At 34.8% G+C, this 121,353-nt stretch overlaps 18 protein-coding genes, 3 long non-coding RNA genes and 1 other non-coding gene across 25 annotated transcripts; 7 read left to right on the top strand and 15 right to left on the bottom strand.

Annotated features, from left to right (window-relative positions):
- Positions 1-2,960: 2,960 nt before the first annotated feature.
- On the bottom strand, positions 2,961-3,938 carry LOC106364061 (ethylene-responsive transcription factor ERF003). The gene is made up of 2 exons (XM_013803705.3): positions 3,723-3,938; positions 2,961-3,637 (listed from the first exon to the last, which is right to left on the bottom strand). Exons 1-2 carry the CDS (start codon positions 3,803-3,805, stop codon positions 3,175-3,177), a joined length of 546 nt encoding a protein of 181 aa, XP_013659159.2. The 5' UTR covers positions 3,806-3,938; the 3' UTR covers positions 2,961-3,174.
- A 7,444-nt stretch (positions 3,939-11,382) lies between these two features.
- On the bottom strand, positions 11,383-12,222 carry BNAC09G04090D. The gene has a single exon (XM_013803680.3). The coding sequence runs from the start codon at positions 11,955-11,957 to the stop codon at positions 11,586-11,588; it is 372 nt and encodes a 123-aa protein (XP_013659134.1). The 5' UTR covers positions 11,958-12,222; the 3' UTR covers positions 11,383-11,585.
- Positions 12,223-12,975: 753 nt separating this feature from the next.
- Positions 12,976-15,017, bottom strand: LOC106365903 (hydroxyproline O-arabinosyltransferase 1-like). Its single transcript, XM_013805417.3, has 8 exons — positions 14,507-15,017; positions 14,365-14,432; positions 14,080-14,281; positions 13,901-13,998; positions 13,747-13,816; positions 13,530-13,601; positions 13,328-13,441; positions 12,976-13,190 (listed from the first exon to the last, which is right to left on the bottom strand). The coding sequence occupies exons 1-8, from the start codon at positions 14,912-14,914 to the stop codon at positions 13,122-13,124; spliced, it is 1,101 nt and encodes a 366-aa protein (XP_013660871.2). The 5' UTR covers positions 14,915-15,017; the 3' UTR covers positions 12,976-13,121.
- A 715-nt stretch (positions 15,018-15,732) lies between these two features.
- LOC125593301 (protein TIC 20-II, chloroplastic) lies at positions 15,733-16,564 on the top strand. Its single transcript, XM_048769743.1, has one exon. The coding sequence runs from the start codon at positions 15,815-15,817 to the stop codon at positions 16,433-16,435; it is 621 nt and encodes a 206-aa protein (XP_048625700.1). The 5' UTR covers positions 15,733-15,814; the 3' UTR covers positions 16,436-16,564.
- Positions 16,565-17,272: 708 nt separating this feature from the next.
- On the top strand, positions 17,273-21,569 carry LOC125593300. Of its 2 annotated transcripts, XM_048769742.1 has the most exons (9): positions 17,274-18,833; positions 18,951-19,223; positions 19,757-19,871; positions 19,943-20,067; positions 20,217-20,298; positions 20,404-20,515; positions 20,592-20,755; positions 20,852-20,972; positions 21,038-21,569. In XM_048769742.1, the coding sequence occupies exons 3-9, from the start codon at positions 19,771-19,773 to the stop codon at positions 21,377-21,379; spliced, it is 1,047 nt and encodes a 348-aa protein (XP_048625699.1). In that variant the 5' UTR covers positions 17,274-18,833; positions 18,951-19,223; positions 19,757-19,770; the 3' UTR covers positions 21,380-21,569. The 2 variants fall into 2 exon arrangements, with proteins under 2 accessions (XP_048625698.1, XP_048625699.1); XM_048769741.1 differs by having other exon boundaries at positions 17,273-18,833; positions 18,951-19,871.
- Positions 21,570-31,491: 9,922 nt separating this feature from the next.
- On the top strand, positions 31,492-32,454 carry BNAA09G04610D. Its single transcript, XM_013805415.3, has one exon. It carries the CDS (start codon positions 31,600-31,602, stop codon positions 32,200-32,202), a length of 603 nt encoding a protein of 200 aa, XP_013660869.3. The 5' UTR covers positions 31,492-31,599; the 3' UTR covers positions 32,203-32,454.
- A 2,102-nt stretch (positions 32,455-34,556) lies between these two features.
- Positions 34,557-37,287, top strand: LOC111209603. The gene is made up of 2 exons (XR_007329221.1): positions 34,557-36,526; positions 36,913-37,287. It is a non-coding gene; the product is annotated as an uncharacterized LOC111209603 (long non-coding RNA).
- Positions 37,084-39,827, bottom strand: LOC111209602 (EIN3-binding F-box protein 2-like). Its single transcript, XM_022709605.2, has 2 exons — positions 39,545-39,827; positions 37,084-39,428 (listed from the first exon to the last, which is right to left on the bottom strand). Exons 1-2 carry the CDS (start codon positions 39,567-39,569, stop codon positions 37,603-37,605), a joined length of 1,851 nt encoding a protein of 616 aa, XP_022565326.2. The 5' UTR covers positions 39,570-39,827; the 3' UTR covers positions 37,084-37,602.
- Positions 39,828-43,123: 3,296 nt separating this feature from the next.
- LOC125592298 lies at positions 43,124-43,984 on the top strand. The gene has a single exon (XM_048767092.1). It carries the CDS (start codon positions 43,124-43,126, stop codon positions 43,982-43,984), a length of 861 nt encoding a protein of 286 aa, XP_048623049.1.
- A 5,955-nt stretch (positions 43,985-49,939) lies between these two features.
- On the bottom strand, positions 49,940-51,134 carry LOC125592297. The gene is made up of 2 exons (XM_048767091.1): positions 51,114-51,134; positions 49,940-50,698 (listed from the first exon to the last, which is right to left on the bottom strand). Exons 1-2 carry the CDS (start codon positions 51,132-51,134, stop codon positions 49,940-49,942), a joined length of 780 nt encoding a protein of 259 aa, XP_048623048.1.
- Positions 51,135-55,414: 4,280 nt separating this feature from the next.
- On the top strand, positions 55,415-57,853 carry LOC111213815 (ethylene-responsive transcription factor SHINE 3). The gene is made up of 2 exons (XM_048769740.1): positions 55,415-55,667; positions 57,193-57,853. The coding sequence occupies exons 1-2, from the start codon at positions 55,588-55,590 to the stop codon at positions 57,662-57,664; spliced, it is 552 nt and encodes a 183-aa protein (XP_048625697.1). The 5' UTR covers positions 55,415-55,587; the 3' UTR covers positions 57,665-57,853.
- Positions 57,854-60,438: 2,585 nt separating this feature from the next.
- Positions 60,439-63,457, bottom strand: LOC111213816 (cyclin-A2-1). The gene is made up of 10 exons (XM_022715656.2): positions 63,365-63,457; positions 62,799-63,104; positions 62,563-62,671; positions 62,163-62,284; positions 61,976-62,068; positions 61,776-61,909; positions 61,531-61,683; positions 61,231-61,414; positions 61,020-61,151; positions 60,439-60,941 (listed from the first exon to the last, which is right to left on the bottom strand). The coding sequence occupies exons 2-10, from the start codon at positions 63,063-63,065 to the stop codon at positions 60,882-60,884; spliced, it is 1,254 nt and encodes a 417-aa protein (XP_022571377.2). The 5' UTR covers positions 63,066-63,104; positions 63,365-63,457; the 3' UTR covers positions 60,439-60,881.
- Positions 63,458-64,196: 739 nt separating this feature from the next.
- Positions 64,197-67,547, bottom strand: LOC106362626 (putative nucleobase-ascorbate transporter 10). The gene is made up of 14 exons (XM_022691632.2): positions 67,292-67,547; positions 67,101-67,198; positions 66,508-66,684; positions 66,324-66,424; positions 66,164-66,239; positions 66,026-66,085; positions 65,687-65,889; positions 65,494-65,590; positions 65,279-65,365; positions 65,122-65,180; positions 64,937-65,028; positions 64,784-64,861; positions 64,509-64,663; positions 64,197-64,415 (listed from the first exon to the last, which is right to left on the bottom strand). Exons 1-14 carry the CDS (start codon positions 67,545-67,547, stop codon positions 64,197-64,199), a joined length of 1,758 nt encoding a protein of 585 aa, XP_022547353.2.
- A 986-nt stretch (positions 67,548-68,533) lies between these two features.
- LOC125593299 lies at positions 68,534-77,823 on the bottom strand. Its single transcript, XR_007329220.1, has 5 exons — positions 74,383-77,823; positions 74,067-74,271; positions 69,134-73,514; positions 68,911-69,052; positions 68,534-68,683 (listed from the first exon to the last, which is right to left on the bottom strand). It is a non-coding gene; the product is annotated as an uncharacterized LOC125593299 (long non-coding RNA).
- Positions 77,824-78,799: 976 nt separating this feature from the next.
- On the bottom strand, positions 78,800-80,921 carry LOC106362625 (serine/threonine protein phosphatase 2A 57 kDa regulatory subunit B' kappa isoform). The gene is made up of 3 exons (XM_048769739.1): positions 80,661-80,921; positions 79,411-80,563; positions 78,800-79,334 (listed from the first exon to the last, which is right to left on the bottom strand). The coding sequence occupies exons 2-3, from the start codon at positions 80,488-80,490 to the stop codon at positions 79,005-79,007; spliced, it is 1,410 nt and encodes a 469-aa protein (XP_048625696.1). The 5' UTR covers positions 80,491-80,563; positions 80,661-80,921; the 3' UTR covers positions 78,800-79,004.
- Positions 80,922-81,288: 367 nt separating this feature from the next.
- Positions 81,289-82,789, bottom strand: LOC106440378 (polyadenylate-binding protein-interacting protein 6). Its single transcript, XM_013882024.3, has 3 exons — positions 82,680-82,789; positions 81,882-82,219; positions 81,289-81,785 (listed from the first exon to the last, which is right to left on the bottom strand). Exons 2-3 carry the CDS (start codon positions 82,203-82,205, stop codon positions 81,585-81,587), a joined length of 525 nt encoding a protein of 174 aa, XP_013737478.2. The 5' UTR covers positions 82,206-82,219; positions 82,680-82,789; the 3' UTR covers positions 81,289-81,584.
- Positions 82,790-83,047: 258 nt separating this feature from the next.
- TRNAL-CAA lies at positions 83,048-83,131 on the top strand. The gene has a single exon. It is a non-coding gene; the product is annotated as a tRNA-Leu (tRNA).
- Positions 83,132-83,234: 103 nt separating this feature from the next.
- LOC106440375 (protein ALTERED PHOSPHATE STARVATION RESPONSE 1) lies at positions 83,235-86,394 on the bottom strand. Its single transcript, XM_013882022.3, has 4 exons — positions 85,272-86,394; positions 84,485-84,660; positions 84,178-84,401; positions 83,235-84,117 (listed from the first exon to the last, which is right to left on the bottom strand). The coding sequence occupies exons 1-4, from the start codon at positions 86,233-86,235 to the stop codon at positions 83,316-83,318; spliced, it is 2,166 nt and encodes a 721-aa protein (XP_013737476.2). The 5' UTR covers positions 86,236-86,394; the 3' UTR covers positions 83,235-83,315.
- Positions 86,395-86,563: 169 nt separating this feature from the next.
- LOC106442592 (protein ANTI-SILENCING 1) lies at positions 86,564-90,998 on the bottom strand. 3 transcript variants are annotated; one of them, XM_022709794.2, is made up of 11 exons: positions 90,875-90,998; positions 90,200-90,587; positions 89,879-90,047; positions 88,633-89,786; positions 88,482-88,508; positions 88,072-88,164; positions 87,859-87,937; positions 87,614-87,704; positions 87,406-87,496; positions 87,209-87,325; positions 86,564-86,906 (listed from the first exon to the last, which is right to left on the bottom strand). In XM_022709794.2, the coding sequence occupies exons 2-11, from the start codon at positions 90,560-90,562 to the stop codon at positions 86,850-86,852; spliced, it is 2,241 nt and encodes a 746-aa protein (XP_022565515.2). In that variant the 5' UTR covers positions 90,563-90,587; positions 90,875-90,998; the 3' UTR covers positions 86,564-86,849. The 3 variants fall into 3 exon arrangements, with proteins under 3 accessions (XP_022565515.2, XP_022565514.2, XP_048625695.1); XM_022709793.2 differs by having other exon boundaries at positions 90,879-90,996; XM_048769738.1 differs by having other exon boundaries at positions 88,078-88,164; positions 90,200-90,964.
- Positions 90,999-92,038: 1,040 nt separating this feature from the next.
- LOC106440377 (BURP domain protein RD22) lies at positions 92,039-95,568 on the bottom strand. Its single transcript, XM_013882023.3, has 3 exons — positions 95,334-95,568; positions 93,169-93,866; positions 92,039-92,535 (listed from the first exon to the last, which is right to left on the bottom strand). The coding sequence occupies exons 1-3, from the start codon at positions 95,470-95,472 to the stop codon at positions 92,209-92,211; spliced, it is 1,164 nt and encodes a 387-aa protein (XP_013737477.2). The 5' UTR covers positions 95,473-95,568; the 3' UTR covers positions 92,039-92,208.
- Positions 95,569-100,000: 4,432 nt separating this feature from the next.
- LOC106444465 lies at positions 100,001-102,000 on the bottom strand. The gene is made up of 5 exons (XR_001288252.3): positions 101,440-102,000; positions 101,093-101,354; positions 100,920-101,017; positions 100,443-100,754; positions 100,001-100,254 (listed from the first exon to the last, which is right to left on the bottom strand). It is a non-coding gene; the product is annotated as an uncharacterized LOC106444465 (long non-coding RNA).
- A 5,392-nt stretch (positions 102,001-107,392) lies between these two features.
- On the bottom strand, positions 107,393-110,844 carry LOC106440374 (indole-3-pyruvate monooxygenase YUCCA6-like). Its single transcript, XM_013882021.3, has 4 exons — positions 109,661-110,844; positions 108,471-108,719; positions 108,233-108,355; positions 107,393-108,058 (listed from the first exon to the last, which is right to left on the bottom strand). Exons 1-4 carry the CDS (start codon positions 110,363-110,365, stop codon positions 107,810-107,812), a joined length of 1,326 nt encoding a protein of 441 aa, XP_013737475.1. The 5' UTR covers positions 110,366-110,844; the 3' UTR covers positions 107,393-107,809.
- Positions 110,845-121,353: the final 10,509 nt, after the last annotated feature.

Raw genomic sequence — 121,353 nt, 5'->3', positions numbered from 1 at the left:
TTTGGAACATTTTTTTTTTTTTTGTAACAAGTTTGGAACATATTATTAGATTTTTAAAAGAACTCTTAGAATTGCTTTTGACTACCCATTGTAGAATTTATATGAGCTTATAAGTTAAAATTGAGTTATTATAGCGTTTATGTCCCTTTTGTCAACCTTATAAACTATAGGCTATTGTCACATCGTCCAAGACTTTTTAAAAATCTTCCATCAGTTTTCTTAGTTAGATAAACATGCAATTATGTGGTATAATGGTAAATTTATTTACAAATCAAAGGAGTGTTATTTATTGTAAAAATGATCAGCAGCATACCAAAGATGATAAGAAAGTCTCATCAAATCAAAGCCAAAAGCTGTTCAAATCATAGTTTACCCTGATTATTTATATCATCATCATAAGTTATACAATATTGTATATGCATAGCTTGCGTAATTTACTTTTATCTATTTTCAGAATGATATAGATTTATAGTTTATTATCTACAGCAGGCAAATAAAGGGGACAAGAAATCTTTTTGGATCCATATAATTCCGAACGTCAAATCATTATGTGCTGCAATTTAGATGCATTGCATGTTTACTGGTTTATAATTATATCGTAACGGGCCAACTAACCATACTGAATTATCATTCACTTAAATTCAATTATATATGTTCCTAACAACTGATAAAAACGTGTACATGCTTGCAAGAAGAAACGATCGATCGGAGTGAAGAAGCTACCGGATTATAGTAACTGCGTCGTAATTGTTCTTTTACTGATGCAGTATTAAATTGTTTAGAAGATACGGTGTAGTAGTGTGCAGGGCCGTGCCTGATAGGAAGCAGGTCAAGAATTGGCTTCGGAATTGAGGCCAGTTTTTGTAAAATTGTTCTTGGTCCAGTGGTTTAGTAAGATCTTTTAACTGACCAGGTCAGGAGTCCGAGTTAGCTTAGCACCGTTTTTGTATTTTCTTTGTTTTTATCAATTATTTTAGGTTAAATTTTTATATTAAAACAATTTAAAGGGCCAAAAAAAACTTTTATGCTTATAACCTACAAAAAGTCAGCCAGCCACGGCCCCGGTAGTGTGGTTATAATTGTTTCACCGTTTGATTCCTTGGTTTGCAAGCTCCGTGAAACGTTATGTATAAAAAGTGATTGCGGTTGCGCATTTTAAAAATAGGCAAGAAAAAAAGCAACTTTGTTCGTGTTAAACCAAACAAAATATTTCAAAACGTTGATTAAACAGCAAAAACCCTTATGTCACAAATCAAAGAACATAGCTTAATTTAAGATGTGTCGAGACCGGGTCCGGTTTTCATTTTGGTTTTGAGTCGAATATGTTCTTTTAGGTCAGGTTTATTGCTTTTGATTAGTCGTATAGCTGACCAACGTAAGTGCTAGAAACATACAAATCTCTCTAATTTATAAGTTAGATTTTTGATGGTCGTGTTAGGGAGACACTCTTTTCTACTTGGCAGCAATCCCAAATTAAAAGAAAAAAAAAATTAAAAGAGTGAGAAATAGAATTTTAAAAGGAAAGAAAAATAAGGCCCACCGTTGAAAAATGAGAAACCAAACCCTTCCAAACTCTGGGAAAATGGACATTTTATTCCCCGAGTATTTGAGATCAGCAATTTTAATATTCAAATATTGCTCGCGCATAATTATTCCTCAACTAATAGTTGACTGCGCAAAATTAAAAATAAAATAGTCAACCATTAATTGATAGACGGAAAAATAACGGTTTTCGTCAACTTTTTAATGGTTGAATATTTGAATCATAATTTTGCGCATTCAAAGATTAGTTGAGGAATAAATATGCGCATATAATACTTGGGTATTTAATTTACCGATTGAAAATTCTTGAGAAATTAAAAAATTACCTTTTATATTATTTATAAGATTGAAAGTCACACACATTAATTTTCTTTAAGAAAAACATAATTTAAAATATTTTCAAGTTAAATAAAATCATTATACTAGATATTTACTTTTCTGAAAGCGATTGTTGATTTTTTACAATGACATATAAAACAATACAAAATAATTATAGTTACATAATATTGCTGATATACTTCATGTTTATAAAATCATTTTAGATGATTTATAAAATAATTCCTATTTAAAGAATCTCAATTTGAACCAATTTATAAGATACTTAATACCAAAAAAATATTTTTAGTTTTTAAGAGCATATAAAATGATATAAGATAACTACATTTGCACTGTATTTTTAGTTTACAATATATAATTGTCTATAGTAGTTTATATAATTGTCTAAAGTATAGATTCAGTGTACAAAATATGAATGTATAAGCAATACAAAATCATCTATAAGTGATTTTATAAACATGATGTACATCAACATTGTGATGCAATCATGCAACTATAGTTATTTGTATTATTTTATACGTCATTGTAAAAGATTTAAAAAAAAAAATCAAAAGGTAAAATTTCGTATATTAGCTATATCTAACTTGAGAAATATTTTAAATTATGACTTAAAAAAATTGTTCCTTTTAATTCGCAAGTATTTTCAATCAGCAAATTAAATACTTAAGTATTATATGCGTATATTTATTCCTCAACTAATCACTGAATGCGCAAAATTATGATTCGAATATCCAACTGTTAAAAAATTAACGAAACCGCTATTTTTCCGTCCATCAGTTAATGGTTGACTATTTTGTTCTCAATTTTTTGCAGTCAATTATTAGTTGGGGAATAATTCTGCACGAGCAATACTTGAGTAATAAAATTGCCGATTTCAAATACTTTTTTTTTACTGAACCTATTTCAAATACTTGGGAAATAAAATACTCATTTTCCCTCCAAACTCTCTTCTTTTGATATATTTTGTCCAAATGTTGTATCTTTTTCACTACATAAAATCCCCACTTATTCACACACGAACTCAAAACATGATTCTCATGATTTCTGTTTATTTTTTCAATTGGTTTACATGGAGAATCTGATGCAAAGAAATTGATAACGTTTTCATATCATATAAATACTATATATTACATAGCATATGATCGATTGCTCTTGTAGAAACAAGAATGAGCGTTTCAAAAGAGGCCAATTCAGATCAAAATGTCTTGAACTGTCACTGCTACTCTCATAACGACGCCGTTGAAGGAAAATGTGATAAAATAAAAATTAATAGAATGACCCTAATAAAGCCGTTTATCACAGCGACTGAGTAGGTGAAACAGAGCGAAGCTCAATGGAACCGTAGTGAAGCAGCTCCTCGATCATCTGCTCGATATGATCTTCCTCCAATGGCCTGAGATTATGTTGCATATCCACGTCTCCGTCTTCCCACTTGATCTCCGTTACTCCTCCTCTGTTGTAATGATTACCGTCAGACGTCACATTCATGACCCCATCATATCTCGCGTTCTGAATTTGTGTTTGTGCTTGCGTCTGCGTTTGCGTCTGTTTGGTCAGCTGAAGAGAAGCCATGTAGCACTTGTGGAGTTTAGCGGTGAGAGTAGCGGAGAGGAGCTTGGAAGAGGAAGAAGGAATAGCGTTTGGGTTGTAAGGGAAGTTGGTACGAGCTCTATTGCCACACATTAGCCTTGCAGCCTCGTCGTAGGCTCTTGCCGCATCCTCCGCAGTCTCAAAAGTCCCGAGCCAGATTCTTGTTTTCCTGAAAAAAAAAAAAAAAAAACAAGAATCAGCTTTAACTTCTTGATATAAAAATGAGAATAAGGGTATTATGGTAAAAGACTTACAAGAGAGGGTGGCGAATTTCAGAGACCCAAGAGCCCCAATGTCTCTGTCTCACGCCTCGGAACCGTTGTTGTGGTCGTGCCATTAGAATATTAGAGTTCAGGTGAGTCTATCAAAGTGTTTGTGGGGAATGTAAAAGAGGAAAGTGATGATAGAAGTGAAGGAGCGTTTTGGAAGAGTGGAGGGTGGCTATAAGTACTGTTGGCTTCATGAGAGATGTATTTTGTTGTGTAACAAATTTATTTTGCAAATTAACTGGCAATCAATTTGGTCCTAAAGGGACCCACACCGTTACCAATAAGACCCAGAAAATTTCGTTGGATTTTATGTTTAACTCACTTGTTGTATTCGAAATTGCCAAGACATGGGCAAATGTATTATCTAGTAGTCCCACATATTTTAGAGATTTAGTGAATATTAAAAGCTTAGACACCACATGTTTAAACTGAATGCAGGATAATAGTTTTTGGAAAGTATCAATTGTAATTTCATTCAAGAGAGAATAAGACTTATCCACAAACAAATTTATCAAAACTTATGTAAATGATTTTGATTTTGCTTACAGGACTAGTTTCATAAGAAAACAATTCAGATTCTAAAATTCTATTTTCTTTTAGACTAATAATTTCCCTGATATATGTATAGGTCCCTTTTGTTACAAAAAAAATTGCAGGTTTCCTTTATCTTTCCAATGGTGAACAAGTTGGATCCAAAGACATTTTGGCTGGGGTGAAACTTCAAACCCACTGTTTCCATTTTCACATGGGTTTGATTGATCATCACAACATGTATGTGTATCTAGATAATGCCAATTAATTTTAGATTTTCCCCAACTAACAAATAATAATAATAATAATTGGAAAATATGAAGTTTGATGACTAGCGAGACTCTTTCACCACCATTCTTCGCCCATGTGAGGCTCCGATAATGACTCAATCAAACACCAAAACAATCTTCGAATGCTATTTATTTTATTAATGTTTTATGATCATACCCATGATTCCTGACTATACAGTTTACTAGATGATAGTCTAAGAGGAAAAGGAATAGTAATAATAATATGATTATATACGATATAATGACACTCTGTGTAGAGGGGAATGACACATTCAGACTTCGTCTATGGATTCTCCTATATACGGATGTTTTTGGGTCAATTTTATATTTTGTTCTATAGATAAAACAAAATTAGATGGCTCATCAAATAAGAAAATACAATATATATATATATATATATATATATATATGTAAATCATGCTGAGTCGCTAGTGTTTTAAAACTTATATTCCAATTTAGCAACGTATCCATTTTAGAGTCGATAGTAATTGGAATAAAAAGTGATAGATGTATTTTTTTTTTTTTGGTCAAAACAGTATGCTGTTAGAATGGATCCATCGAAATGACAAGTGCCAACATTATTGATGGAAAGTGGTTTGTTTAGACCGCAATTATGACTTCTTGCTATAATTATAAGGTCAATTACTTTTATTAATAATTAATCATTTTAACCCTAGTAATTAATAATTTTAACCGAAATAATTAATTAATTAGTTGGTATATATATAACCTTTGAAAGTAGTTAATCACCTTTGAAGCTATAACATTAGAACTGCTGTAACTAGTCACAAAACAATTTTATTAGGTCTAATATAATTTTTTTTGCTAACTGATTCTTCATGCGAGGTGTGGTTTGATTGTATAGGTCGATCAAACAATGAAGCATGTGGGAGTGGGAATGGGAAGATCTAACAAATACTGTTTTTGTATAAGTTGCATTCCTAATTTTCTCCTTGCTACTGTGTTTGGAACGTTTGAGTAGTGTGGCTATCTTTATAAGTTTCAAGCTCCATACTTCTGAAAGAGCGTAAAAATCAAACTTTATTTCTCGCATGGCATGAAAAACTCATGATTAAATAAGGTTCCTTCAAATAGATTCTTGGTAACAAATTCAAAAGTTACCTGATGTAAATAGATCTTTATGAAATTTCATGTATGATAATTTAAATATGCATGCAAGTTTTCGTGGCAAATGAACTTTTATTAAGCAAAACATTATGAATTATGAACTAACAATTACATGATTTACATGTCATTATTAAATGTGTATGATTTGTTTGTTTTTATATAATAGAGTGTCATAATTTGTTTGGTGAATCATATTACATATCTTAATTTGGTTTTGTCGATATTGGAGAAAAAAGAGAAAGTTGAACATACACAATAGGTTGCTTGGGACTACATACAGTTATGGGAAAATCAGACAAGTATTATGAATAAAATAAGTGGACCTAGAACGTAAACGCGTGACATGGGACCTACTACGACATGTATAAACATGGGTGATGAAATGGGTTGATTGCGATTCATGTCCTTTTCTGCATTCAGCTGTAATAAGCGAATCCAGAATTTTTTTGACTAGGTGCACATATTATAATACAGTATAAACTTACAAATTACAATAGGGAGATATTAAAATTTGGTAAAAATATATATACTTTTAAAAATGGTATGGATACATGTGCACTCTATATCTCTTTAGTGGCGAAGGCCATACATATGATACTTTCAAAGTATGTAATATTTTTACTAAATGATGAAAGAGAAGAGGTAATTTGAAATTTTGAACCCGTTTTTTTTGTGCGCATAGCCCCTACATTTTATTTATTTGTTCACTAAAATCAGAGAACCGGTCGTGCATTTAGATATAGTGGGTTTTCCATATTTAGAAATGGGAGTTGTTAGCATAAGAATCATCAGATAGTTTTTAGATGAGTAATAAATACATGCATGTATTGGATTGATTAAGTGTTAGATAACAGTTTCATGATTTATAAATATAGTATAATAATTGTAAGTTAGAACGTACTTAATACTTATTTTAATTGCAAGAAGAAAACTTGCAAACAGGTTATTTATATAAATAATTTAGTTTAGTAGATAAATGCGACATAGTAAGGTGACATCCATATCAGTGACCGCCATTCCCTCGTCCCATTCCACACTCAGTCACATGCAAATATGGAGGGTCCATTGAATCCTCAATAAAAGGTCACAACAAAACCAATATTCTAAAGAACATATGTAATTTAAAGCATATAGAAACATAGTCATATATATACATATATTATTTTATGATAATAGATGAAGTGATTCAACATGGACTTTGGAGGTTTCAGAGGCGCTGTTCCTCAGCTTGCATACACACATGCAGTATCTTTTGGAGTTATCTGTACATTTTTATGTTCTTATTAGTACAAGAGAATCTAATCTATGTTGACAAATTTTCCAAATTTTTATTTCGAAAACTGAAAAAAAAACAAATAATTACAAAAGGATTTTCTAGTATCAACTCTGTTTGCCATTTTGTGTATTATGTCGGAATAAGAAAAATAAATATCACAAAAAAAATCATCGTATATGTTTTTCTCAATGCATTATGTTATCGTCCTTTCCTTTCCAATTCTAGCGGAGATGATAAACATAAAATCACAAGTTCTAAATAATAATGTCTCTTAATCTTTCAGTAATATGGTTTGAATGTTGCTAATTGTTGGAAAACTTTGTTTGTTTTCAAGAACTCTGACACATGCACACATACACAACTGAATTTTAACATTTATTTATAATACAATGTAACATTACAAATGGCTAATCATATTATAAACTATAATCAATGGATTTAAACTTAAGACTACGAGGACATATAGTTAAGTGATTCATGCTAATATTGCTGTTGTATCTTTTCTTGGATTCAAATTTGTATATTTATGATGTCAGATAACAATAAACCCTAAAATTAGAAATAAAAATAGTTACATAACATGTTGTATGTTGTGTCTCTACTCAGATCCAAATTTATGTATTACATTTTGTAAACAAAATAAAAAGAAAAGGAAAAAAAAGAATTAGAAGAGAAAAAAAGAGAAAAAAAGAGAGTTAGAAGTCAAGTTGGAGAAAAATGGATTGGACGCGGTTTTGGAGCAACGTGAGAGCAAGTGAATGTTACATTTGAGTCCAAAACGACACAGACTTTTTATCACTCCAATTTACCGCACTCCATGGGATCTTTGTTCCCTCTTTATCTCCTCGTCCTTTGAGTTTTTTTTTCCTACAGACATTAATACAAATTGCTTATAAATTCTAGTCACAGAAACTTTTTTTATAAATATTGTAATTTAAAATAAGTGGACGTGAATTTTATTTTATAAGAATATTTTTAAAGGTTTAAGTTTTCAAAAATAATCTGGTTCTTTGGCACTTAAACGTTTTTGAACATTGATTACACTTTACAACCATTAGTTAATAATGCTTGTGAGACGTGGTAAATCATTTAAATTTACTGTAAATGTTATCGATGTTCCAAAACCCATCTCTCGGCTTCTTCCCATGTGCTTTTTGTTCATTTATATAAATCCTTTCTTTGCCTAACAACATCAAACCATACGTTTTCTTTGGCTCGTTCTGATATTAAACTTCACACTTGAATTTACTCTGATTTGCATGTTCCATATAATTTATTGTTGTAATTTTTTTTTTCTCAAGGAATTACTACTGATTTTTTTTTTTGAACTGATTTTACTACTGATTTTCTTATAGAAAATTGTCTTATAACCATATATATATAGCTTTTGCTATGATAATCTCGGGTCCTTCCGAAAACAAAAATATTTTAACAAAAATAAATCGTATGCATTGGTCAGTTGTAAGACAAAGTATTATGTTTCAATTTCTATAGGGTTTTATATTTTATAAAAAAAATCATAAGAAATATTTTTGTTATTTATGGAAGAGAAATTTGGATTTAGTAGGCCCAGTAGCGGCCCTGAGCAGAAGCCATGGAAGCATGTGCTTCCGGCCCAGTTTGTAATATCTAATATTTCGGCCTTTAATTTTGCAAAATGTCTAGTAGCATAGTTGGTTAGAGGTTTGTAATATACACTAGGAAGGTGGAAGGTTCGATATACATTAGAAGTAGGTTATTTTGGTGTTTTAACTGTTAATTTATAGGCCCGTAACTGTATTTTGCTTCCAGCCTGATTTTTTTCTGGGCCGGGCCTGAGTAGGCCATGTGATGTGTGCTTTGGAACAATGTTTTTTTTCTTTTGAACCTTTCTCTGGAATCATGTTGACTATCTAATTGGTCGAATATGAAGAAGAAACTTTTGACTTTATCGTTAGATACTGTTGTTCTTTCAGCTTTCATGTTACCATTTTATTTTCACCTGTCACTCTCACCCCATAGCAGCATCGCAGCACCAGCACATGTACGTCAATATCTAACACATATAAATATTATATATATAAATGTATATAAGAAATCATATATGCAAATTGATCATGAACGAATATTTTTTTTATTAGATAATATTATATCTATAGTAATTTGTTCATCGCAGATTGATCTTGGACAGGACCAACCAGTTAACGAACTAAACTTATAGTGTTAAGGGTGCCAGTTTTTTTTTTTTTTTTTTTTTTTTTTTTGTCGTCTAAGGGTGCCAGTTAGCTTGTGAGTTGTGACAGAGTGCCGGCCCAGAAAATACTAGGGTTGGATGCAAAATAAAAATTAAGAATCATTTAATAAGGCTCATTAGTCTTAAACTTTTTAAAAACTGTCATTTAATAATAATGGTGAAGGGATTACTTGAAACTTTTATAATTCAGTGACTAATTAAATTCTTATACGAATTGAGGCCGGAAGACCAAGCTTCTATTACTTTTCTTCTGGACCGACACTAGTGACATAGAGAACCAAAACAACCCAACCAACCTCCGAGCTCTAAGTTTCGTGAAGTTTTAAATAATTAGTAAATATTTGACACAAAACTCGAATGACATATACATTTTAACTACTAATATTGAAGATTATATGCGAATTTTCAACTTGCGGTGCTTAAGACCGGTATTGAACTTGACACAATGTATCTACTTAGACCTCTGTTTATAAGGATAAGAAGAAATCTAACATGTTTTTATACTCTTACTGACTGATCAAAACGTCAACTAGTGGGGAAAAAAAACATAAACTATCGGAAAGAAATAAACACAAGCCTCAACTTTCATGCGTTTGGCGAATTGGAGGAATGGGCCAAGGACGAAATCAATATAGATGGGTCTAGCCCAGTAATTATTACACACAGCCCAACATCTTAAATCGATCTATCTCTTTTCTCCTTGCCATGCGCTTTATTTCTTTACGATAACTATCATATATCATCAGATCTCCGCTAAACTATAAACTCGTCCTATATTTCCATGAACTAAAAATTGTAAACGTATTTTTTCCCGAATCGATAGTTCGAAACTTAATTTCTCATAGGCAATGGTTTTAATCGGTTTACGCTTAACCAAACACTTTAAAATCATCTAAACCAAACTAAAACCCAATTTTTATATATAATTGTTTTTATTTTTTTCAAGAGCCATCTTAGACCAAACCAAACAAAAAAATTTAACGTCATCATCAGTAATCATCGAAAGCCACACGAGCTAAGAAGCCTGAGGTGCGTAGATCTATACCTACCAGCCCGAGCATTCAAAATTCTTCTAACGTGAAGCCTACAATCAATTTCTTTTTAATGGAAACTGCAGAGTTTATAACTGAGAAATAACACATTCAAAACAAGAAGCTTGCCACAGGAACAGCAGCTTTAGCTACAAGACGTTCAAGTAGAAACTTTGCTGGATGACCACAAGGATTACTAGAAATGAAGGCATGAACCATCTCTATCGCCTCCTTGGTTGCTGAAGAAATCAAATAAACCATCGTTTGCGGCTATAAGAAAGTGATTTGACTCTGTTATCTTGTGAACTCTAATTGATGGTTCCACTGAGACTTAAGGTGGGCTCAAAAGGTTACTAACTCTGAGAATCTCCATCAGTGCATCGTCAGTTTCTCATGCAAGAACAGAATCATCAAGTTTGAATAGAAACCGTAAAGCCAAAAGCTACTTTGATATTATACAACAATACCTCTTCAAGTAAGAAATCTGGCACTCCTTGCTCAACCATCTTCTGCGTAATTATAGATGCTGAAACTGCAAGTGTCTGCCTTATACTGCGTTTGCTCTCACCTGTAAATTGAAACAAAGATGTGTAGAGTCATGAGGAGAAGGAGTATGATGTCCACAACGTTTGGTTTAAAATCATGTGAGAAGATCAGTTTTTGCCGTGGCGTTGGTGAAGGAGAAGAAAGGTCTGTGAAGAAGATGATCATTTTTTTAGGAAATTGGATTTTTGTTTGGTTAAGTTGGTTTAAAATATTTGATTAAATTGGTATAAATGGTTGGTTAAGACTAAATCAATTAAAACCATCGTCTACAGGGAATTAAGTTTCAAACTATCGATTTACAGAAAATTAAGTTTACAACTTTCATTTCATGCTAAAAGATAGTTTTCGTGGAGAAATAGATCGTCGATGCTCTCAGTGAAAATATGGTTTTGGTATAGGACAAAACATGACAAATAGATAAACTGATAAACAATAGTAACAGTGTAGTTCTCTAGTTCCTACTGAGAGGGAGAGATCCTTGATATGGAAAGAGTTAGACAAGAACTCAAACATGTAATATGCAAAATCAGCCAACTTGATCTTCAATAAGACCCAATATTAAAGTCTCGATACGGTCTAAATATATATTCTGACGCGAGAAAATTAAGGGTTACATGAATGATCTTCTAACAAATGTAGAAAAGCTTTGTTTGGTGTGAAAAGGGTTACAAGTAGAAAATAGTAGACATAATCTAACTTGGAGTGGCGATTGAACAACAAGTAACGCCTAAATTATTTTATAACCTCTTTGTATATGTTTGGTATTAACATTTATAACAAACACGATCAATTAAAAAAATAATACAAAAAATATCAAACTTTTATAACAGCTGGAGCAGCTATAAACCTCTCAGGTGAAGAATCTTCGCCGCCTCCGTCGTCAAAATTAAGACTATAGTTTTTGAGATCGTACGTGAAGTCCACATCCCTCTTCATCTTCTTCCTCCCATTGCTAAAACTTCTTATAAAGTTTTTCCACTTTGGCCCCGCAATTTTCTCAGAAATCTCTTTTGGCCCCTTAAGTTTCCTGCTCCACCAACTTTCTCCTTTTTCTTCCCGCAGATTACCGCTCCAGCCACCGTCTCCTCTTCTTCTCCACCAGAAGTTACAGAGATACCTACACCCGCAAAACGCCGCCGTTTCTTGGTAATCATCTGAGAGTAGGTTTTCTTGATCTGTAGCCATGAGAAACAGAGAGTGTCGTTGTTATCTTTGAGAGTTTTGGTTAGCAAGTAAACGATCAGCTCTATATATAAACAAAACCGAGTGAGATTACTCCACGTGGCGAATCGACCGTTAGGGATGGGATCTTTCACTGGACCGTTATTTAGAATACCGTGACAGTGATGTGAGAGGATCATTGGTCAAGCTGGCTAATCATTAAAGACAGCTGTGAAGGCGGGAGTGAAACGGTTGGTTTCTTTTATATATGCTTCTTCTTTTGTCTTTAAGGATCATTTATGAAAAAAAAAAGGATCATTTATGAAATTGATAATATTAGCGCATTATAAAATATAAATACACTAAGATTGCGTATGAAAAGTGAAAGTAGCAATTCCATTTTTTTTCGTATCTTTCAATATATATATTTTCATATTTTGTAGCTAACAAAGAGGGGTTAGAGCAACTAATAGTTAATGATAATTAAGTAATTAACTAATCACCACCATTATAGTGAAAAAAAAAAACTAATTAGAGTGATAATAAGTAAAGACAAAACAAAAAGTGGTGAAGACAAAGATGAAAGGGTTGGCAGCCTGGCATGGCAAGTGATGATTAGCCGTTGGGTTAAAGGACAAAAGTTGGGTTGAGATTTGTTGAATAAACCAACCAAGTCTCACCATTAAAGATAAGGCTGTCCATGTTGTCAAGTCTTATTAGCTATAACAAAGACACTAATCACCTCCATTATTCATAATGTTTATGACATACTGACGTCATAACAGAGATTGCATTATGGCAACTTTCTGTTTAAATATATTCTCAAGCCAATATATGAGTAAGGGAATCAAGATCAGACTTGGATGCAGCCACCGGCTTGGATTGAGGTTTTGGATAGTGGCATGGTTTGGTCTCGCTTACTTGTGATCCATTACTATCTTTAACTTAAAAAGTTCAGTTATTTTCAATAGGTTGTTTCGTAGTATGCATATAATGGCTGGTGTTTGGCTAGTGTAATGTCAGTATCATCTTGGATGCTCGATGACATTCAAACCTAGTTAGAGACCACAGAGAATTAAGATGTAAAATGCCATACAACGGTTTGTTTGAAAAGCTATATATTTTACAAACTACACCGACAACGTAAATTAGATAGATTAAGACCCAAAAAAAAAAGTTAAACTGTTTCTATCTCTCTATGATCCCCCAGTCTGGAAGGTTTGCAGTGGCTTCGTTCACCATCTTCACTAATGTTACCTGCCAATAATAAATACAAAGAAAACTTGGAAGCTGTGTCTTGTAATCATATGTACAGGTGTTACAGGATAATCATATATATATATATATATATATATATGTTTTCAGAAAATGTAAGGCATTATATGTAAACATACCACACTCTGTGGAACACCAGGTGGTGGCATTGTAAGGTTCTTTGGTGGCGGTGACTTAATATATGATCTTTTGTCGAATCTCCATTCCCCTTTCTTCCCATAGGTTAAGTGTCCCTGAAAATCACAACAATCATTCTCTATATCAATTACAATCCACCTTGAAGAAAATTCGAAATGACAAATCAGAATTTGAAATCTTTACCTTCATATCATAGTCACATCCATAAGTGTAGTGTATGATGTACTTGTCACCAACCTCTTTATCCCACGGAGGCTGATTTTATTATTACAACCAAACCAAAGTCTCTTTAGTTAATGCATCAAAATAAACATCAACAAGCAACAATACATAAAATTTATGAGGTCCATTCCATAATTATTCCACTATCCTAAAACTCAAAAATGTGTAATACGATTACCTGAATCATGAAGTCTTTGTGTAGAACATTGCTAACACCATGCAACGCAGATGAAACCGCATAAGCATACCTATATATCAAAAGTTATAGTCAATATCCAAAACAACAACTCTAAACAAAAAAAAAATCGTTTTTCTATTCAAAAGATATGTACATTTCAAGAACCCATCCAAAAGCCTTATCAGCTTCAGGATCCTTCTTCATAGCCAAAGAAACATTCATCCAAGTAGGAGCAATCTTCTTCAAAGCTTCCTTCAAAACCATAAATAGACACCCTTTTGAAAACCTGATCCCAAAATCTTCAGGACACAACAAAAAAAAAAAAAAACAAACCTTTCCGAGAATGACAGGAGAGTTTCCTATGGGATCAATGTTGGTCACAGGTCCTCTCTCTTCCGGATAATACTTCCTCAACACCTTCTCGTACTTCTTCGGTTCGATGTAAAAGAAAGGAAACGCAGCTCCAAACCCATCTTTAGCTAGGTTCGGTATAGGTTTCACAATGACATGATCAGGCTCAGACATCAGAACATAACTGCATTACATTAAAAAAAAAAATCAGTACTTTTATTGCCAAAAAAAAAAAACAAGTGTGAAAGCGAAAAGGGATCATCTTACTCTTCTTTAATGTCTGCTTGTTGAAGCCATTGTACAAACGCCCATGGTCTGTTTAAAACTACATAACCCTGTCCGAACAACACCTCAAATCAATGTCCGAACCAAAAAAAACAAAAAAAAAAAAAATCAAATTTTGATTTACCTGATCCATCCCAGAAGGCAGAGGCTGAGCAACGAAAGTGGGAATCTCATCCATATACTTGTCGGGTTTACCGTTATGCAAGATCCGGGTAAACCCGCCCATTTCGGATCCGGGTCCAGCGGAAGCTTTAGCCTTTTTGAACCAGTAGTACATGACTCTGCATTGCCATGTGTTGTAGACAGAGTCAGAGGCTGTTACGGCCGTGTGGAAGAGTCTTCGATTCTTTTCGTCGTTGGCGCGGATTCTGGATCCGCCGCGTGGCAATTGGATGACTGGGTCGTCGTAGGAGGAGGAAGAGGGGAAGCCTTGTTTGAGAGGAGCGTTGGAGGAGATGAGGATGTTGTATGTGATTAGAGCGACGGAGAGGGTGATGAGAAGTGGGTAGAACAGAGTTCCACCGCAACCCATTTGAGAGAGTTTGGGAGAAATGGAGAAGGAGGCAGAGTTTCTTCAAAGTCTTCGTCGTCTTCTTCTTCTCTAGTTATAATTGGTGATGAAGAGAATTAAACTCTTTCCTAATGTACTTATTAGGAAGGAATGTTTGTAACTAAACCGAGATCTGAACCAAACTTGAACCAATAAACCTTAATTTATTTATTTTCAACCAAACCTTAATTTATTTCCAAATCAGAGTTATTTTAGTTGAACAAGAATTTTATAAGAAGGTATTTGAATATTTTTTATTATCTGTATTCAATCTAAATCCAAAATCTAAAAGCTGAAATTAATAATATTAAAAGATAAACATAAAACTCAAATTAATGTTTGAAATGTTTTTTAAAGCTATACAAGATATTTAAAATATCAATTTACTTTATTTTTTATATATCCGTAAAATAATTAAAGAAAAAAATATTTTATATCTAAAATAAATATTTAAACAAAATGTAAAATTTATCTAAATTTAAATTATTATTTAAAATCTATCATCGGTTTGGACGGTAAATCTTTTTTTTTTTAAATATATTTTTTAAAAGTTAATCTAATCATTTAAAAGATTTGTCTAAGCGTTTTTTTTGGTCAAAGCGTTCTATTAACTAATAATCTGCTATAAAATAGTCTAATTAATATCTAGCTATATCTTGAACATTAATCAAAATGTGAAAATCCAAAAATATATTCTTCTATCCGAATAGATATCAGTTAAGCAGACCATTTCCATTAGAACATTCAATTTCGGTCGTTGGTTTAAGAATACACCGGTTCGACCTCAGTTTGGTCGGTTCGATTCAGCTAAAAGCTTCATCTCTTCATCGTTTCGCCTCTCTCTCTCTCTCAAAAAAAAAAAAAAAAAGAGATTTTTCTCAAATGGCGTCACTGTGCTTATCTATCCACCAAACCCTAAAACCCTCGGCGGCTCCTAGAGCAAGACCACTCTCCCTCTCCTTCCCTACATCCACCATCTCACTCCGCCCCTCAACCAGACGCCTCTCCACCTCAACCACGCGCGCATCCTACACCCCAACACCAGCAACCGAGCGCGTGATCTCAATCGCATCCTACGCCTTGCCGTTCTTCAACTCGCTCCAATACGGGCGCTTCCTCTTCGCGCAGTACCCGAGGCTAGGCCTCCTCGTGGAGCCCATCTTCCCGCTACTCAACCTCTACAGGTCGGTCCCGGGCGCGAGCTTCGTGGCCTTCTTTGGGCTGTACTTGGGTGTGGTGAGGAACACGAGTTTCAGCAGGTACGTTAGGTTCAACGCGATGCAGGCGGTGACGCTCGATGTGCTGTTGGCGGTTCCGGTGTTGCTGACGAGGATACTGGATCCGGGTCATGGAGGTGGGTTTGGGATGAAGGCCATGATGTGGGGACACACGGGTGTGTTTGTGTTTAGCTTCATGTGTTTTGTCTATGGAGTTGTGAGCTGTTTGGTCGGGAAGACTCCTTATATCCCTCTTGTCGCTGATGCTGCTGGGAGACAACTCTAGAAAGCTTATCACTTATGTTTCGAAAACTGTTCTTTTTATTTGTGTTTGCGATCATAAAGGTTTCAGCTTTGAGCAATTGTTACTGGTATGTAGTTCGAAAGAATCAGGAAGCTGTTGTTTGCGTTTGAAGAGATGTTGTTAAGTCGATGGTGTCATAAGGTTCTGTCCTAAAAATAACATAATTCCAACATCCAACAAGTTAATCATTCGGCTGAACATGCATCTTTAGACAGTATAATGAGGTTGTCTTCTGTGAAAGAATAATTATCACTGTAACGCAATTTGACTATCTTCCAGTCGATAACGGCCTCTAGTGCTTAGAGCATATTTTATGTCAATCGAAAAGAGTTCAGTTTCAGAAACTGAACCAGTCTTTCACTGTTCTTGTTCATTTAAGAAGCTATTAGCCTAACCTCTACCTATAAGCAGCTGCTATTGTGTCTAATCTACTGTTTGGCCAACAAACTCCACTTCTAAGCAGCTATTTAGCCTAACCATAGTTTGCTATTGTCTGTCTATATTCAATTGCGTTTATACCTGATCGCAAAATATCAATAATTTATATAAATAAGTAAAATGGACAATGTTTTAGCTTCTTGCACATATTCTTGACGCGACAAGGGCCTCTAATTCTAAAACTAATGGATTCTGTTCTTTAACTGATTGTCTCTGCACATATTTTTTCTTTCGAGAATATTCAACAGCTATATCATCATCTTTGATATTCGTTCAATCACAAATAGTTAGACAATGTATATCAAACTATAATGATCAACGTATTCCATTTCTGATGTAAAATATTACTTTTCTATCTCTTACCAAAACTGCAAACATCATGTTTACACCAAAGAGTGCTTTTGGAACTGGAAATGAGTCAATCCAGTCCAACCGATGCAGAACAGATTATACTTGGGTTCGTAAATTCTGGGCCTAGATTTTGGTTTGGTTCGAACGAAGTTGTATAGCCCACGAGAAGTTAACTAAACTATTCTACACCCTTTAATTGTCTTCTTTCTTTAATTCATACACCCTTGGTCTTGGTAGCTTAATGTTTTATATAGGTATACAAAAAATAAATTAAACAGTATTAGAGATATGTTAATCTCCAATGGATGCTTTAATCTCCAGTTCTAGGAGTCTACACGAACTTGAGAGATAATAAAATTTATGACTGGCTCGTAGAATTTTAAGTCCTGATAATTTACAAGGTTTGACGTGGAAGAACTTTAAATTCCACACCCTGAAATTTTTTGGAATAAGCCATAGAGAAACGAACTAATCATATACTTGTTTTGGCTCTTTTTTTCTTTCTAGTTAATAAGTTAGATCACATCTATTTATTTCTATCATTGTGGAGAAAATGGAGATTATAACATCACTTGTATTTGCAAAATAACAAAGATCATGTTCTAGTTATGTCATCCCTCACCATACAACATAATAAGCCCAAAAGAGAAAACAAACCCACCAAAAATACTACTTAGAAATTTAATACTTATATGCATAATTTTATCTGAAGCTTGATTCTTATTTTGGTGAAAATGTAGATTTGATGAAGTTAGTTACATGTACTAAACATAAAGCAAAGTTATTGAATGTTGATGGCCACATATCAAGCATTGATTTATGAGTTTCTAAAACTTTTGATTTTCTTTAATGAATTGTCTTTGTTATGCAAGTGTTATGACCGACAATATATATATTGTTTTTAAAAGAAAGGAAACAATATGTCGAGAACAATATTTGTACACGAACATTGACATAATGACAAATAACACTACTAAAAGGGACATATCCTGTGTCCAGGGAACGCCACGTCATCAAAAAAATTCGCCCAATCAGAAAGAGTTATTCATCCACGTCAGAAGCGCGCGTCCAGAATCGACCATTTAATAAGGTGGGCTTCTATGGGCTTTCTCTGTTCTATTTTCGGTCCGGTTTGGACCCATCTCGCAGGAACCCATCTCGCAGGAACCGAAGTCGAGAGATATGATTCTCCACGCCGCTTACGCTTCGTCTTCTGAGAGAGAATCAGATCAAAGAGCAAAGAAAAAAGAAACTGATAATTGATCGAGCAATTTACTTTCGCTTTGATCAATCACTACGTTCTTAATGGTTCCGTTCCATCTCCCTCATCCTCTCCTTCTTTATATACTTAGATTCTCTCCTCCCTCAAACCAAAACCCTAGAACCACTCAAACCTCAAGACATGGCGATGAAACGAAATGGGAAGGCCCCCGTCTCCTCCGATTCTGATGAGAAAGTCGTGTTCTTCAATGATGTCTCTTTAGGCCCCCATGAATCTCAGTTGCGATTCCGACTCATCCACTTCTGGGAGGCTCGGAACCCGGTGAAGAAGACAGTCATTGGTCTGGAGATGCTCCTCATCGACGAACAGGTCTGGAGATTCATTATTCATTCTTTAGCGATTTATTTTTTCACACCGATTCTTATTTCATTTTATTTCGTGATCCATATTGAAATTCTTATTTGTTCTTATTTCTATTGACAACAGGGAACTGTTGTTCAAGGATTCATCCCACCGGGAAGAATTAAGAAGTTCTTGCCGGACATGAAACGTGGATCAGTTTACAAACTCATCAACTTCTACGGATCGAAAAAAAGCCGGTGTATCGGGTTTCTGACCATGTCGCGACCGTCTCTTTCACATGGAACTCTGAACTGATCCCGCTTCACGACATTCCCATCCATTTCGCTGAAGACCGTTTCAGGTTTCATTCACATGAAGATTTCGAAGCAAATTGTGATCTCAGAGGTGACCTCTATGGTAAGCTCTTTAATCTTACAAGTAATCTCTTTGTTAAATTGCTTTATGTTTAGATGTGGGTTCGTTCTAGCTTAGTTTTATGTGACGTAACTGGTAAAAGTTTTTATAGTTTTGGTTTAATATATAATATATAAACATGTTGATAGTTTAAGTTAAAGAGTTTTTGGTCTGCTTTGATCATTCTGTGAATCACACTACGTACTAAAAGAACAACATGTTAATTAGTTTCGTTCATTTGGTTTATAAAGTTAGATCCCTATAATTTTATTTATCCATCTAACTTATACTCTTTATGAATAGTTTTGTGTGACGTAACTGGTAAAAGTTTTTATAGTTGTGGTTTAATATATAATATATACACATGTTGATAGTTTAAGTTAAAGAGTTTTTGGTCTGCTTTGATCATTTTGTGAATCACACTACGTACTAAAAGAACAACATGTTAATTAGTTTTGGTCATTTGGTTTATAAAGTTAGATCCCTATAATTTTATTTATCCATCTAACTTATACTCTTTATGAACAATGTGTTAGATGTCCTTGGCCACATGAAGCTGGTCAATGGACAGACTCTTACTGAGCGTCCAACCCTTGACGAATTGGAGATAGCTGCCACTCGGCACGTTTTGGTTCATGTGCAATCGCATGAGTAAGTGTTTTTTTGTTTATTTTCAATCGACTATCTCTCGGCAGTTTCTAAGTCTGTACGTGTTTTTTCAGCGGCCCTGTGATGAAGCTCTACCTTTGGGACCAGGCTGCAACAGAGTTCTGCCAGAAATTCAAAACCTTTGAAAACACTCCAACAGTGATTTTGGTCACGACTGTTAACCCCAAACGTCTCGGAGGTTAACGTTTCTTCTTTTAGTCTCGCATTTTCATTAATTATTGTGACATGTATTACAAAGAAGTTTGTCATTTGTGTCTGTCATGTTTTATACAAATTTCCACTAATATTTTTTTTTTTTTTTGTGATTTTACTTCCATTGTTGAACAGGTACCCTTGCCCTCTCCTCTATGTCCTCCACACGGGTGTTCATGGACAATGATGTCCAACCAACCATAGAGTACTCCACCTGGTATGTACTCATGTATTCAGCATCTATTCTTCCAAAATTGTTGTGAAGCCCACGCTTATATCTATTGCGGTTGATGACTGATAAATGGTTTATATTTTGTATCAGGCTCGGCTGTAACCCAGACACTGCTAATCAGGTTATTGCAGAGGTGGTAACTAAGCGTGAGACGCTGTCTATAGCGGACATATTCTCCTACATCAAACAGGACTCTGCAAAGGTAACATTCAAGCAAATATTTCTTACTTATTATGAAAGCACCAATGTTTATATGAAATGCTTATACACTGTCGCAGGATGCCTTTTTTGAATGCACGGCTACAATTGATGATGTTGTTCATGGCTCTGCTTGGTACTACATTGCATGCAGTGGGTGCCATTCTAAGGCTACGAAAGGCCCAACGTCGATGGTGTGTACAAACACAAAGTGTGAGAAGGTTAACACAACTGGTGTTGCAGAGTATGTAGTCTCCTCTGAATATTTAAATACACTTTCACTGGTATTTGCTTCTGCTTATTACATTTGTAACTTTTGCTTCTAATTCTTTCTTCACAGGTACCGTGCAAAGATATCTGTTTATGACAACAGTGAGCAAGCTGTTTTTGTCTTGCTTGGTGATGCTGGTCGTTCTTTAACTGGGAAGCACGCATCAGAGTTGCTGAGCAGCTACTTTGAGGTAAATAAGCCAAATTTTTTTGCTCTCATATGATTACAACTCACACTGTTATTATTGGATGTAAGGCCAATGGGGACAAAGGAGCTGAGGATGAGGTGCCTGTCCCAGAAGCTCTAATCAGCATCATCGGACAAACGCATAGGTTTTGTGTGAAAGTGACTGATCACAACTTCTCAGGCAACACCCGAGCTATAACAGTCACCAAGGTCCTCTCTCAAGACATCCCTCCACACACAGAAGAATCGGTTGGAAACAACAATGCTGCAGCGTCCAAGGTAACGATGCTGACCAGAGACGAAGTGTCCGAATCCTCCAAAAGCCGTGGAGATTGTGCAAATGAAGAGAGTAAGAGGGGGTATGACACTGCTGATCCAGAGAAGGCTAAACGCCCAAGATGTGAGAATTAGAGCTTTGTTCATCTTCTCAGATGTTGCAAGGTCCACTAAATTTCAAGTCTTTGCTTTTCAATTTCAGAATTGTTTTCTGGTTTTCTTTCAGTTTCTACATTTCAGAGTTTTTTGCTTGCAGACAGTTTAAGAATTGATTTCTGGTTTCCAAACAATTATGTTTTTAATATCCTACTCTGCGTTTTTAGAACTTCTCTGCTCAGTTAATTGTTCATAGGTCTTCATAGTTTGTATTGAGTTATAGATTTGAGTATCATCTTTCGCGTGAGATGCACATAGGATGATAAAGTCTGTATAGTTCACTTTATACAAAAGGATCACGTAATATGCATATAGAGCATATATTGAAAAGTAAGTATTTGTCACTTTTTAATGTAAGTATTTTGGTCAATCAATTTCGTAACTTGATTGACGGCTAGAATCTTGCACTGACATTAAGAAAATTATAATAGAGTATCTGGTCAAGAAAAAAACTTAACTTCCTCTTCCACACTTTTTTATCATATTACTTTCTCTCTCACATGTAAAACTTAACTTCCTCTTCCACACTTTTTAACATATTACTTTCTCTCTCACATGTTTCAACTCCGTTTACAAATCACCATTGGAACTGTCAACTAAGCTCACAACAAGCCAATTCTCTAAAAGCAAGGTAAGTGTAAAAACATTATAGTAAGCCTAAAACATTACAATACATATTATAGAATACTAATTTGCAATGTGATTGAATCTAGGGATCGCCATATCAACGGCATGGAGAGCACACCTCCCACCCCCCCTGGCCAAATTGAAGGTAACACAAATCCATAATCCAGTTTCTGTTTGATGTCCTAAGACTAAAATGTAAAATATTGTTCTTTTGAGGAGTTTAAGTTTTTTTTTGGTCAAAGATTTTAAGAAAGTTTTCTTTTAACAAATATATCTTTAGCTGTTAAATATATTTAGCTTCTACGCATTATTACATTTTTAGCAGTCCAATATATATATATTTAAAATATTATATTTAGTAAAACATCCCCACCTCTAGAAGCCAAGCGCACCATTCTCTCAGAACCAATCGGTTCTTAAATATACAAACTGGTCCCAGTATATGGTTTAATTCAACCCCGAAGGCAAAACACCCAAAGACCAATCGGTTCCATAAGAATATAAACTGGTCCCACCTATATTTTGGGTTCCTTAAATATAATAAGGAAAAGTTCTGCATATGGTTTGATAATGTTTCAAATAATCCCATCAATCAAGTAAATGATATCTCCTTCAATTAACGTATGACACTGTAGTCAAATCTTAAGCACTGATTTCTTTCCAAATACTCCGTTTTATTAACACTATACGAATAATTTGGCAGACAATATAGTTACCTATTGGGTGATTAAAATAATATCATACAAAACAACCCGGGCGTAGCCCGGGACCGCCTCTAGTAAAATATAAAATTAACATATAAATACTTCTACAACAATATTATTGATACTATTGACTTTAGGTTTGAGTTATTCAGTGTTTTTTCTTGTTTTGGCGTTTCGTTTTGCCGTTTAAGTTATTGGTGTTTTTTCTCCCTTTGTCGTTTGGTTTTGCCGCTTTTTATTGTTTTGGTACTTTTTCTCGTTTTTACGCTTAGTTTTACTTGTTATTATCGTTTTGACACTTCTTCGAAAAAATATATTTTGCTTTTTGTGGCATTAAGATGAGGATAGGACATGATCTTGCCGTCCAACATAGCACTCGCTGCTAAAGGTTATGAAGAAGGGTGAAAGCATCATGCACTTGGAAACTTGAATACCGTTGGTTCTATAAGATTTATTATTATCTAATTGTGTTTGCTTGTGATAATACAATTGCACTATTAATTTAGTAATTCTTTTAACACAAACAAACTATTAGAGGTTGGTGTTTGGGGATTTATTAGTTATTAATGTGTACATTTTTGTAGAACATGTGGGGGCTTTAACGAGTCTATCTAAATCATCATTTCATTCTATGTCTTGAAACAAAGTTTTACTAAAGTACAACCAAAGATTTCTTGAACTGCCTATATACTATTTGTGGTTGCTGAATTTCTATTGATGCACTGTGAATGGATTTGTGAATATTGGTTTAAGAGGTTATACAAGAGAGTGGAGACCAATGTTTAAGTTGATGACGAGATGTTGTTGAATGAAATTGTTAGTAATTTAGTCTCCAACATGGTTATATTTAGATAGTGGAGCCCTTATCCCACATTGCCACCAAAAACTATGAAATTTTCTGAAGACCAATTTGAAGCAATTCAAGGAAACTTGATATGTCTAGTAAGTCATGCTCTAACTTTTACTAGTAACAACATCTCAAAGTCAAAGCTTATGCTCTGTATGTATGTGGTGACTGTTGAGCCTCTTAATCAAATAGTGAAATCTCTATGAAAACTAATACATAAGTTAATGTTGTGTAAAGGCTGAAGGTGCTGTGGACAAAGCAAGAATACATAAAAAGAGACAGCTTGAAGAATGAAGATTCTATGGTAGAGTTAAGGTTTTTCCTAGTTTTCTTGTCCCACGGTACCCCCAGCTTATGATTTGGCTTTATTTTTTTTAGTTTTCATAGGAATATGAAGAGAAGAAGAGGGGACAAGGAGAGGCCACAACATCTGTTATGTTCAGGTGAGTAATCCTTCTATTCTCTTACCTTTTCAAACTCGAAACTACTTAAGAACAATGTGTAATTAGTTTACGAACTATAAATTGGGATAGTGTTAATACTATAATTGGTGGTTAATGGAAAATGATCAGACTCCCGAGAGTGGTGGCTTTGGGTTTTACCCTTTCACCAATCAATCATCGGGCACACCTAATTGCCTTTTACACGTTATCAAATGTACTTTCCAATTAACTATTCATATTATTATTTTAAGCAGTTTTATTTAAATAAATTCAGAGACAATAATATGGTTTTATGAATCCAATACACATTTCCATCTTCATTTTAAACAAAATAGATGCTTGATCATGTGGTGCTGGTGTACAAACATTTCCGGATCAGCAGAGAATTTTGTTAACTTGTAAAAAACGACGACCCATGTTAGAACTTAGAACTAGATTCCGTTGTCTGAATTAAATAATTAATCGATCATCCGCTAAACAATAAGAAAAGGAAAAAGACAAGTATTTATTTATTTTACTTGTCGTGAGGCCATTGAGAAGTGGGTGCCGAGTGCCGACTGTGTTTTAATGGATTTCATGTGTCGTAGTTAGGCCAGTTGAGGAGATGTTGTTAAGTCGATGGTGTCATAAGGTTCTGTCCAAAAAGAACATATTCCAACATTCAACAAGTTAATCATTCGGCTGAACATGCATTTTTAGACTGTATAATGATGTTGTCTTCTGTGAAAGAATAACCATCACGGTAACGCAATTTGACTCTCTTCCAGTCGAGAACAGCCTCTAGTGCTTAGAACATATTTTGTGTCAATCGAAAAGAGTTCAGTTTCAGAAACTGAACCAGTCTTCCACTGTTCTTGTTCATTTAAGAAGTGACTAGCCTAACCCCTATAAGCAGCTGCTGTTGTGTCTAATCTATTGTTTGGCCAACACACTCCACTTCTAAGCAGCTGTTTAGCCTAACCACAATTCGCTATTGTCTGTCTATATGCAATTGCGTTTATAACTGGTCGCAAAATAACATTAACTTATATAAATAAACAAATAAAATGGACATTTTTAGCTGCTTGCACATGTTCGTGAGGAGATCCTCAAAAACTAATGAATTATGTTCCTTAGCTCAGACAAACTGATGAATTATGTTCCTTACGGATTGTGTCTGCACATATTTTTTCTTTCGAGAATATGCAACAGCTATATCATCATCTTTGATATTCGTAAAATCACAAATAGTTAGACATTGAATATCAAATTCTAATGATCAACGTATTCCATTTCTGATGTAAAATATTACTTATCTATCTCTTATCAAAACTGCAAACATCATGTTTTGTAAAAGCAATCCGGTCCAACCGATGCAACCGATGCATAACAGATTGTACTTGGGGTTAGTAAAGTCTGGGCCTAGATTTTGTAAAAGTGAGATTTTGGTTTGGTTCGAATGAAGTTGTATAGCCCACGAGAAGATAACTAAACTATTCTACACCCTTTAATTGTCTTCTTTCTTTAATTCATAAAACCCTTTTTTTATTATTTGAAGAGCATTATTTTAAACTAACCTTGACCTCATGTGTTATTAACCAAATTGTCATTTCTTAGTGTCAACACTAAAATCACTCTTACACCCTTTAATTAAAAGCCCTCTCCTCATTAGACTAATTACATATATTGTCATTATTCATTACAATATAGCTTAACATAATATATTATATAATTCCTATCTATATAACCGATAACTCATTTGATCATTCATTACCCATTTTTCATGCGGCCTCCTTCGTATTGATAAAATGCCTCTTTTATTATTGATTTTTGTAGTCTCCTTAGGTTTCTATATCCATCAAGTAGATACAAATATATTTTAGTAAAAGTAGTATAACACAAGTTTTAGTTCAAAAAATATTTCTCATCTATCTCGAGATGCCTATCATCTTTATGATATATAAGTACAAATAAAAATCGAATATAGCTCGAAACGCCTATCATCTTTGAGAATATAGAAATCTCAAGTATAAATTTGTTTTTGTATAAGTAAGAATGTTCGTCTCACTTAAATGATATCAACTATAAGGCAATTTCAATATTTTCAAAATGTAGAAGGAGCTATATGACTGCTTACTCTATACGGTTTGTATTAATATTTTTTATTTCAGAAGTTCTTATTGTCCAATGGTCATATGTTAATTTTTTTTATATCAACCTCATATATAAACTCATTATAGGTATAGTTATATTGAATATATCAAAAGATGTATTAAGCTATAACCTTGACCGGTTAGCTACGTATGTTATTATGTTGAATTTGAAAAATTCATTAGCCCGCTTGGACAAATTAAATTAGATATCAATTCAAAATTTTCATTGATTGTCTTTTTAAAGTCATTAAGTATTTACCGGCAATTACAGTTGTATATAAAGAAAGTTAGATTATTCTGCTTGGACAAATTAAATTACATATCAATTCTTAATTTTAATTGATTGATTTTTTATAATCATTAAGCATTCATTTGCAATTATAGTTGTATATAAAGAAAGTTAGATTATGTATTCAGATTTTAAAATTATATCACATGATTTTGTTGTTTAAATATCATCCCGAAATCGAAGGTGATATCGTTACAAGTGTTTAAAAATAAAGTGAATTGATTACATCATTTGTGTATGATAGTATTTACCTAATTTGATCTTCTTTGATTTATTATTATCGTGTATTAAGGCAAGCTTTTAAAAGGGATTAAAGCGCAAGTTTTGTGATAATAATTAGTGAATATTTTATATAATTAGGGTGAGATTGATTTCAGAAGATTAATTTAACGTATATAAATATGTAGCCTTGAGTTCTTTGTTATTTCTCTTTCTAGGATTGCAAACTTATAGTTCTAAAGACATTTTTTACATTAGTTATGGTTTTATCAGTTTTTTTTATTTGTTTCTTTATAATTTGTTGCTTTTGTATTTTATTATTCTATTACCTATGTTTCGTTTCATATTATCATAAATTTTATTATGAAAGTAATAATTATATTCCTATGTGTTGTTTTATCTTAAATTTATAATAAATTTATTTAATTATTTGCTTACGCTTAAAGATTTATTTCCATATAATATACTTCAATTACATCTAACCAATTACAATATATAAATCTGCATAATTTCGTTCAATTTTTTATTATATCTAATATTTGTGACTATATATTTTTACTTTATAATATCTTTAGATTAAAAGTAATAATCTCTTTTAATCACTCATTCCGTGCAGGGCGCGGATTATCACCTAGTACAAAGTATTAGAGTTAATCTCCATTGGATGCTATAATATCCAGTTCTAGGAGTCTACACGAATTTGAGAGGATAAAATTTAAGTTTGGCTTGTAGAATTTTTCTAGTTCTCTTGAGAACTTTTATACGAAGTATTATAGAGTTAATTATATTTGCAGTTGAGGATATATAACTCATGGCTAAGATACTGTTCGTTGGAATTATATTGAACTACCATGTGACCAATGGTCTCGTAGAGGTGAATCTACAACTGCATATAGCAGTGGGATAATATGGTATATTTCGTAAATAAGATATGTACAAGATTACAAGGTAGAAAATATCAATATTTTGCACTTTAGTTATAATCTTCAAGTTTTTAATTTTTTAATGGAATAAAAAACTAGTCATGCCAGCTATTTAGCAATCACGCCAAAAGGTTTATAGAAAGAAGTGATGATGACAGTGATATTTAAATAAGATGGAGAATAAAATTATAGGGCTATGCTACGACATTATGACTAAACTCAAACTTGAGACTACTTAAGAAAAATGTGTGGTTAGTTTATGAATTATAAATAGGGATAGTGTTGATATTATTATTGGTGGTTAACGGGAAAATGATTAGACTCCCGAGAACGTTGGCTTTGGGTTTCACACTTCCACTTATCGGTAATTAGGCGCACCTAATTGGCGTTTACAATTTATCAAATATGCTTTCTAATTAATTTATTCATATTCTTTTCTTTAAACAGTTTATTCGAATATTTCATAAATTATAATATGGTTTTATGAATGGAATCCACATTTTCATCTTAATTTTAAACAAAATAGATGCTTGATCATGTGGTGTACAAATACTTCCTGATCACCAAGACGATTGTTAACTTGTAATAAACGATGATAATCGCATGACCCCTGTTAGAACTCGACTCCGTTGTTTGAATTAAATAATTAACTGATCACCTGCTAATCAAGAAGAAAAAAAAACTATTTAGTTTCTTTCACTTGTCGTGAGGCTAATGAGAAGTGGGTGCCGACTGTATTTTGATGGATTCATACGTGTCATAGTTTGGCCTGTGCTTAAAGGATTTGCTTGTCCCTCAAGCACTTGCCCAACACGACATAACATTGTGTTGTGCTTTGTGATTGTGACTACTATATTTATTAATTAGCCTGATATCTAATCTAATTAAATTTTGTAGATTCCTCGGAATTAACCGTCACCATTACAATGGGTGCACTGAACCTCCTTTATTTTATACTAATGGTAGCAGCGGTTAGCCGCAATGGCTTATTCAACTACCAATCAGATACAATGAAGAGCTGAAACAATGGTAAGTTAAAAACGAAAACCATTGGCAAACCATATGTAAAGCAGCTTATAACACAAACATTTTTTGAGAAATTGTAATTAGTCAACTGTTCAAACACATGTCACCAATTATGAGTTAAAATAAAATCCTTCATAAAGAAGATATTTATTGTTATATTTTTCTCCGATTGGCTTATTACATTTGCCTTTTACTGTACTGAAAAGATATTTGTCATTTTTTCTGATCAAAGATATTTGTCATTTTTTCTCAAATAGAAAGAAAGATATTTGTCATTAAGAAGAAAAAAAAAGATATTTGTTGTGCTGCTTTTTCTTCCATTGCCAATCTGAGTCAATGCCAATAGTTATTACTCGACAAATCTTACATATAATAATCATATAACGAAAAGTCTGTATTCTAAAAGCGCAGGACTTGACTCCGTGGCCTAGAGGACTGACTTAAGACCAGCAAGTTGCAAATTAAGAAGCTCAACCTGTATGACCAAAAAAAGAAGAAGAAGGTCAACCTATTCGTAATAAATTCCTCTTTCTTAATCCATGTAATTCAAATTTTATACTGGTGGGAAAATAATTATGCACCTCTAAATCTAATTATACATTGGATATTTTATATTTTTTATCATATTCAAATGGTTTTATTCTTGATCCATGTTCGGGCACTATAAATCCCCCCAAGTCTACAAATAAGTATTACATATTTACAGATATTCATAGTGACTTACAAGTATTATACTCAGGTTATTATATAGGGCTCATCTTTGGAAAATTAGTTTTTTTTCTTATAATTGTCTAACCTGCACAATTAAGTGTATTTATTATTACGTTTATTATATAGCAATAGATTACATGCAATAGCCAACTAGCCATCTTATTTTAGATGTTTCCTACATAAATAAGTCTCACTATCAAATTATCAATTTAGTAGATCTGCTCACCTTCCAACTTAATGAACATAGCAGTGAATCAGTGATACTTTTTAGACGACCACTAACACACTGAATCTTTCTAAACCAAAAAAAAAAGCAAAATAAAAAGATTGGCGGTTAAAAGGCTAGAAAAAGAGTGTGAGTATATTTTGTATTTGTTACCATAGATTTTGAAGACTATGACCCAAAATCTGACAGGCTGACACATAATGGTGTTAGAGTCACGCTCCCTCACAGCTGGGAACATGATCATTCTACTCTCACTCCCATGAACTTCTAGACTATTTTAATAATATTATGTAAAACTATTAAGAAAATTATGACTAATTACTAGGCATGAGTTTAGTTTTAAAAATATCAAAAACGAAGGAGGTACTTTACAACATATGAGATATTTCCATATGAAATTGTAGTAACAATGAAGTGCTACATATTATATCATATTCTGGTATTCTTTTGAATCAAGGGGTTTTATAAGCACGTGGATGGTTTGGTCTATCAACCAACGGTCCGCGGCACTATTTTGAAGACTGATCATAAGTTTTTTTTTTTAAAAAACTGATCATAAGTTTGAATCACGTTTTAATTCTAGAAAGCCGGTTCTTACTCATTAACAATGAGTGTCCTACGTTCGTACATGGTTTGAATATTTTTTAAGATGGGTATATCATGGTCACAAACCGTCAACTGATTCTTATACGACTTTTTTGTTTGTTGGACCGGACAAAGAATGCCTAGTTGTTATTATTTCTTAGGGGGTGGTATTGAATTCAAGAATTTGAAAGAATTCACATGTAATAACTTTTGCAGTATTTTAAATGATTTTATGAGATTTTAATGCAATTGTCTAATTCTTATGTTTATCTTTTGCCATAGAATTTAAGTGAATGTAAATTAATTTGATGGAATTCAAATGGTAATACTAACGCTATGAATGATAACAAAAAAATACACAACTAGTAGTTAACTCTTAGATATTTTTTTACCAAAATAAAACACTTTGGAAAATTTTACTTTTTGTAGAAAGATTTTTTTTACTAAAGGAATCTTTTTGGGTGAACTAGCCATGGACATTCGGGTTGAGTGAAACTGATGACATTTTATTTTATATCAAAGTGTTGAAACTTGTTTTTCCGGATATTCGGGTACCGTTCGGTTTTCGGTTCGGTTACGTTTCCGATTCGGTTATTTAGATATAGAAATATAGAAACCATTCAGATATTTGAGGCGGTCCGATTTTGGTTTCGAATAATTTGGTTTGATTCTATTTCAGTTTTTCGGTTCCGGTTTTGGAAGAGGAGAGACATGAAATTGGGCTGGTGTAGGTGATATGTCTTCTAAAGACGTAGTGGGTTACCGTGGGGTCAAATTGGTTCTAAAAATAACAAATCCCTTCATAAAAGCAAGGAATTGATCCTTTGCATTTTACATTACATTTTCCATTAAATTCTTTTCAAATGACATTCCTATTAAATCTAACAAATATTGAATAACACTAGAATTTAAATGAATTGATAAAATATGCAATTGAATAACACAAGAATTTAAAAGAATTGATAAAATACACAATTGAATAACACTAGAATTTAATGGAAACCATAATTCCTTCAAATTCTATCAAATTTCTAAATCCAATACCCCCACCTTAGGTTTTATATTTTTGAAGTAATCATTTTCAAAACAAGCATCTACAATTTTACATAAACTATTTTTCTGGTTGGCCTATAGTTTTATCATAAATCATGCGCGCCCATTGTAAGTGCCCACAAAAAGCATTCAGCCGAACCATCCCTCTCAGCCGTTGGATCAGAATCCGACAAGTTGATAAACAAACCATGGTTAAGTCAGTTAACCAAATTCCATAAATTACGGAAAGGTCACGAACTTTCTCAATAATTACGAAAACGCCATTAATCGTCCTCACCTATAAATTCTTCTTCTGAGACTCACTAGGTTTGCCGAACCAACTAGCCTCAGGGGACTTTTAGAAAAAAAAAAAAAATCCTTTCACGCCTTCTTCTAGAAACAACACCTTCTCTTTAAATTAGAGTCTCTCAAAAAATGGCGGTTACATCTTCTAGAACCAGATCAACCGCTTCCGCGCTACGCTCTCCGTCTTCATCAGGCTTCGCTTCCTCCACCCTCTCCTCCCGTTCTTCAGCTTTCTTCAGCAACCAACATCATCAACATCAACTCCACAGATCCGCGTCCCCTACGCGCGTTAACCTCTTCGCATCCTCCCCGCTGAAACAATCATCGTTCCGTTACTCGATCGACAACACCAGATCCATCTCCCCGAACCACCGATCCATCGCCGTTTCGAAGCCCAGCGGCGGCAACAAGATCCCCGATTCGAGGAGGAGATGCATGTGCTCGCCGACGACTCACCCCGGATCGTTCCGGTGCAGTCTGCACAAGAACGTGGCGAATCCCCACGGGCAAGGCGCCGCGGCGGCGGCGGCGGCGTATCCGACGAACAGTTTGAATATGAGACGTTCGGCGATGACGAATTCTCTGGTGAGGATCGGTGGGGTCGAAGGCGAGTGGGTGAGAAGAGCGTTGACGACTTTGATAAGGCCGTCTTCGCATCAGCTGAAAAGGAGGTCTGCTTATCAGCCTAGGCCTAGTAGGCTATCGTCTATGTCGAAAGCAGATGATCTTTGATCGGGTTTGTTATTGTCTTTGAATCGGCCACAGGAAGACTCGTTTCTGGTAGAGCTGTGGTTATCAAGGAAGTCTGGATCTGAAGCGAGCTGAGACTCGGATATGCGCGACTGAGCTGTACTGAGTCGTACCGGAACGAGTTATGTAACGGAGACCTAAACGACGCCGTCTTGAAGTTTTTGTTTTGTTGGGTGAAATGATGATGAATTGTACATAGTACTTCATATATTGAAGCGCACTAAATTTCCCTAAGTCGAAAGATTTATAGAATCAAAGAACAGTAGTCGAACTGGTTAATTAAAATCTGGAAATCGAACAAGTATTATTGATTCCAGTTACTCAATCACGACGAGTTTGCAATCACTGCCTTCACCGTTATTTGTTCCGTCAACGTTTACCGTTTCCGTTGACTCGTTCCGTTTGCCGTTAAACCGTCGTCGTGTCTCCCGTTTACGTGTTCCGTTGTGATTCCCAGGTATGTATGCGTTGTTCGTCGTGTGAGGTATGTATCTTTATTTTGTTTCTTCTATATTTGATTAATTATGTTTTTAATGAATTTGATCTGTTATTGTTTTTTTTTTTACAGGTTCGCAGGATGTGGTAGGATACATAGGGAAACCGTTACATTCAACATTGGTGTTTATCGACTTTGAAAAAATGAAATCGGACTGTTAGAAAGAAAATCAACGTTTGACCCTATGTGAAATGAAAGGAGGAGAAGTTGAATAGAAGATTTGGAGCAAATTAATAATGACAAATTAAATATTGGATTTTGGGATACGAGTTTTTGAATCAGAGATCTAACATTTGGTAAGGAGATTCCTCAGTAATGGTGATTTTGGAGCTCGAAAAAATAAAAATATTGGAAGAAATCAAGGATAAAATCAGTTTATCACCTATACAGCTCAAAAAAGGAGATCAGGATGGTAATTAATGAAAATACCTGAAGCGATCGAAGGTGATTATGGGAAGGAAGTAAAGGTTTACTTGAGAAAAGGACAGCTGGCTGATGAGTGGAGCACATCACAACATGAATTAAAAAGTTCAAGTAACAAATCGAGCAAAATAGTATTACGTTGGGGAATCAACTAATAAAAGAGGTAAAGGTTTGTCAGAATCCAGGTATTGGCACAAATACGTCTTCCTCATCTTGGAGGTAGTCAAGTTGAGAGTATCTTTATGCATGATTCTTAGATCTCCTCCTGACTAGGTTAATAGAAGTTGCTTTGCTTTGATTTGTTGATTAGAGCGCACTATGTTCAGATAAAACTGGCAACTACTTTATTATCCTGGTAATGGGATTATCATGATGTAATAATATCATTGTCAACATTGAGAGTTGTTTTCTAAAGATAAGATCCATCCCACCTCCTAACAAAAGCAACAGTGAGAGGATTATCATGTAGGCTGGACCACTATATAATATGGACCTATATGGCTATATGCCAATATAATTTAAGATGTGCCATTGTTTTCTTCCCACAGCATACGTCACTTGTGGGTCTTCCATTTGCTTGAGCTGTGAACCTGTGATTTTCTTATCCTACAAATTTTTATGTTTAGAGAGAAAACACAAAACTATAAGACGTCTTTCAAAACTGGCAAGGCTTTTGGCTGATTCTCTTTCAAAATGTTTTTTTTCCTTAATTAAAAATAGAATTTTCTGATAAGAAAAATACGACATGATGTGGGATCGATGTTATCAGTTTCTCATCCACGAGAAAACAGCTCAGCACAAACTAAGCAACCACTATTTGTCTACTAGTTTATCTGATCCTTAGCTTTAAGTTGCTAATATACGAACTAATAATGATTTTAATGTAATATGTGACATAAACTTACATTCGTATGGTACGAGTGTTTATTTTGGTGATATATTCAATTATTTTTGCACCTAGTGGCCTAACTAAGACTATTTTATAATGCATATTTTAACTGATGGCTGGCTTGTACAACCAAGATGATTGGATGAGAAATTTGATTCAGATTTCTATAGTTATATTCATCATGTTACAAAAAAATCATCATTTTGTGTGGTAAAATGGATAAACAAACATCAAAATAACAAGAACACATGGTAAATCTGGAACTGCAACATATTAATAGAAGCTTACATGAAGGTACACAAGAAAATCTATATTACCCAAAATTCTATTATTTAAGTTGATGTTGCCGCCGGTTTGCTATCAGATTTCTGTCATGCTATTATCCGAATTCAAATTTGGTTATAGTAAAAAGAATTCCAGCTGAAACTACTGCTACCTGGTTCGATTTATACTGGTTATTTAGCTACATTTTAAATGAAATTAGTCGTTTCACACGTATAAGGTCTGTAGTGATTAGTTATTGGGCATTTAAAGTTTTTGGTATCACACTACGGTTATTAGAAGAAGAAAAAAGGGATAAAAGCAACCGAAATATTAGAAGATCGGATAATGTATATCCCACACCACGGTTATCAGAAGAAAGAAGGATAAAAGCAACCGAAATATTAGATGAACGGATAATGTGTTGAATATAACGTCAGGCGTTGAGTACTTTACATTTCATTTATCAAAAAAGAGTGAAGCAAGAAAACAAATATAGTAGGTTTTAGTGACAAGAAAATAGGCGTTGGGATGTGAAAGGAGTCATTGACCCACAAGCCACATCAGTTTTATGACACCCACATGTGATGTCTGATGAGGCCACAGAGAGATAAGGTTTTTGTTTGTTTGGGTTTGGCCATTTTCACAACCAAATGTCAAATCCTTTTAACGTTACGATTTTTTATTTCTGGACGAGTTACGTTAAGGTTTTATCCTTACAAGTTAAACAAACTCTTCCGCATGTATATACGATGACCTAACCGCAGCCCCTAGTGGCAAACGAACATACCCAAATTCTAAGTTCCAATCTCAACGATTTACACTAAACGTAGTCTGCGGTACGTGAGGAGACGTTTCGAGCTCAACGATCCACCTAAGAGGTTCGATGCGTTTCACATAATGCATCACTCCATTTGGCTGCGTAGGCTTAACATGAGCCCCTGGTGGTAAACGATTATAGGGTATACAAAAATCACATATTGTTAGTTTTTTTAAATCATACCACATAAGTGTAGTAGTTAGTACCTTAACTTCTGGATATAAGGGATGACGTTTATTTGGTGTCATCACTAAATTAATGAATGGTGAATTATTGCAACTTTCTAATCTATAGAGCAACAATCTAAAATAATCTAAACATTTAAATTTATACCATACCATATTACTAACTATCAATCATTTGGTTAGGACGACGAAGTTGGGATTGTGGTTGTGGTGTAGACAAGGCTGGTTGTTCATGCGAAGCGATTCTGTCTTTTGCACTGTCTTCATTATTGACCTCGAGGTGGATCGGTCTCATCTCTTTCATCACTGACTCCACATTAAGATGTGTATCAACGATGTAAAGATTTTTCTAGTTTATATATGAGTAGAGTTTAACGAAGTATCCTGGAACTAAAGAAAAAGAAAAAAAAAAAGAGTTTAACGAAGTAGTTTTTTTTTTGTCAACTTAACTAAGTAGCTTATATTTGGTTATTTGGTAATCCTTTTTTTTTTATCATTTTAAAAAGAGGTTCAATTAGATGTATTATCATAATCTCCTTTTAGATTTATTTTTATCATCTAATTGTCAACTCAACGAAGGCATCACAATCTCCTTGTTAGAGCCACACATATACTTGGATTCAGGTTTATTATGGGCTTCCAACTTAAAACCATTCGGTGATTAGTGGATTGACCCTAACCCTTTATATATTATTTAATGTTCCTTAGAATTTTCAGTGTGGGATATATATCCCTAATACTCCTCCAAAAGATGATGGCTCTTATCGGCCAGAAATCTCGGAACTTTAGAACATTTATACTCGGTCGAGCGAGTTTAACACAACATTTATACCCGGTTGGAAGGGTTAATCACGACCTTTATACCCGGTCGGAGAGATTAATTTTAATTATGAGTTTAGGGTTATTTAGGATCTGAGCTCTGATACCATGTTAGATTCGGGTTTATTATGAACTTTCAACTTAAAATCAATTGGTGATTAGTTGATTGACCTTAAACTTTTATATATTACTTAATGTCCCTTAAAATTTCTAATGTTTGGATATATATCCCTAATAATATTCCGTGGAAGACTGTAGTGGGTTCTCCCATTAAATCACTACTCCTTTCGTTAGCTTCTATTTTAAATTTTATTTACTATGTGAAGATGTTTACGGTAAAAAAGCTCAGCAACTGTTGGAGATCTCAAGCTTGCCATAGAGATTACCTTCATCCACGTCTCCAATATCTCATGGTACTTTATTGAACTTTCATTACATACTTCTCTCCGGACCGGTCTCGGGCTCAAGCCCATAAAACCCCTGCTTGAGGCGCCAAAATATACATAAATTTTGAGGCCATAAGCATTTTGTAAAATGTCACGTAGTCCAATTGGCATGCAGCACCATATTTTCCTACATGTCAGAGGTTTAAATCTAAGAGGGGCAACATTTTCATTTTTGCTTTAGGCAGGCCTAACACAATGGGTCGGGCCTGCTTCTCTCCCATTATGGTTAATGCAAATTTCACAACATGTGTGTTTAATGGTGAAGGACACACCTGTGGGGGCATTTCTGCTTGTGTTTTGGTGGTCAGAAGTTAATCACTAATACTGAGTGCATTGGAAGTTATGGTCTGCAGGACGGTGATGCGGTTTTATAGCCAATCTTCCATCTCACTTTTCATGATACATGATAAGAGGTCAAAGCAGGAGTGAGACTCGGTACAAAACAAGATGCTGTTACTTAATTGTTTCAGGTAAGGAGGCTCTGTGAAAGGTTTTACACATTCAATTTTGTAATCACAACAAAATGATCTGAGGAACATGTTCTATTACAAAAGATAGTAGTATGTTCAGTGGAAGCTTATACAATAATCAGTAGTACAAGTAGTACAGACAGTGCCTTAAACAAAAAAAAAACAAAGTGGAAAAACATAGCTTTTGGCAGAACACACAAAAAAACAACTCCTAAGAGATGTAATGGCGACTAAGAAGATACACCGCCACTGCCAAAAGCTCTACATAGGGAAAGATAAAGGCACTACCATCACAAACCTAAACCAAAGAACAAGTACTCCCACAAGAACATAGAGAGACAACAACAAACTCCAAAAAGACAGTAAAGGTTAAACAACCCTAACTAGATTACCAGAACTCAGTAACAAGATTCCCAGGAACACAACAGTTGTGGAAACAGGCTCAAGAACCTGCCAAAAAATTTGCAGAAAAAAAACCAGCTGCTGCGTCCTGAGAAAGAAACTAAGTTCTAGGTGAAATCTATTAGGGGCTTACCGACCAGAACCTAAGTACTTTTGCAGAAAGGTATCTATCTAGTAAAGTATATCACACCGCCATAGCTGTTCCAGAAGACTATCCACAGTGCTGCTACTGATCCTACCACACCTCTGAATGTTCAATCCCAAGAGCGTGCGGCCGAGTTTCTGTATACACGCCTTGCTTTTATCTGTGATCCCAGAGCAGCCACCAAGAGAGAGAACCTGAAGATTCAAGTGGTTGGGAGAAGACGCCAAAGCCTTGATCCCATGATCTGATACCAAAGTGTTTGACACGTCAAGGTCGTTTACTGAGTAGCAGTTCTTGGATACTGTGACAAGGCTTGCATCAGTGATGTTCTTGCACCCATCAAGGCTAAGAGACTCCAGCGTGCTTCCGTGGGAGAAAGAAACTGCAGAGACTGCGTTGTCTGATACATTAACACATCCGTTTAAGTTCAACTTCACTAGACCAACGTTGTTGCTCTGAAGTAAAGAGAGGACACCAGCGTCTGTAACTCCGTTCAATCCACAAAGCTCAACGTCCTGAAGCTGATGGCAGAACTTCCCTAAGAAGGTGAGACTTGCATCCCCAAACCCAGGACAGCAACGGACTGATAAAGACCGTAAGGAGCTGGTTGATGTAAGATGTGATTCTGAGTTCAAGTCTTGGATCCCCAGACAGTTAACCAAAGAGAAAGCCTTCAACTTCGCGCCGCAGCTCATGAGAAACCCCAAGAAACCAAAGTGGTTGATCCTGTGGCACTCCTCAAGCTTCAAACTCTCTAAAGACGCCGCAGATTTCGCCAAAGACACAAGCCCTTTGCCGGAAACAAGCAGACACTTGTTCAGAGAGACATGCTTCAGATCCGGACAGCCACTTCCAACAGCTTCAACCCCAACATCAGTCATCCCTCTGCACGACGTTACTGACAAGGACTTGAGCTTCTTCATCCCTTTAGCATTTCCCATGACCCAGAAGCCTTTCTCATTCACTCCTTGAAGCCCACTAAGCACAAGATCAGTAACCGCAACTCCATAGTGTCCAAGAACAGCAAGAGACAGGCCCGTTACATTCACCATCTGGAGTTTCACTTTCGTCAAGTAAGAGCCAGCTTGCGCCAAAAGGAACGCAACTCCTTGATCTCCAACGCGAGGACAGCTCCTCAAAGAGATAGATCTTAGACTACTACACCGTCTCGCAATCCCCCTTAACCCCTCGTTGCCGACGCCAGAGCAAGAATCAATCGTCAGATCATTTAGATTCCGGCAGTTCTCGGCTATTGCGACCAAACCCTTGTCTGTCACTCCAGGACACCGCGACAGATCGAGTTTTTCAAGCTTCGGACAACACCGTGCGATCTCGGACAAACCCTTATCACTAACCGCAGGGAGATTCCAAAGAGACAGAGACTTAAGAGAAGGACAACCATATGCAATTGATTCAATACCAGCGTCTGTGACTTCACTCTCAAACCCACTTCCGCGGATTTGAAGCTTCCCTAACCCGCCGCGGGCTGACGTCCCGACAGAGATAGCTGCAAGCCTCAAGTCCGTAGCTTTGTTACCTTCCAAGCTCCTTGACAAGAACCCTTCACTCTCCACTTCTTGAACAGACTCGTTCGCTTTGATACTAGTGAGAGTGTTGAGCCAATGCTTGGAGACGCAAGCGCACGCGCTTCTCTCTTTGCCAGAGGGTAAGCGTCTAAGGATCTCGAATAGGCACTCATCGGGTAAAACTTCGATTGAAGTTTGCTTTTGGTTAAAGGCGCTGTAGAGTGACGGTGCGGCGACGCGTAGTCTCTTGCGCGGTGGGAGATAGACGCCGGGACAGCTCCCTGGAGACAGATGCATCGTTCCCCCATTGAAAAAATCTTCATCACCTGTGATTAAACCAAGTAAAAATCAATACTTTTAACGAGAAACAGAGCAAGAGAGGCTAACGAGATCAAACGGTAGAACCTAACCAGAAGTTTAATTAAGAGATTGAAGAGCATACCACTAAAGCTGAAGATCCCAGACATGATTCGAAGAGGAAGAAGACGACGATGAACAGAGCAGAGACGGTGTTGAATTGAGGTCGAAGAAGAGTTAGATTCATGAAACGGAGAAGAACCCTAGAGGAATAGGGCAAAAAGGAGAATAGGGTTTTCAGAAAGATTCAAACTTTTTGAGATATGAGAGAGAGAAGGGGAAACTGTGGAAGGTCTTATGGGGAAGACGATGGAGGCTTACGGTGGGGGTTAATGTAGAGGATTAAAACTCTTTAAGTTCAATGTATACACCCGCGAAAGACGGGTTTCTTCTCAACCTTCTTTGTTCCCAGACAGGCCCCACCGAACCCAATTGTAATCATATTATTATTTTAATTTCTTTCCGACCAACTAAACATTATTATTGATATTAATTTAATAAAGCATGATAATTTATTTCATAAAGTTCTTAAAGGTTGACGAAAAAGGCTGAATACATTGAAGGAATGACATAGAAATGTCGAATACATGCATTGTTGACAAAAATTAACATTGAGAGGTCGACTTCGTTGAATTTTTTTTGTTATGTATTGTTTTGGTTGGAGGAATTTGAAAACATGACCTAACGACATTATTTATTTTTATTTGAAAAATAGTATCAAATGTTGGGTGTCTCGTAACATGTTTTTTAATGATGTTATACATGAGGATAACATAGTCTAATTCCATGCTGATCTTATATTTGATAAGTCCAACATTTGAAAAGAGTTTCGAAATTTTCTTTTTTGAGAAGCTTCGATTTATGAATCATTTTATAAGAAATTCTGTTATAAAAAATCCATATATAGATCAGTTGAAAATAAATATTTAATTTACACTTTTACAAAATATTTATTTATACTTTTACAAAATATAATTTTATAATTTAACTAAGGAGCTTTTGAACAAAATAAAGTTAAGGGGTTTATTTAATCATCTAATTTATAAGAACATAATTTCAAATAACATAAAACACTGTTACTCAACAACTGATTATAATTTTGTATTAAATTTGGTGTTATTAGATATGATATTAATTAGGGTAATTGGAATTGTGTGATTCCGATTCTAATCAACTCTGCATTGTCCACCTGTCAATTTCTAATCAACTCTCCATATTGTCCACCAAATAATCTATCTCTGAGCTAAAGAATTAGTTAGAGCGTGGCCAGCGCCAAGAACCCCTTATAAGTTTCTTACTAATATATGACTATTATTTATAGTACAGATCAATTTTGTTTTAAAAAATTAAATTATAAGTCAAATTTAAACCAGTAATAATAATACAAGTGAAAAATGAGTATATGAAGCTAAGGGTTCTTAAAGTGTCTTAGACGAGATACAGAATATCACCTCTCTTTTACTTTTTGATTATTTTTTTCTATTTAATATGAAAACTCCACCTATATACTACAGTTAAAGGTACTCTTATAACTCATAATAACTAATTCTATCTCTGAGTAAAACAAATACATATTAATCTTTGGTGTTTCTAATATACACATTTAACTCTAAACCTATAAAACCAAAGGCTAAATAAAACCTCTATATTAGTTTTCTTAGCCAACCTGAATCGGTTTGTTTGATAAGAAAAAAACCCAACAAATCTCCATCATGTATACTAGTAATTAACAACTTAGTTAATTACAGTTAAACACTTAGCTATTTGAGTTGTTTGTTATGATGTTCATGTATTGTATTTAGATATATGTGCATTATCACTGGTTGCGTCATCACTAATTAACAAGTTGTGAGAAGAAAATAAAATAAAATGCTGGTGAGGTTATAAAAGAAGAAAAACAAACAATATTATTGTTTGAAAAGGACGAAATTGATGGTTGAAGGTTGACAGAAGAGATTGAATACATTGAAGGTGAGGAAATCGTTGGAGTACATGCATTGTAGACAAACCATTTTTGGTTTGATTTAAAACTGTTGACAAAGCATTGGAAGACTGAGTTCTTTACTTTTTATAGATTTTTAGATTGAAAATACATAAGCATTAAAAAAATATAAGCATTGATATATTATAATCAGTTTAATCATAAACTATGTAATTGATATTAGTACGAGAAATAATAAACCGAGAATACAACTACTATATAATGTAAGTTATGTAACTAACAACAAAACATTGTTATTAATTATTAATAAAGCAGAAAGAGAAATATACATATATTTATCTCCTAAAGTTTTGAAGGTGAGAGCTAAAGGTTGACAACAAAGACCGAATACATTGAAGGAATGCCATAGACATGTCGAATTATTGACAAAATATAACATTATTATAGTATTATTTTAGTTGGAAAAACTTTAAAAAAACGACTGTTACAACATTATATATTGTTTATTTGAGAAATAGTATCAAATGTTGGATGTCTCGTAACATGTTTTTTTTTAACAATGTTATATATGAGGATAACATATTAATCCAAATCCATGCTAATCTTATGTTTGACAAGTCAAAGATTTGATTTATGAATCAATTGAAAAAGAAATATAGGTAGAATATGGTATAGTTATACTTTTAGTTATGGAGTGTTTGAACAAAATAAAAAATGAGGTTTGTCTGATCATAGATTTTACAAGAACATTATTTCAAACAACAATTAAATATTGTTATTCAAAAATTGATTATAAATTTTGTATTAAAAGTGGTGTTATTAGATACGATATTAATATGAATAATCATGGAAATCATATATATGATTTTAATCAACTCTCCATAGTCCACCCGACAATCTATCTTTGAGTAACTCACAATAACTCTTATATCTCTGAGTTAAAGACGATAGACTCTTTTTAAGACGATATAATTAGTATTTGGTATTTGCTCTATTCACATTTAACGTTAAATTATAAATACAAAGGTTAAATAAAACCTATATCAGTGGTTTGTTCGCTAATATAAAAATCCAAGAAATCTCCATCATGTATACTAATAGCAACTTAGTTAACACTTAAACAATTAGCTCGTTGGAGTTGTTTGTTATGAGTTATTTATTACCATTAGTTGCATCATTATTAATTAAAAAGTTATGAGAAAAATAAAATGAAAATGAAGAAAAATGAAGTGCCGCTGAGAATTAAGCAAGGGGCTCTACCTATTCGTTACTTGGGAGTGCCGCTGTCTTAAAAAAAAATGAAGAAGATTGACTTTCAACCTCTACTGGAGAAAGTACTCTACAGATTCAACTCCTGGACAGTCCGTCATTTGTCTTTCGCGGGTCGGTTCCAACTCATTCAATCAGTAATCTACTCCACGATTGCTTTTTGGGCTTCAATCTTTATCATTCCAAAAGAATTGCTAGAGCAAATGTGCAATGCTTTTCTATGGAGAGGAGCTCCGACGGCTGCTAGGGGAGTTAAAATCTCATGGATTTCAGTTTGTACTCCCAAAAAAGAAGGAGGTGATGGGTCTAAGGAGGTTGGAGGAATGGAATCAAGTGCTCGGTTTGAACCGGAGTCATTTAATTAGGGAAAAAAAATTTTGGGAGCTTCAACCAGAGAGATCAAATAGTTGGATTTGGAAAAGCCTTTGTAATCTGAGACACATTGCACGACCTATGATTATATGTGAGATAGGAAATGGAGCTTCTGCTAGTTTTTGGAATGATAACTGGACTTCTTTAGGTCCTCTGATCGATATAACGGGACCTAGAGGACCAGAGGTCACGGGTCTACACGGTGACGCAGTGGTTGCGGAAGCATTAAGAGAGGATAATTGGTGGGTTAATAGAAGCCGTAGCAGGAACATGCTTATTTCTCTGGTTCGAGACTGCCTACCAGAAGCAGGCCCTATCATCTCTTCTGAAGCGGATGATAGCTACTTATGGAAGCCAGGTAAAAGAGCTGCTTCCTGCTCTTTCTCTACTATGGATACTTGGGCAGCTCTGCATCCTCAGGGGGAGTCAGTGTTCTGGCACCGGCAAGTTTGGTTACATGGGAGGATACCGAAACACGCCTTTATTACTTGGGTTACTGCTAGAAACAGACTGGGAACGAGAGATAGATTGCGGAGTTGGGAACTTCAGGTGCCGTCAAATTGCATTCTATGCAACTTGGCAGATGAGACGAGGCAACACCTCTTCTTTGAGTGTAGTTACAACGCTGAAGTGTGGAATTTTTTCTGCTCGAGATTGAATATTCACCCTCCTGTCCTGTTTGAAGATGGTTTGAGATGGCTCAGGAACCCGTCTCCTGATGAGTTTGTGAAGCTGATAACAAAGCTCATATACCAAGCAGCAATTTGTCGTATTTGGAAGGAGAGGAATAATCGAATTCATAATCAGAGATTTGGCCCGACTCAGACAGTGATTCTTGAGATGAAGCAAGTTATTCAAGCTCGATTGGATCCTTTATCAAGAGCCAGCAACTCTAGAAGGACTGATACTACGCTGTTTGGTACTTGGTTTACTTTTTTCTAGCTGAGTCGATGAAGGTGAAAAGGTCTGAAGGGGAAGAAGTTGAAGTTGAAGAACCTGGAATTTATAGAAGTGGTTTTGGTGGAGTAGCTTAGAAGAGTTGAATATTTTTTCAGGAAGTTTGAAGTTCTTTGTATAGGTAAGCTTTTATCGTTTTCACCGAGTTGTGAGCGCCTTTTAGGTGTAAAGGTGTATCTCTTTTTTAGTTCAAAAGTTTAGTTGAAAAAAAAATATGAAAATGCTGGTATAAGGTTTTAAAAGAAGAAAAGCAAATAATATTATTGTTTGAAAGCAACCAAAATGATGGTTAAAGGTTGACAAAAATAAGAAGGTCGATTCATTGAAGGAGAATACATTGTTCGAATGCATGCATTATAGACAAACTTCTTTTGGGTTTGTTGACAAAGCAGCGTTGGAAGGTTGAGATCTTTGAATTTTTATAGATTTTTGATAGAAAAAAATAATATGATTGTAATACCTTTCTGACTATATTTTAAATTTGTTTAACAGGGAATATCTTTGACTCTATTCATTCATCTGTTGCCCTTGTTGCAAATGAATGTTCATTCATCTATTCAGAACTTGCCCTGTGCATGATTAATTGTACTATTTCTCGTTTTTTGTTTTTCATTCATCGTACCTGATTTTGTTATGTGATCAGTCCAAAGTGAGATCGTGTTCATATATAGTATTCATGCATGGATACGTATTATTATATCCAAGCGAGGAAACCAAGGATGATGCTGAGAATGACGTACACGACAATGAACAAAGTCATTTTTAAAATAGTCAGACATTACAATTTGAAGAGAATTAACTTTCTCGCCAACCATACTAATTATTGATTTTGGCCAGATTCTTAAGAATCCGTAGGATACATGATACGACCCAAGAAGCCATAATCCACATATGATTTTCTATCAAAACATATTCATATACCCAATGTCCTAATAAAAAAGTCAATTTCCAAAATTATTTTTAATGATATATCATCGATCTGCTTACTTAGAATAGACCGAATGAGCCACATGCATTGGTTTTAATAGTATTACTAGATTTTGATCCGCGCTTTCAAAGCGCGGATTTATTTATTTATTTTTTTTTAATTGACAAATATTTAGTAAATGTCATATTTCATATATTTGTGTTTTATTTTATAAAAAACTTAAACTTTTTATCTTTCTTTATCGTGTTTCATTTTAAATGACTATTTATGTTTAAAAAATTAAACTGTATTTCTTTAATGAATTAAGTTGGTATAACTCTGATAAATTAATTTTATTATGTGGTTAATATTTTTAATAAAAAAAATTATATACTTTTAATAAAGATTTATACTTTTCAATGAAAAAATCAATTTTTTTTTATGAATGCATAAATTATATTAAGAAAAGAAAAAAATAATTAAGAATGGTGGAAAAAAATTATTTGAACTTGGACTCAATGGCCCAAAGGAAAAAAAAATGTGAGAATTGGATCTGATTTCTTAATCGGCCCAAATGGCCCAAGAGAGACCTGATGTGGACAGTTGGCTGGATCCGAAAAAATGGCCCAATATAGATGTGTTATTAATATTACTTGATTGCCCTTAATGAAACATGCAATGTTAGTAAAGAAATGGCATGTTAAGGTAAAAAAGACAATAAGATCCTGATTTAATAGTATAGATACAATCCTGAGTATTACAGATCAAGTATTAACACAAAGCAAATCAATCATACGAGTCCTCTTGCTCCTACAGACCTTTAGTTAATATTGACTGATCCTATTATTTTGTAGTCATCATCAACTGCATAGAGAAAGAACTATATATATTTAGAGAACTTGAATAGAGTTTTTATGGGCAATGGGATCAGTATATTCAAATGCACTGAAACCATATCCGCTATGACGTGTTGAAGCGTATTTATCCTTGTGCCTTATTTTCTACAAGCCCAAATAAAATGTAGCTATCAAGAAGATTGAGGAAGAAATCGAGAGAGAATGCGAGAGAGAAGATGAGTTTGTTATGAATATGAATCTCACATTAAAGCTTACTGTACACTCTGTTTCCAGCTTATATACAAAGTGTGGTTAGCTAACTTACACTGTAACTGTACAACTAACTGCTAACATACACCACGTGCTAACCTACACTATATCTGATACGCCCCCCTCAAGCCTTAATCTGGATCACGAGGAAGATAAAAGCTTGAAACAGAGAGTCGACCAAACAGGGAATGAAATGGAGATGGATGAAGAGGCTTGGTCAATATATCGGCGAGCTGATTAACACTAGTGACATGAATCGCAGTGAGAGTCCCAACTTTCAGCTGATTACGCACAATGTGACAATCAAGCTCGATGTGTTTAGTCCTCTCGTGGAAGACAGGATTCGTGGCGATGTAGATGGCTGACTTACTGTCACAAAACAACTTAGCAATCGCAGTAACATCAATGTGAAAGTCACGCAACAACTTCTGAAACCATAAGACCTCTCGTGTGACATCAGCCAAACTACGATACTCCGCTTCAGTGCTACTCCGACTAGCCACCTTCTGCTTCTGAGAACGCCAGCAAATGATAGAAGTACCGAGATAAACGCAATAGCCAGTAGTAGAAATACAAGTATCTCGATAAGAAGACCAATCAGCATCGGCGAAAGCGTTTAAACATAGCTCAGAATTCGAAGAATAGAACAAACCTTGACCAGGATTGCCTTTCACATATTTAAGAACTCGATGAGCAGCTTGTAGATGAAAATCAGTAGGTCGCTGGAGAAACTGACTCAGTTTGTGAACCGCAAAAGTGATGTCAGGACGTGTTATCGTCAAGTACAGCAATCGACCAATGAGTTCTCTATAAGGCCGAGCAGAAGGTAAAGGAGTACCATCCTCCAGACTCAAATGCGCATAAGGATCCATAGGTACACTCACAGGTTTACAGGCAAGAAGTCCAGCAGTCTCTAATAAGTCCAAAGCATACTTGCGTTGGCAAACAGAGATGCCAGAAACAGAACGCACAATCTCCAGCCCGAGAAAGAACCGCATAGTACCAAGATCCTTGATCATAAAAGCAGCAGCAAGTGTCGACTTCAATGCAGAAAGCTCCTCATCATTATTACTAGCAATGACAATGTCATCCACATATACCAGGACAGCAACAAAAGCCGTAGGAGAAGCTTTAACATAAAAACTTGTATCAGACTCAGATTGAGTATAACCAGCATCAACAAGAACTTTTGTGAACGTCTGATTCCAGTGGCGTGAGGCTTGCTTAAGGCCATAGAGACTCTTGTGAAGTCGACAAACATGATTGGGAGGTAAAACTTCATTTGGACCAGGAGTATATCCTTGAGGCAAAGACATATAGATCTCCTCATCAAGTGTGCTATGGAAGAAAGCATTAGATACGTCCATCTGTGATAACTTCCATCATTTAGAAGCTGCAAGTGCCAACATGAGCTTGACACTGGTTAGCTTGACAACAGGGGAAAATGTTTCATTATAGTCAACACCCTCTTGTTGCCTATAACCTTTAGCAACTAAACGAGCCTTGTAACGCTCAATAGTGCCATCAGGTCGAAACTTAAGGGTGAAAACCCATTTGCAGCCAACCACATTCTTCCCTGGAGGAAGAGAAACAACAGTCCAAGTCTTGTTCAGTTCCATGGCATTGAGTTCATCATTCGCAGCACTTCTCCACCGTTTAGAAGTCATGGCCTCATAAAAGTTTTTGGGTTTAGTTTCCACAGAGAATGACAAGAGAAATTGATAAAAGGGTGGAGAAAGTCTTTTATAGGTCAGAACAGAGGAAAGAGGATAAGGTGTGGTATGATGAGAGGGTAAATGAGATGAATGGGATTGTAAAAGGGCGCAATGGTAATCAGATAAGTACGATGGGGTTTTAGTCTGTCTGCGAGGTCTTTCAGCATGACAAGGAACCAGTGCAGTTTCTGTCGTAACATTTTCAGAAACCAGTGGAACAACATTAGATGGAGGATGAGATGCAGATGGAGGATGAGATGCGGGTGGAGGATGAGATGCAATAACATGTTCAGAAAAAACTTGAACAAAAGGAACAGAAGCAGGTAACACAATGTGAGAAAAGAAATCAAACATAGAGGAGTTAGAATCGTGAAATGGAAAAACATTTTCATGGAAAACAACATTGCGTGATATAGAAATGGAATGCGTTTCAAGATCCAAAACTTTGTAGTCTTTGTAACCCGAAGGATAGCCTAGAAAAACTGAAGCAAGCTCTTGGACTAAATTTATGGCGATCTTTCATCAACGTGCTAACATAGCAAAGACATCCAAATACACGAAGCATTTTGTAATCATGAAGTTTTCGTAAAAGAAGTTCATAAGGAGTCTTATTATTAAGCAATGGTGAAGGTGTTCTATTTATCAAGAATGCAGCAATGCTCACACAATCAGGCCAATACACAAGCGGAATGTTGGATTGAAACAACAATGCGCAAGCCACATTTAAGAGATGTTGATGCTTACGCTCAACTACAGAGTTTTGTTGAGGCGTATAAGCACAAGCAAATTGATGAATTAAGCCATGTTTAACAACCAAATCAGGAAAACACAGTTCAGGGGCATTATCAGTCCTAATAGGTTTCAGTTTAGCATTATATTGAGTTGTAATATGCGTAATAAACGTAGAGAAAATAGCAGCAACATCACTCTTATTTTGAAGCATATAAACCCAAGTAACACGAGTTGCATCATCAACAATAGTAAGAAAATATTTGTAACCATGAACAGACTCAATGGAAAAGGGTCCCCAAGTATCCAAATGTAACAACTCAAAAGGTTTCTCAGTTTTATGATTGAAAAAATGGAAAAGAGAGACGCTTTTGTTTAGCTAAAGGACAAATGGAACAATGATCATGAGTAGATAGACTCGATTCAGATAAAGACAACGTATCAGAAAGCACTTTCAACTTGGCAGCAGAAGGATGACCAAGACGCGAATGCCACACATAACCGTCAATAGACAACGATCCACAGAAAGCAGGAGATAAAGCAGAACAAGAAGCTTACAGATTTAGTATGTAAAGACTATAGAACACATCACCCTTCCCAATCATCGAGGCCTGAGAACGGTCCTGAAGAAATGTGCAGAACAGTTATTACGACGAAGAAGTGAATGCACACTAATGAGATTGAAATGAAATGAAGGAACATGCAAAACATCATATAAGACAAGAGTGTTAGATAAACGAATTGTGCCAGTATGCATGATGGGAAATGTTGTTCCATTGAGTAAAGAGACTTTTAAGTCAGAAGCCGCAAAGACTTCTTGAAATTTTGAGATATCAGCACAGACATGGCTAGTAGCCCCACTGTCGATTATCCAAGAACCATGAGATAATGAATTATATAGAGTGGAGAGACAGTGATGGTTGAAAGTAAATGTGTGATGATGATAACGTAGGTTAGAGGATAGGGTAAGAAAAGTACCAGCAGAAGACTGATCAGCCATGACACCCTGTTCAGTGATAGAAGATGCGGAACAAGAAGCAACGTTGTCAGAGACCTGAACACGAGATTGAAGCTGTTGAATAATAGACTGGAGCTGAGAAGATGTAAGTTGATTAACATCCAGAGAGCTTACTAGAGCAGTAGGCGGAGGCTGATAAGGTGTAGACCCATCATTCACAGCACCAGTAACAACATTAGCAACAGATTGAGCAGGAGCTTGAGAGTGAGGAGTATAATTCGCTTGACCACGTGGAGCATATCCCGAGGAAGCTCGAGGATGAGAAGCTTGTCCTTGGTATCCAGGAGATGGTTTAAAACCAGGAGGATATCCATGTAACTTGAAGCACTTGGCAACAGTATGACCAAGTTGACCACAATGAGTACAGAGAGGACGATTACCACGAGGGCGATAATTGTTATATGCAGCAACATACGCAGAAGGATCCATATACTCAGATACAGAGCCAGAAGAACCATGAGCAGGTCAAGTAGCTTGAATGGCTACATAATCTGTCTTAAGAGGTGGTTTGATGTTCCTATGTCTCTCATCTTGAGCAACAATGTTGAAAACCTCTTCAATGGGAGGAATAGGCTTCAACATGAGAATGTGACGACGCGTCGGTTCATAAGCCTCATTCAACCCCATCAGGAACTTCATGACGCGTCCTCGCTGCTGCATCTGTTCCCACAACAAAGCTGCATTGCACTCACAACGACAACATGTGTAAACAGGCAATTCGATATAGTTCTTGTATTCTTCCCACAAGGTAATCAATTCAGTATAGTAAGCACTAACATCAAGAGATCCCTGTGTAAGACTACTGAGACGTTGTTCAGTCTCGAAAACGCGAGGAGCATCATCTTGTTTGAAACGTGACATCAGATTGTTCCAAATAGATTCCGCAGTAGACATGAACAACAAACTCTGGCCTATATTCTTAGAAACCAAGTTCATAAGCCAGGTAGCTACCATATCGTTACATCTTGACCAAGATCCAGAGTCACGACTAGTAGGAGGAGGTTTACGAATCGTACTGTCAATAAAACCTAGTTTATTGCGAACGTTGAGAGCCATCCTCACCGAGCGTCTCCAAGAATGGAAATCAGCACCAGAGGTAAGGCGATCGGTGACGAGTTTCAATCCAGCATGATCGGAGTTATGAAGATAGTATGGATTGCCGTAATGATCGGAGACGGCGACGTTGGATCCGGTGGATTGGATTGAGAAGGAGTCATCGTTGAGCTGAATCAAGAGACGAAACACCACGAAAGAACGAATCGGAATCGCGAATCGTCAATCGAAGAAGACGGAGAAGGAAAAGAGAATCGATCGGAGGAAAAGAACGATGAACGAAGAAGATGTTAGAGATGATGTGAAGAAACGTAAGCTCACGAAGGGAGGAACTCATGAATCGTGAAGCTCTAATACCATATCAAGAATATTGAGGAAGAAATCGAAAGAGAATGCAACCATATCAAGAATATTAAGGAAGAAATCGAAAGAGAATGCGAGAGAGAAGATGAGTTTGTTATAAATATGAATCTCACATTAAAATTTACTGTACACTCTGTTTCCAGCTTATATACAAAGTGTGGTTAGCTAATAACCGTACAACTAACCGGTAACATACACCTCATACAAAATATCTGATAGTAACCTTCCAAGTGGTCCCTTCCATTAAGGCTACACGCTAAAACTTCTCGTAGGTCGACATCTAGATGTCTTCATCATAACATATCAAAACTCGGATCCCAATACTGTCCGCACTCAAAGATATTTTCTGCATCAATTATTCTTCCAATAACATAAATTGTATTCAAACTTCACTAAATTATACAGTATAGAGGGTTAATTGAAAAATTGATTTTATGCAGAAACTTTGATTTTCCTCATAAAAACTTATATATTCTCAAATTTAAGGAATTGTAAAATTACATCTAGTACGTCTAGTAGCTGCTCAGTTTACATAACTGGTACATTTGGCATAGGTTGGTGAATTCATTTATTTAAGCCTAAGGTTTAAATAGTTCTCTGACGTCTTCTTTAGGTTTGTAACATTGAATGCACAACTCACAACTAATTCTCCAAATATCAGTGGACGTTACCGCCCGACTCACCGACGATTCTTTAGTTATTTTCATTAGCTAATTATTTAGTTATATTATCAGAAGATCATTACAAATATGACAAGATTGTTCTTTTAAGTAACGACTACAAAGATAATTTCTTATAAAAACTTAATTAACGTACTAGCTAGTCTAATACATATATAAGGACATCAGGAGATATCTAGGACGTACTCCTAGTTAATTCGAGGGAAATAGGTGTGATTTACACAATCTTAAAAAAATTGTGAATTAATCTTGTGCATTGTTTTAGGACTAATTTAGGTTTACAAATAGTAAGGCATATTTGAAAAAAACTGAATGCACATGAGACATCATTATCAAAGAGTCGAAAGTGGCTGTTAGAGAATGATCCCAGTGATATTCACACAACTGAAGAAAATAGACGAATTGGTCGACTTAAATCTTTCGTAGGCAATAAGAATCATGATCACTTGGTACCATTCTTTGGCGTGTAGACATTAAACAGAAACGATTTTTGTTGTTGTTGTTGTTGTTGTGTAATAACCGAAAATATTAATTAGTTTCTTACAAAAAAATATATTAATTAGTTATGTTTTAGAACACTAGCATTTGTTCTATACTTTTCACATTTATACCAAAAGTATATATTTTATACTTGGACTGTAAATCATGTCACACTACAAGAAAACAGCAAGGATACTGAGGGAAAAAATCGTCGGAATTTCGTCGGAATAACGTTATTCCGACGACATACCGACGAAACAAGTCCTCGGAAATAATTCCTCGGAATTTCTTCTTTCCTCGGAAATCCCTCGGAATTTTCCGACAGAATTCCGAGGAAACAAATTTCCGAGGAAATTCCGAGGATCACTAGTTTGTCGGAAATCTCCTCGGAATATACCGAGGGAGAACTTCGTCGGGATATTTCCTCGGAAGTTCATCGATCGATGCGTTTTTGGACATATATCCATCGATCGATCCGTTTATAAAAAAATGTTCGGAATATACCGAGGGACATCTTCCTCGGAATATTCCAAGGAACATGTCCCTCGGTATATTCCGAGGAACATGTCCCTCGGTATATTCCGAACGTTTTTAATAAACAGATCGATCGATGGATATATGTCCAAAAACGCATCGATCGATAGAGTAAAAAATATAATTAATTTCCTCAGAATGTAAAAAATATTAATTTTTTTAAAAAAATAAAATTTTTGAAATTTAAATTCGAAAATATAAAATTAAAATTAAAATTGAAATCATATTAATTAATATTCAAAGTTTCACAAATAAAAATAAAACATTCCGAGTTTTTGGAAAAAAAAAAAAACTACGGGTCTGGCACGTCCGGGAACACCTCGTTCGGGTACATCCTCTGCATCATCTCCATCATTTGCTGGTTCAGTCTCCTCTGTGCCTCATAGCCCGCCTATTGAGCCGCCATCTGGGTCTCCAACAAAGATATGCGATCATCCTTGTCCTTCAAGGATGCTGTCGAGGCCGGGTCTGATCATCATGAGATCTGTAAATTAAAAAAAAAATATTTAATAAATACAGAAATATATAAATTATTTTTTTTTTTAAAAAAAAATTCCCAATAATTTAATCACAAAAAAGATTTATAGATATTAAAAATATTTAATAAATATATAAAAATAGTTCTAATAAACAAAAAATAGTTTTAATAAATAAAAAATAGTTTAATAATTACAAAAAATAGTTTTAATAATATATATATATATATATAAAATATTTTTAAATCCCAAATAATAGTTTTTAATCACAAAACAAGTTTTATAGATATTAAAAATATTTTGTAAAATCCAAAAAATCGAATTTATATACAAAAAAGATTTTGTAAAATCCAAAAAATCGAATTTCTATAGAAAAATCATTTTGTAAAATACAAAAATCGATTTTATATACAAAAATCGATTTTATAAATACAAAAAAATAAAAAAATTATATCAATTCAACAAAACAAATTATTCAACCAAATCACAATTCTAAACCTATTATACAACCAAATCACAATCCTAACCAATCACCCTAACAAAAATCTATCAAAACTAAACAAAAACCTAACAAATAGAACCTAAGAGAGTGAGATAGGGTCCTTACATGATTTGTGTAAGAGAAGGGGGAGATCGCTGGAGATATCGTCGAATTTCAGGGGGAAATCGCCGGAGAGAAGAGAGGAGTCGCGCAGAGGAAGAAGAGAGAAATGGGGAAGAAGAAGGGGCTCGTGGTTATAAAACCTAGAATCCGACGGACATTATCCGTCAGAATTCCGTCGGAATTCTAATTTCAATTTTCGCGAAATATTTGCCCGGTAAAATGAAAATATTCCGAGGAAATACCGAGGAACTAGTGTTTGGGGTTTCAAAACATCAATTTTTTTTGCCGTATTTCATTTCTTATACAATTGTAATGCATACCATTGAGGATTCTTTGTATAGATGAGCATAAACCATGAAGTAAAAAATTTCAAAACTAATTGAAAGTATTCCCTTTACAGTTCATTAAAAGGTATAAGTGTTTCTCTTATGTTGTGGGATTTCGTTCATACAATCGGAAAAATGTTAATTATACGGTAATGAACAAATTTTTGACTTCATAATGAACATAAGACACTTAATAAGGGTTATATAGGTGTTATTCAAACCGCAAAACGTTGTTTTCGGTTTAAAAACCCTATTTCCTCGGAATTTCCTCGGATTATTCCGAGGGAATTTCGAGGAAACCCTTTTCTTCCTCGGAATTCCGTCGGAATATTCCGAGGAAATTCTGAGGAACTAGTGTTTGGGGTTTCAATACGTCAATTTTTTTTTTGAACGGATCGATCGATGGATATATGTACCAAAACGCATCGATCGATAGAGTATATCAGGTGTTCCTCGGAATTTCCTCGGAATATTCCGAGGCTTTTCCGAGGAAACAGGGTTTGGGGTAACAATGTGATCGATCGAGAACAAAATCTCGTACGTTTTTTTATAAACGGATCGATCGATGTATATATATCCAAAAACGCATCGATCGATCACTAAGATGGACCAAAGCGTAACAATGTGATCGATCGATTAGATTATCCCATCGATCGATCGAGAATCTCAAGCGTTCCTCGGAATGTCCTCGGAAAATCTTGTAAGTTTTTTATAAACGGATCGATCGATGGATATATGTCCGAAAACGCATCGAACGATCACTAAGATGGACCAAAGCGTAACAATGTGATCGATCGATTAGATTATCCCATCGATGGATCGATGGAAATTCCGACGGAATTCTGACGCCAACGGCTAGTTCGTCGGAATTTCCTCGGAATTTTGTAAAATCCCCCAACAGCTCTCCAACGGCTATAATATTTCCTCGGAATTCATCGGTTTTTTCCGAGGAACACATTTTCCTCGGAATTTCCTCGGAATATTCCGACGGATTGATATTTCCTCCGAATTCCGTCGGTATATTCCGACGAAATTCCTCGGGATATTCCGAGGATTTCATTTTCCGTCGGAATGTCCGTCAGAATACCGATGTTTTCTTGTAGTGTCATATACTAATGAATATTTTTTTTTAAATTAATACGAGGGCTTTGTATTTATAAATCCATCTCTAAAACGAGAACCAAACTACGTAATTTACCTATATTTTGGAGAGTACATGTTTTTGGGTTTTATAAAATAAGCTACAAGTTTTAACCACTCTACCTTGGTAGAATTATTCAAACTTGTTTTTCCAATACTTATTTTTATTCACATAAAGCATGAGAACCTGAGAAAATTGGAACTACAAAACTATATTGGAACATTGTATATTATTACCCAAGTAAAGAGAGAGAGAGATAGAGAGAGAGAGGGGGGGGGGGGGGGGGGGGGACAATAAATAACAGAAAATTAAGTAGAGAGGACTTGCAAAAAGCAGAGAGTTAAGTGAGTAGTTGAAGATAGAGAGGTCAGAAAAGAGGAATATCTCTCTCACTCCTTTGCTGATTCATGTTAGAAAAGCTCAGAGAAACTAAGAGCCCTGATTTATAACATCCAAATGGTACACTCTAAGAAGTTCCGAGGTGTCCGCCAGCGTCAGTGGGGTTCGTGGGTCTCTGAGATTCGTCATCCTCTCCTGTCAGTTCTCTCTTCCTCTTCCTCTCTCTCAAACAAAACATTCACATACACACACACACACACATATATATATATATATTGGTTTGCAGCACCGATAGACTATAGTATATCCATATTCACTTTTTGTTGTTGTTCGTGTATACATATTCTTATATCAATTATCCCTGAATTCATATATTAACATATTTAATTTTGTTCATACTTTTAAAGATTCATGCAACTCATACGAACATGTGTTTTCATTAAGATCGTTTCCTGAGCTTCGTCCAATTAAGAGACCACATTCATTAATGTTTAGAATGTGTACAATACACGAACCGAATTAAGGCTTTTTCCTATTGGTGTGATAGCGTGACTTTTCTCTATGTTAGTTGATGGCTTGATGTTTAACTTTTGTTGTAATACTGTAATGGCGTGTTTATAAGTGTAATTTTGTGTTTACATAAATTGATCATAAATGCATTATAATCTATGCGTATTATATATCATAAATGTATAATATTAATTCCTAATATTATATATACATTTCTTTTTCAATTAGTATCCCTTTGGCTATTTAAGTCTGTTTATAGTAACAATTAATATATAAAGCATATTAGGTATACGGTACATCCTTTCATTAATAACTAAAACAACCTTATTAGTAAGAAATTTGGTAAGGAATGAACGCTACTAAAGACCTTTCTCAAAAAGAAAAGAAGTCTACAAGAAAAATGTTTTACATGTTCTTATGGTCAGTAACGTACATTGTTATATAGTTCACTAGGTGTCTTCGTGCACCATGTGCAGTAAAAAAATTTAAAATATTTTTTAACAGATAAATATAAATTATATTTTAAAACAAAATTTTATTAATATTGTAAATTTTCTTTTTCGTATCAATATTTTAATATAAATTTGATTTAATTAAACATAAAAATTATATTTAAGAATATGCATGTATATATTTGAAATTATAATCTAAGATAAATTTTTCTATCTATTTATTTTAATTAAATATATTAAATAAATTTGTAAAAATTTCATAATTACCAAAAAATAAAATTAAACAATATTTATAAAATTTGTAAATATATAAGAAAATAATGATTTTACGATTAAATTTTTATAATTTTCTAAAAAAATTGTATACATTTTTGAAAATTTTAGTAATAAAATTGTATAATTTAAAAATATATAATTAAATTATATTCCGAAATTTATAATGCCATATTTGAATATATTTATTTTAATGATGATTTATGAGTTATTTTCATATTCTAAGAAAATTTCCAAAAATATAAATTGACATTAAATGTAATTGTCCATGTTATATTAAGCTATAAGACATGTGATCAATTTCAGTAGACATGTCATGTTTGTTTTGTGAAATTGATTGTATAAAGTACACGTGGTAGTCTAGGGGATATGATGTGTGTTTTTCCTTTTTAATATTTACCTGTAATCAAAACATCAACAACACTAGTATTGATACATCTTTGATACTCTAATTAATTTAGTTATTTATACGTGTTTGTGTGATCAGGAAGAGAAGAGTGTGGCTAGGAACATTCAACACGGCCGAAGAAGCGGCTAGAGCCTACGACCAAGCCGCTGTTCTAATGAACGGCCAGAACGCAAAGACCAACTTTCCGGTCATCAAATCCAACGGTTCGGTTTCTCCGGACGTTAACACTCCGTTATCGGAACTCCTAAACGCTAAGCTAAGAAAGAATTGTAAAGACCAGACACCTTATCTGACGTGCCTCCGCCTCGACAACGACAGCTCCCACATTGGTGTCTGGCAGAAACGCGCCGGGTCCAGTTCAAGTCAAAACTGGGTCAAGCTTGTTGAGCTCGGCGACGGCGTCAACGCAAGTGCCGGTGATAATGGGACTAATAAGCTGAAGAAAGGAAACGACGACGTTGAGGAAGAAGATCAGATGGCAATGCAGATGATCGAGGAGCTCCTTAACTGGACATGTCCTGCTTCTGCATCCGTTTCAGGTTTTAGTTAGATATTTATAACAAAACAGATGGAAAATGATTAAATACTTTCGAGTAAATGATAATCTAATTATCGAAATAAGTACACATCTACGTAAACATTGTATTTCAAATATATATAATATTGTATGTATAAGTTTGTCTGAATGTATTCTGTAATCTGTATACGCTATAAATAAACATTTTAGTTTTATTTGAAAGAATTGATCATATTGTTAAGCAAAAGAAAATTTTTTTGATCATATAATCATGTGGAATTATCGTCGACATGATATAATTATTACATAGAGGAGAGGAGAACGACTAGACACGATAAGAAAGTACAAATTAAAGGAAAGATAATTAATTGGTTCGCTAAAGAAGAGTGAAAGCTAAATGTGACTAGTCGCTCAATTTAAACTTGCGAATTAGTTTCTTTTGATTCGAATGTTAATTAGACCTATCCAATGTCAGGAAATCGTTAAGCAATATTAAGCACTTTACATCTAGCGATTAGACAGATTATTAGATTAGGTGGAGACTAGACGCCAATGAATTATTTATTTATTATATGCTAATTGATTTTCCAATGCTTATGCACGGATATAAATATTTATAAAGTAAATATATTATAATAAATTATTAATATTTTATTTTTAATTATTATGTTATTTATATTGTAATCAAAATGCATGGCTTATGTATTTTAATTTTTATGTTAAATTAATAAAATTATTTTGATAAATTTTAAAGTTAGATATAAAAAACAAATTAAGACAAATTTATGGATTTATACTTATATTATTATTTAATTTAACTGATTTACATTAAGTTAGTTTAAACTAGACTAATTTAGATATATTTTAACCAATGACATGTTAAACCGATTTGAGCTGTTTAAATTGGATTTTTTTAAAAATCGTTTAGGCTATTACCGATTTGCGGTCTAAACCAAATTTTAGAACATTGAACCTACCACGACGAAGAAAGGTTTTACTATTTTCGTGGTTACTATGGTGTGGATAAAATTCTCCTCTAGCACATAAAATAAGTGTCTAGATCGCTAGCCCCTTCCCATAAAATGTCTATTATGACAATTAAAGTTTTAAAGTGTTTTTTTTTTTTGGGTCAAAAAAGTTTTAAAGTGTTATGTCTTGAAAATTTCAGAGATCAAAATTTATGGATATATCGAGAATAATTCTGTAATTGTAAACATTTTATGATATCATCTACCGAAAAAATAATTCAAAGATTTTATTCATTAGTTGTATTATCATTATCTATGAGATTATTCTCCTTCACACTTTCATACAAGCTATATGCTCTATCTTGGCCCTGTGAGTTACCACAGGTAAATCTTCTGGGATGTCATTTTGGTGCCCAAACTCAATAAGATGTAGTTACCTGTGGTAACTCACAGGGCCAAGATAGAGCATATAGCTTGTATGAAAGTGAGAATGAGGAGAAGCAAAGCAGCCACAAGAGAAGCAACTGACCAAGCTGTACCAATAAAATAAAAACTGATTCTCAGTATGCTATCATCTAGTGGAAAGAAAGAATAAGACGTCATTTAGTTCAAACCTTTGCAACATGAAAACTGTCATACATATTTCATATTTGCAGCATATAAGCTACAAAACCGGGACCTTGATCATTGGAATCAATATCTACACACTTGAGATAGCCTGTGATTTACACATCTATTTCATTTTAAACTTTTCATCTCTTGCATTTAACCAATTTTAGGCTAACGTTAGATCATCCTCATTGAGGTATCTCAACAAAGTTCTGAAAATATACTAAAATAATAAATAATAAACTGAGCTCCGAGAGCTGAGGTTCTAGATTATGTTGCTCTACCATTGGATGTGGTAACTGATTGGAAGTGTAAACAAACACTCCTAGCAGTCCAATTAACTAAAATAGATAGCAAAAAAGTACAAGCAATATTAACTAAATAAGTTATAAATAATTAGAGCAATATATATGTTAAATACTTATAAAAAATAAAATAATAGAAACTAAAACGATAAACAAAATAAATAATTTGGTGAGTAATAAGAACTGAGTATGTAAATATTATTTTTAAAACAATAAAACTTATTAACAAAAACTTAATTTTTCAATATTATTTAATTATATAATATCTTTGAATATTTAAATATTTGAAGGATAAATTAATTTATAAAAAGATTCAGAAAGCATAGAAGGAATTTGTTTTTTATGAGGATGGATAAATTGACTGATTGATAACACCAAGTCCACCACCCATCAAACCTATACAAACAAAACATTGAAGCTTCTCAAAAAAGTCAACCATTGTGTGTCGTCTAGCCACCTTCTCAATCTCAGAGTATTCCTAGATGTGTTCTTGTTTCTTTCATGAATCTGTGACGCTTCAGTAATACTGAACGGAGTACATGACAGCATGGATAAAAGTCAAGATGACTCCCTTGTAGAGGTTATCTTTGGCAGAAGGTTTTACTGTCAGAGACTCTCTGAGAGCCTGCAAGCTTACTGCAACACACCATGGAACAGGTGGAAGGCGGTTCTGAGACGTGACTATTTCCACAATCCTTGGTCTGTTGCTTCTGTTGTAGCTGCTTTGCTTCTCCTCATTCTCACTTTCATACAAGCTATATGCTCTATCTTGGCCCTGTGAGTTACCACATGTACTACATCTTCTGGGACATCATTTTGTTGCCCAAACTCAAGAAATTTTCTTATGAATGTAATAAATAGTTGTATTATCAGGACAGACAGCCTGACATGACTTTGTACTGAGTCTTGCAATGGCTTGAGCTGAACTACTTTCTTTGTTAAGGTGACTGGAAAAAAATAATTGTTTCAAGGTAAGGGGACTGTCTCAGTATGTCAATTGTTTCAAGAACTACTTTCACATGTTCTTATGAATTGTAGCATCAGAGCATACATCATGCAGATCCTGACATGACTTTGTACTGAATCTTGTAATATCTTGAACTACTTGCTTTGTTAAGGGGACTAGAAATACATTTAAAAATATATATTTTTAAGGCAAAGAGACTATCTCAATGTGTCAAAATCATGTTTAGTTTTACAACTCACATTAGATGGCATTGCCTAGAAGCACAACTTACATTAACTATTCCACTACTGAAGAGTCCAAAAGTGATGTCACCTGATGCAAGTGTTGAAGCCAGAGAGATGTCTGACTTGGTTCCTTTAGCTATGTCTTTCGGTCATATCAGGAGAACTCAAAGTCTGGTTTCATCTTGAGAAGAGTGTTGTGATACGTTCAGAAGATCTTAGTGTTGCCATTCCTTTAAACTATAAACAGAACCAAACTCATTGTCAGTTTTTACCACTCTCTTAAACACTCAGGAGATATGAGCAACCAAAATGTACCTTTTGGTTGTACTTGTTCCTTACAGCAACAAGGGTGCTTCCACTAGTGTTGAGCTGCAAATCCTCCATTGCAAGCACTGTTTTCTTAAGAGAAGGAGTCTCATATCTAGTATAGTGCTGTAGAGTTGGGTTCTGTAAGCACATAAGAAACATTAACTTCCCTCTGAAGAGTATAGTAAAAGCATTTCACAGTCAAGAAATGTGAGCTCACCCAAGGATGTTTAGATTGGTCAAGCGTCCATCTTGCCAAAAAAACAGCTGAGGCAGCAATTAGAGACGGCAAGAACCTTAGAAAACTATATTCAACAAGAGTCAACTCTGCAAGATAGTCTGCTAAGGACTCCATCTCAGTGTGGAGAACCTGATCAGACGCTTTAGCTGCTTGAATGAACCGCCTGAAACGCAGAAGAAGCAAAATGACTTTAATATTACATACTGTTTTAGATTGAAAGTAAATGTAGCGTTTAGTGTTCAAAAAAAAAAAGTAAAAGTAGCGTTTAGTGTTTTTTACCTGAGAAACGTTTTGGTGGTTGGAACTGATAACCGAAAGTGCAGAAAGTTTAAAACTTGAGTCTCCATGGCCACCACTTCGAGTCTTGTGTATGTATTGTCTGTAATGAAGCAAAACTCTTCCAACCTTGGTGCACATATCTCTTCATACTTTCTTCAGTGTCTCAAAAAGAAATGTATGACTTAGTTAGTTCACTTGTGCAGACATTTTTACACTCATTGCAATGTTAGAAGTGGGAAACTCACGAGGCTATTAGCATGCAAGTGACACCAAGCAGCTGGAGCCTTCTCTTTTCAATGTAATTGTTGGACAGGAACCGGTCAATAAGGTTCACTGCAAGGTAAAGCGTATCTGAAGCCAGCTTGTACTCTTCAGAAACCTACAAGAAATAAGCATTATTAACAGAGGTTCTTACTCTTAAGAAATGCTTTGAAGTAGTAAGTACCTCCACAAGCCAATCAATGAGAATCCCACGCATGCTTGGATCGATATCTCGCTGGACTTGGACCATATAGCTAGTTGAAGGTCTTTGATCAAGCTGTACCAAGAAACAAAAACAGAGCTATAACTTAGAATCTCAGTATGTTATCATCTAGTGGAAAGTTATAATAAGATATAATTTTAGTTCAAACCTCTGCAACATGAAAACTGTCATACATATTTGCAGCATATAAGCTACAAAACTTGGGATCTTGGTCATTGGAATCAATATCTATAGGCTTAAGATAGCCTGTGACACCATAACCGTCTTCTTCTGCAAAATCCGGAGTAAATATTTGAGAAACATAGAGTTTGTTATATGCTTCATTTTTTTTTTTTAATAATCCGGACACCCCGGAAGTAACCCGACTAGCGCCTAAGTACACCTCCACAGAAGGCATCATGGAGGGCCGTCTTTTTCACCCCATTTTAATCGACGGTGGCCAGCGGGATATGCTTCATTTAACATGATTATCTAATATGTTTTGAAATATGATTATATGGTTTATTATATTTTTTAGCATTTTTTATTTCATTAGTTCAATTCCTTACTTTGATCTCCGTCTTTGGAGTTTGTAGCAGATTCAACCATCCTAATCTTTGACAAATCTTCTGCTAGTTTCGATTTTTCGGCATCCACATCTTGTTCTCTCTTGCTAGCCTGTCACACGTTATATGTTGAAGAGACAAGAAGGCAATTCAAAACGCCAAAACCTCTCTAGATTCTTGGATGGTTATACGTATCACATCACTATATCAATAAGAAGGTACTTCTAAGGAATGGTTACCTTAACATTGTTCCCATCCAAACAGGCCAAAGTGTTAGTCACATCCTTGAGCACCGCACGTCTCTTATGCTGACAAACTCTTGTATCATCTGATGCCATTCTCTTTTTAAGCTTTGGTTGCTGTTTAAAAACTGGTTTCGATGGAGATATCGATGTTCCTAAGGCCTTAGCTCGTGATCTCGTGACTCTCACATTCCCTTGTCGTGTTTTCGCAGTAGAGATTGTTTCTTTGTTAGCTTTAGGATGCATTGAAGAACCTCTATACATAGTTTTATAATTGAAAATCTCTCAACAGGTATGCCAAGCCTGCAGAACGTAAACATAATTTAAAAAAAAAACAATAAATTGAGAAATTAGATTATTACAAATGTTCCTCATCCTTGGACACAATCATATGTAATGTAATAAAAATTATTGATCATTATTTTTCTTAACCTTTACACGAAAATAACAAGAACAGAAGAGAAAGAAAGAGAGCGATCACTGTCTTAAAACATAGATCAATCATGAAACAGAACAGTCTAACAGATCTATAAACTTCAGACAGCATGGAGAAGTGAAGATACCTTCAGATCATGAAACTCGAAATTGCGAATCTCCAATGGCTAAAGAGAGTTGTTGAAATAGGAGGAGGAGGAGGAGGAGCGGGATTCTGTGATCTTGTTCGAATTTTCTATATCAGAAATAAGAAAATAAATAAAAGAAAAGAAAACTAACGATTTGAACAGTTGTCAGATTATATGAGAGTGTCAGAGTGATATCTGACACTTTGACGTCTGGTCCGTTTCAGTAAATTTCCTTTTTCTAATTTGAATTTAAATAAAATAATCAGCCGTTACGCGCCTATTCTTCCGCGTCTGTTCTGTTAATGATAATACCGTTTTAAAACCCTAAAAGCCCAGGGGGCCTATAAAATGAACCAACAGCGTTTTACTCTTCAACGAAACCTGTAATCTATGTTTTGTTTTGTTCAAAGCCCAATCTATGTTCTCCAAATTACAAAAATGTGTGTTCAGGTATTAGTTTATTACGTACGAAAGTTATTCTTATAATAAAATTTTAAGCTAATAAAAAAATATTTGTTTATATTATATAATTGTTCTGTTTTTATTTTTTAGAACGTTTATTTTATTTGAACTGAAATTGTTGAGTTTAATAGAATTTATAAATTGAGTTTAATAAAGTTAAGATGTTACAAAAAAATTGAGTTTGACTTAACTATGTTTGAACATTTTTTAGTAAAACAAACTATTATAGCATATAAAAATTGAAGATAAATATGTAACCAGCTAAATAAAATTTAAGAAAAATATAACAAACGCTATAAAGGCATGAGAAGAAATAAAATATTCTAAAAGGCAAAAGATTACGAAGAAATAGTATATTTTATGATGGTTTTCAATGAGAAGGGAAAAATTTGTTGAGGCAGCAAGGTAGACCATAAAACTCATCGTTTCGGACATCAAGATTGTATAGTCGAAACTTCTCCCACCATTTTAGTCCACAATCTTTCTTGGCTTCATCGCTCTCACGAGACAATGTGCAATCAAGCACTATTGCTATCATTCCCGCAACCGTTGTATGTGACATGAATATCACTCTTATCACATCTTCCAACTGTTTCGTATTTACATAATCCAAGAAAAACACAATTCGATAAGTATATTTTGATTTTTTTAACAAAGTATATAATTAAGAAAATGTACTGACCCAATTCGAGTGATGATCAGACCGCCAACCTCCGTTGTAGTATTCTCTAAAGTATTGAGGGATTGAAATAGCCATGAAAAATGAAAATCCCAAAATGAACTTGGTGTTGAAGCTGTTGAGGTTGCAAAATTGTAGAAAGCTAATGCCCGCAGAAGCTACATTACATTGAATTTGATTTTATTTTTAGTGAAAGCAAAATAAAGTATGTATATTGTATGAAAATGTAAATTTAATCTTAATAGCAAGTACAAGTGTGATGTGATGAAGAGACTTACACACAAAACACAAGACGATGCAGTACACGGACGCCATGATTGGTAACGGTATGGACGCGAAAAAAGCTCCAAATTTTCCTGCATTTTGATAAATATAAATAAGAAAATATCCAGAAAATTCAATTCTACATCAACAACAATAAAAAAAATTACCGAAAATAGAGAAAAAAATCATGAAGGCAGCTGAAATTTGTATCACTCTTCGACTCCCAATCTTAGTCATTGCCAAAAGTCCAACATTTTCTCTGAACATTAACGTTGACCATTTAACAAGAATATATAAGAAATTAATAAATGCTCAAGATATAAAAAGTTAATTTGGAGATGAGGTTCGTTACGTTGATGTTGTGATCCCTGAGACGCCTCCAAGCATGCCGTTGAGTAATACTCCAACTCCCTACAAGATATGCAATCATATATTCAGAAGATGATGATAAAACATAATTAACAAACGGTTAAAAACAATGCAACTAAGTAAGTTCTTCTTAGACTAACCAGCCAGCCAGTACCACGGCTGATAACTGATGGTGGGATAGGCGTCGCACTTCCATATCTTGCAGATGCGTAGAACAAACCGGTCGACTGCAATAATATGTAACACTTGCACTCTTCATTGTAATAGTAAATTAAACTTCATGTGTCCTTGATTTCAGTATTTTAGTACTAAAGATTTCAAACGATCAATTTCATATAAAAAACGAAAGAGTAACCTCAAATAGAGTGACGAAAGAGGCAGCCATCATCGCGAAAGAATCAGTGAAGTGGAAGGTTGGGCTTCCCCATTGGAAAGGATATGGTAAGTATATCCTATTGTAATTCACATAAAGAGAATATAGAAACAATAAAGTTGTAACTAAATAGTGAAATCCCCCAAAAATTTAACATTCAGGTGGAAGAACTGACCATGGAGTGTTGGTGATAAGACCATTACGGTCTGTACGGCAACTGATTTGAGTAGTTTGAGACTTATGGTTGTATACACCACTCGATGTGAGTAACAGAGCTAACAACCAAACCAATGGAATGCACATCATCATCCCATAACGGTCACATCTTGATCCATTCCAAATCACCCCTTTCTTCATCTTCAGAAAGGGCGGTAAGTACTACATTACACAAAGAAAAATATGGACGTTCATTAAGTTTTGTACGTGGACTTGTATGGTATATTCAAAATGATGTATAGTTTGTTTTACATAATCATGTGTGATAAAAAGAAGGACCAATTGTTAAGAACTTTACCTGGGTGACTAAAACAAGTAAGATCAACCCGGGAAGTCCCACTTCAACGCATCTCGCCAACTAGAAAAAAGACTACATGATAAAAATCAACGGTATAAAGTTTTCAATAACCAACAAATGAGTGTATATAAAACATACCAAAGGGAAGCCAATTTGGTAGAGTCCTAGTCCAGCAAACGTTGTCAAAGGAGCAATTGAGAGTGGGCTTAGAAATCTAATGATCACACAACCAAAAATATAGTTCTCTTAAGTGTCCGAGTTCCAGTTCAGATAAAGCAAAATAATATTAAGTATTTACCTGGCGATGTTTCTCCATAGACCTAAGAAACATACAAGAACTTGGAAACAGCCGGCGATAATCAGAGCCCCTTGTATGCTTCTCAATGTTTCCACAAATCTCTGATAAATTATGTGATAAAACCGTTATCATTAGTGAATTTTAGTTTGTAAGAATAAATGATGAAACTAATTTTAAGACTTACTTCAAAAGGATCAGTGTAGTAAGCGAAGCGAGTTGAGGAAATGATGGAAGTGATAGGTATGATATATGCATAAGAAGGAGCAGCTATCACAGGCAATCGAGTTCCAAAGAAAGACTGGAACAATGTTGTTAATCCAGACACAAATAGCATTGTTTGTATAACTCTAGCCTTCTCTGCCTGAGAAATGTACAATTCATTAATAAGAAATAATTAAGACAGAGATTCGTTCAAAAAAAGTTAAAACATAAAGAAACTGAAAAAAATATATATACTGAATTGAATAATTTAAAACATGTTAATGTTGAATGCTCATTTTTTATGATTCTATAATTCTGTAAGATACCATTAAAAACGAGCGTATATATGTAAACTACCACTCAAATGGCTCCAAAATGAATTTTTTTTTTTTTGAAAAAAACCCATGATTGTAAAATCAAAATCTAGAAGCCTGAATTTTATAGGCGTTGGGATCTGTTAATAATTATGAAAAATATATTTATAGAAGTCTTAAACTTTTCTAAACTTCATACCTTATGAAACAATGAAATTATATGAAAGCACACACATAAGAATTAAGTTAGATCAACACGTACATCACCACCTCCCATGTGTGGAACCAAAAGGCTTGGAATAAGAACCGTGATGCCAAGACTCAACAAATAATGCTGGAAACCCAACACTAACGCTTCAACTGCAACACCAGAACAATATTAGTTACACACAAAAGTTGTTTGAAAATAAGCAAACTAAATTAATAAAACGTTTTTTGTTTGTTAAAACATACACCAAGGAGGAGGACTGTTGACACAATACTGAATTCCAGGGAGTTGTTCTTTCACCGGGTGGGGCTGTAACTCCACCGTCCTATTGCCCCCTCCACTATTGTTACTGTTTCCACCACCGCCGTTACCTCCTCCTCTGTTGTTATTGTTTCCGCCACCACCGTTACCCCCTCCACTGTTATTGTTTCCGCCACCGCCGTTTCCACCTCCACTGTTGTTATTGTTTCCACCACCGCCGTTGCCCCCTCCATTTGCCATGGACGTGGTTGAATTTTTGTCTTCTATATTCAAAGTAGACCAAAATAAAGTGTATTACTTTGTATCATGTAGTGTAAATATTGTATCTACATTACTATAACATGTTTATCAATTATATAAACTTACTTTGAAAAGGGAATCCACGTGAGAGGTAGATCGACGAAGCTTTCTTTGTTTTGGAGAATCTAGTCGAAGGGTTGAGAGAATTTGAAAGAGATAAGCCGAGAAGGTATAGAGTGAATGAAAAGTCAAGAAGGTTTCGGTTTAAACTCTTTAACGTTTCACAACTTATAAACGAAAAAATAAATTTATGATTTAAATTGTTTGAGTGACTACATTTTTTCAATTAATGTGGTAATAAAAGGCTTGATAATGTCCGTTTTGGTACATGGAATTTGAAATACAAATCCTTTGAGATTTAATTGACCGTATAACAGATCCAGAGATTTTGAAACAACATTTCATCTGATTTTTTTTGAAAAACAAAGTTATTTACTGACATATACTACATTCGCACTTGTTTAATACAAATGTATATATGCGTACATCAACTATGTTATTACTGTCTTATAGTCAGTGACTCAGTGTAACTTTTTTTTTGCGTTTACAACTCATAATTAACTTGTCCTCAAGTCCTAGCTATCGCATTCAAGTTATCCAGCACCTGTTGCATGGATGGTCGATTCTTCGGGTCTTCCTCAAGGCATTGTTTAATAATCTCGCACATACGTATCCCCTCTTCAATAGGATAGCTATTCTCTAAATCTGGATCGATCATCTCAGCAATGCTTTCACTGTCATTTCGTATTTCTAGAATTATGCGCCGCGTTTTTAAACCAGTTAACATCTGGAGCAGTTCGTGACAAAAAAAAAAAAAAACATCTGGAGCAGTATAGCACCAAAGCTGTACACATCGCCCGACATGTCCAACTTCCCTGTATTTAGTAGCAAACTCGCAAGGTCAGTGTCTTTATAATTCAATGGTTATTTAAAAAACTTTGGGGAGGAGCAAGGGGAAATTTGTTGCCTGATAATATGTATTCGGGAGGTGCGTAATCTAACGAGGGGACGTGTGTCCCTTCTTCAAAGTAAGGTAGGCTTTTGAGTCCGAAATAGGAAACTCTTGCGTTGAACTCCTGCATACCCTCAAAGATGTCATTTATAAGGGAAGGGAAACAAGTTTCAAGAGAAAAAAGGTGTATAAATTAGGCCCAATTTGTGTTTGTGTAAACGCTTTTAGTAGAAGTTATGAGAGACGATGTCCACCCGAAACAAACGATACTTAGTGATCAAATTCTTTGTATAAAAAAATTAAAAACTCTAACGATCAATAATTCGTAACAAAGGGAATGCAAATCCATACCAAATCGAGCAGGATTTAGAAGCCGTGAGATATCTGCGAGAGAGACTGGTTTTCTTCCAAGAGTGCAAGAAAGCAAGACACTGAGCCACTCCTATGGATATGTTAAGTCGCGTCTCCCAGGGCAATGACTTTGGACGAGTCTCTGGAACATAATGTATCATCAACCATGCATCAAAGCCGGAAAGGAGATGAATGCATATAAACTTTGGCTTAACGTCTTTACCTCTATAGATGTGATTTTCTAAGCTTCCGTTTGGAAAGTATTCAGCAACAATGAACAACGTACGACGATCCGAACCATAGCCAATGAGCTTTTTTTTGGGAAATTGGGGCCTATAGACATGAAAAAATCCATAATACACACAATAACTATTTTCCCTAACGTTTCTATACACGGAGTTATATATACATATTAATACTGTAATACCCTTTAAACTCAACTGGCCAACCTGCTACCAAAATTAATTAAAAATTAAATTATTAACCGCATAAAAGGTATCTCGTGTCTTACCTCTATTCACAATTCCCTTTTCACTTTTGTTGATAACTTTTTCGAGGTCGAGTGGTTTCCGGCACCGATTTCCTCCAAATCCTCCCCTCTACCTTCAATCGACAGCTTTTCCATCTTCTTCGTGCTTCCTTTCAATCGTGTTCGACGTTAGGGTTCCGCGTTAGAGTTTCAGCGGCAGTTAGTAACACACCCTTCCTATCCAACTTCACCAACTCGATTCTTCTCAGATCTCTGAAATTTTGTAAATTCTCCCTCGTTTCCGTCGATTCTCTTCGTCTTTGCTTCCTCTGTGTTTATTTTCTTTTATTTGGGCTCGTCTCATAGTATACTTATCTAATTTAAAACCTCCATTCCATTTGGGATGTAATAGTATACTTATCTAATTCATCTATTCCATTTAGAATAGTATCATCGTTCCTGTTGCATACCATCGGTACCGTTACAGAATTAATCCCTCTCATCGGCCTTTTCCAATTTGATTTAGGGTTTGGGTTTTTCCGGGTTGTGTGAGGGTTCTTTTAATTTGAATTATCTTTGTGTCAGTGCTGCAAAATAAGTAGTGTAGTAATTTAGGGGAAGATGTGTAGAATATCACAGCTTACAAATGCTCACTAAGTAGACATACTATGATATTTATAAACTCGAGTCCATTTGAAATGAAATAGTATTCGTATCGAATTGAACTATTTCACTTAAGATAGTATCACTTGCTATTCTGCTTTGCTTGTCTGGTCTTTCCTTTTTTGTAATGTATTTATTGTATTGTCATTTTGATTTATGCTTTGTGTGTTTGCTCGTTTTGTTTAGTCTGTCAGCCTTTTGAATTACACAGAATATCATTGTTTTTCTGGCATTACACTTGTTTGTCTCTCTCACTGATAAATATACAATCTTCTCTATGGTGAATGTCAGATCTGGTAGGTAAATTGGCTTCTACAATTTATAGTCGATTGTATTTCCCTCTGATGCTCTTCTTCTTTCTTATGCTTGAATTGGGATTTTGTATCAGCTATGGATAGTACATAGTGTAAAAATAGTGATTATTTTGTAGAATAGTATCTGCCCGAGCTGATTCCACGTATGTATATAGCACACTTATTATGTTTATATGTATATAGCACACTTATTGTGGAATAATGATGATTTTGTGGAATAGTATCTGTCACATGGAATATAAGAAAGTTATAGTTTCACATTATTCTATCTTATATGGAATCATAGTTTTATATCTTATGCATTTCCATTTGTTAACTATACTTATTCTGTTTAGAGTGCTACTTTATATCTATATTCAATATTATAATTCCCACCGTCCTGACTTTTTGCCTCTCTTACTTCATTCTACAGGTTTGGTATGGACGAGTTAGTCCAAGTAGATTGTTAGAGACATGCTTTGAACCCACTGGCAAGAAAAGAATTAACAACTAATTCAATCTTCGTTGGACTGAAGTGATAAAGAATGCATTAGAGGATGAGGACCTGGCGATGTTGAATGCGTCACAGTTTGGACAAGTCTTGCAGATGGGGTCCTATACCTTCTCTGTTATGCTTCTTCATTATTTTCTTGCACGACAGTTGGTTCTTGAGAAGGACTTCGAACTCTGGTGGCTCTTCGTGGGGAAACCAATTTGTTATGCTATACAAGCTTTGCTTCTGTAACGGACCTCAATTGTGAAGAAATACGGGACGCTCACCGTGAGGTGAAGGGTTCATATCTGATGTGTAGGCGTTGCTATTTATATACCATACTATTTATATACTATACTATGTATTATACTATGTCTTAACCCATTGCATATTCCATGTCTCTTGAGGAATGTAAATAGATAACTCATGTATTATGGCAGGTGGATTTAATTTGTTGTAGATTTGGGTTGCCTATGTATTGCGTTTTATATTTTCCTAATTTGGGTTTAGTGTTTAGTGAGAAGTGTTCTATTATCATCCCCATTAGCTTCGTATTTCATGTTACCCATAAGGCATGTAAATACATACCTCCAGTATTATAAGAGGTGGATTTAATTTCCCGAAGGTTTGGTTTGCCTATGTTTTGGGGTTTATATTTACCTAACTTGGGTTTAGTGTTTACTGTCAAGTGTTCTATTACTATTTCCATTAGCTTTGTATTTCATGTGGCTAATGAGGAATGTAAATACATGTCTCTAGTATTATAGCAGGTGGATTTAGTTTCCTGAAGATTTGGGTTGCGGATTGGGATTTATATTTCCCTAACTTGGGTTTAATGTTTAATGTCAAGTGTTCTATTACCAGTCCTATTAGCTTTTTATTTAATGTTGCTCATAAGGAATGTAAATACATGTCTCGAGTATTATGGCATGTGGATTTAATTTCATAAAGATTTGGGTTGCCTATGTATTGGGGTTTATATTTCTCTAATTTAGGTTTAGTGTTTACTATCAAGTGTTCCTTTACCATCTCCATTAGCTTTGTATTTCATGTGGCTCATGAGGAATGTAAATATATGTCTCCAGTATTATGGCAGGTGGATTTAATTGCCTGGAGATTTGGGTTGCCTATGGATTGGATTTATATTTCCTTATCTTGGGTTTAGTGTTTACTGTTAAGTGTTCTATTACCATTCCTATTAGCTTTGTATTTCATGTTGCTCAATCTTGGCTCTAGTATGCATATAGTATCATTTTAAATAATACATTGTATATAGTATAGAAGTCTTCGCTATTCATCTGCAGTTAGAAGTAAGTGGAAATCCATTTATATTTTAAAATGTATTCCATTACAGATTCAGAATAGTATTATTCTATCACAAAAGAGTAAATTTCCTATGTAACCCGGTTTATTAGAATATTCGCACACGAAATTACCTCCTCCTTTCTTCAAAGCGGTGAATTTTTAAATTCCTTCACTTTGTTGCTTCTGAGTACTTTGTTGCTTCTGAGTTTCTTCACATAGATTTACAGTGATTATTATATGGAATACACCATTTATGGTTTTCTTTGAATACACCATTTAAGATTACCGGTACTAATTTCCACCACTCGTTTACCTCTCTCCACAGTAAAAATATCTTCAGTAAATCTACCTTTTGTATGTGGCTTTCTCCTACTCTTAAATACGGAAGAGCTGTAACCCACAATTGCAAATTTATTGCACTAAATACATCATTGCCTCTCCCCAACCGCACACTTCACCGGCTTTGTTCGTGATTATATTAGTAAATTACAAACAGGGTTCTATTCTACGTTAGTCATATCGAATGGAAACTACCCCCATATAAATTGGATGCTTTATAACATGCTGTTTCATTCAAAGTTTTTGGTTGTCCCTGCCCGACTTCCACGTGTACGTCTATTACACATGCCCAAACCTATATTTTCTGTACTGCTTCATGTCTTCGCATCTATTTCATCGAACAAACCAATACAAAATGACTACATATTTGGACATGTTTTGTTCCGTCCTGATAGTGTGTACCTTGTTCTTCTTATTCTCCGTTTCTATCTTTTGTTCTATAACCCAACCACCAGTACGTTGTGTTTGATTTGCGTCATCATCTATGCACAACCGCACACATCAGCGTCTACGTAAGTGGTTATTTTGGGTCATGTGCATACAACTATTCTAGCTTATGTAGTTCATGTGGAATGGAAAGAAAATTCTTCCCATGTATCTATTTACGTTCATAGTATATATTACATTCCATCTGACTCATGTCAAACGGAAAGTCTCGTCGTATAAATTGGACGGTTTTACTGAACTCGGTTTGACTTTATGTAAACCATTTCGTATTTTACTTTCACCATGCACCTTATCACGGTTCTAAAACTAAGAACACCATCACTCCATTGTAAATGAACTTACAATAAACCATTCCACATACGTGATGTGGTATGGAAAACAATACAATCGGAATAGGAAATCTGGCTATCATCTTCAGATCGCCGTTATGTTAACAGAGTTTCTATCTCCCTCACATCTGTTCGTCACTACTCTTGATTTATATCCTCCCTCATATATGCTCAAGACTGCTCCACAACGAACCCTATTACATCTGATTGTTACTGTGGCAAACAAACCCTCCACGTGGTTCACGTTATAACAACGAACCGGCAACCTGTTATGGTAAGGGGCATAACCGGGTGGAATTAAGCCAAAAAGTATAACAATCAATAACGTCAAAATCATTGTTACTTTCTTCATTTCTCTTTGAAATCTGGCTATCTAGCCAATAAGCCCTTTTTTTAGGTCGTAGAAACTCTAGGTCAATCTATAAATCTCGGTTTATATTCAGCTAGTATTTTTATGGGCAAAATTCATAATTAGCATTTTTTTTTTTATCAAACAATTAGTCTTCAAAAAGAAAACATCTCCAAAATATCATTTATTAATCAGTAAAAATACTAAATTATCCAACATCCTGATTAAACCCTAACTATAACTCTACCTCCTAAATACTAAATCCTAATTATAATCACTAAACCCAATTAAAATATATATATTTCAACTTTTTACCAAGATTATTTTGATGATTTTCCTCTTTATTTGCTAATTTTTAATAAAAACTTGATTTAATGCTTTCTAAAAGTATTTTTCTATTTTTATTTCTTTGAAATAGTTGGTTATTTTGTTTCTCAAAGTGGAAATAATATCCTATATTATTACTTACAAGCCAATCTTGCAAATCTTGATCAAGATCCTTGAACATGTAAAATCTCTTAACCACCACGGCCATGCCAACCCCTTCCAGTCTTGGGATTGATATATCCCCTGACATGGCTGCCAAAGTGCTCTCCTATGACCATCTCCTTGCTAAAATCCTTAGTTGCTTTCTTCAGCTCCGCCACCGTGAAGACTTTTCACACGCTCTTCCGCTGTACATAGATAGTATCTAAAAGTGGAAATAATATCCTATATACTTTTTGTAACTTGATAATATCCTATATACTTGTCAAATACATTGAGATTTTTTTATAAATACTTACCTGAAATAGGATCAAGCTGCTCGGCGGAAGCTGAGTGACAGTTCCCCATTCCGATTCTGACTGAGGAATAAGAACGATTTACATTTGTATTCTTCCACTACAAGAAAACGTTGTGTACTCCGAAAAAAAAGTTCCGACAACATGAATTGTCACAAAATTTTCGATGGTGTAGCGAGAATTTATCGAGAAAGGCGAAAATTCATCGTAAAGTCGTCAATATTTTCCGACAAACCTGTTTTCTCAGTATCTTCTCGGAAAATCTTGTTGGAATTTTCCCAGAACCATGCATTCTCGGTAATTATTCGGAAAGCTCGTCGGAAGATGCTTGAAAATTTCCGACAAACCCGTTTTCTCAGTATCTTATCGGAAAAACTTGTCGGGATTTTCCGAGAACCATGCATTCTCGGTAATTTGTAGGAAAACTCATCGGAAGATGCTTGGATTGTTCCGACAACACATAATCTCATAAAAACCTCGGTAAATTTATCGGAATAATCTCGAATTATACCGACATATGAGCTTTCTCGGTAGTTGGATGAGATATCATCGGAAAATTGACAGTTCTAAAATTAAGTTATATTTGTCGTCGTTTGATCTTGGTCGGGTGAATCTGCAGAGCAATAGTCGTCGGAAGTTTCAGAGCAATGGTCATCGGGACTTTCAAAGCAATTTAGTAAAAAAGATACATACAGAAATAAAAGATACAATACATAATTATAATATTTCGCAATAAAAAAATAATATTTCTAGTCCACGAAAGTCCATATCCACTTAATGTGCGTGTATATTAATATTCCTATTTATTTATTTTTCTGTCTCAGTCTTTATTTTCCTTTCTTCTACCCTGTCATTTTCTTCTTCCTCTCCAGATCTGCATCTAAAATCCTATCTCCGCTATCCTTTTCTTCTCTTAATTATTTTCCATTTTCATCATTCAATTTATTCTCTTCGTTTCCTCATTATTCCTTCTTGCATGGTCTCTTTCTTTTCGTTTCTGTCAGATCTCTGTTTTTTTGAAAAAATACCAAAAGATTCCTTAAATCACCACTGCTTGAACTGCTTACGCCGCCATCATCACAACTCCTTCGACTGCTGTTGCCGCTCACCCACCTACGCCATCATCGTAACTCCTTCCACTGCTGTTGCTGCTCACACTCCACCATCACGGCCACTTCGTGCATTACACCAACATCATTACACTCTACTCTAGCACCGTCAACGCCGCAGTCTACACCGCCACCGCCGCACCGTAAACTAGCCCGCCTGAAGTTCTTCCACTGCCGTTACTGTTTCTTTTTATTTTAGTTTTTAGAACTTTTGTATTTAATTTCTTTATTGCTAATGAATTTTTGATAAATATCATATTATTTTAAATTTCTTTTATTTCATTTTTGTTTTTTTAATTCAAAATATTAAATTGTCGGAAGTTTATAGGAATATGTTTCTCGGAACTATATCGGGACGTTTCGACCAACTTCCAACGAATGCTTCCGAGGATATTTTTTATCGGAATTTATCGACTACTTTCCGACAAATGGTATTTACCGAGAGCCAAACTCCGACTAAAGTTGGATTGTCGGAAAATAGTGGGAAATACCCATTACCTACTAACTACCGATGAATACTACCGTCGGAGTGTGAGCTTTATTCTTGTAGTGTTCTTAGATCTTCGATAAGAGTAAATACGACCAATACGCTGATCTGTGTTTTGACAAGTCAACGTAAACGCGTTGAAAGGTACCGTGTGTGATTCGCGTTTCTGACAAAGTCAACTATGCTATGGTGAGAAATACGACGCCGCTTTGTCAGTTGCTTCGCATAGGCTATAATATAATTTCATTGCGTCTCGAGTTCAAGGTCTAAGAGTGGATTTGTAGAACATTTCTTTTGTTGAAAAAAATTAGGTTGTTTTGTGGAGACTAAAGAAGCTTTTGAAAAAACCATTTTTTATTTGCGTGCTGAGTCACTTGATTGTTTCTGAATAACTTGGTATAGTTGTAGCGGCATGATCGAAAAGTCCAAAGAGTTTCAGATCCTCACTTTACCAAAAGTAAATCTTAAGTCGACAAGCGATTCTACTATCCCGACAAGCGATTCTATCAGCTGTCTTTGACTCTCTGTGAACATATTAGTCGATTCTTGAGGGGATATCTTGGTGCTTCTAATGTTTGAAAACTTATTTTTTTGCTAAATTGTAAATATCGTAAAAATGAATAAAATATTTTACAAAAAGATAAGTCTAAGCCATTTTGGCAAAATTAAAGAAAAAACAAAATGAATCACCATTTTAAATCTACAAGCACTAGCTTAACGTAACCACATAACCATAAACGAGGATAAAGATTTGATCTGTCTCCTAGCTGAGATTATATTTTTCATCTCTCTATTGATCCAAAGGAACACAGAGGAAGCAGGAATATATCTGGTTGTGAATAAGATCGTTCCTCTGCTTCCAAGATAACTGTTAAAGAAAAACTATGTTTGATGAACTTAGACCACCGGCCAACTAAAATAACTCATAATCTAAGAATTGAGAATTGTTAAAGAAAAACTATTTCTAACAACTATATACAAGTTACATATGATGTGAAAAAGTTCATATAAAAATCAACAAAACCTAATTATGGAGAGTCCTTGTCTTGTAGGAAGGTGAGGTTAATCATCATACTCAATTCTTTTCCAAAAACTTACAGGTTCTAGTACGAAGACCCAATAATTGGTGGTTATCTTCTCACGATCTTTCGAGAATACCACAAACTATTATGTACTGATCATGAACATGATCATGTCTGAAAAAGTAGTTAACATGCTTATTAGGTTCTTGTTTAGCAAATATGTTGGATTTGATGATGGATAAGGTTAAGCTTTGTTTAGTGGTGGGATTGTAGATACATGCTTTTTTACACACAGTGTATAAAATCAAATCACAAAGAGACACCATTATGTATCCTCCATCCTTGGGAAAGTCAAATATGGTTCTGACCATGATTCAACACTATTACTATAGGAAGATAATGTTAATGATAGTAGTTAAGACTTTTCAGAGTTGTTATAGAGCTCCATTGAATCACACCCGTAGTGTCTGACCAAATTCAAACTCATGTATAGACCAAGTGGTTGCGGTCGCGAATGATTAACCGCAATCTTTTAAACATTGAATATAGTATTAATTAGCTACCTTAACAAACTCTTACATTTTTTTCCTAATTGAACGGGTATTTGCAGGCAACAAAGTTAATCAAGCTTTGATTCAAGTCATATAAACTTTAGAAGTATAGACTTTGATTGGTAGCATGTGTTATTGTTGGTTTAGTTTGAATTAGAAATCTAATTTATCGATAACACAAAAATATTATCAGTCATACAATAAATTTAGTTTTTTATTTATTTTAACTTTGAGTTATCATATGTTAGAGTTGAGTTATATTTTTGAGTTAAACTCTTGGTAAAATTGTTAACTCAAAACTTAATGCAAAATCAAGAACAAAATCCACAAGTTGAGTTACATTTTTAGTTGATTTTTTAATCCAGAAGAGAACTAAAAACAATAAATTTTGAAAACAACTTGTGTACCAAAATTGGTGAGGTGGTAGATTCTTTTGTTTGTAAATGTAAATGTAAGAATATTTATTTATAGTCTAAACCAGAATTTTAACAAATGGAATAAGGAACCCAATGTTGGAATTGGGGATAGTTTCTGTTTTCAAAAGGAAAAAAGAACATAAAATGCTGAGATTATAGAAAAAACGCGTCAACTGCAAATTGGTCAAATGTACTGTGTTACTTTGACTTCTACGAAATATTTTCGTAGCATTGTTGCTAGGCCGAAAACGGTCCATTATAAAGTTGGGCCACAATAATAGTGTTAAAAGCACACTAACGTAATCAAATAAAATGTAGCACCAGGTGACACATAAATAAATTAATTAATTGTTACAAATTGTCCAAAATTACAAAACAGATGCAGGTTAATCATGCCATGTCGCAAAACAGTACTAGGGCAAAAAAGGAGTTCATAAGTTTAACATCGTATTCACAGTTAAAGATGTGTTTCAACTTTCAACTATTTCCGGGGGCACGTGCACCTCTGATTGCAAATCCGTCCATGCTCAAGTGATAGACGAGACCTGGAATGTAATAAAACACTCTTCTAGAGGTTCCAAAAGAAAAGACCATCACATATGGAGAGAAAACCTTTTTTCCTGCATGACATTAGTCTATGAAACTTTGCGAGGAAGAGTCAATAGCTGTGCATTCGTTTCTTTAGCTACAGAACTGATTCTCTATGTAACCTCATAAGCACTTGAAATGTAACACATTGCTAAGTACAAAGGTGGAATCAATTATATTCATAGACATTCTATTCATATATCTTTAAAAAAAAAAAAAAAATACATATTCATAGACATGTTGAAACTTGAAAGAAAAAGATTTCTAGACAAACTTACTTGAATACAAAGAGTTTCACTTGAAATCTGCAGCATGGTTAACAACATCAAAACTATATAATATTACAAAAGATGAAAAGTTCTCAAACCATAGCTTAAGCAACAGCTATTCCATCATCATCATCTTCTTCTGATGTTGCTGCTTCTAGCAGGCAATGGTAGTTGCTAAGGGAGTTATACCAGAACAGCTGTCTTTCCAGTTACCGGCTTCATACTAGCTGCACTCTCTAGCCTTGCCCATTTTTCTTTCCTCTTCTCAATTACAGAACATTGCTTTGCTTCCTCCTCCTGAAAGCGTGCGTGGCAAGACATGAACAAATCCTCGTCCATTTCACACAACATTTTCCTCACGTTTAGGGTTAGGTTCAGCACGGATTGGTTCCAGTGGTTCTCAGCATTCTTCTCCAAAGCAGCGAACATGATCGGTAGTATAGCTTCCCGGTTATGTGCAACCAAATTCACAATCTGATCGTTGTTCCACAAGAACAAAGCTCTTTCAGAAACCTAAAGCCCAAGAAAAGCCCATTAAGGTCAAAAACTTCCCAAAACCTTAAAATATTATAGATCATCAAAAACATACCTGAAAGTGGCAACTGTTGACACAACAAGCAACCCTCAAGAACAACGGAACCATCACTTTCCGAAACTCCACCACACTCATCCCCTCAACAACCTCCTCGACCTCTCCAATAAACATCACTTCCTTTTGACTATTCGTGACAGGCCAGAACTTCAACAAGCCCTTCACCACAACACTCCCCAGCTTCGGCTCCTTATCCACAAACTGAGCGACGCAGTAAGTTAACTGCTGGAAGTAGCTCCCAAGGGACTTAGCTTTGTGAAGTGGAATCAACACTCTCCACAAAAACATCTTGTGCTCTTCTTTCAAAGGCAGCGCGAATCCGCTCACTATGCTTCCGAAAACCTCCAGAAGCTCGGCGATTCCGCCGTGCTTCTCCGTCTCAAACACAAACCTGTAGAATATATTACTCATTGACTTGCGGATAAAAGGTCTGTGAACCATGAACTTCCCGTAGAGACGATGCAGAACCGTCTTCAAACACTCTCGTTCTCTAGGATCCTCCGAATCAAACAAGTCGAGTAACCTCAGTATAAACCCATGGTTTAGATACTTCTTTGACATTTTAGCATCAAGACACGGAGAGGTAATGAACTTAAGCAACAGATCGTAAACCATCTGCAAATGAGGCCACGCAGGGTCGAACACCGGCTCGTTATCATCACCATCGTTCTCCCGGTAACTCGGAGGGAAAACTCTAAAGAGATTCACAGCGCACATTCTACACACTGCGAGAACAGCTGGCTCGGTGAATCTAACGGAACCGTAGCCTACAAAGTCCAGAAGCTCGAGTAAAGCCTGTCTTTTCACGTCTTTCTCGATGGAGTTTTTGCTTTGGTCGGAGAAATCGAATGTAACGCAGCAGAGGCTGATTTTGCTCACGAAGAGGTTTAGCTTCTCGGAGTTTGGTACGTCTTTGAACGGTAGCAGCGGCTCTATTGTTGATGGGAAGACGGCGGAGGAGGACGTACGTTTCCCTGAGTTGGAGGGAACCGGAGCGGAGCTAGAACGAGAGAGGTCTCCTCCTGAGTCGGGTTTTGAAGACTTCCGAGGAAGTTTACTCAATAATTGTTTGAACATTCTTTCCCCCAAATTTCGAAATTCACTGCTCAAATCCACATCTGCCCTAAAATTCTCCGACAAGAAGACGGATCTGACAGAACACAACAAGAGATGGATATGTAATGAGATCCGAAAGAAAAAAGGTTGCTACTTTTATATGCACAATACTTAGAAACTTTAATGATTACCTTCTTCTTTCTCCTCGAATAATGTCATGATTCCAGTATCCATGACATTCCTAGAGTGAAGAAAGTTTAACAATCTAGAGAGCAAACAGAGTTTGGATCGAGAAGAAGAAAAAGGTTATGATGATCCTTGGGGTGTCTTGATTGTTTTGCCTTTCTGCCATAAATAATGGCATTTTCTCCGCAAATTACCAGAATTTATTTTCAAAAAATAAATAATTTTAGACAGGAATTTTTGCTTTTATCGAAAAAACAGCGGTTTTTGTTCTGTGTTTTTTCGATAATAATAAATTAATTAACATATTGCATGTAGTTATAGACTCCAACCGTTTGATTCACTGCAAGTGCGAGGTATCCTAAGTAACCAGTGCGCTAAGGCCTATTTATTACGGAAGCCCATTTAGAGTTTGGGGCTTTACTGTGTCTCCTTTTTTTTTTTCAATCTTATCAGCTGATTGAAGTGAATGGTTGCTTACAGCTGGTGGGTTTATCCTGTCCAGTTATATGGGAGCAGAGCATGTGTCTACCCACCTGGAGACTCTAAAACCGGGTCCATATACTTTTGGAGATTCGAATTGGATTGATTCCATGGTATAAACATTAACAAATATACTTCACTTGACTGACATGATTAGTGGATACTTCACTTAATTAATTAAGAACATTAGAAAACAGAAACAAGGAATGTACCAAAGCAACATAGCAATTCACAAGTCATAAGAGAGGCTAATGATTCATAGCTTTTGTCCAACCATAAGAACAATCCCAACCCTCAGCACCCAAACTTGAAAATTCAAAAAATCTATACATTGTGTACTCTCTCTTTCCAAAGAGAAACAAAGCGTTGTGGACAATATAGAAAGAGATCTCTCCTAAGATAACCATATCAAGAAATTTTAAAACTTCACATCTGAGGGACTCATCAAATCAGGAGGAGGATGATACAGGAGCGTTGGTAGGGGTACCCGAGGATGTCGACGATGATGATGCACTTGCTTCATTACTTGCATTCTTTTGTTTTGGAGGAGCTGACGAAGTTGAAGTTGAAGTCTCGATGGTTTCAGGTGCATCGCCAATGTCCAATGTGTCTGGGAGTGGGAGGTATTCTTCAGCTTCATTACTGTAAATCTGCAGTATGAACCATCAAAAAAAAGTCATTATCACGCTTCTTAACGTTTGCTACATTTCATAAACTTACAATCCACACTGGTGTAATAAGTTTACCTCGAGTTGAGTAAGCATTTCGATAGTTGCATCAACATCACCATCGTTGGCCAAGTAAACATCACGGACAGACTCAATTGACAAATCAGAGAAATTAGCCAAAAGGAACTCCATGTCAAACTCCGAATCATCATTCCTCATTTGGGAGCCTGAAGAACTTCCCTTCCCTTGGACTCCATAACCATAGGGCTGATGCTGCACGTGATGTGTGGTTGCAGCAGCAGCAGCAGCAGCAGGCTTTGCAGAGTCAGCATCTCTTTTGTAGAGTGGCACGTAAGCTGCTGCGTTCGGATTCAATCCTGATCCTGATCCTCCTGGCTTCATTGCTAACTCAGATCCTAAAACAAAGAACAGAGCAAACTGATTAAACATTCTCGATTACACAGGCTTATCACAACGATTCCAATCTGAAGCACAATCAAAATCAAAGTCACAAAGAGATCATCGTTACAGAAGATACAGAGTCGCTGAGTGAGAATTGATCAGCTTCTATTGTTCATCGACACTAATCTACACATGGATTCCACGAAGCAAATCAAGAGGAATAAGGAAACCTAAACGGAGAACGATAACACGAGCATACGAAAGAAGAGTATACTATATACTACTATCTAGCCTCTAAATCATGATCGATCGAACGCGATTGTTGCTATCAACATGAACATCGATCGCAGGAATCAAACAGAAACTAAATAAATATCTTCAGAGAAAATATGATCTAGGGAACACCAACAGGCGGCGTCGTTGCGATCACGTCAAAGATCGCCGTCGACGGAACGAGAGAGAAAACGAGCTTACCAGAAAGAAAGAGTCAAACGCGTTGAAGAAGATGATTCGAGAGGAGAGACGATCGTAACTGCAAAGATCTGAGAACCGCTAAGAAGGTGGGGGGGGGGGGGGGGGGGGGGAGGGAAGACACTAACTTTATATATCGTAGAGAAGGAGCGTTTACTTGAAGGTCGCATCACGGTGTGCGTCTGTTTGGAAACTTAATTTATTTTTATTCTTGACCCGGTTATTGATATTTTCTTCGATATGGTGACTCGTCATAACAGTGTCAGAATAAACGGAGAATATGGAAAGCCATCAACACTCGCCGGTTCACTCTAAACCAGCTCGAATCCATTTTGTACAATTACGTAGTATATTTCAAAGCCAACACGACAGTCAGGGTGGCCGAGTGGTCTAAGGCGCCAGACTCAAGTTCTGGTCCTCGTGAGAGGGCGTGGGTTCAAATCCCACTTCTGACAATATTTTTACTTCCTTTTTTTGGGTCTTACTAGAACGAACATCACGTTAGCCTGGCAACTTTGGGACCATTTACTATCACAATAAGACAACACGAGGTCATCGTAATTAAAAAAAAAAAACTTCTACAAAACTATTCAACAACAAGAGTTTTTAATACAAAAGCAGAGAGAGACTAAAACTGGTTCAAGAAGATACAGTAGCTTTCTGAGTCTGCGATATGACACTGAGCTTCTCGTAAGAGTCAGCACAAGCATGAGCATAATCAGACAACGCTCTAAAGATCTCAGGCAACCTGATCTTCAAACTATTCAAAGACTTCTCCCTCACCTGAACACAATGTCTCTGGTAAGCTTCTTCTTCATCTTCAAGCCTTTTCTTCAGCGTCTCCACAACGATTCTCCTCTCCGTGACATGATCATCATCTCTCCCGCTTCCCTCTTCTCCATCCACACCTTCCTCCGTCGGTCCTCTCTTCTGCAAATGTTTCTGATACCACTCCTCAAACCCTTGCTTCTTCCTAATGAACTCCCTCCTCGTCTCCTCGCATTTCTCCTTAAGCTTCATCTCTTCCTCCTGGTGAAGCAAGATCGTTTTCATGACCGCCGCAAAGGAGGAGATCGCTGATTTGGCCACCTCGTCGGGTAGCTTCTCGAGGCGGTCGTGCCACGAGTGGAGAAGGGCTTGGATCGGTGGACGCTGGGGCCTTGGAGGAGAGGAGACTTTCTCCTTGAGACTGCTTTCGATGGGGATGAGGTTTAGCTTCAGCCAGGTGTTTAGAGAGTTGATGTACTGCTTCTGGTGCGTCACGAGCCTCTCGAACTGGACATGCCATTCTTCCAAGACGGTGCAGAACTGCCGCGTCTGTTGGTGATGCTGCTTCGTGGTTTCTTTCTGAGAAGTCGAGATCTCGAGAGATTTTAGCTCTCCGACGATCTGGAGTTGTGTGTCGTGTTGTGTGCACATGTTTGTCCACATCTTGGCCATCCTACAAGGTGAGAATATTGGTTTAGAGAATGCTAACTCATTTGAAGGGGAGAGAACTTACCCTTCGACTAAGGAGACAAGTCTTGGATACAATTGGTCATCCCTTAAACGGTTAACTTCTGAGACAGTCGAGTCCATGGACTGCATGTCGACGATATATCTTGTGTGTAGATGACTCACAGCTGCTTTCGTTTTCTCCACGGTTTCTGCACTCGCACCTCGTTTTTTATGCCTGTTGAGTAGAGATACCTTTTTCTGATACTCTATCTTCATAAGCTCACCTTGCTATAGAGAAAGAAACACCACAAAAAATGCATTCAGCTAGACATCCTTTAGGTAGAAAATGATGAGCGTTAAAATTAATTTACCTTCACTTCATCGTAGAGTTTCTTCTCCCACGCTAACAACTTGTCCAACACCGTCGCATGAGTTTCATGCTCGTCTGATTCTTGATCATCTTTCCCACCTTCACCGTTGGAAATGCCTCTTAATGATTTGTTCCAAGTTATAACCCGCATTACCCTAGCGGAATGATCAACATATCCTGAAAAAAAGAAAAACATTTTTCATCAGCAGGAAAGCGGAAACATTGACCCCAGAAGAAACAACACTCTCCGATAGGGACAGATCTGGTAATAGATAATGGTAGGGATAGCAAAGAAAGGCGGTTAGAGTGTTGATTAGTCAAATCTAGAACATTTTTTAATGGCTTTAAACCACCAGATCTATTAATTTAAGATTCATATTGGATTCTCATAAAAGTTAAACCACAGACAAATGTCAAAGTAGACAGACCAAAAAAGTGCTACTGCAGAGAGACACATAATTGAAGAATCTTGCAGAAACTAAACCATGTTCCGATCTACAAAAGAAAACTCTTTTCTTTTCTCAAACTTTTGGTTTTCCTCTTTTTCTTGTTTCAATTAGAGAAAGAATCAATCAAACTTTCTAACTCATGAATACCTATGAAACACCTTAAAAAAAGTTTTGGTGAAGAACATGTCCATACAACAGTGACTATACCTCACTAAACTAGTGTCTTGGTAGTGATAAATTTTGTTAAGACACTCAACAAGTACTCTGAAAAATTGCAATGAAACACACATAAACGCTTCAATCACAAGGAATAAGATTAAAGAAACCGACTTTCAATACCTCGGTTATCTGCGAAATTAGAGTGATAATGTAACCTTGTGGCTTCAAGCATCTTGGAAACCTCCTGTGCACACTCTGAAGCTTTGAGGAACCGATCATCAATCCCATCAAGAATCTTCATCAGATTCACGCTTGACGCCGTGGTCTTGGCGACTGCACGCCGGAACTCAGGTGGAGCTGTGTTGGAATGCTCGATCTTAGCTTTCCCTTTCTCCTTTGCCTCTTCCACCACTTCATCTTCTTCTTCTTCAACTTCTTCCACTTTCTCCGGCGTCTTTGGCTCCACTTCCTCAACAGCCTTGTGACCAGATCTTAGCTCTTCTTCCTCCTCCTCCTCCTCCTCCTCTTCATTGAACTCAAAGTGATGATTGTCTTCTAAGTTACCCCCAGGAACATCCTCCACCCTGAAAAAGTAATCCCACGCCCCAGGAGAAGCACTCACAGTCTCCGGCGTCTCCGGTAACTTCCCACCTTTCCCAACATTCTCCGGCGTCCTAGGCGAACTCTCTCCATCCTCAACCTTCTCTTCTCCCTCCTCCTCCTCCTCCTCCTCTTCATCCTCCTCCTCAATCGCCATCGAATCAATCCCCCTCACCTTCCTCCCTCTCCCCGCCATCGCAGGCAAGCTAATCGCGCGCTTTATCGGAGAAGGAGTGAACTGAGGGAGAGGCGGAGGCGGAGGAGGGAGATTCTCGATAGGCGGAGGCGGTGGCGGCTGAGGAGTAGCAGGACCATCCGCAGCACGGTCGTTTCCCTTCTCCAAAGCAGCGTCCAAGGTTTGATCGGATTCGCCGTGGCCGTAGTCGCTGAGAGCAGCGCCTGCGTTCTTCAACGCAATGGCGTAGGCGAAGTGGCCCGCGGCGAACGCTTTGCTCGCCGTAACCGCTTCCTTGATGACGTTGCGGCGGTCCTTGCATCTCGCTACGGCCTCTTCGTTATCAACCCTAGATTGTGCACACCCCATTGCAGAGAGAGAGAGAGAGAGAGTACTGACAACGAGGGACAAAGATGCGCAGAGAGAGAGAGAGAGATGTAGTGCTGTTCGCCACGCGCCGAGAGTGGAGATGTCTTTTATGTACGCGCGTTCTCACGTTATAGTGAGTGGTGTGACACCACTTCTTTGTCTATATATATATATTTAGATTTTAAAAATTAAATAGGATGACCTAACGGTCACATATCTCAACGCACTACGTCGTCGTTTTGCGCACCTAGAGGCTTTCTTTTCGTTTCCTTCCTTTCTTTTATCAAATCTTTTGGTTTTCTTTTAGCATTTGATGATATGTACAAAGGAGCTTCAAGAGTTTGGTTTACAATTAGAATCCAGCTTTACCAACAACAAAAAAATACTAATGACAAGAAACAAGATTTGATTTCCTGAAATGAGTTTTACTGTTGAAAGTTAGTTGGGGTTGGATGAACACGGCAGCTTCATGTGATTGTTCTCTTCTCTGTGTTCTCCTTCTCAGGTGCTTCAACAGAAGAAGATAAAACTCTTCACACTCATTAGATGTTAGACATAGCCTCTCCAGGGGCTTTTATTTACTTACACTAGAACACAACAAGATGATGCTGAAACTAAGTGTGTTTCGGCTGGACACCCAACTGCAACTTCTTCTTCTCCTCAATTTGTCGCTGCAATTACAGTAAAAAAAAAGATTTGCGTTAAAGACGTCAATGAAACTGCTGAGTTGCTAATGAAACAGATCACACAATGACAAAAGAAACAATGATATATCATCAGGAGAAAAGATATTAGAAGATTGACGGAACTACATTTAGTATCCTAAGTTTTCGTGATAGATCTTATCAGTAGCTCTAAACAAACTTATATTAACTAGAAGATTAAAAAAAAAATTATAAGATTTTGGTTTCTTTCACCGTAGAAGAGTAAGGAAGAGTTCATTTCATAGGAAACAGTGGTGATAGATGGTCACCTCATATATCCATCTCCAAATCTGCTTGTATGTGCTCAAGTGCAGCCACCATTCCATGCCCATTTCAAATTCAATGTTGTTACCCTGACAACAATGCGATGTAACCGCAGTGCTTCTCTGGCAAATATGTAAACAAAACCATAAGAACATTGCTTAAAGATTGGTTCCTGTCTACTAGTACGTGTATGCAAATATACCTTCCCTCGACGCTGAATATTGATATGGCCAGGAAACGGCAATGAAGGCATAGCTGGAGGATTCACCTTAGCACTAGTAGCAACAAGTACCCTGTCCAGTAGGGAAAGCCAAAAAAAAGTTATTTTTAAGAATGTACATACAAGTAACTAAGCTTTTGTGAACAAAAAAAAAAAAGTAACTAAGCTTTAATCACATGTGAAGCCTTACCTTCCATTTGGTAGCAACAAGCATCCCTCATGTAGTCTTCTTATTACCCTTTTTGCAGCATCCATTGTCTCGAATATCACCAAAGCTTCACCTGGATAACGGCAGACCATTGTGATCATCCTTATACCAGTGGTGAATATAGGTGAGGAAAATCAAAAGGGCAGAGAACTATGATTGTCAATTTATCTCGGTCACAAGTGAATAGCATCTTATCCCTTGTGATGCCAGTATAGTGATGGACTTACCGATATGAGGAATAGTAGCTGACGTCCGCTCAATCATCCTGGCCGTACATTGCACATTCAAAGCAGAGTAGATTATATTCTGAAGCATGATTCAAAAATTTGTTAGATATAGGTTTACATGAAAGGTATACCAGCTTGAGCGACGATGGCTACATCAGCTAAAAATATAAATGATAGTAGAAGTTGAGAAAAAAAAACTCCATTGGATAATACCTCCACCTCACTAGATGTATAAGAAGGATCCAAGTTTCTGAGAACAACCAGAGTCCCTTTCCCTTCTGCATCCCTCAAATCTTCTTCCCAACTCTGGTTATGATTTAAACAATTTTAAAGTCAGTAGTGCAGATGTAAAATCCAGATGGTGATTCCTTATATGATTTACAGAATCTGATAACCACCCAGACTAAAGGAGGCTGCAAAGGGTTGCCACAAAAGGTATGAAGCAAAACAGGAACAATAAGTTGAAAATTTCAAAGAAGCAATTTTAGTTATTCAGAGAGTAAAAATGATGAGAAAGCAGATAAACAGGTCACGCTCTATTCACATTATAGACAAAGCATGTCGAGCACGATAATGAAGGTAAAGCAAACTGGTGGTGTGGTCAAGAAGGAAGAACTACTTACAAGTTTTCGGAACCAATTGATTCCTTCCTGCGATCAAGAAAAAGGAAACCACAAAACCTGTTAGGAACTTCCATCTTTGGATTTTAAGTTCCTGCACGACCACACAGTTTCTATCTAAGGGAGTTTAACAACATTGGAATATAAAACTTACAACATTAGGCTTTTGAGTCACTTCGGAGACTCGATAATGTCTTCTGTAATCGGCGTTGGTCAAACTCTTCTCCTCACTATGTTTTGATATTTTACAATCAGGGCTGGATTTCTTGATAAGACCTTTCTCAGTTGCAGGCCTTGTCTCTTTTCCTTCAGAAGATCTTACATGTCTGGTCTCTTGTCCTTCAGAAAACCTCACATGTCTGGTTTCTGTTCCTTCAGCAAATCTCACATGTCTGGTCTCTTTTCCTTCAGAACATCTTGGTATCCGCAGATCTTGGTTCTTGTCAGTGAAGCTAGGCTTCTTGGAATATACTTCCCCTCTGGTGACGTTGTCTCTAGGATCTTTTCTTCCATCATGACTTAATTTCTGTGACATTTTTGACCTTCCATCTGATACTACAGCAGAGCCATTCACCTCCAGTTTCTTCTGAGGCATGTAATAATCTTTGCTGCATCTTTCCCCTGCAAGCCTTGATTTTTCTACCATCACATCTTTTCTCATACCTTGTACGTCTTTTTTAACATCATGACTTATATTCTGCGACTCTCTTCTCCTTCCATCTGATACTGCAACAGAACCATCTAGCCTCGGTTTCTTTAGAGGCATGACATCCAAACCGTAAAAATCATTACTGCGTATTTCCTCTGCAAGCCTTGATTTTCCTACCGTCGCATCTCTTCTAATAGGTTCTGTATCTTTTCTACCATCATTTCTTCTTATTTTCTGCGGAGAACCATCTAGTCTCCGTTTCTTTTGAAGCATGTCATCCAAACAGTGAGAATCTTTACTGCATCTTTCATCAGCAAGCCTTGGTTTTTGTTTAGCCAATTGCTTTCGAACCTCATCGTCTTGGTCTTTCCTGACGTGGCAATCATTTCTCCTAGAACCCGAAGCGCTAAAACTGTCAAGTTCACCATCAAGCCGACCAGAATCCTTGTTAGACCTTTCTTCTGCAAGTGTAGATTGTTTCCTAGCCAATTGTTTATGACCAGAGAGATCACTGGCATTGCGTGCATTCTGCATAACTGAACCGCTAGTTGATGGATGATTTGGTTTCAAACTATCTACAGTCCCTTGTATGTCGGTTGCCACTTTCTGCAGAGCACTAGCTTTTCTCTCAGAACTGGTTCTGTTGAAGATGAATTTAACTGCAACAATAAGAGTGAAATGATATGAGGCAATAAAAGAATCAAACTAGCTATCAACCACATAGCTGAATATGAAAGAAAACAAAATGTACCATCAACTCCAGCGATTTCATCATCTATCTTGTCTAAGATTTTGGAAGTTCCCACATCATATGTCCGGTGAAAAAGGAAGTCGGCCGACTTGAGTTCTTCCTCAGAGGGTTGTGGATTTCTCACGTCCTTGGAGATGCATAGAACACGACATTTTCCAGAAATTGCTTCCTGGTGTAATAATGTTATATCAATACCCTTTTAAACCAACGCCAGTATGTCTATGAGTCGGCAAATAAAGATAAACAGCAAAACTATAGCTAGTCTATGAATCAGCAAGAAACTGGATGCCATCATATAGCAAAAGATAAAAACTTACTCACCAGTAGGTTTTCATTGGTGAGGCCAACACCAGATCCAGAAGCCAAGAAGAGCTCGTTAGCAAGCACATCTCCAACTCCTTCAAGGTACACGGAAAGCTCAGAGGGTTTGAAGAACCAGAGCAACTCAACTCTCCTCGGGTCTTGACGCTGATCAGTATACTCCCACATTTTAATGATCTTGCCAACAAAGAACACACGGGGGGAGTCTAGTCTACCATCATCTCCAACTGAGACACAGTCATAAAGACGGTACTCACAACCGCCGTAGGTGAAAGATTCATAGTACTGAACATCCTCGTTTTCTACACAAGGTCCTCTCCTTTTGCCCCACTTAAATGGTAGGCCATCTGACTTCTTCTCCATTATTCAAATGAAGCAGGTGTTTCTCCTATTAAACACAAACAAAAAAAGAGGAGCCCACAGTGAACACAAAGATACAAGGACCACCACATTAAGCGTAGAGCTTCACTAATAGATGCTTAAATTAAGATCCACCCGGTGAATAAATTTAAGATAGTCACCACTCAACTCCATTTTTTCTTATTTTTTTCTTAATTTAAAAAATACAAATAATCTCAGAAAATTCAAAAAACAGAAAATCAAAAAACAATACAAATCAAAACCCTAACAAAACGACATTTCATAATCAATCCATAATCAAACAATGAGACGCACGAACAGAGGAAACGATTCGGGATCCTGAACAGTGAGCAACGGCAATGTACTAGACGAAACCCTAATTTGCGTGTTTGATCGACCACACTCAGCTTCCTTCGTGCTCTCTCTCTCTCAGTGAACCCCCCCCCCCCCCCCCCCCCCCCCCGGATCTCAAAGGAGAATCTCCGGCGAAGAAAATTGAGTTTTGCTATTTATGGTAAGATCGCAGTTCCCGAAGGAGAGTGTGACCGTCGTCGTCGTCGTAAGGCTTTTTGCTCCGCTTCTCTGCTGCATGTTGCTGTTCAAGTAACTTACTACTAATCGTGTTTAATACACTTCTCTCATTAGTCATGTAAATTGACTAATCTGCCCCTATATGATTAGGATTTAGGACTTGATTTTGACGAATTGTCTATTCTACCCTTGACTGTGCGTTGAAATCGTCTGGTTCGGTCAAACTATGTTTCAATTTTCGTTTTGTTTTAGCTTTTATGGTATGTATACATTCAAGATTTTGTTTAACCTCCTATTACACATTCTAGATTTTGTTTGTTGAGTAAATAACTAAAAAATTAGCTAGCAAATTTCTAATGTATAAAACGTGAAAGTTAAATGGTACAGAGTTATTCACAAAAATATCTCAGAAACTACAAAAGTTAATTCAAACGTCTTATTTCATATTTGAGCAAAAAATAATGTATCAGACAATTCTGTCAACATAAAGTTGCCGAGCACAACACGTTTCAGGTTTTGACCGGGTGACTGTGGTCGAGTGGTAAGGAGACGGGACTGAGACGCCAACACGTTTCAGGTTCGATCCACCTGCTGCGCGAAACTAAGTCACAATTATCCTTGTCACCCAACACGGATATGAGTCTATGCTTTAGGGCCCATTTGAATACCCAGAGAGAGGGTCTATCCGTGGGCTGCACCTCCCTTTGGGGATTAGTCCGGGCCTCTCCACGGGCCTGGGATACCCCCAGGTTTAGAAAAAAAAAAAAAAAAAAAAAAAAAGTTGCCGAGCACAAGCATGAATTTGATCAGGTGTTTAGAACTAATAGTTGATACTATTGTGTTTAAGACGTAAATTACTATTTCTGAATGAAATTGAATTAGTACCACTATACAAACATCTACTTGATCAGTTTTATTGTATGTTTTTGCAAAACGACAAAAAGCACGTAGGTTATAAAAGACTAGGTAAAGTAAACAAAAAACATATAGATACAATCGGTCTTTGATTATATGGAAAATCACACATTACTATATGTATAATATATATGTATATTAAACATCCTAAAAGATAGATTGTCTCAAACATTATTAGATAACACACAATATAGAGAGCATATCTAGTAGCTGAACCAAACAACATGGGTCTCAGGGAGGAAATGGCAGACGGGAACGGTCCCTGGCTTCACCTTAAGGACTTTGAAGGCCAAGTGGTTTGGGTTCCAAGCTGAGGTGTTCTTGTGGCATACCGCAACAGCCTTAGCTCGCAACCCGTTCTCTCCTTCGAGCGGAACCGCGTAAACGCTCGTCATCATCGCCTTGTGGCAGTAGAACACTGCGAATGGGTACTTCTGTTTGTGACACACCACTGACTTGTCGTCCGACAACTTCTTTACTCCAGCCGCTGCGATTATGTACCTCTGCATCGGTGCATTCTTCTGAGCCACCTGTGAAAACCAAGGTTACGTATATGACGTTGATCAATCAGAATATTAGATAGACATAGCATAGTAGGCGTGGACGTATAAAACAAATGAATCTATACAGAACCAAACTTGAATATGTCTTTAACATCTAGTTACTACTAAACCGAAGAAACCGAAGCTAGCCAGTTTAAGTATAACCAAACCTACATACAGTTTATAAATAAACCTACCAAACTGATATTTATATACAATTTTTATATTTCGTTATACTGATGTATCATTAAAATATAAATTAAAAATTATCTAACCAATTACAAAATATAATATTAAATATTATTGGTTACATAATCTTTGATAAAATTAAAACTTATTTTAAAATATGAAAAATATGAAAACATAAAAACTGTTTTAAACATCTTACATTTCAAAAAAAGAAAGAATATCTTAAGAGAAATAGAAATAACCATCTTGTACAAAATTAAATAGTAGCTGAATTATCAAACAGAAAATAAAAGTAAACACAACTGAAACCTGATCAAATTTTACAAATTCTAAAACCAATTTGCAAATATATTTTTTGTTTTATCTAAGGCCTAATCATAAACTGTAGAAAAAGAAAGAGATTAGTTCATGGTTCTTAATTAGTTTATTTACCTCTGTCGAAATAGCACGAACGTGATCTTTGCCAAGTTTAGAAACGCTAAAATCAACCATCGACTCCAAAGACGTAGCACAATACTTCTCCTCTCCACCAACTCTTTTAGCTTCACACTCCTCAATCGTTTTTTTCATCATCTCAGCTTCTCCCGAACCGGGTTTAACCGAGAAAGTCTTCAAGATCTCCGAAAACTTCTCCGACTCAAACGGCATCGTTTCGGCCTCCCCACGTGGCAAAAACGCCGTTTTTCCGTCGTAACCGTCCTCCGCATTAAACCTGAGGTTCATTTCTTTCCCGGGAACCATGTCCTTCTCCAAGAAGAAGAGAGCCGCTTTGGGATCGTCGTGGAGCTGAGTCTTGCTCGCTGCATAGTTATACACAAAAGGGTTTGGTCCTGGTTTCACACCGACGTAAACAGGCTTGCCTTTGTGTCGCGTGTGCACTATAACGCCGCCTTTACCCACTCCTACGTCTGTTCTCTTTCCCGGTTTCCCAGTATGGACGCCCACGCCTCCGCCCGGACCTTTTCCGCCGCTAACGCTCACGTGTGTTCCCTTACCCTTGCCAGTGTCCACGTGGACACCTCCTTTTCCAACGTTCACGGCGGTTCCTCCGCCGGGTTTACCTTTTCCGGCGTTGACGTTCACGCCTCCTTTCCCTACTTGGACGTTGGTGCTTTTCTCATCGGTGAAATCTGCAACAACAAAATAATTGGGTACGTACACATTTGTTTGCTACTAGGGTACAGGTTCACAAATTATCAAAGATTGTGTAGCCAAACAGCTTGCTACACATAACTTCAAATATATATAGAAATTGTAATAAGTGCAAGTCAAACACATCTTTCTTTGCATTTAGGTCTACGCTTTTGTTTAAGAATGTTTAACGTATCCCCTATATATTATTTGAGAATCATTACAACTTTTTTTTGTAACCACATGTTATCAATAGAATGATTCTTAGAATCATTAGAGAAATATGTTGGTCCTGCTAATTATATAATTAGTTTTTTTATTAAACTAACAATAAATTCATCATTAATGTACTTTATTATTTCCTTAAATAAAATTTACGGAATTGCCTAATGTGGCTAAAGTATATATGACAATTAATGATTTTGAATAATAAAGATTTGATAAAAAATAGTGTATCTTCTATCATATTTGTTTTATTTTAAACTATTAAATAAATTAAACAACCACAATAACCATATAATAAAAAATTAGATTTTTATGTATATGTTATATTTTGAATTTTTACAAACGACTATAAATTACTAAAACTGTTAAAGTCTCACATTCAAATTTTATGATCCATGGTTTAAAATTTTTGTTATGAAAAAATACAAATGTTACAAAAATTATATAATTAAAAAGTCTAATTTAATTAATTATTAAGATTAATATATATATATCATTTTAGATTAAACTATAAACCATATAAAATACAATATTTTATTTTCAAAATTTGCTTTGAACAATTTTTTTGATAAAAGTTTTGAACAATCATTGACAACTTATTTTTTTTAAATTATAAATTACTAAAACTGTTAATCCCACAATGAAAATTTTGTTATCAGTAATTTAAATTTTTTTCTATAAAAAATACAAATGATCAAAAAAACTATATGAGTAGAAATCATCATTTAATAGACATTAATATTAAAATATATTAAAATATATTATCTATGTTAGTATCATTTAAATTTAATTACATATCCTATCAAATATAAAAAAAAAAAAATTGGATTAATAAAATTGATTTATATGTTCGCACCAATTTAATTATATATTTAATAGTTACTGACTTTTAATTATTTAATATATATTTATTATTTCATAATATGTAAAAATATTTAATACATAAAATAATTTTTATATATAATGTTGTTCCCGCGCAAGGCGCAGATCTTAACCTAGTTCATATTAAAAAAAAAAACTTTTTTACACATGATGTAGTCTTTTATCTAGTTGTTTAAAATCGTTTACAACTTAAGAACATAATTACAATTCCCTTTTTTTGTATCTGCCTTAAATATTAAAATAGAAAAACCGATACAAACTAGAGAAAATAGAAGAGGGTCCTTAAATATTTAGGAATAGTGGTGAAAGACTAGAAATAAATAAATAAACAATATTGGTGAAGTAAAATAAATTTTAACCTGGCGTAAAGAGATGGCGGAGAGAATTTGGAATGGGAGTGTTTGGTAAAGCTGTGTTCCAGTAACGCTCCGGTGAGAAGTCAGCCGCAATCGCCGTGACTGAAACAAGAAGACAGATCAATGGAAGACAAGCCGCCATTTCTGTAGGAGTTAGAATATATAAATGGGGGTTTAGATGAACTTGAGGAGAAGAAGTGGGAGTGTACGTAGAATTTATAGTAAAAGGGTTTTAGTAGAAAGTTCTGAGGTTGAATTTATTAGTATGGATATAGACGGTTAACACTTACCAGTCTATTAGGGCCGATTAATTATACCTAATTATACCACACTACTCCCTAACTACCACTGGCCTTCTACTCCTTAAATGCTCTTTTTGTCCATGTGTTTTTAATTTCACCTGTTCTTTTTCGGTGTGTTACGTAAGACGTTCTTTTCTTTCTCTCTTTCTTTCATAGATGGTACTTCTTTGTGATGTTGTTGTTGTTGACATTAATCGATTAAGAAAAACCAAAGTTTGTTACTATTTTTTTCTCATGCTTTCTAGAAAGTTTATATGTTTGTTAAATTAATGGACCGACATGTTCCATATAATTAAGACAATGATCCTCTATGCATCTGATATGTTCTTCATAACGTACAATTAATCCTTCTTTGAACATAACAATGCATGTGAGCGGAAAATTAAAATTTCATAAAATAAAAAGTTAGATACAGAAGCATATTTCTTGAAAAACTCCCGATACCGAGAAGAGTTGAAGATGGTTATTCTTTTGGAATTTCCGGTGGGAAAGACCAGGAAAAGCATTGACATCTCTATGTATTCCTCGAAAATCTTAATATTTTCTCATTTGGTGCATATTTTTTTTGATTTACCCTATCGTCCGATCCGGTCGGTTCCAGGAAGAACACACTTAATGCTATAGAGTGGACTGGCTACCACATTGCATGACCCGAGTCTGGAATATTTTCCGACTAATGTTAGGGGTGGACCGATCATCTGTTATGATCCACCATGTTAACTATTTGGACCGAAGCTCAAGCCTAAACTGATTAAGTAATGATAATTTAGTTCCCACAAAGAATCGAACTCAAAACTTATGTGAATACACACCAAGTTTTAAAAGATTACCACTAAGCTACCACTGCTTAGTTAAAAGTTAATATAAAAAGAAATAGTCCCTGGTGCATATGTCCATTTAGGCATTTACTATCCAGCAGTTGACTTTTTCAGCTCCAAAGAACATATCCGTATTGCGACAGAGCAAAAATTTGCACATGAGAATGTGCTCTTTGATAAAATCCTTATGGACTTATGATCATTTTCCTTTTTAAAAACTAATTAATTATATCCAAATCAAACTACCATTATACGGTCTCCGGTATATGTTTGGATGGCTATGTATTTTTTTAGCTTCGATCGAGACATGACCGGCTCAATACTGTTAAGGACTTTAGGGCAAAAAAATTATTTTTTACACTTTAAAATTTATATGCAGATAATGTTTACAATGCTTTTTTTTTTAATTTAATCTGTAATGTTTTGTATATTTTGTAATGAAAATAAAACTATATGTATATTAAATAATTTTGGATCCTTTTCAATTTTATTTATTATATTTATAAAAATTTTATATATAAAAATATAGATTTATAACAAAATTGAACCCCTTAATTATTATTATACGGAGAGACACGAGCTTGGGCCCGGGGCGGTCACACCGCTTGTTCCCCCCAATGAACCGGCCCTGGATCGAGAAAAAGTTTCGAAAGCGCAAATCATAACTTGGTGTGGACTTTTGAGACAATGAGAAAACTAAAACAAACAACTAAGTCATTAATGGCTTACCATTACAACCATTACATTCGTTTTTTTTTGTATTGACATAACCGTGTTTTACACAAAGCCGACAAAGGAACAAAGTCTTTCCGGAGCCATAAGCCGACGAGGTAAAATAAACCCCTCGGTACCAAGAGTAAAAACAACAACGAAGAACATAACTTATGCTAGAACAAAGAAAAGATATATCACTACATGAGAGGAGAGCACCACCTTACACTCAAGGACGGGCATACCTAACGAAAACACATCCACAAATAACACAGAGGAGAAGATCATCGAGGTAGACCGGACGCACACGAACATCACCAACACATAAATTAACATAATCGAGAGAGAGGTTAGAATCCTTAACCGTCGTTGTACACACCCTTCATTCCCAACTAAGACTCGCCATTGGACCTTGATTGTTCTCTCCACGCGCCTCATACGCCCAACGCCTTACGGCGAAGCCTATAAAAGCTTCCCGAACACGTCTTATTCACACAGTCGGTAGCTGGATAAAAACCACTCCACTCCAACTCCATGACAATCACGAAGAAATCGGAAACAATCAACCAACAATGGAACATTTGCTCCTATGAACATCTATCTCTCTCTGATTCTCCTCAAAACTAAAATAGAGCTCGTAAAAGGGCTATGGTCCTCAAAGATCAACGACCACAAGAGTTGACTTCAAAGAACAGAGACAACACACCAAGCCCAACCTCTCCAAGCAGTCCAAAACCGACCAAGTTTCATAAACAGAACGAACGGAAAATTGGGATTCCAAATCCTAAGCCTAAAAGCCGACCCCCACCTAACCTCCAGAACTCCTAACGTCTCGCCGCTTCACCAGAGAGGATGAACACGAGGCCCAAAATTAAGATCTACTCGACCAGATCTGAGCGACACAGTCGTCTTCTATCACCAGGATCGCGAGCATATCGACGAAAGAAGGAGGAGATGGCAGGAGGCAGAAAGAAACATAGACGAACGGAGCCGGAACGGGCGCACGCGCCGGAACAGATCTAGGGTGTTGGTGTCTTCAAGAGTCGCTTTCTTTTCTTTTGTTTTATTCGTTTTTATTATTATCGACTTTTTATTTTTATCCATTGTTGGAAATAAGTGTACGGCGATTGTATTCAATGTTTATTGATTTTACTTCATGCTAATAATTTAGTATGAAAGTCCCCAACCAAGGCGGCCACACACGTACACACACAAAATATATTTAATATTTAGCGTGAGAAATTTCTAAACCACAAAAAGATGAAGACAATCGCTGAAAATGTTTGACAATCTATAGCAAGCGAAAGCCAATGCATCTAATTTAATGCATGCCTTCAGTACAAATGTACGTACAATCCCCTAGCCAGATACAAAGACTAAATGTTAATGTGAATTTCGTTAGCCTCTTACGTGCATAGTACAAGAATGACTCCAAATTTTGTTGGTGTGGAACGTTCTTCAATGATAACTCATTTCATCTTATAAGTTCTATGTATAGAAGATGGCGCATTTATTCCTCAAATCTATCACGCTAACTCTCCGTCGCTTATAATTCCGCAAATCCCGAAACGTCTCCCTCCAATTTAGCATTGCAAAGGCCTTAAAACTCCTAATAACTAGTCTATTTAAACTCTCGTAGATGCTATTGCAGTATAGCTTTTATATATTAAATTTTTTAAACTAATAAAATCTAACTGAAGAAACGATGGGCCTTATCCAAAAGGCCCGACATCAATCATGGACAAAACCCAGTACCACTTTAAAACGTAAACAGTATATCTAGGAATAACCAAAACCACTAGATTTTGAAGATTTATTTTCCTTTTTTTTTTCAATTGACAAATATTTAGCGTCATATTTCATATATTTGTGTTTTATTTTATAAAAGACTTAAACTTTTTATCTTTTTTTATCGTGTTTCATTTTAAATGACTATTTATGTTTAAAAAATTAAACTGTATTTCTTTAATGAATTAAGTTGGTATAACTCTGATAAATTAATTTTATTATGTGGTTAATATTTTTAATAAAAATAATTATATACTTTTAATAAAGATTTATATTTTTCAATGAAAAAATCAATTTTTTTTATGAATGCTTAAATTATATTAAGAAAAAAAAAATAATTAAGAATGGTTGGAAAAAAATTATTTGAACTTTGACTCAATGGCCCAAATGAAAAAAAAAATGTGAGAATTGAATCTGATTTTTTAATCGGCCCAAATGGCCCAAGAGAGATCTGATGTGGACAGTGGGCTTGATCCAAAAAAATGGCCCAATATAGATGTGTTATTAATATTACTTGATTGCCCTTAATGAAACATGCAATGTTAGTAAAGAAAAGAGCATGCTAAGGTAAAAAGGACAATAGGATCCTGCTTTAATAGTATAGATGTGAAATTGTGGTGAATACTTATTGTAACGTTTTTTTTTAAATTATCATCATATTTGGAACTTACACACTCAACAGAAAATAGGGTCATGATTAACCCCGGTCTCTTAACCGGAGTTCTTACCTCATAATTTGACATTTTTTGTTTTTTGTTTTTTACACTTTTCGGCTAAGAAACGACTCTTATATCTCCACTACAAGAAAACATCACATATATAGCTTGAAGAAAACGCTATTACAGGATAGCGCAGCGTTATGGCGAACGTTGTGTCTCCCCCCGCAATTTTTTCTCTGGCACTTTATATAGCGTTTTTTTGTGCTGTGTTAATTAAGTCTTTTGATAGCGTTTTAATAGTTGTGCAATTGTATAACTTATAATAGCAGATAATATTTGCTATTGTAACATTATTAAAAAATTAAAAAAAAAACTAAAAATACAAATACAAATAAAAATATTTTAAAATTTTATATATATAGAAAATGTTTACAAAATAACTAAAACCTAAACCAAAACTTAACCAAAAGTCTAAACCGTAAACATTAGACTGCAGCCACAGCCGTCATTCTTAGGAAACACCGAAGCTTTTTCTTCTTCTTCTCCTCCTCTTCTTCTTGTGAATGACTCGTGCAACTCAGAGTTTCTCGTCTTCTCATACTCAACCTTGCGACTCATTAGCCTTAGCTACATAGGGAGCCTTCTCCTACAAAATTGTACAACTCAAAAGTCAAGAAATATACTCAAGCATGTAACACAATACACAACTATAATCAGACTATAGATTATAGAAAGCACAGAGTCAGATGCAGGTGCATGGTAAATCGGACGACTTGTCTCAGGCATCTAACATCATCTCCAACAATGGAAGATAAAAAAAAGACAGCATATTACCTTGTGTAACTACATGATTCTATCTCTCCCAACCGTAAGTGCACTCCTTGACACTTCGATCAAATGAACCAGAGTAGAGCTCCGCGGTTCCGTGTCTGAATCATAGGGAAGAAATAGTGTTCTTGTGACCTGTAAAGGCCTGTAGACACATAATCATAAAAAGCTGAGACTTGACGGAAGAAACCAAAAAACAAAAATTGGACTTTATATGAACATGGACATGTTCTCTGGTATGAACGTCCCATATATGAACATGGTGATCAACTCCTCTAGTCGCCAAGTAACGACCATCAGAGCTAACAGCTAAAGCACCTACAATAACAAACAACAATCATGAATACAAAATGAAAGGATTCATTAGAGACTCCGGACTTCAAAACCAATGAACAATACTTGCTGCAAGATATATCACAACGCAACTAAACAATCAAAAGACTTGATAAGGTAAGAGAGAGAGTGTTAAGTGGAGAATATTACCGTTTAGAGACGCATCTCTCAAGGAAAGTAGATCGCTTCCGAGTGTTTGAAGCGTAGTTCATGTCTGGTAGCTCTTTACTCTACCACTTGAGCACTTGCTGATTCGAAGAAAACAACGAGTGCTTATGAGCGAAAAAGATCAAAACTTTAGACTTGGTTGTAGTACAACTAACCTGGAGATGTGTTTTGGTGAAATCATATTGGCCTCGAGGATTGAGAAAAAGAAACATGTCTTGTTTCGGATAAGCTGAAGAAGAAGAAGAAGAAACGATTTTCTCCTTCTCTGCACAAGGAAATAGAGATAGAGACCGTTTGACCGGATGGATCAGTCAGAGCATCCGAAGATTCATTCTAATTGACCGGAGGAGAATCGGTAAACAACAAAGAGGTTCGAGCTTTCTCACTGATAAGGTGGAGAGACGACTGCGTCGGCGGCTGCACATAAAGATAAAAACTTTAAGGACTTTATTTTTTCAGATCTGTTGTTTAGGGAAAGTGAATCTGGAGAGAGAGAGAGAACCTGAGGAGCAAACATGAGAGGAGATTGAGTAACGCGAGGGTTTTGAGGAGGAGATTGAACCATGAGCTCAGGTGGTTGGGTTCGGATTTGGCTCTGCAGAGGGGAGAGAGGCGTTCTCAGGAGGAGTATGGATTCCAGAAGAACAAAGTGACGATGAGTAAAGATAGGTGACGATGGCGACGAACTCAGACTCGTGACGATGGCGACGAACTCAGACCGGTGACGATGGCGACGAACTCAGGCTGGTCCCTTCTTCCTCCTCCTGCAATCTCTCATCTCTCTTTTCTCTTCTCTCTGTCGTGTTTCAGAAGACAAAAGGAGAGGACAAAACACAATCTCCACCCTTGGATTAAAAACAATTAAGGGTAGAGATTGTAATCCTTGTGTGTTACTTTCAACCAATAAAAAATTTTCTTTTTTTATATGTAAATATTTAAAGTATAAATGTAATGTTTATGATTTTGGAGGCAAATTAAATAAAGTGAGAGGAAAAATGATATGAGGGTTAAAAAAAATCAATCATTTTTCGCCTCGGTAAAAATAGCGTTTTAACTTGCAATACTATTATATATGCGGTTTTTTATAGCATTGAGAATAAAAAAACGCTATCTTAAATTACGAATTATGTCAAAGATAGCATTCTCGACCAGAACGCTATCTTTTTATGCTATCTTTACCTCCTCTCCTTGTAGTGCTCATATTTAAAAGACGGTTATTAGTTTTCCTTAGTTAAAATCTAAGAAAAGCTAAAAACCGTCTATTAGACAAAGTTAAAAAAACCCAGTTAAGAGACTTAATCATACTATTTTTAAGACATAAACTGACACCCACCTTAGTTTTACGTCGTAACTACGCATTGAAAGAGATGTTGGTCAACTATCAACAAAATGTGACAACGAATTACGGGAATACAGGTTAGAACAGAAGGTACATTCTATTTTCATGAAGTAACAAAAAACTCACAAGTCTTTGTCTAGTTTGTATACACGGCTTAGCGACAAAGACTAGCAACAGTAAAAGTATCATATAAAGGATGAATAAAATGGAATATAAACAAAAGGAATAAATTCAGATAAAATGGGAACAAACTGTAGATTTTCTTTCAAAAATTCGATATCTATATTTGCAAACATTGACTTTTAATTGGGCTATTCAATATTGAAGAGAATGAATGACTTATAGAAAATGGTGTTCTCAAGAAATGTTTGTTGAGTAGGATAAACAAAATGATCCGATACTAATAAATATACGTATGTATACTATATTGGAATCTAAGCACTTGTTCTTTCTCTTGTATGTACGCTACGAAAGAAAAATAGAAGAGAGAAACAAATATCCAATAATGAGCATGCATGATCACGATCCGTCTTCTTCGATTGACCTATTAAAGGAAAAAGGGTAGAAGAAGAGTGGACCCTTAAGTGAAGATATTTCTCTTTCGTAATCTTAACCGCTTGCATTTCACTGGGAAGGCATTAGTATCTTCTGAGACCTTTTAATTAGGACCACTCTATGCAGTATGCACCTCATTTCCACACTTACTTCCACTATAGAATATTTGTCTCATCTCTTGGCATGTGTGGTTTGTGTCTACTCATCTTATTTTTTTCACACTTGCATCCGTATGTAGCTACATTTTCACTATGAAATGTTTTAAAATCATCAATTATTAGTAAGAGTGATTACATGGAAAACTGTTGCTAAAAAAAGATTACATGGAAAACTCTACGTAGAATTGTTGGATTCACACTGCCGTAGAATATGAAGTATGAAATCTTTCCAATATGCCAATATGTTCTTTTTAAATTTTGTAACCCCATTATTTTATTCCCTTTTGCAGCCCTAGTTTTATCACATTCTTTCAATGTATACTATCTGACCCTGGCATGCAAAATCGCTAACTCATTCACAGATTCAATATATATTTTTTTTTTTAACTCTGGTATCTGGACAGCCACATTCCCAACTATCCTCCCGTAGGGGGTCCAGCGCCCCAACGGAAGGGATGTTAAATCCGCTGTGGCCGGGGCTCGAAGTCGTGATGGCGGGCACCTCAGCCGAGGTTCCTTTACCACCAGACCACGATCAAACTTGTTTCCTTCTTCCATTTGAACTTATGGTTGCATCTTTTCTTAATTAACTTAACTTGGAAGCCTTTTATTTGTCTGGTAGTTGTATCATCTGAACTTAAAAGCTCACTTAGTTGTTGTTAAAAAAAAAAAACTCATTTAGTCTAGTGGTTGCATCATATATAGTTCAGAACGGCACAATATATTGTTCAGAACGGCACATTTATGCATTATATATATAGTATTGTACTAGATATTTAAGTATCCTTTTAACGGGTCGACTTTTCGAATGAAACTAACAGCGTGTGTGCAGTAAACTAGAAATGAATGAAAAATGGCTATTGTGTGGCCACGAAAATGCAGGTATGGGGTGGGTCTTCCGTGCCAACGTCTGGTAAAAGAGAGAAAATTGTTCCAAGTACGTCAAATTTATGTTAGAAGATATGAAAAATTGGAAGTATTACTTAAAACCTACTCTATTCGAACAATGCAAATCAAAGCCCCAGGAAATTACTACCAAAGTAAAACAAAGCACATTTTATTTTAAAAATTGCATTTTTGACAAATTATATCTTAGCTATTAGTATTATAGAATTATTTTTTATGTGTCAAACTTTTGTTTCCGTGACCCTAACAACGGATAATAGTCAAATTAATCACCATACCGCGTTGTCAATTGTCATCGTTACCGCTTTCAACTTTTGGTCAAATCTTAAATTGAATTTTCAGTAGATTTAATGGAACTGGAGAATTGCCAAGACGAGAGCCACTTCGGACCACAAAGCAGCCATTTCTGGTTGGGACATTGTAGCTTCCCAAGTGTTTTAAATACAGTGACAGATCTCAATATCAAATACGTAATCTCAAAATCTGAATTTTAAAACATACCATACAATCTTATACAGTTATATCATATATATTATACCCTTTTTAAATTGATGTTATTTTGTTTTTTTTTTCCAAAAGTTTTATATGCATCTTTAAAATATGTAATATTCTTAGCCTGCAACTCGATTATTATTATTTTTTGGAATGAATTGATGTGGAATAAATCATTTAATTCTATTATTTTTTACCATTTAGTTTAATGAAATAAAATATTCATTCAATCAATTCCACAACAATTCTAATTTTTTTTTTTTGGAATATTTTGGAACTGCAACTGAATTATTGATTTTTGAAATATAATGATGTAGAATGACTTAGACCATTAATTCCATAATTTTTTTACCATTTGACATGAATGGAATGAAATATTTATTCTATCAATTCCACTAACAATCCACAAATATACAAAGAAAACATTACAATTGATTATGAATGATTGGAGTGAAAGTATTATATTTAAAATTAAATACATTCATCTAATTTATCTATTTTTATTTCATTAATTATATTTCATGGTTAACACTTACAGATTTTGAATAAATAAATGAATATATTCCATTTTAACCAATTTTATTCATTTTATTTCATCCACTTTTATTCCATTAATTTCATTTCAGGGTTACCAGTTAAAGAACTACACATCAAACTTTGCCTGGTATTTTTTTGGTGAAAACTACCTCTGTTTCTTTGGTTACTTGATAAAACTCTAAAGATAGGTCCAATATTCATCAGCAGTCATCATCATATAATAATATGAACTTCAAAATAATAAATATTTCCCGAGAGAACATATATTTTCTTTTGTGTTGGTGGTCACAGCATATATATATTTTAAAACATAGTACTCCATTTACATAATGCATGAAAATCTTGTTAAACGTAATCTGATTTCTTAGTCATATTTGTATAAGATATGGAGCGCAATCTATCTATTCTGTTTACTGTCGAAGAGCACCACTTTCCAATACAATTTGGTTGACAAGCCTAATTTAGAACCAAGAAAAAGCATAAACTAAAAAAAAAACTAAATTAAAGAAAAATCAGCTTCAGAAAAAAAAAAAGAAGCAGAAACATGATTGAAAAAGTAAGTGCTTCTTATGTTAAGAATGTGGGACTAGGAACTGTAAGGATATATCAAATCTGTTTGCCTACTTGGAGCAGCCACTACTAATTGCTTCGCTAAAATTTTAATTGAAATAAAAAGTAATGTTTCAGATTGAAGATTTGATGTTGACAAAAATAAAATTGAAAGATTTGGTTTGGCATCTGCATATCTGATACTGTTTCCTAAATTTTCCCCAACAGCTTGGCAAAAGTGTAGGGCTCCAGCTTGTTACTTATGTGCCTTTTACAAAAGTAAACTTCTGTAAGATCCTTGTTCCCTTTCGTTTATGTTTGCCAGAGTTTAATGTTTTATTTATCATACTCCTTCCGTTTCAGATTATTTGTCGTTTTATACTTTGATACACAGATTACGAAAACATTTAATTTTGTATATTTATTAGATAAAAATATCATTACTAATACACCTAACCACATTTCAACCAATTAAAAATAGATAAAAATATAAAATCAATAAATTTTACATTGAAATTATAAAACGACAATTATTTGAAACAGAAATTTACTTTACAACGATAGGTAATATGAAACTGACGGAGTATAACTTTTGCTGATTTTGAGGAATATATTTTTTTCATTCCGCAAATCCCACAGCAGCCACCAAAGCATCATAGGGGCGTAATTTTTGTTATCCAAAAAGAGGAATTCTGTTTAGAACTTCAGACTCTAAATTTCTTTGTATCTGAAACCAGTCGTTGATAATACCTAATAATTTTAAGCAAAAAAAAAAAAGATAATACCTAATAATGCGGTGTATATAACATGTTTTTAACATAAATTGATTAACGGTCTGACTGGTTTAAACACAGCGACTACGGGAGTTTGCAGATGCGTGTGGTTGCAGTTTTTAGCGGCTTTAGAAAATTTATACGACGGGTTCTGCGGTTATAAATTGATGCGTTTGCGGAATACTTATGACTGGTTAACTACCAAATGCAGCAACAGTTAAATAATAAATTAACAATATCTACATTTTATATAATTATAAAAATATCAAAAATCATAATATTATAATAAATATAAAAATTATATTTAGAAAGTTATAGTTTTAAATTTTTAAAAATTATAGAAAATATTTTTATTTTAAAATTTTATAATATTAATGAAAATATAATAGATATATTTTAGTATTTTTATAATTCTAATTTAAAATCTTTATTGAATATTTTTATTTTTGTATTTATATTGTTTTAAAAAAAAATCTTCCCGCGACCGTGCGCAACTGCAAAAGCTAGCTGAAACCAACATTTGAATTTATGAGGTTTAGAACGGTTTGAAACGATTTAGAACGGTTTAGAGCGGTTTGAGTGATTGTTGCAAAACGTCAACAACCGCTACCAACCGCAAAAGCTGCCCTAAGAATCAAAGCACAATCATTTTTTTACACGAAACCACCAACCCAATGCAGATACAGAGGCGTAATTAGTAAGTTCTTTTTACGGAGATCTTCCAATGATACACACACAAAAAAATCAGTATTGGCTTCGATTACATATACCATTCTTATTAATGCGGCCAAGATAACAAATCCATGATAGAATCTAAACCGAAGCTATCTGACATGAGATCTACGATAGATTTATATAGCTATAGCTAGTTTAATTTCAAAAATATGACAAGAAATCATGTGGAGGCCGTACTTCTAGCAATAATTGGGAAAAGGGTCAGCAGAATTATAAATGTGCAGGACTTAATTTCTGACAAATGTACAAACAGTGGTCCATATTTATATGATATTTCTACTAGGGAATGAAATCATTTCGAAAACGAAAAATCATTGACAATTTTCTTAGTTTTATTATTATTCTTTTTTAACAATTCAATTGCTCACGTCCGTTTAAAAAAGTAAGAGTTTTAGTTAAACAAATACTATGTATGTTACAAAAAAAAATATTATGTATGTAACCAAAAAAAACTCACTACAAATTCTGGCAAAAAATGAACTGAAAACGCAAGAAAAACAGAGAGCATACCTAACTAAGCAAAACTAAAAAAAAAAATGAAACATAGAGAGAAGGTGTAGAAAGAAGATTAACAAAGTGGGTTATAAGCATGCAAAGAGAGAGGGTCCCCTCCTCTCCTTTGAGCAGATGATCATCAATGCCCACCACAATCTCAATCATTCTCACTGAGTTTCCTTTTCTTTCTATTCTCCAATTTGCATTGCAGCTGGAGATAAGTCTTAATTTACATCACTCCTCAATAGTTCTCCCCTTGAACCCCAAAACCATCAGTTTTATTATTTGATCGCTACCTGCGTCTTCAAGTAATGTTGTTTCTGAAGAAATGTTTCATTCTAGTAATCTACTATAGGGTTGACCAGATTTTCTTGACATGCATAACACTTGTATATGTCTATGGGCTTGATATGATTTTCTTGAACACTCGAATATGTCTTGAGCTATTTTCTTTGCATCCATTGATGCTCCAAAAATTCCACGTTTTGTGAATCCGACCGCATATAGCCCACTTTCACCTCTCCATCCCTCTGGAAACTCTTGTATTGGGAATCCATCTTTCTTACTAAACATTTTATTCTCCTGCAGAATATTTGTTTATTAAAATTTGAAACCCCATTTAATGCGAGTTTTCAACGGATATATATATATATTTCTATTTATTTATAAGAAACATTCAAATTTTAATAACAGCTTTATGATTGTTTAAATAAAGTGGACAAGGATGAAAATAACTATATTATCATTATTGACTACCTTTAGCCAAGAGGGTACGTTGCTTTTATAGCCAGTTGCCAATATTATGACATCAAATCTCTCCGTTATTCCGTTATCGAACTCAACTTCATGTTGTTTTAACCTTCTTATCCCGGAACACACCTTTTGTTAGTAACAAATCCAATATCACGGTCAGTAAACCGGTTCATTATTAGCATATATATATATATATATATATATATGAACGATAATACCATATTTGATTAAGATATAGTACCTTGATATCCCCGGTTTTGATCTTGGCAAGTGTCCCAACGTCGAGAACCGGAGTTTTTCCTATGCGATTTTTGAGTTCTAATGGGCCTAACCGGGGACGGTTAAGACCTAACATGGTGGTATCTCCGAGGATAAACCGGGAAACCGCCAAGAGGAAACGATCAACGAGCCGGATGGGCAACCATTTGAGTAACAACATGGACAGCCCAAAAGTCGAAGTACCCAACATCTCTCGTGGTAGGACGTGCACCTTCAACAGTTAAAAAGAAACATAATTATTTACACACAAAAAAAAAGAAACATAATTAGCAAATGTGCATTTCTAAATTTCGAATGAGAAAATCAAAATCATATTATATGTAATTTTTTTTTTTTTTAAATATGAGAATATGTTTTTTCGGTGAGAATGTTTGCGCATGCTTGTGATAATCCCAATAAAGTTTGTTTACTGATAGTTTTCATTCCCCAATAATATATTATAAAAATAGCATTTCCGTATTAAAGAAATTAGGTAAGCTTTATTCATAAAAACTGTTAACAACATTGTTGGAACTTGAATTCACAAAGCCTAATAGACAAAATAAAATAAATTAGGATGAATACCAGCCATTTTATTTTCCGTAAATTTTAAAAATTCAAAACAGATTAATAAAAATAAAATATGAATATTATCAAACTAAAAAGCAAAATACATTACTTGTTTCAAAAATTAATCTTCTGATCAGCTAGTAACTTAAAGAGTATGATTGGATTGTCATTATTTATATAATTAATCAGTTTATTTATGAAAATAGTATTATAAAATATATATATATATATATATATATATAAAGAAACATTTGTAAAAAAAATCTCCAAACTAATGATGTTTAATATTGAATCACGAGTGTCATTTTCAAATATTTGAGTATAACGAGAACATCTTAAAACACGCAATCCAAAAAATTGTAAACTTAGAAGAAGAAAAAGAGTTTGTAACAAAGTAGGTAATATCTGGAGTTAAAAAAACTTAGTAATATCAGAAGATCAACTTGATTTAAGAGAATTTTTTTAGTGTTTTTGTTTTTTGGCATAGAAAAACTATACAAAACATGAAAGAGCCAAACAAAAAATATCGAAAACGCAAAAGAAAAAGTTAATTTAATCTCCAAACTACTTTTCTTAAAACAAGAAAAAGAAAAAGAGACTCACAGCGTCTCTGACAACGAGAGAAGGCTGAGCATCGAAGTTACAGAGATCCAAACAAACCTCCATGCCGGAGTTTCCACATCCGACGACCAAAACCCTTTTCCCGGCGAAGTCTCTGCCGCTCTTGTAGTGACTAGTGTGCTTAACTACCCCGGTGGCCTCAAACTTCTCCATCCCCTCAAACCTAGGGACCACCGGCTCAGCATTCTCCCCCGTCGCAGCTACCAACCACCGGCAAACATACTCTGTCGTGACCTCTTCACCCACGCTCTTCACGCGCCACATCCCAAGATTCTCATCAAACTCAGCCGACTCAACCGTCTGACCAAACTCCGGCCTTATATCGAACCTGTTGGCGTAATCCTCGAGGTACTCGATGAACTGCTGTTTTGTCGGATAAGTTGGGAAGTTGTCGGGAAAGGGTATAAGCGGAAGTTCACAGAACTGCTTAGGAAGGTGGAGATGGAGTCGGTCGTATGTCTTGAGCTGCCAAAGTGAAGCTATGCAGTTTGATCTCTCGAGTAGTACTGAAGTGATTCCTTTCTCTTTTAGGCAAGCCGCCGTCGCTAGTCCCGACGGTCCGGCGCCTACGATCACCGGTCCGGTGACGACGGAGATGCGGTGGTGCGGTAATGTCGTCTTACCGTGGTGACTCAAGTAGTCATGTGCTAGTTTACCTTCCATCTCTCTCCTCCAACATGAATCCATCAAGAAAGCTAAACCAAGAATCACTTCTCTCTCTTTTCTCTTGCTTTTTATAAGGGCTTGGTGTGTATTTGTAATGTATGTAAGTACGTATTCTTAAGAGAATACGAGAAGGGATTGTAGTATAAAAGTGATGGTGGTGTTGACAGTAATTAAGGGCAAAGGACAAATCGAACAATTTGACATTTATGGCGTGGAGTAAGAATAAATAAAGAGGGATGGTGAAAAAGTGTTTTGTCAAAATATTTATAATTGGTTTCTTGAAGGGAATAAATAATATTCTTCTGAACGGAATCAAAGAGGTTAGGGTTTGGATTGAGTCTGCTGAAAACGAGGGAGAGATAGAGATCTTATCCAAATAAAGAAGAATGAGTAAAGAGTGTGAGAGATTATCGTTGATTTGTGTTTTACTGTAACCGGAGGATGATCAGAGAACTACGGGTCTCTTAAATCGCCATTAAAACTTATATGATAGAGAGATATATAAATGGTTACTTGTGATGTGACTAGCTCTCATATGTGTGTGTATATATATATGTGCTGAAAATGCTTAAGTAGGGGTTTACTCCCTATGTTTTTTAAAGATGTATATTCTAGACTTTTCACATATATTAAGAAAACTCATTAAATATGCATTGTTTTTTGTGAATAACAATTTTTCATAATTTTTAGCCAATAGAAATTCAATAAACACCATTAATTTTTTTGAAACTTACAATTTTTCATAAAATCATACATTGAAAAGGTAAAAAATGTATCTTTTTGAAACAATTTTTTTTTCCAGAACATACATCTTTTAAGAACGGAGGGAGTATATATTAACTCGAGTTGTCTTTTCTTTTGCCCACCTATGAGATTTTTGTGTTCCACTACACTTTTTGACTCTTTACCTCATGGAAATCTCAAAGATTGATGTAAGTAATCTTTTGATTGTCTTATGATCACTCACAAAGAATATGAGTTTAATATATATGATAAAGAGTATTTATATTTGTGTGTCTATTACATCATTTTTCATTATATGGCATTAACAAAGTATAATAGTTCTACATTTAACAATCTAGCATCTACGTACGATGAACATATTCAACTATCTCCAGAAAAATCTAGCCCACAACATATACAATAGCCGCCTAACCTACAGATTCTCAAGACTTTCAATAAAGCTTTAGTCCAGAGCATACTCAATATGTGGTCAGTGGTCGGTTAACCCATAATTGCTTCTTCTCCTTTTTATATCATGAATTTGTTAATGGTTTTGGCATGTACGTACGCTCCTCTATGAATACAAGGACAATGGCCACTCGAATTTTTATTTCTTTGATAACTATCTAATAATTTGCTGATCTATTATTTAAAATTATTCACTAAAACTACTTTGAAATTTACATTTATATCAAATCCAATTAAAAATGCAATTTGTTACTAGAAAAAATAGCACACTTTTATAGAATCCGTTTGATAATTTAAGTGTATGTGGAAAACTAAGCAATCCGCAATATATAAATTCTATAATCTAAAAAATTCTTCTAACATCTTTGGTTTAGTAACTTTAGTATTTCATCGTCAGCCACATAGATCGTACATTTGGTAACTTTGTACTTCATGTGTATTTTTCCTAAATAGTACCATTTTATATACATTCTTTTCGCTCTCGTCAATAGTCACTTTATTTTCCAAGCTTTTGTTGGGTGTATATGTCAAGGGAGGTTGCTTTGTTTTTAAAGCTTTTATTTAAATAATAACAAACTTAAGGTGGTTGATGAGTGATTAATCATGAGTAACAGTATCAGAAATTTTGGTTTTAGGTAGACAATTTCCAACCCATCTCTATATTTGCCTCTATATGCTATAATAGAGTAAAACTAGATTTGAACCCGCACTTACGTGCGGATATATGTTTGTTTTTAAAATATAAAATAAGTTATAAATATATATATTAATATCAATTTTTATGTATATAATATTATTTTGAAAATGTTATAATTGTTAAATTTTTTTATGAAATCATACTAATCTTATATTAATCACTTATTTTTGTTTATTTATTTAAAATGCAACATCGTATTAATAGTTTAATTTTAAACGTTAGTTTGTATGAGTTATTATAAATTTTATAATTTTTTTGTTTAAATTTTTTTACTCTCGAAATGTTTGTATGTGACCAAATTAAATTATTTAATATTATATTTTAAAAATATAGTTTTTATATAACATATTATATTTCAGTTTTTGGGTTTTTAGTTTTTTACTACAAAATCAAACATAAAATGTTTCAACCAATATGATAATTTCAAAAAGAATTGGGATATGCTAATTAATTTCAAAATTAGTTACTGATGTGTGTGTGTGTTTATATAATTTGATCTATACTAAATATGATAAACAATCAAAAAATAATTGCATAATGGAAATATATTTGGCTTTTCTTAGGGATGTTATTGTTTATATGTATATTATTTCTGTTAGAAAAATATCATATATGCATAAATTTAGGATATTTACTTTAGTTTCTAATTAATGGTATAACCTAGACTTTTGTATGGTAGATAAAAAGTAGAACCATAAATTAATAGATTAGATATACTCCATTCCACCTCTATTTCTTCTTCTAAAATAGAGATTGCTATTTTCTCCTCTATATTTAGGGGAAGAAATATCATTCCTCTATAATAGAGACATATTTTTTTATTTACACGATAGTCCTTTAACTTTTTGTGATTATAGCTAAAATACATGTTTATGTAGAAATACATTATTTTTACATATAAAACCCAATTATTTTTTGTTTACATAATATTCTTAATTATTACAGTTATAAATAAAATAAATAATATTTTATTTTATTTTATTTGAAAGTCAATTTTTTAACAAATAATACTTAAATTTTATATTTAAAACTAAAATTATTAATTATAGTTTACTTATTAAAAATTCCACATATATTTTACATATTGATAACATATTTAAGCTGAACTTAAATATTAATCAATATAACATATTAAAACAACTTAATATTATGGTAAATTACTTCCAGATCTACAAAGATCGTTAGAATATTGTCCAAATGAAATGGATGGGCATGAAACTTGTTGATTTTATTGCTGGTTGCTTCAAATATCAGATGATTAAGCTAACCGATTTCAAGAATTTTTAAGTCGATTCAAAAATATCAAAGATAAAAAAATCTCATTTCATAATGCATTAATTGATTATTTATGAGAAAATATACTAATAATGAGTTAATGAATGAGTTAATTTTCAACATTTATAAGTGTCCAAAATCATAGATATTAGATATTAGTTGCTTTAATATTTTTTAAAAAATCCATTAATATATGCTTTAAGTATCCAAAATAATAGAGAATTTTCATTGAGATGTTAATGTACAGAACTCATAACTTCAAATCTTGAACTTACAGAAAAGAAAAAAGTAAGATTTTTTAATTAAAAAACTGAAATCTTTGAGATATTCATGAGAAACTCATACATGTTTTTGGATCCATTCATTTTATATAGAAAATATTTTAATTTCATAATTAATTATATTACTATTTTGTAATTATTACTCTTTGAAATTTTATATGGATGAAAATACTGATCATTCCGAGACGTAACAGGGTAAGTTTACCTATTCGGGTAAGATCGGCTAGATATATAATATTGTGAATATTAACCAATTGTATATGAAGGAAACACCAAATTATGAACTCATGCGGCAATATGAAAAACGTTTACCATTATATTTCGATATTATAATGAGATTCTGCAGGGATGAATAACGCCACATCAACAGCACGAGGATGCAAATTTCGTTATAATGCATGCCGACTAATTGGTTGGTTAAAGCAATATAATTCAAAAGGAAAGCACTTTCGTACAAACTTACACCACAGTTCTAACCTTCTTCACATGCCCTTTTGCTATCTCAATGGGTTTTCTCTTTGGCCTTCGATTATATATATAGTTTGCATAATTTTCGTCATTCCGGATGTCACAATGGAAAATTGAGAGACTTCATTGGATCGAGATACGAGTGGAGTATCGATCCCAAGCCAGACAAATACACACCTAATCGATTTCGTTTAATTGGCCAATCTGAGCGTAAACGTAATTAATCAAAGAACATCACCTAGTTGAATTTAGTAAGTATAAACCTACTCTATCATACCACGTACGTAGTACCTTTGTACATGTGTTTATTATAAATCTACGATATTAATATGTACATAATGCGCGAGGTTTAATTAAAACTATAAACTTGCGCAGTCCTATGATTTTAAATAAACTTGGAGATATTATTTAATCAAAGATGAACTAGTACATTCATTGAATACAAATTTTATATAATTTAATCAAGCTGAAAAGGCCATGGGAACTGAGTTCAAGTGTGAGATCAATAAAAAGTAAAAAGGAGAGACGTTAGTAGGCTTTCTAGTGCCTATAGTTTTAGCCTAGGCGTTTAGAACTCTTTTTTATAGCTCTCTTTACGCTTAAGTCTAAACCGTCTTCTTTGAAAATTTACTTAGGTGCTTTTCGTTTGCTCGTCCAGGTGATCCATCTGGGTGAAGATGAAAATCAATGTTTGTTTTGTGCATTATAATGCTACATCCAGATGGATCACTCAGCTGAATTTTTAAAAATTCATTTCAAATTCTCACCCAAATGAAGGTGAGTCTTGATTGTGCATCTGGATGCATATGCATCTACTTCAGTTCAAAATGATAAATGACAAAAATAACCTTTTAAAATCAAAATATTATTTTCAAACCAAAAATTCTATTTTTTTGCATATACATTTTTCCGCCAGAACCGAAAAATGTATTTTCCCGCCAAAACTTAGAAACAAATTTTCCCGCAAAAACCGCAAAAATGCATTTTTCCGAAAAAAGTAAAAACACATTTTTTCATAAAAACGCACTTTTCGGTCAAACCAGTAAAACCACACTTTTCGGCCAAAACCGGAAAAACGCATTTTCCCGCTGAAACCGGAAAAACGCACATTCCCGCCAAAACCCAAAAACGCATATTCCTGGCAAACCCTCCAAAAAGCATTTACCGACCAAAACCGCAAAAAGCATTTTCCCGCCGAAACCGGAAAAACTCAATTTTTCCGCGAAAACCGGAAAACGCAATTTTCCTGCGAAAACTGGAAAAACACATTTTCTCGCCAAAACCGGAAAAACGCAATTTTTCCCCCAAAACCGAAAAATGCAATTTTCCCGCCAAAACCGAAAAACACATTTTCCAGCCAAAACCGAAAAACACATTTTTCAGCCAAAACCGGAAAAACACATTTTCCGCCAAAACAAAAAAAAAACGCATTTTCCTGCCTAAACCGAAAAACACAATTTTCCCGCCGAAACCGAAAAAAAAAAAATTCCCGCCGAAACCGGAAAAACGTATTTTCCCGCCAAAACCGGAAAAACGCAACTCCCGCCAAAACCGAAAAAATGTATTTTCCCGCCAAAACTGGAAAACACATTTTTCCGCCAATACCGGAAAACGCATTTTTCCGCCAAACCGAAAAACGTATTTTCCCACTAAAATCAGAAAAAACGTATTTTCCCGCCGAAACCGCAAAAAATATTTTCCGCCAAAACGCAAAAATGTACTTTTCCCGTCAAAAACGCAAAAATGCACATTTCCCGCCAAAATCGCGAAAAAAACTTTTTCCCGCAAAGCCGCAAAACACATTTTTCGTTAAAAACACATTTTCTGCCAAAACCGTAAAAATGCTATTTTCCGTCGAAACATAAAAATGCTATTCTTCCGTCGAAACATAAAAAAATATATTTTAGTCATTTTATTAACAAGTCCACCTGGATGCAGATGTAAGTTAAAAAACGAACATAGCTGCATTCAGATGGTTCATCTGGATGCATGAACAAAATGAAGAAACAAACAACACCCAGATGAAACATCTAGATAAGACATCTAGATGGACCATCTGGATGTATCTTCCAGATGTACAAACGAGCAGGGCCTTATGCGATTAGTGTCATAAAAAAAAACTACACTAAAGCCATGCTATGTAACTTTGGCAACCCTAGAAAAAAACAGGAAAGAATTCTGAAGTCTACCACCAACTGGTAATATTATTTGTTGAATGAACGATTATGAAAGAAGAAATTCAGCAGAATTGAAAATGTTCCTTCAAATTTGATCCCGTAAACTTGATTACTAATTAATCTCTTGCTAAGTCTTTTAACATTTTTTGGTCAATAAGATTTATTTGTGATTGTGCTGATTAAATTTGGATAATGACAACAATTCTACAAACCACTAGACTGCATTTTCTGATAAGCTTAATCAACGACTGCTTATAAAAATACAAATACAATTAAGATGGATCTATCGGTAATCACAAGCCCACTAGGCACTCAGCTCCACTTATCTAATAATATCCCTTTTATCCCCCACTCTTTTTTGTTCTTTTTCCGTTCACGAGACACTCGTGGGGAAGAATGACTTATAGCTAGCTATTTAAAACAATATTTCAAGGGAATTTGACACTGGCCGGTTCATTTGCTTTACTTAAAATATGATAAAGAAAAGGAAAAACAAAGTAATGAGTAATTAATCGTGCTAAGTATTCTAATAGCAATGGGGTAGCTAATTATTACCCAATCTGTCTAATGATTATAAGTTTAAGTGGGGGTTGTGAGAAAAAATAAAGCATGGTTGGGATTCTATCATGATGAAAGAACTTAATTACAAGCTTAACTAAAAACTTAATTGTAAGATAAGTTTATGGTAGTAGATGTGTATACAATAATATAATCATATATACAAGAAATATACATCCATCAGAATACATTTTCGTATTATTAATTCTAATTAACTGTAAGGAAATAATAAATAACTAGGTTAAGAACCGCGCCTTCAGCGGAATGAACATTATATATAAATTATTTTACGTATTATATATTCTTTTACATATTATAAAACAATAAATATATATATTAAATATTAAAAATTCAGTAACTATTGCATATATTATCAAATTAATGTGAATACATAAATAAATTTTATTAATCTAAACAAACACTTTTTATTTTATATGGTCTAAAATTAAATTTAAACGATATTAACATAGATATATAGTATATTGATATTTATTAAATATTTTTTTTACTCATATTATTTTTTGATCATTTGTATCTTTTTATAACAAAAACTTTGAATCACTGATAACAATTTTTTTTATTGTGTGATGTTTACTAGTTTTGAAATTCATAATTTTAAGAAAAATCAATGCAAAGTTTAAAATTAAACTATTAAGTTGTCAATATTTGTTCAAATATTTTATCAAAAAGTTGGTCGAAAAAGTTTCAAAGTTTCAAAATTAAAATATTTATGTATTTTATATTGTATATAATTAATTTAAACGATATTAATATATATATATATATATATATATATTTAGTCTTAATATTTATTAAATGAGTCTTCATATTCATATGATTTTGTAATCATTTGTATCTTGTCATAACAAAATTTTAAAACCATGGTTACGAAAATTTTAATGTGAAAATTTTAACAGTTTTAGTAATTTATAATCATTTTTAAAAAGTCAAAGTATAACATATATGGAAAATCTAACTTTACATTATATGGTTAAAGCGGTTGTTTAATATATTTTAATAAGTTAAAATTGAGAAAATGATAGAGGATACACTATTTAGATGGTTAGTTTTTATCAAATATTTATTATTCAAAATCATTAATTGTCGTATATATTGTAGCCACATTAGAAATTTCGTAATTTTTAAAAGAATTAAAAATATTAATAATTAATTTATGGTTAGTTTAATAAAAAGCTTATTATATATTTAGATGAACCAACTTATTTCTCTAAAGATTCTAAAAATCATTATGGTGATGACACATGGATATCTCAAATGTTTTAATGTTTCTCTTTTAATATACAGAGGATTACGAGAACCAAGCTAAAAATATGGCAAATTTTTAACAGCCCCTTTTGCAATAAATAACAATACTATAATAAAAATGAAAAAACGACAAATACAAATCAAATTGAATTCACCTTTTTTTGATGATTGTCTTAAATGCTTTTAGCTCTCTCTTACTTGGTTTTCTCTAACTTCTCTCTAAACCTTTCAACAAAAGAAATCAGTTCTGGTGACTGGTGGCGTTGCCGCCGGTCACCAACCCCCTTTTAATTTTTGTTCTTTGTCTGCAGATATCTTCGCTCGGCGAATCTCTTCTTCCGCTTGTCGGATTAATATTTCGCAAGGCGACTTTTATTATGTTTCTCGATCTGTTTCAGCGCTTTGCTTCAAGTTCTTCTTTTATCTCTGATTTCCAGATCGATTAATAAAAATAGGGTTTGTAACTTGCTTTCCGCTTCGTTCTCAACTTCATCCCGTTTGGTTACTGGGGCAAGATCCTCATTTATCGCTCAGTCAAGATTTCTTACCTTGAGAATCAGCCTTCGTTTATTATTATAGTCGTCTATGCCTGTTACGAAGCATCTCTAATGGAAGAATGATGAGTTTTATAGGATGCCTTGAATCTTGTATGAAGTGATTCAGCAGCACCGGCGTTTTCCGAAACGGTCCGACAAAGAATCTTCTTTCATCTTGATTTAAGTATCCTCCGGTATAACTACGGTGAATCAGGTTCTTTTTACTCAAGTACCCGCGGATTAAAGTGGAAGGCGTTTCATATTTGGTATCGGAACTCCCAAATCGGAGAATTGTTTTTAACTTTATGGTGGAGCTATACAGCGGAGAGATAGAGTTGAAGAGGCGTTTTTGAGAAGCTGGTGGTGGCGTAGTTTGGCGGTGCGGCCAAGAGTACCGTTCAACACTCACGAGACACGTGTCCCAGAGACGTGGTTTTGAGTCGATCGATTCGTCAACGCGTGGCAAAGCTTTTGGATGTTTCTTTATTTGGGCTTTTAATATCTAGCGGGCTACTCTGTTGATGTATATTATAAATTGATACCAAATGTAATGCCCAATGGGCTTAATCAATGAACTTAAGTTGACAAAATAAAAAAAAGTCTTAAATGCTTTTAGGAACACTGCTTCTTACAAGTTTGCAGAAAAATAATTTCAAACTTTACCTCAAATTTAGCACTGTTTTTCAAATTAATTTTTAAATAATAACTATTTTTATAAATACTTTGAGTCTAAAATTAACTCTCATGAATTATTTATAGAAATTTATAAACTCAACTCCACTCCCTAAATAATATTCACTCTGTTTCTTAATAAGTGTCACTTTAGATTTTTTATTTTGTTTCAAAATAAGTGTCATTCTACAATTATAATGTAAGTTTTTATATTAAATCTTCTTTTTACCCTTTTGAATAACCAGTAGATTTTTATTTAAATTATTTTTATTTAATTAATCATACATTAAATAGGGATATATTAATCTATTATACTAGTTTTTTAATATCCGTGAAAAGCGTCAAAGTGACACTTATAATGAAACGGAGGGAGTAAATCCTAAACATAATGAAGAAAATCTAAACCCAAATATTAAATTATTTTTAGTTGAGTGTATTTTTAAAAATAATATCCAAGTTAGTGTATTTTAAACATTTTCTTTAAAAAACACTGCCCCATATATAAGATGGTGGAATTTTCTTTATCACTATATGAAAGTAATCTCATATATATAATCTCATATATATATTAAAAGAAAAGCATTACAACCTTTTATCTATAACACATGTCATCATTAGAATGATTCCTAGAATTACTAGAGAATTAAGTTGGTCCATACAAACATATAATATACTTTTTGTTAAATTAATCATTAAATAATTATTAATATACAAAATGATAGTTTTTTTTTCTTAAATGAAAGCTACGGAAATATATTTCGAATAGTAAAGATTTTGTAACAATATTTATATCCTTCATCATTATTTTTTAATATATATTAATAATATAAAATTAAACAATCATATTCACCATATAATAAAATTTATATTTTTTGTATATGTTACATTTTGAATTAAAAAAAAAGCTTTAAATTACTTAAGTTTTTTAAAGTCTCACATTGAAAATTTTGTGATCAATAGTTTAAAAAAATCAAGTCGACAATAGATCTAATGAACCGTTCCCACAAAATTTAATCCCCTTTTCATTTTTCTTTTATTGGTGACTATTTTCTTCCCTAAAAAAATAAAATACTTGACAGATTTGGACAAAATCATTTTTAACAAATTAAATTTTTAAACAATCATTTAGTCTATTTAATATTATGGTTAAGCTTATTAGCATAAAACCCAACACATATGTTAGATATATTTCACAAACCAATAATTTCATATCTACTATTAAGATACAAATATATTAAAAACACCTAAATATATTATTATGTTTGATGTCATTACAATACATGTGGTATAATGCATTGTAGGTGTAACAAATACATAATGTAAATCTTAAAAACGTATTTAATCCCGCGCAAGACGCGAGTTATTACCTAGTGGACAATTATAATCGAAAGATGCTCACAATTTTTGGAAGGAAAACTATATAATATTATTATTTTACAAGATATATATATATATATATATATATAGTCATTTTATGCATTTACAATAAAATCAAAACTCACAAAGAAAAAACAAAGAAAGAAAATGCACCAATAAAGATCTGAGAGAACAAACCAGCAGGACCGGCCCAAGAGGGAGGGCCAGCAGTGCAACGGCCCAGGGCCAATCCCAAAATTATACAAATTTAACTATAGAAAGGAGTTCAACATTTTTTTTTTGCTTTCTAGCAAGGGCCAATAATATAGTTTTTAATCATCTATAATGAATTAAAAAAAATTTTGCCCACGGCCCTGCAAACCAGTTTCTTATCCGATTAGTATTTATAGTTTTCAAACCTCCCAACTTTTCTTCCTAATAAAATCCATATACCGCTTAAGTAGCGATGCGTGGCTCCCGTAAAATTGTTAATTTATGTGAATACTTTTTTTCCCTAATAATATATACTATT

Source organism: Brassica napus, chromosome C9 (assembly GCF_020379485.1).
Source record: "Brassica napus cultivar Da-Ae chromosome C9, Da-Ae, whole genome shotgun sequence".
Lineage (NCBI taxonomy): Eukaryota > Viridiplantae > Streptophyta > Magnoliopsida > Brassicales > Brassicaceae > Brassica > Brassica napus.
This window is presented reverse-complemented; position numbering and strand designations above follow the sequence as displayed.

Excerpts from the sequence above, each read along its gene's own strand:
- LOC106364061 (XM_013803705.3), bottom strand. The coding sequence starts at position 3,805 with ATGGCACGACCACAACAACGGTTCCGAGGCGTGAGACAGAGACATTGG. Across the intron at positions 3,638-3,722 it reads GAAATTCGCCACCCTCTCTT|GAAAACAAGAATCTGGCTCG; the intron begins GTAAGTCTTTTA and ends TTTTTTTTTCAG.
- BNAC09G04090D (XM_013803680.3), bottom strand. The coding sequence starts at position 11,957 with ATGGCTACAGATCAAGAAAACCTACTCTCAGATGATTACCAAGAAACG.
- LOC106365903 (XM_013805417.3), bottom strand. The coding sequence starts at position 14,914 with ATGGGTTGCGGTGGAACTCTGTTCTACCCACTTCTCATCACCCTCTCC. Across the intron at positions 14,282-14,364 it reads CAAGCAGACATTAAAGAAGA|TTATGTTCTGATGTCTGAGC; the intron begins GTAAGATGATCC and ends AATGTAATGCAG. Across the intron at positions 13,999-14,079 it reads CTCCTGTCATTCTCGGAAAG|GAAGCTTTGAAGAAGATTGC; the intron begins GTTTGTTTTTTT and ends ATGGTTTTGAAG.
- LOC125593301 (XM_048769743.1), top strand. The coding sequence starts at position 15,815 with ATGGCGTCACTGTGCTTATCTATCCACCAAACCCTAAAACCCTCGGCG.
- LOC125593300 (XM_048769741.1), top strand. The coding sequence starts at position 19,741 with ATGAACAATGTGTTAGATGTCCTTGGCCACATGAAGCTGGTCAATGGA. Across the intron at positions 20,299-20,403 it reads ACCATAGAGTACTCCACCTG|GCTCGGCTGTAACCCAGACA; the intron begins GTATGTACTCAT and ends ATTTTGTATCAG. Across the intron at positions 20,756-20,851 it reads AACACAACTGGTGTTGCAGA|GTACCGTGCAAAGATATCTG; the intron begins GTATGTAGTCTC and ends CTTTCTTCACAG.
- BNAA09G04610D (XM_013805415.3), top strand. The coding sequence starts at position 31,600 with ATGGCGGTTACATCTTCTAGAACCAGATCAACCGCTTCCGCGCTACGC.
- LOC111209602 (XM_022709605.2), bottom strand. The coding sequence starts at position 39,569 with ATGTCTGGGATCTTCAGCTTTAGTG. Across the intron at positions 39,429-39,544 it reads TGGGATCTTCAGCTTTAGTG|GTGATGAAGATTTTTTCAAT; the intron begins GTATGCTCTTCA and ends GTTTAATCACAG.
- LOC125592298 (XM_048767092.1), top strand. The coding sequence starts at position 43,124 with ATGATTATATGTGAGATAGGAAATGGAGCTTCTGCTAGTTTTTGGAAT.
- LOC125592297 (XM_048767091.1), bottom strand. The coding sequence starts at position 51,134 with ATGGAAGGGACCACTTGGAAG. Across the intron at positions 50,699-51,113 it reads TGGAAGGGACCACTTGGAAG|CTCAACGATGACTCCTTCTC; the intron begins GTTACTATCAGA and ends CTCTTGATTCAG.
- LOC111213815 (XM_048769740.1), top strand. The coding sequence starts at position 55,588 with ATGGTACACTCTAAGAAGTTCCGAGGTGTCCGCCAGCGTCAGTGGGGT. Across the intron at positions 55,668-57,192 it reads GAGATTCGTCATCCTCTCCT|GAAGAGAAGAGTGTGGCTAG; the intron begins GTCAGTTCTCTC and ends TTGTGTGATCAG.
- LOC111213816 (XM_022715656.2), bottom strand. The coding sequence starts at position 63,065 with ATGTATAGAGGTTCTTCAATGCATCCTAAAGCTAACAAAGAAACAATC. Across the intron at positions 61,684-61,775 it reads ACTTGCATGCTAATAGCCTC|AAAGTATGAAGAGATATGTG; the intron begins GTGAGTTTCCCA and ends GAGACACTGAAG. Across the intron at positions 61,152-61,230 it reads ACCAATCTAAACATCCTTGG|AACCCAACTCTACAGCACTA; the intron begins GTGAGCTCACAT and ends ATGTGCTTACAG.
- LOC106362626 (XM_022691632.2), bottom strand. The coding sequence starts at position 67,547 with ATGGCAAATGGAGGGGGCAACGGCGGTGGTGGAAACAATAACAACAGT. Across the intron at positions 66,685-67,100 it reads CACACATGGGAGGTGGTGAT|GCAGAGAAGGCTAGAGTTAT; the intron begins GTACGTGTTGAT and ends TACATTTCTCAG. Across the intron at positions 65,181-65,278 it reads GCCGTGGTACTGGCTGGCTG|GGAGTTGGAGTATTACTCAA; the intron begins GTTAGTCTAAGA and ends CATATCTTGTAG.
- LOC106362625 (XM_048769739.1), bottom strand. The coding sequence starts at position 80,490 with ATGTTCAAACAATTATTGAGTAAACTTCCTCGGAAGTCTTCAAAACCC. Across the intron at positions 79,335-79,410 it reads TCAACAGTTGCCACTTTCAG|GTTTCTGAAAGAGCTTTGTT; the intron begins GTATGTTTTTGA and ends CTTGGGCTTTAG.
- LOC106440378 (XM_013882024.3), bottom strand. The coding sequence starts at position 82,205 with ATGAAGCCAGGAGGATCAGGATCAGGATTGAATCCGAACGCAGCAGCT. Across the intron at positions 81,786-81,881 it reads AAATGCTTACTCAACTCGAG|ATTTACAGTAATGAAGCTGA; the intron begins GTAAACTTATTA and ends TTCATACTGCAG.
- LOC106440375 (XM_013882022.3), bottom strand. The coding sequence starts at position 86,235 with ATGGGGTGTGCACAATCTAGGGTTGATAACGAAGAGGCCGTAGCGAGA. Across the intron at positions 84,661-85,271 it reads TAATTTCGCAGATAACCGAG|GATATGTTGATCATTCCGCT; the intron begins GTATTGAAAGTC and ends TCTTTTTTTCAG. Across the intron at positions 84,118-84,177 it reads CTTGTCTCCTTAGTCGAAGG|GATGGCCAAGATGTGGACAA; the intron begins GTAAGTTCTCTC and ends CTCACCTTGTAG.
- LOC106442592 (XM_022709794.2), bottom strand. The coding sequence starts at position 90,562 with ATGGAGAAGAAGTCAGATGGCCTACCATTTAAGTGGGGCAAAAGGAGA. Across the intron at positions 89,787-89,878 it reads TGAAATCGCTGGAGTTGATG|TTAAATTCATCTTCAACAGA; the intron begins GTACATTTTGTT and ends TTATTGTTGCAG. Across the intron at positions 88,165-88,481 it reads TCAATTGGTTCCGAAAACTT|AGTTGGGAAGAAGATTTGAG; the intron begins GTAAGTAGTTCT and ends AATCATAACCAG.
- LOC106440377 (XM_013882023.3), bottom strand. The coding sequence starts at position 95,472 with ATGGCGGCTTGTCTTCCATTGATCTGTCTTCTTGTTTCAGTCACGGCG. Across the intron at positions 93,867-95,333 it reads CCGCCATCTCTTTACGCCAG|ATTTCACCGATGAGAAAAGC; the intron begins GTTAAAATTTAT and ends TTGTTGTTGCAG. Across the intron at positions 92,536-93,168 it reads TTCGTGCTATTTCGACAGAG|GTGGCTCAGAAGAATGCACC; the intron begins GTAAATAAACTA and ends TGGTTTTCACAG.
- LOC106440374 (XM_013882021.3), bottom strand. The coding sequence starts at position 110,365 with ATGGATTCATGTTGGAGGAGAGAGATGGAAGGTAAACTAGCACATGAC. Across the intron at positions 108,720-109,660 it reads CTCTCGTTGTCAGAGACGCT|GTGCACGTCCTACCACGAGA; the intron begins GTGAGTCTCTTT and ends TAACTGTTGAAG. Across the intron at positions 108,356-108,470 it reads TCAAAACCGGGGATATCAAG|GTGTGTTCCGGGATAAGAAG; the intron begins GTACTATATCTT and ends TACTAACAAAAG.